This window comes from Leptodactylus fuscus, chromosome 1, assembly GCF_031893055.1.
Source record: "Leptodactylus fuscus isolate aLepFus1 chromosome 1, aLepFus1.hap2, whole genome shotgun sequence".
Taxonomy (NCBI): domain Eukaryota; kingdom Metazoa; phylum Chordata; class Amphibia; order Anura; family Leptodactylidae; genus Leptodactylus; species Leptodactylus fuscus.
This window is the reverse complement of record NC_134265.1, coordinates 20540861-20684266: the sequence shown is the minus strand read 5'-3', so window position 1 is coordinate 20684266 and position 143406 is coordinate 20540861. Positions and strand designations below refer to the sequence as shown.

The 143406-nt window shown below is 43.4% G+C and overlaps 1 protein-coding gene across 2 annotated transcripts; it reads right to left on the bottom strand.

Moving 5' to 3' along the window:
- Nucleotides 1-47706: 47706 nt before the first annotated feature.
- NPR3 (natriuretic peptide receptor 3) lies at nucleotides 47707-109747 on the bottom strand. Of its 2 annotated transcripts, none has more exons than XM_075268075.1 (8): nucleotides 108945-109747; nucleotides 89745-89867; nucleotides 83140-83306; nucleotides 62905-63040; nucleotides 58998-59092; nucleotides 52472-52598; nucleotides 50134-50221; nucleotides 47707-48084 (listed from the first exon to the last, which is right to left on the bottom strand). In XM_075268075.1, the coding sequence occupies exons 1-8, from the start codon at nucleotides 109621-109623 to the stop codon at nucleotides 47973-47975; spliced, it is 1527 nt and encodes a 508-aa protein (XP_075124176.1). In that variant the 5' UTR covers nucleotides 109624-109747; the 3' UTR covers nucleotides 47707-47972. The 2 variants fall into 2 exon arrangements, with proteins under 2 accessions (XP_075124176.1, XP_075124184.1); XM_075268083.1 differs by having other exon boundaries at nucleotides 50134-50218.
- Between the last annotated feature and the right edge of the window lie 33659 nt (nucleotides 109748-143406).

Here is a 143406-nt window from a genome sequence, read left to right as displayed (position 1 = left end):
TCTATCTATCTCCTATCTATCTATCTATCTATCTATCTATCTATCTATCTATCTCCTATCTATCTATCTATCTATCTATCTATCTATCTCCTATCTATCTATCTATCTATCTATCTATCTATCTATCTCCTATCTATCTATCTATCTATCTATCTATCTCCTATCTATCTATCTATCTTTCTTTCTCTGCATTAATGACTTCTTTTACATGTACAGATGCGACTCAGAAGATATTTCCACTCCAGACAGTTATTTCTACAAATATGCTTTGATCCAGCGCCCACAGCAAAGGAATTTTCACCTGTGTAAGTTGATATGTAAATGCTGCTGTACAGATAGGAAGAAGTGTTTGACCTTCTGCAGAGCGTCTTGGGCGGGCGGGTGGTCTTGTCCATATCAAAGTGGTTTATCACGCAGAGACACCTGGTTTTCATTTACACTCAGGAGCCTTGTGTTAATGACTTGGTATCTGCTCTAGATCTCTGCAGTCCTACATAGCGGATTGTGGATATTCAGCTGCTCTGTATCAGCCTTAGGTGGAAGTTTCCAGATAAATCTACAAGAATACCAGCAAATCATAAAGACTAATGCTGTAATGCGTCAATAAGTTTCCTGGGCTGGCGATATAGACCACGCAAAGTGTGACTTTAATATTTCCATCTGAAAGCAAATCTGGATGTTCTAAAGCTTTACTGTCATGATGATAAAGACAGATACATAACCCCTGGATAAGAGGACTTTATCTAGCAGGAGGTCCCAGAATAAAGGAAGGACCACCCACTGGGAGTCAAGAAAATATTAACTTACCCAGGGCCCAAGCAGGGCTCTTCTTTGTAATGTAAGTCTGATAACATATGTTTTTACACTCCATTAAGTCATTTGCCTTAGAAATAGGTTTATCCATCAAGATTCAAGTAATATGTCCGTATTCCAGTAACTTATAGTATAGGCCAAACTCGTATACCACTTATATTGAGTTCAAAGAAGGTGGTAACTCCACTCAGGACCCTTATTTATCATCCAGACTGGTAAACTATTATATATATATCATCTCTATCATTGAACTTCAATAACGGAGTGTAATACCTCATTTGTCCAGTGGTGGCACTGCAGGTAAAATGAGCACCAACTGTCAGGGTCTCCCACATATTCTAGGTGATCACTGGGGAACTCTGAGATGAATGTTTGCACTTGCCCATAGCTGAACAGGTCAATTTACTGTGGCCCCTTGAACCATGATGGGCCCCCAATCACAGCATCTGCGCCCCTTCTTTCGTCCCTCTGGGGAGATACCGTGGTAGCCAGAAGGGCAATCAGCAGCTTCATATCTGCCTTTCCCTAATAGATATAACTAGATAATGCACCATATACTGCAATACAGAAGTATTGCAGTATATTGTGCAGGGGATCAAGTAAACCCAGGATCAAGCCCCTTTTGGGTTAAAAAAAAGTGGAAAAAATAAAAAGTTCACAAAGTCCTTTTCCAATTTCAAAAATAAAATAAACATATTCGGTATCGCCGTGTACGTATAAGTCCGGGCTATCCAAAAATAAAGCTTATTATCCCATACGGTGAATGAGGAACACCACAGTCTGCAATATAATGTGTTTTATTTGACAAACCTCTCCCCAAAAAGCAGTCAAAGCTGTTAAAAAAAAATTGTACATAGCAGAAATCGGTACCAATGAAAACTACAACCTGCCCCACAAAAAAGAAGCCCCCATATAGTATAAAAGTTATGGATATCATAATAGGGAGCCCCCAGGAATTCATTCAATTTCACAAAGTGGGGTTTTATTTAGTAATATACCAGTGCAACATTCTAGTTACCAGTTTGGAACACGTGTCCCGGGTTGTGTTGGGGCACAACGACCAAGCCCAAGTGAAAAAAAAATAGAAAAATCCAGCACCGTGTCCATAAATAGAAAAACTGGAGACTTTATTGATCTGTTAAAAAAAGAACGCGAAGTACAGGAAATCACTGACACATTTCGGGCCCCATGCCCTTAATCATACTGTTCCTTATGATTAAGGGCACCGCGCCCGAAACGCGTCAGCAATTTCCTGTACTTGGTGTTCTTTTAAATGGATCAATAAAATCTCCCGTTATACTGTTTATGGTCACGCAGCTGGATTCTTCTGTTTCTCGTATTTGGGAATAATGGTAAAACATAATAAAACCAAAATAAATATGGTGTTGCCGTAATTGGAACAGCCTCGGAAAAAGTGGCCATGTCATGTTCGACGCCATAAAATACAGAACACAAATTCATGTCGGAACTGTATGTTTTTATCACAGAAACCTTCCAAAAACATTTATAAAAGCTCATCGGAAGATTAGATGTACCCCAAAATGGTGCCAAGCAAAAGTACAGCGCGTCTTGCAAAGAATAAGCCCTGATAGGGCCATGTCAGCGGAAAAAGTTACAAATTTTGTAAGGTAGAAATGGAAAACACTCAAATTGTTGAAAGATCTATAGGTAGATACTTATCCATTATACAATACCATCATGATTGGGTCCAAATTGGGCCAACAGGTGGAGGCCCATCGGAGGTACAAGCCCCCCAAAAAACATTTATATGCACCTTCCCTTATCTCTTTTGGGAATCTTTGTGGCATCTGGTGCTCTCCTGGTTCCTCCTAGGCCTGTGATTGGGCCACAGTGGGCACAAAGTGTCACAACAACCTGATGAGACCCAAGCTCTGGATGACCCAAGGAGGCCCAAAAGAGTTGAGGGAAATTAAGTATAAATTTTTTAACATTTTTTACACCTACTGCGGGCCTCACCTATTACACCCCAGTGTATAATAATTTCACTTCTGGTCTATCCAAATTTATTCAATATGAAATAAATCAGGGACCTGGGCCACTCGAACCTTGAGTGGTTCGCCCATTTCATTAAAAACCATGCAGAGGAACAAGGAGTCCTGGAAGTGATGATGGCCCCCACAGATATAGCCCTGATCTCAACATCATCCAGTCTGTCTGGGATGACATGAAGAGACAGACGGATTGGAACAAGCCTTCATCCTGGGGTCCAATATGTTATCTAGACTCCCTAAAATCAAGTGGATGGTCTTAGGAACGAGCAAGCAAAGAGGGCATGGTGCAGAGCTCCAATCAAAGGTGGACAATGTCAGAGTTCTGAGTTACATAGTCACACCCCCTTTCCTGATCCCACCCACTTGACATTAGAGAATCTATTTAGAATATCAGGCACCAAAACTAACTGCACTGATTGCTCAGGAATAGGGTTTATAGGACAACCCATTCACTCGAATTTCTAGTTAAAGGTGAGAGAATCCTGAATTGTTGCAGAGGCTGCTGTAATCACAAGACCTCACTAACCAGAAAGTTGCTTCTTATTAAATTGATACAAATCGCACCGCAGTTCTTCTAGGATTCCATAGGTAACGTCGACCTGTCTATATAATTCTTAATGTGTAGAAAGTTGTAGAACTTTTCTGTCTTATTTCTACAAAAACAGCAAACTGGTAAAACTTTGAGAAGAAAGAGAAGACGTGTCAGAGACTAAAGGGAAGTAATGGATTTTTCATGAGGTTTCCGCAACGCTTTCCCCGAAGCTAACACTATAGGATGAGATGAATGACTAAATAAGTGGTCGCCCCGTCACGTCCCCCATCCAATATAAATAGAAGATGACAACAAGGGGCATTGGACAAGCAAACCGCCATCCATCACGAGCCGTAATAAATCATAAGCCTGACGTAAAGGCCATGAGTCATGTGGTGGAGGAGACACATCCACACAATCTGCTCACTGTCACAATGACATCCGCTAGGAAATGGTTAAAATTTCCTTAAAGGCGTGAAGTCACTAAATTCCTGAAAGATGCGCATTGTATGGGTGCAAGGGGTCAGGCGGGGTTTGTATCCTCTAAAATGTCTTCGATTTACAAAATTACAATTACAAAAACAAAGAACACTGGATTTAAGAGTAACGCAAAGATTATGATTTATTTCCTGATTTGTCAGAAAAATATGTGAACCCCTAAGATTATTTGTTCCTTAAAAAAACGATTAACTGAATTATTAGATTGTAGAATGTAGGGACTGTCGAGGAATGACACGACAGGCACAGCATTGAGCAGTGAGGTTTCAGCGACCTGACAGGAGTACAGGTAACATTACAGCTACCGTTGCCTTCTCGTAACTTGAGGGGATGAAGAGGGCCCCAGGAGCCCTAGGAGGCCCATAAGCACTAGCATAACTTAAATATTTCACAGTGGTCCCATCTACCACTGGGTCCATAAGTCAATGGTGAATAAACGTCTTCGATGACCTTTCAGAATCCCTCTGATCACTGTTAGTCTTGCATTCTAAATGTATTACCCCTGTCCTCTGGTGAACTGGAGTAAGAAGATTTATGGCACACAGCCTTCCACTGTCAGAAAAGAGAAAATGAACCGTTTTTGTGCCAAATGGATTAACTTGACCAGAATATAGTCAAGGGATGGAGGTTGTTGTACAAAAGCTGTGGGGAGGTCCAAGCTGGACTTTTCCACTAGGGCCCTTAAGTCTCTAGTAGAGTTGATTCGAATAGTATTCGAAACATAGTTTCAAATACCTCGCTCCCATAGGAATGAATGGGAGCGGGCGAACAGCAAGGGGTTAAGCGCCAGCAGCCAGTACATCTCGGGTGTAGCAGAGCTCAGCGCACACTCAGCTCTGATACATCTCGGGTGTAGCAGAGCTCAGCGCACACTCAGCTCTGCTACATCTTGGGTGTAGCAGAGCTCAGCGCACACTCAACACTGCTACATCTGAGATTGGACCAGAATGGAGACTGCTGTGGACTGATCTTAGACTCCGCCTCCTCCGGCAGAACCAGGGTTGATTGGCCAAATGCTGTACTCTGTATGGCATTCGGCCAATCAACGCTGGTCAATGCATTCCTATGGGAAAAAGTCAGCTCCCATATATCGCAAGCTGACAGGGATCCTGACGAGATAGAGCCCCAAAGAGCTGGGTGAGTAACATTCCCCCCTAAATAAAGGTAATCCCTAGCTAACCCTGCCAGTACATCTGTCCCTGTCTCACAGTCACATAGTTCACAGTCTCAAAGTAACCGAATGTTAAATCCACCATTCGTATAAAGTGGAGGTCACCTGATTTAGCCAGCCAATTACTTTTTCTGATTTTTTTTCGATGCCTCCATTGTCGTAGTTCCTGTCCCACCTCCCCTGCGCAGTTATTGGTGAAAAAAAGAAGGTGGGAGGGGATATGAATTTTTAGTGCATTTGCTGCGTGGTATTCAATTGAGCCGTTCGCTCATCTCTAGTAATCTTTAATCTGGACATATACATTAGATGGATGAACCTGCCGGTATTGTCCATGTGTATGAAGGTCTCCTGACTCTCCTACATCGGTGCCTGGTGGAAGAAGGATGGAGAATATTGGAATTTCGCATGTCTGATGTACCGGGTAGCGGTCATCAATCATTAAGAAATCTTCCACTGATCAGGTTTAGCGACATGTAGATGGTCCAAGGTGGACATTCGAGAGGTCACGTCCTTTAAATAGTTGATTGGTGTGGGTGCCAAAAACTGAGCCCCCCCTGATCTAATACTGATCTGAGACCACCAACATCCTGATCTCAGAAGACCCCTTTAATACAATATTGCCATATTGAACAATTCTATACATTTTTATATGCCTATAGACTTTGTATCATACACATAATACCGTATAGGAATCGAGAAGACCCTTCCTATCTGACAATGGCACGTTGCCTGCCCATTTCGTCCCTTGGCCCCACAACCTGTTTGGTCTTATTCACATTCTCCTACGATTCCAAAAATTTGCAGCAGTTACAGCGTTTCCTCATCCAAGTCTGCTAAGAAGAACATTAATCCCAGGCAACCACATGAAAGAGACGGCACTTCCTATTGGAACTATTAGTTTAGGATCAGTCAATAGCTCAACACTGTGGTCTTGGAAGCCGCCGAGAAGTGAGATTCAGATGAGATCAAAACTGGAACTGGAAATCACCGAGACGTTACTACTGACTGGGAGGATGATGAGGAAACCTTTCAGAGAACGGCTCCCGCCCAAAAGGAAACTCATTTCTGAGCAAAATTATTTTGTTTTTTTGAAATTTGAAGAAATGAGAAAGGAAAATATAGAAGGGATTCTAAATTTTACCGAACACCAAAGGGTGGAGACCATGTCAAGAATAGAGCTGAGTGATTTACAAGGTTCATAGTCTAGTCATATTCAGACAGCAAAATTAGAGGGTCAAAAAACTTTATTTTTATAGGGAATGTAGTGCAGATAGATAGGTTAGTATCATCAGACCCAGCATATCACCCCAGCCCTGCAGATAGATAGGTTAGTGTCACCAGACCCCAGCATATCACCTCAGCCCTGCAGATAGATAGGTTAGTGTCACCAGACCCAGCATATCACCCCAGCCCTGCAGATAGATAGGTTAGTGTCACCAGACCCAGCATATCACCCCAGCCCTGCAGATAGATAGGTTAGTGTCACCAGAACCAGCATATCACCCCAGCCCTGCAGATAGATAGGTTAGCGTCACCAGACCCAGCATATCACCCCAGCCCTGCAGATAGATAGGTTAGTGTCACCAGACCCAGCATATCACCCCAGCCCTGCAGATAGATAGGTTAGTGTCACCAGACCCAGCATATCACCCCAGCCCTGCAGATAGATAGGTTAGTGTCACCAGAACCAGCATATCACCCCAACCCTGCAGATAGATAGGTTACTGTCAGCAGACCCAGCATATCACCCCAGCCCTGCAGATAGATAGGTTACTGACACCAGACCCAGTATATCACCCCAGCCCTGCAGATAGATAGGTTACTGTCACCAGAACCAGCATATCACCCCAGCCCTGCAGATAGATAGGTTAGTGTCAGCAGAACCAGCATATCACCCCAGCCCTGCAGATAGATAGGTTAGTGTCACCAGAACCAGCATATCACCCCCAGCCCTGCAGATAGATAGGTTAAGGTCACCAGACCCAGCATATCACCCCAGCCCTGCAGATAGATAGGTTAGTGTCAGCAGAACCAGCATATCACCCCAGCCCTGCAGATAGATAGGTTAAGGTCACCAGACCCAGTATATCACCCCAGTCCTGCAGATAGATAGGTTAGTGTCACCAGACCCAGCATATCATCCCAGCCCTGCAGATAGATAGGTTAGTGTCACCAGACCCAGTATATCACCCCAGCCCTGCAGATAGATAGGTTATAGTGTATACTGTATGAAAATACATCATATAGAGAGCACAAACAGAAAATACTGCACACGATATCATCCAAGTGATGCCAGCCGAGCCCAGCTATAGAGGATACAAAAAAAATACAGCAATGGAAATTCTTTGGGTGCTCCAGCTCCAAAAACATATTGGTTAGAAATTTTAAACATTTTACAAGTCCAGAACATTAAAATAATAGCAAATTTCTCTCTCACCCCATATTACCTAGCAAAATGTAACAAAGTCTGGTGTTTCTATAATGTCCGTTTTCCGGTAAAGCTTTGTAATCTGCTAATCTGCCATGAAGAAGCCCGGACCGCAGCTGTTGGCCGAGCACAAATACAAGTTTCAAAGAGAAGCAGCAGAGAGATTTTCTTCCAGCCATCCATGAGGCCGCATCTCTTCTCTGTGTTATCTGAAGCCTCTGCAACTGTTTCTGGCTGCCGACAGCTGATCGGAAGCAAAAAGTAATGAATTTGCTAAGGAAGCTTTAAGGAACACTTTACACTCGCACGGCCCAACTTATTGGACACATTATGGTCAATTCAAGACTGCCTTGAGGAAAGCGATACCCATGTAGCAATCTTTAACTTGCAACTGATAACCAGAGATGTAGGAACCAATTCAGATCAAACCATAATCAACCTAAAATTCCAAAAGTTTCGGGTTTGACCCAAACCTGAAGTTTTGAGGGTTTGTCACCCATTAAACAAGTAGTTACACTCCTCTTCTCTCACTTCTTCTGGGGACCCAGCGCTTTCTCCGGGTCGTCTTTAAGTCTCTTGGGGGACATCATGAAAAGATTCCAAAGTAGAAGGATTTAACTTCTGGCTTGTGATGAATTTTTGGGCCAAAACGTTCAAAGTCAAAACTAAACGAATCTTCAGAGGTTCTTCTGATAGCTTGCTCTGCACCACTCACATACACCACTTCTCAGGCAACCAATGGATTCACCACAACAGACTCGGATATGGAATTGCACTCCATGGATGGAACTCTAGACCAAGAGCAACTGAATGAGCAGGAACTATTAGGAATGCCTTGTTTTTATATGAGTGTTTCCTTTCCTGACATGATCACAAACCCTTAGGCTGTGGCATGAAAAGATGGAAGACCTAGAGACTAGAGATGGATGATCCTCGAGAGATTCACTTTCCCAAGGTCCATCCGTTTCTTTTAGGAACTTACTTGTTTAGTCCAAACCAAAATGACTACTATTATACTTCATCGTCCCATGGGTGACGTCACAAGTCTTATTTGACTCATGGGTAACATTGGGTTACAGATAGAGATGAGCGAGTAGTATTCGATGGAATACTACAGTATTCGAAATACTCGTACTCGATCGAGTACCACTCGCTGTTCGAATGGAAAAGTTTGATGCAGAACCAACATTGATTGGCCAAATGCTATACAGTCGGCCAATCAACACTGGTTCTTCTCCTATCTTTAGAAGTCTTCTCCGTGCAGCTTCCCCGCGGCGTCTTCCGGCTCTTCATTCACTCTGCCAGGCATCGGGCCTGGGCAGAGCCGACTGCGCATGCCCGCTTTTAGTGCAGGCATGCGCAGTTGGCTCTGCCCAGACCTGATGCCTGGCAGAGTGAATGAAGAGCCGGAAGATGCTGCGGGGACGCTGCAAGGAGAAGACTTCTTGGAGGATTCAGCCCGACCCTCACTCGTGGACTTGGTAAGTATAATTTGATCGAATGTTGCCTACCCCTGAAACGAGCATTTTCCCCCCATAGACTATAATAGGGTTCGATAGTCGATTCGAGTAGTCAAATATTGAGGGGCTACTCGAAACGAATATCGAACCTCGAACATTTTACTGTTTGCTCATCTCTAGTTATAGATGTCATGACACTTTGACATTGATTGGAGTTCAGTGATTCCTCATGGCCTGTAATGTCAGTGAGGAGACTGAAAGGGCCAGAAGACTACAGAAGAGGACCATGAAAGGGCCAGAAGACTACCGAAGAGGACCATGAAAGGGCCAGAAGACTACCGAAGAGGACCATGAAAGGGCCAGAAGACTACCGAAGAGGACCATGAAAGGGCCAGAAGACTACCGAAGAGGACCATGAAAGGGCCAGAAGACTACCGAAGAGGACCATGAAAGGGCCAGAAGACTACCGAAGAGGACCATGAAAGGGCCAGAAGACTACCGAAGAGGACCATGAAAGGGCCAGAAGACTACCGAAGAGGACCATGAAAGGGCCAGAAGACTACCGAAGAGGACCATGAAAGGGCCAGAAGACTTCCTAAGAGGACCATGAAAGGGCCAGAAGACTACCGAAGAGGACCATGAAAGGGCCAGAAGACTACCGAAGAGGACCATGAAAGGGCCAGAAGACTACCGAAGAGGACCATGAAAGGGCCAGAAGACTACCGAAGAGGACCATGAAAGGGCCAGAAGACTACTGAAGAGGACGATGAGGAAGCCCAAGAGTGATGAAGGAAGGGAGTATCAGTGTTTATTAAACATCCAGCGATCCGAAGAGATCCCAAAGAATGATAGTAATCTGTGGGTGATGAACCCCAAATGTTTCAGGTTCTATAATGGCAGATAATGGCGCGAATGGAAAAAAAATCTATCTCAGCAGTCTCTTCCATACAGACATGTGATTTGAGATACTGTAACCCTTTCCCAGAATTTTTTGCCTTCTTCTACATAGCCAACCTTCCTTATCAATGAACTGACCCTTTGCTACTTTTGGCCTGATCTCCTGGTAGGGTAAGGGACATATGTGGCAGCCTGTGTATCATAAAATCTCTGTGCAGAGCAGAGGAAGGAGAGATTTAGGATACGTAGGCTGCCAGACAAAGAGGATCAAAGAGTTGTGGGCCTCCCGGTTTAGGATCCGGGTCACAACTGTGATCAGTGTTGCACCCACAGCTACCTCAGTGGTCACATCGACATAAACCAAAACCTTAAAAACAAAATGCCAAGAAGGATACAAGATGTACGGGTACAATATACACCAATATATACTTCAATAGACGCACATCTTATTCTACAGGTGAATTATCTTCTTAGTATGACTATGTAAAGCCGGCGTGAAATAACTAATACATACGGCTAATGTGCATGACGGGTGCAATTACTTTCTGATGACTATTACAGAGCCCACGCGTTCTTGTTTCAAGGGCATTGAAGTTCACCAAGATTTAGCATCCAAAATAAAAAGTTATTTTTCTCTCTTAATGATTTTTCCAAGCAGCTAATACTTCCCATCTGCTATAAAAGTATTACTTGTTATGTACAGACCGAGCAGGAATAACTGAATATTAGGTCATACCCCGCGCCAACTACCTCGTAAACGCCGCCACACCAGGTCACTGCCACCGCTTAATATGACTGTGCACAAATACATTTATTGTTATCCCGATTCGTCACTAATCGCCGGACAATGTTTCCTTTTTCATACTTTCCAACCGAGTTCTGGGATTCTGCGGACTAAAATATCGGAAATATTGGATACCGTGTAGCGGTGACCATGTGACACTTCATCACTCGGCTTATTTGTCCATTTTCTTTTGCCCCTCTTTATATATTTTTAGCTTTCGTGAACCACTTGACCTCTTCTGTGGGCAACAACCATTTCCTACAACGTGATAGAGATTTATCAAACCTGCCTCAAGGGGAAAAGTTCAGTAGTCGTGGTGGGCGAACCATATGTGTTATGTCAGTCCAGGTAGCTGCAACGGGGCTAAGGAATAGCAGTAGGGAATCTCGCCCTGCACTACTCCCACTAGCTATCCCGGTCCCTGCCTCACGGGTGTGGGTCGGCTGTACTCAGGCTAAGCCTGACCCCGACAGCTCCTCTCTCACTGATTCCGTAGGCCTAGAGGGAAGTGGGAGAAGGAATGCCCTATAAGACCTCTAGGGACTGGAGACTAAAGGGGGTCACCCCTAACGAACAAGTGAAGCTGCTACTGACAGGGACTGACAAGGGTGTGCACTGACTAACAACACAAGCAGCACACAGGAAACATGTGGGAAAGGATTCCCCCAAACCAATATGGGAAGGAACCTTACACTAGGAAACAAACACAGGGAAACTGAGTAGAAATCAAAGGATAAGGCAATTCACTCACACAGTCAATTATACACAGAGGGAGGATTGGTGAACACAGAAGGGAAAACACACAAACCAACTCGTTCACCCAAACCTCCCAAAAAACCAACCACGGAACTTCCTCTATCCCAGAACACCACCTACTCCTCCTGCTAAGGCCTAGCTCTGTAAAAGTGACACTCAGCACAGAACCATGGGAGGCATGGGTTTATATACAAAGTAGAGACCACTCCTCCCAGGTGCAAATGGGAGGACAGACTAATCAACCAGGAGATAAAGCTGCCTACCATCAGTGCGCACGTGCAAGTCAGAAGGTGTGCACCAATACCCACGACAGGACAACCCCGCAGCGCCAGGATGCCACCCCAGACACTGCGCAGCCAAAAACTCCCCAGGTAAGAAAAATAGAAAGTAATGAACCTAAATACGCCTAACAATATGGGGTTAATTTCTCGAATATCCAAGGGGTACGCCCACAAGTTTTGTTTCAGACCGAACGTGTTCTGTCTAAACCAGAAGTGCTATTAATCTAGTCAAGGGTATCTACTCACCTCTCCTGGGTGTGAGGTCTTCTTTCCTGACTAGAGATGAGCGAACACTAAAATGTTCGAGGGCATGCCCGCGCATGCGCAGTCGGCTCTGCCTAGGCCGGATGCCTAGGCAGAGTGAATACCAGGCGGAAGACACTGCGGAGACGCTGCACGGAGAAGACTTCTAAAGGTAAGAGAAGAACCAGCGTTGATTGGCAGAATGTATAGCATTCTGCCAATCAACACTGGTTCTGCATCAAACCTTAAACTTCGAACAGCTAGTAGTGTTCGTTCGAGTACGAGTATTTCGAATACCGTAGTATTCGATCGAACACCTACGCGATCGAACACTACTCGCTCATCTCTATTCCTAACATCTGATCTTCACCCATGGTTCCATGGTGAAACCCTCTCCGTTGGGTTTCCCACCAATGAAATCCATCAACAAGTTTTTGGTCTGTTGGGTGATAACCGGATCTGATCGTGCAGAAATTTCTTATCTGATCTTTTTAACTGAACCGAAATGTTAACCCTTTGAACGACCCCGACTATAGGCACCAAAATTAAACTGTTCGGAATTCAATTTTATTTTAGATTTAAAAATTTGACTTAAAGAACTAAAATTTTAGATTTACACCTCAGCACAGTAAATAGGACATAGAGTGTCCAAATCCTCCCTCAAACACCCACTTTGGGGTAAATTTTCACAAGCTGCGTCCCCATTAACGACTCTTTCATGGGACACTCCAAGGTTGGTGACACCCAATTATACACCCAATTATACACATCTTCCCGTGACATCACCCCTGCACTCATACAGAACACCAGTGACTGTCTCTCTGCTGTCTCTAATATCATGTCCTCGCTCTATCTGAAACTAAATCTCTCTAAGACTGAACTACTACTGTTTCCACCATCTAACAGATCTGTCCCTGATATATCCATTGCAGTCTCAGGCCTTACTATAACTCCTAGGCAGCAGGCCCGCTGCCTCAGGGTCATATTTGACGCAGACCTTTCCTTCACCCCTCATATTGAATCACTCGCACGTTCATGTCACCTCCACCTCAAAAACATCTCCAGAATACGTCCTTTCCTTACCAGAGATACACTAAAGACACTTATTGTCTCTCTGATTCATTCTCGCCTTGACTACTGTAACTCCTTACTAATCGGTCTTCCCCTCACTAAACTCTCCCCTCTACAATCTATTCTGAATGCAGCGGCCAGGCTCATCTATCAGTCTAGACGCTACAGCGATGCCTCCGGTCTGTGCCAGTCACTACATTGGCTGCCTATTCATTATAGAATAAAATATAAAGTTATTACTCTCATCCACAAGGCTCTCCATAATGCCGCACCTCCCTACATTTCCTCCCTCATCTCTGTCTACCGCCCAACCCGTGCTCTCCGCTCACTCAATGACCTAACACTTACATCCTCTATTATCAGAACCTCCCATGCTTGTATACAAGACTTCTCCCGAGCTGCACCACTTCTCTGGAATGCTCTACCCCGGACAATAAGATTAACTCCCAACTTCTACAGTTTCAAACGCAAACTAAAGACGCATCTTTTCAGACAAGCCTATCACAATTCCTAATGCACAACATTGTCTAAACACTGTATAAGCAATGCCGCCCCTGCTACCTCTTGTGTCACCCCCTCTACCTCATAGATTGTAAGCTCTTTTGAGCAGGGCCCTCAGTTCCATTGTGTGAAATGACGTTCTTTGTTATGTATGTCTGTATCTGAACCCTATAAATTGTACAGTGCTGCGGAATATGTTGGCGCTATATAAATAAAATGTATTATTATTATTATTATTATGTTGGTGGGTCTGAAATTGGAGAGGGGAAGGAGTTAATAGCGAAATGTGATGTGATGGTGGTTCGGGCTGACATTTATGCATAAAGCAGCTATAAACTGTTTATGTAGAATGGTCAGCGTCTGTAAACCATGCGATAACAGTATTTGCCAATGTTATAGCAGCTCTTCCCTCGCACTCTCATAAACTGTTATTTCGGTCCCTGTTGGGCGGACATGTGTGGTCCATACCGTGCTCTGCCTGATGTCCATGATGAGGAACAGACAGATCTTTAATGTATATTCTATTTTTGTGCTTATTCTAAAAGCAAAAATAACCCAATTGTGTGAGGGATTAAAGGGGTTATACCACTGCATACACAACGAATGGGGTAAGTGTCTGGGGTCTGACCACTGGGACTCCCTGAAATCAGCTTTGCCGGGGCAACTTCCCTTAAGTGCTCCATATGTGACTGGAGTGGTGGTGCGCTTACATGGCCACCACTTCATGCCATTCTCTTGGAGACCACCATCCCTTAGACGTGAATAGAGTGGTATTCATCCATATGCACCATGTGTACGTGTCCATTCACTTGGAATGTTCATGATTCCCGGAGTTCCCAAAGATGGGCAAACCTCAAGAGATTCCTTTCAATAAAAATTCAAGAAGTTCAGGTCTCGGGTTCATTTTGAGCTGAATTTGTTCAGCATGAACCAAAAGTGTTATTATTATACTTTGGGGGTCTCTTCAGACCCCAGGTGAGGTGCAGAGAAATAACAAAAAGTTATACTTGCCTCACCTCTCCTGGGCACCCTTGTCGCATCCTATGTTCCCCTGGTGTCCTCTTGTGGCCTTTGGCTGTTGTCATGTGCCCAGGGGTCACTGGAGAGGCCACCCATTGGTGCTGGGTCAAATCATCATGACATTGATGTGCCCCACATGACCAGTGAGGCCCCATCAGAGGCCTCCTCAGCAGTGACCTCAGGACGCATAACTTCAGCCAGAGGCCGGAAGTTTAATATTTTAACCCCCTCCTGAGTTTCCACTTATTAAAGTCTGGGGTCTGAGGAGACGCCAAAGTATAATAATGTCTCGCGGATGATGAGCCCCAAAAATTTCAGGTTCAGGTTGAATCTGAAACTTTTGGAAAATTTGGGTCAAATCTAGTTCTCTCCTATATGGTTTGCTTATCCCTGGTTTCCGGTGTTTGGGCTCCCAGAGATCAGACCAGTATTTATGGTCTACTAGCAGGAGGACCCGGCTTCACACGGGTATATTTCATTTTTGTTTGTGTAGTGGCCCTATAAGAATTGCCTAGTTTTGCACTGTTGTATGTCATTTATGTGTGTGTCCATAAGCATCATGTGATCATGTGTGTCTCAGTTTGGATATCAGTGAAAAGCCTGCGATCAGTTGTTATGGATACCTGGAGTAAAGCTGTGTGCATGTGACCTTGTGTAACAATGCCATCCACAGCGCCCTGCCCCTTTAAAGTTGACCTACAGCAGTGAATAAAAATGGCTGGTTTGTTATTGAAACCTGGAGTAAAGCTGTGTGCATGTAAAGACTAAGCACTTGCAAGCTTCTATTGCCTGATAAGGCACATGTGACCGTGTGTATGGCAGTTGGAACATGAGTGAAAGACTTGCAGGATTGTATTAGCTAACACAGGTCATTGTTTCGGGAATACTGTATCTCCGGAGAGATACGTCCTAGAGAGCTGAGATCTGGTCTAAAACCTCCCCGGACACTTGATGGACCTGTGTGCCAAACTTGGTGAGGATCGGTCCAGTTGTTTGGTTGTGCACAAAGAACAGACAGAAACTCATTTTTATAACATAGAGAGATAAGAGATATAGTCTATAGTGGGGCAATCTGGACCCTTTACAAAAGATCTTGTGGAGCTTCTTGATGTATTCGAGAGGCATGTGTGGATAATATTCAGTGTGACCTTTGCCCTTTGCCTTCCATCAATTCTTCTCAGTACTTGTAGACAGTTTTTGGCAGAACTCGGCAGGGAGGTTGTTCCCACCATTTTGGAGAACTAAGCACAGATCTGCCATAGATGTAGACTTGCTCCAATCCGTCTGTCTCTTCATGTCATCCTAGACAAACTGGATAATGATGAGATAAGGTGCGGGGGACAGATCATGACTTATTTATACTTTCCTTTATAGTTTCGTGGTATAAGTCACCCAGGTCATAAGAAATTCCAGGTTACTTGATAGTAGATCATTTTTAGAACAGATTCGTGTACAAAGCATCACTTTCGGCGCCTTTCGTAGACATGTGTGGTCCATACCTGCCCATTATTTTACATCACGGAGCAGAAACAGATGTTTTGATGGAAAATCTTCTAATGGAATTTTCTATTGCATATGTTCTAAAGCATTGTTCCACATGAAGGAGCGTTAGATGAAAACAATGTGCTGCGCTCCAGATACAGATTTATATCTGTCTACTTTTCGCTGTTCACATACTGGCCTCTTTCGGGAGGGCTAAATATAATACATCTTAAGGTTGTGAGTTATAGAGTCAGAAGCATCCGCAACGTCTACGGCTCAGAGGATATTTTGTCTGAACCCGATGTTTAGTGCAGAATGTATTTATAGGGCTCCATTCACATGATAGAGGCTGAAAGAGCTTCCTCTTGGCCTCCATTGTCGTAGAAGGCTTTGTTGTCCTATATAGAGGGTCACCTGCACAAAGGGAAACTGGAAGTTTTTCATATTAAATGAGACCCCATGGGCAACATATGTCAATGTATGTCCCTACAGTCACGTCAGAGCTTTCTGCTGCAGGTATACATGAACAATCTTTCCTATGTATGTGTCCAATAATCACTATCACAGCACAGGCCTACATTGATGTGTTAAACACCTTTTTGCTTCCCACTGTTGAAGAGCAATTCGGGGATGGCGATTGCATCTTACAACACGATCGAGCACCTGTTCATACTGCACGGCCTGTGGCGGAGTGGTTACACCACAATAACATCTCTGTAATGGACTGGCCTGCACAGAGTCCTGACTTGAATCCTATAGAACACCTTTCAGATGTTTTGGAATGCCGACTTCGTGCCAGGCCTCACCGACCTACATCGATACCTCTCCTCAGTGCAGCACTCCGTGAAGAATGGGCCGCCATTCCCCAAGAAACCTTCCAGCACCTGATGGAACGTCTGCCTGCGAGAGTGAAAGCTGTCACCAAGACTAAGGGTGGGCCAACACCATATTGTATCCAGCATTACCGATGGAGGGCGCCACCAACTTGTAAGTCATTTTCAGCCGGGTGTCCGGATACTTTTCATCACATAGTGTGTATATGTATATATATATATATATATTTATACACGCACTATGTCCCACAGCGGCCCCTGCATCCTATATTATGCCACACAGTTGCACACCCATGAACTATTATTATACTAAGTGGTCTTTTCAGACCCCCGAGTATAATACTCGGAGCCCCAGGGGAGGTGAGGGAACATAATAAACACTGTTACTCACCTCTCCATGATCTGATGTTAATTCTAGCAAGCTTCCGGCCTATATGGTAATGTCCCAGACCTCACGTGGTCCAAATCCTGTGCCAGCAGTACCATACAGGTCCGAAGCCTGTGCTAGTAGTAACAGGCTATTACTACTAACACAGGCTTTGGGCCTATATGGTACTGCTAGCACAGGCCTTGGGCCTTTTTGGTAATATCCCAGACCACGTCCGGGACATTACCATACAGGCTCGAAGCCTGGTAGGAGTAACATCGGATCCCAGAGAGGTGAGTAACATTGTTTATTATGTTCTCTCACTTCCCCTGGGGCTCCAATTATTATACTCGGGGGTCTGAAAAGAACCCCAAGTATAATAGTAGCGGTAGTGGGATCGCGGCCTGGGCTCGGGCCTATTCACTACTGCCCTCCACAGCCTATAGTAGAAGGAGAAGCAGGGGCGGCAGTGAACAGTTCCAGAGTGGTTGGTAAATAGGCCGCTACCTGCTGGGGTATACTCCAGCAGGTAGCGGCCTATTATAAAACAAAAAAAAAGTTGTTATACTTACGGACCTCGCTGCTGCTGCTGCTTCCATTGCCACCGCCTCCTCTTCTCCCGGCAGTAAGACGTCTTGCAGTGTGATGACGCCACCTGCGCTGAGACTCAGACGTCTGAACCAGCGCAAGGAGAGCGGCAGCTCTCCTGCATTCGTTTAGCGGAAATAAAAAAGTAAAAAAAAAAATTGCCCTGGCTGCCGCCCCCCTCCGAAACGCCGCCTGAGGTAGGCGTCTCACCTCGCCTCATTTGATGTGCGGCGCTGTCTATGGGAAAACCACTGGAGTTCCTGTAGAAATAATTGACATGCTGCGATTTCCAGCTTTGGAAATCGTGGCTTGTCCACACCGCGGTTTTTACTGCAATGTTGGCTTGGGATTTGCAAAAATTCTATGCACTTTGCAGATACTGTAAAACACTGCGATTTTTCCTGCGGCAGAAAATCACAGCATTACCAACCTTAAAAAATGTATGCTCCAGATTTAATTTTAAAAACTGCGCTAAAACAACGCATCAAAACTGTATTTTTTTTGTCTTTTTGTAAAAATGATTTGGTAAGAGTGCGTCTGAAAAGGCTGGGAAACACTGACCTATACAAATGTAGAGCTCCGGAGGGAGCACTACTGCGCATGCGCAAGATTTCGATCGAAACCGCTGGGCTGGAGGCGGTGAATTGCAAAGAGGAGGAAGTCAAAGAAGAGAGGAGGGCGTGAACAAGTTATAACGCAGGGGGGGTGCACGGAACACCCACTGTGCACGGCAGGACTAATTTACATATACGTTTCAAAAGTAATTCAGAAAAACGTGGGGGGTTCAGTTCTGTAAAGGAGGGTTCACACTACCATCTCTGTCCACGCAGGGGTTTCCGTCCTAATCCCCGGAGAAGCTGGACAGGCGACGGCTTGCCGGCGGTCAGCTTTACTACCTATTCATTTGAATGGGTTTTAAAACAAACCGCCGGTGTCTGTATGCGGCCTCTCCGCCTCAAAACCGTTTTGTAATAGCACAGCGGATGCCGGGGAGAGATAGTGCCACCCGAACAAGCGCTGGCGCCGCAGCATTGCTGGAAGACAGTGGTGGCAGGAGCATGGCGATGTTGCGATCCCGCTCCTCCGCCCCCTCTCCCCTGCCAAAACAGTCCCCATTCGGACTATAAGACACGCCCCCATTTTCCACCCAAATTTTGGGGAAAGAGTGTGTCTGTCTCCAAAAAATACAGTATTTACCTTATATCTGGCGTATAAGACCACCCCCGATTTTTGAGGAGATTTTTAGGGGTTATAAAGCCGTCTTATACGCCAGAAAATACGGTATTTACATTTTCACCACCCTAGACCACCAGAAATATTATTATCCACCCTTTCACCACCCTGGACCACCAGAGATGTTATCACTATCACCTGTACTGTTGTAGAACATGGACATGATTATTTACCCCCTCACTGCCCCAGGCCACCAGGGATGCTATCAGTATTGTAGTGTCACAAATATCACCATTCGGGGATGTAATCCTATGATTTTTGAGTAATATCAGCAGATTTGTTCTGTTTTTATCTCAGTTGCCTGTGTTGGCCACCGTACACACACAGATCACAGGTGTAAAGACTGTATGGGCTCTATACTGAGGATTATTTTACAGGACATTATTCAGACTCCTATGTCTAATATTTGGTGTGTCAGCTTATTCTGTTTCCCATAGAAAGCTCATTGCACTGCGCCACCTAGTGGTCATCTTTTCCCATGTAATAGTCCTGTGGTTACTAACAGGCGGTGCTGCAGTATACAGTGAGACTTAACATCTAGTGTAACATGTCCGAGCTCCTTGCATATGGCGCTTTCATCTACTATACTAACAAATACAAAGTCATTACTTAATACTGGGAGAAGGGGCTGTATAACATCAGGTTCACACCCGTTTTGGGTTTCCGTTTTTTGGGTCCACCTGGGGACACGTAATCTGCTTAAAACAAAGCGGTTACCTGTGGAAACCTGTGAAGCCCATAGACTATAATGGGGTCTACTGGATTTTTCCCGATTTCTGCTTGAAAAATGCAGAGAGAAAAGTCCTGCTTGGAGAAGAGAATCCGGAGCAGCGATCAGGCACAGGGGTCAGCCCAGCCGGAGTTGGTTGGAATAGATTTTATACTCAGCATTGATTGTATATGGTGTTGTAGATTTAGAGTTGTCGTAGATGGCGCAGTGAGGTACTACAAGGATCTGTACTGGGATCAGTGGGGTACTACAAGGATCTGTACTGGGAATAGTGGAGTACTACAAGGATCTGTACTGGGAATAGTGGAGTACTACAAGGATCTGTACTGGGATCAGTGGGGTACTACAAGGATCTGTACTGGGAATAGTGGAGTACTACAAGGATCTGTACTGGGAATAGTGGAGTACTACAAGGATCTGTACTGGGATCAGTGGGGTACTACAAGGATCTGTACTGGGAATAGTGGAGTACTACAAGGATCTGTACTGGGAATAGTGGAGTACTACAAGGATCTGTACTGGGAATAGTGGAGTACTACAAGAATCTGTACTGGGAATAGTGGAGTACTACAAGGATCTGTACTGGGAATAGTGGAGTACTACAAGGATCTGTACTGGGATCAGTGGAGTACTACAAGGATCTGTACTGGGAATAGTGGAGTACTACAAGGATCTGTACTGGGAATAGTGGGGTACTACAAGGATCTGTATTGGGAATAGTGGAGTACTACAAGGATCTGTACTGGGATCAGTGGAGTACTACAAGGATCTGTACTGGGAATAGTGGAGTACTACAAGGATCTGTACTGGGAATAGTGGAGTACTACAAGGATCTGTACTGGGATCAGTGGAGTACTACAAGGATCTGTACTGGGATCAGTGGAGTACTACAAGGATCTGTACTGGGAATAGTGGAGTACTACAAGGATCTGTACTGGGAATAGTGGAGTACTACAAGGATCTGTACTGGGATCAGTGGAGTACTACAAGGATCTGTACTGGGATCAGTGGGGTACTACAAGGATCTGTACTGGGAATAGTGGAGTACTACAAGGATCTGTACTGGGAATAGTGGAGTACTACAAGGACCTGGACTGGGATCAGTGGAGTACTACAAGGATCTGTACTGGGAATAGTGGAGTACTACAAGGATCTGTACTGGGAATAGTGGAGTACTACAAGGACCTGGACTGGGATCAGTGAATACTACAGGGACCTGTACTGGGATCAGTGGGGTACTACAAGGACCTGTACTGGGATCAGTGGGGTACTACAAGGATCTGTACTGGGAATAGTGGAGTACTACAAGGATCTGTACTGGGAATAGTGGAGTACTACAAGGATCTGTACTGGGAATAGTGGAGTACTACAAGGATCTGTACTGGGATCAGTGGAGTACTACAAGGATCTGTACTGGGATCAGTGAGGTACTACAAGGATCTGTACTGGGAATAGTGGAGTACTACAAGGATCTGTACTGGGAATAGTGGAGTACTACAAGGATCTGTACTGGGATCAGTGGAGTACTACAAGGATCTGTACTGGGATCAGTGGGGTACTACAAGGATCTGTACTGGGAATAGTGGAGTACTACAAGGATCTGTACTGGGAATAGTGGAGTACTACAAGGACCTGGACTGGGATCAGTGGAGTACTACAAGGATCTGTACTGGGAATAGTGGAGTACTACAAGGATCTGTACTGGGAATAGTGGAGTACTACAAGGACCTGGACTGGGATCAGTGAATACCACAGGGACCTGTACTGGGATCAGTGGAGTACTACAAGGATCTGTACTGGGAATAGTGGAGTACTACAAGGATCTGTACTGGGAATAGTGGAGTACTACAAGGATCTGTACTGGGAATAGTGGAGTACTACAAGGACCTGGACTGGGATCAGTGAATACCACAGGGACCTGTACTGGGATCAGTGGGGTACTACAAGGATCTGTACTGGGAATAGTGGAGTACTACAAGGATCTGTACTGGGAATAGTGGAGTACTACAAGGATCTGTACTGGGAATAGTGGAGTACTACAAGGATCTGTACTGGGATCAGTGGAGTACTACAAGGATCTGTACTGGGATCAGTGGGGTACTACAAGGACCTGTACTGGCATCAGTGGGGTACTACAAGGATCTGTACTGGGAATAGTGGAGTACTACAAGGACCTGGACTGGGATCAGTGAATACCACAGGGACCTGTACTGGGATCAGTGGAGTACTACAAGGATCTGTACTGGGAATAGTGGAGTACTACAAGGATCTGTACTGGGATCAGTGGAGTACTACAAGGATCTGTACTGGGAATAGTGGAGTACTACAAGGATCTGTACTGGGATCAGTGGAGTACTACAAGGATCTGTACTGGGATCAGTGGGGTACTACAAGGACCTGTACTGGGATCAGTGGGGTACTACAAGGACCTGTACTGGGATCAGTGGGGTACTACAAGGATCTGTACTGGGATCAGTGGGGTACTACAAGGATCTGTACTGGGATCAGTGGGGTACTACAAGGATCTGTACTGGGATCAGTGGGGTACTACAAGGATCTGTACTGGGATCAGTGGGGTACTACAAGGACCTGTACTGGGATCAGTGGGGTACTACAAGGATCTGTACTGGGATCAGTGGGGTACTACAAGGATCTGTACTGGGAATAGTGGAGTACTACAAGGATCTGTACTGGGAATAGTGGAGTACTACAAGGATCTGTACTGGGAATAGTGGAGTACTACAAGGACCTGGACTGGGATCAGTGGAGTACTACAAGGATCTGTACTGGGAATAGTGGAGTACTACAAGGATCTGTACTGGGAATAGTGGAGTACTACAAGGACCTGGACTGGGATCAGTGAATACCACAGGGACCTGTACTGGGATCAGTGGAGTACTACAAGGATCTGTACTGGGATCAGTGGAGTACTACAAGGATCTGTACTGGGAATAGTGGAGTACTACAAGGATCTGTACTGGGATCAGTGGAGTACTACAAGGATCTGTACTGGGATCAGTGGGGTACTACAAGGACCTGTACTGGGATCAGTGGGGTACTACAAGGATCTGTACTGGGATCAGTGGGGTACTACAAGGATCTGTACTGGGATCAGTGGGGTACTACAAGGACCTGTACTGGGATCAGTGGGGTACTACAAGGATCTGTACTGGGATCAGTGGGGTACTACAAGGATCTGTACTGGGATCAGTGGGGTACTACAAGGATCTGTACTGGGATCAGTGGGGTACTACAAGGATCTGTACTGGGATCAGTGAGGTACTACAAGGATCTGTACTGGGATCAGTGGGGTACTACAAGGACCTGTACTGGGATCAGTGGGGTACTACAAGGATCTGTACTGGGATCAGTGGGGTACTATAATGATCTGTACTGAAACAGTGGGGTACTACAAGGACCTGTACTGGGATCAGTGGGGTACTACAAGGACCTGTACTGAAACAGTGGGGTACTACAAGGATCTGTACTGGGATCAGTGGGCTAACACAAGGCTTTGTACTGGGATTACTGGAGTACCACAAGGATCTGTACTAGCATCAGTTGGGTATCACAATTATCTGCACTGACATCAATGGGGTAACACAAGGACCTGTACTGGAATCAATGAATACTACAAAATTGTGTCCTGGGATCAGTGGAGTACTACAGGTATTTATACTGGGATCAGTGGGGTACTACAAGGATCTGTACTGAATTCAGTGGGGTACTACAAGGACCTGTACTAGGATTAGTAGAGTGCCACAAGGATTTGCATTAGCATCAGTAGGGTACCACAATTATCTGTACTAGGATCAATGGGGTAGCACAAAGATCTGTCCTGGGATCAGTGGGGTAACACAAGGGCCTGTACAGGGATCAGTGGGGTACCACAAATATCTGTCGTAGCCGTTGCCCGATCTACCCACTACTATAAGGGATATACTATGTAAGGGCCCGATCCCATGCTGGAAAGTGGTAGTTGAGCCTCTGCAGCTTGCTAGACAAGAGCAGTGACTTACTTGGAGGGATTGGTGGGGTGCATATAGGGCTTGGACAGCTTGAGAGGAAATATATCAGTGACCCTATAGCATCAACCAGACTCTGTTTAGCAGTGACAGGGAGACAAGCCGCAAAGCATTATGGTGCTGTTTGCACACAGACGTCCACCATATTGTGCATCTCCAATCTGTGCAGGGAGAAGAGTCATGGTGTGCACTGGTAACATGTTGCGCTATTCTTCTTGCTAATATGGTGGAGTATGTGATAATGGCTCCAACACAGATGTGAATATTATTTCGATTTGGAAGAAGGTTGAGAAGTGTAATAATAACCAGTGAGAGGAATCCGACTTAAGAGAACTATAACTGGGCTCTCCTCCCCCTGGGGCCAAGGGCATAGTTTGCTACCCTAGTCCTGTATTTACTGTAACTACCTTGGCCGAGACTACATGGATTCTTGGCTCCCTTTCTTTCCCTGGCACCCAAGGCACATGTCCTGTTACCAAAGACGCCAATCCCTGGTATAAATCAATATACCTGGAACACGAGCGCAGGAAGCTGCGAGCTCCAGTGCACTGCATAATGTGAGCAATGCAGAAGGTACGAGCATTCGGGAAAATGTTGTAGTGGGTGTTGACAGATCTTCACTATAAAAGTGCAATTTACACTCTGGGTAATCTCGAGACCTGCCCCCCATGTTCCACGATGGGAGGAAAGAAAGGTCAGCCAGAGGTAGACTGAGGAGAGGAAGCTTGTCCGTGTGAGCGCGCTAATAGCAGGAAGAGAATGGCCAAGGACTTATATCATCAGCTCTGCATGCTGGATGGAGACGTGCGGGATCCTGCAGGCTATAAAAAGTCACCAGACTGATCCCACTGACCTACGGGGCCCTCCTATACGAACATAGGGCCCAATGTACAAGGAAAGGGCTCATCTTCTGATAGATCGTCTTATCTTTATTTTTATTATTATTATTTGTAATATTTTTATAAATATTTTTAGAATTTTTTAATAAATATTTTTATTGTAATGTGTCTGCTGAGCACAGGATTATTGTGCTGTATGAGCCCACATATGCGTGAACAGCCTTTAATAAGGCTATTCAGGCACGGCTAATCTTATTTTAAACCCCCCGCCCGTTTTAAAATAAAAACATATATGTAAATCATACCTTTGCATGCACGCTGGGCGGTTGTGCACGATCCAACTTCATCTTTGGTCCTGCCTTCCTCTTCTTTCTTCTTCCAGCGACGTCCTCCTGTCCTGGCTCTTCTCCGCCTTCATCTTCTGTTCTTCTGGCAGGTTGTGTTCAAATCCCTCCGGAGTGCTACTGTGCATGCGCCGCCGCCATTTTTGTTGTAGTCTAAATATCCCTTAGAACTACGTGAGCATGCGCAGTACGCTCGCGAACATCTTCACTTCGGAAGAAAAGAAGATGAAGGCAGAGAAGAAGGCCCCTTTAATCCCAATAATGACAATTATAATCTCACTGCCAAAGATCACACAAATGTATCAAAAACACGCACAAACTGAAAAGTGATCTCTACAAAACAGGAAGCGAATGCTCAGTGACCAGTGTGGATACAAATTTTTTTTCTAAATGTCTAAAATTATAAAAAAAATCTACATTTTTGGATAAATCTATTTGGTATTAAAAAACTTGTTTTAAACAATAAGCCTATATCCTACGACACATTCCTTTTTAGTCAAAAATTGCCCGAATCGTTCTTAATCCTAATAATGGCAATAATTTGAATCCCCCTGCCCAAGCTCAATGACACACATGTATGAAAAACACGCACAAGCTGAAAAGTGATCTCTACAAAACAGGAAGTGCGTGGAGTGATCTCTACAAAACAGGAAGTGCGTGGAGTGATCTTACAAAACAGGAAGTGCGTGGAGTGATCTCTACAAAACAGGAAGTGCGTGGAGTGATCTTACAAAACAGGAAGTGCGTTGAGTGATCTCTACAAAACAGGAAGTGCTTGGAGTGATCTCTACAAAACAGGAAGTGCTTGGAGTGATCTCTACAAAACAGGAAGTGCGTGGAGTGATCTCTACTAAACAGGAAGTGGGTGGAGTGATCTCTACAAAACAGGAAGTGCGTTGAGTGATCTCTACAAAACAGGAAGTGCTTGGAGTGATCTCTACAAAACAGGAAGTGCTTGGAGTGATCTCTAAAAAACAGGAAGTGGGTGGAGTGATCTCTACAAAACAGGAAGTGGATGGAGTGATCTCTACAAAACAGGAAGTGCGTGGCGTGATCTCTACAAAACAGGAAGTGCGTGGCGTGATCTCTACAAAACAGGAAGTGCGTGAAGGGATCTCTACAAAACAAGAAGTGGGTGGAGTGATCTCTACAAAACAGGAAGTGCATGGTCAGTGACTCAATTTTTTTCTATACATGTAATATATAAAAAATTTACATTTTTCAAAAATGTATCCAATATTAAAAAACTTGATTTAAACAATAAGCCAGTTTCCTATGATACATTCCTTTTTAACAAAAATCGCCATAATTGTACTTATTACTAATAATGACAATAATTTGAGTCCTCCGTCCAAGACGAACGAGACAAACGTATTAAAAATACGCCATTTCTATTTATTTATACAGATGCTCATTTCTAAGCCTTCTCTAGAATCTCTGAATTTCTTTGGTGTAGACCTGGCGCCCTATTGCATTTTATTGGAGTTTGCGGTATGGTTACTCGACAAGAAATGCTTCTAATTGGCGTAACCGGTGCATACTTAGCGTGCACTGGTCATACTGGCTTTCATATTTTCCATTTTCTTCATAATAAGTTACAGTTAACGAAAAAATCGTTAATCTAATAATATCCATGAAGTTTATGACATTGGGCACGAATATCTCGGGAGATTTTAGAGCACCACCTGACCCAACTCGGTTTACAGCGAACACTAATGAGATCGAGTAAAGGCGCCCTAATATGGGAGACATAGCCACGACTTAATGAAGCCATTAAACTGGAGGAATTAATAAAGTTAATTAGTAGTTGTGCTGGTTCCCAATAAGGGCACATTCATTAAAAAAAAAAAAAAAAAAAATTAAAAATGAATAAAAAAATTATATGAAATTTTATTAGAATTTATTTATTATTTTAATAATATAACGTGGAATATTTTTGTAAATTAAATATAATAATAATAACAATAATAATAATAATAATAATAATAATAAAGCAGGCATGACATGGATGTAGTAAAGGAAGGAGGGTTTATGTTGTAATGAAGGGAGGGGATGGCGGCGGAGGAGATGAAACAAAAATATTGTAGTCAACAGGAGACATCATCATATTGGTCTGGTCCATATGGACTATATAGGGAATATAGTCCGCCTACTTTTTGATGGCATTTCAGGTTAATGTGTCCCTGTCTGGATAAAGAAGTGTAGTAGGTCGAAGTCAGATAATTAATGGTGGGTTTTTTTGTGCAAAAATAATTTAATAGAAGTCTGTCAATAGACAGCAACATACCAACCCAGCCCTGCAGATAGATAGGTTAGTGTCACCAGACCCAGTATATCACCCCAGCCCTGCAGATAGATAGGTTACTGTCACCAGAACCAGCATAACACCCCAGACCTGCAGCCCTATCTGCAGGGCTGGGGTGATATGCTGGTTCTGGTGACACTAACCTATCTATCTGCAGGGCTGGGGTGATATGCTGGGTCTGGTGACACTAACCTATCTATCTGCAGGGCTGGGGTGATATGCCGGGTCTGGTGACACTAACCTATCTATCTGCAGGACTGGGGTGATATACTGGGTCTGGTGACACTAACCTATCTATCTGCAGGGCTGGGGTGATATGCTGGTTCTGGTGACAGTAACCTATCTATCTGCAGGGCTGGGGTGATATGCTGGTTCTGGTGACACTAACCTATCTATCTGCAGGGCTGGGGTGATATGCTGGTTCTGGTGACACTAACCTATCTATCTGCAGGGCTGGGGTGATATGCTGGGTCTGGTGACACTAACCTATCTATCTGCAGGGCTGGGGTGATATGCCGGGTCTGGTGACACTAACCTATCTATCTGCAGGACTGGGGTGATATACTGGGTCTGGTGACACTAACCTATCTATCTGCAGGGCTGGGGTGATATGCTGGTTCTGGTGACAGTAACCTATCTATCTGCAGGGCTGGGGTGATATGCTGGTTCTGGTGACACTAACCTATCTATCTGCAGGGCTGGGGTGATATGCTGGTTCTGGTGACACTAACCTATCTATCTGCAGGGCTGGGGTGATATGCTGGGTCTGGTGACACTAACCTATCTATCTGCAGGGCTGGGGTGATATGCCGGGTCTGGTGACACTAACCTATCTATCTGCAGGACTGGGGTGATATACTGGGTCTGGTGACACTAACCTATCTATCTGCAGGGCTGGGGTGATATGCTGGTTCTGGTGACAGTAACCTATCTATCTGCAGGGCTGGGGTGATATGCTGGTTCTGGTGACACTAACCTATCTATCTGCAGGGCTGGGGTGATATACTGGTTCTGCTGACAGTAACCTATCTATCTGCAGGGCTGGGGTGATATACTGGTTCTGCTGACAGTAACCTATCTATCTGCAGGGCTGGGGTGATATGCTGGTTCTGGTGACACTAACCTATCTATCTGCAGGGCTGGGGTGATATGCTGGTTCTGGTGACACTAACCTATCTATCTGCAGGGCTGGGGTGATATACTGGTACTGGTGACACTAACCTATCTATCTGCAGGGCTGGGGTGATATACTGGTTCTGGTGACACTAACCTATCTATCTGCAGGGTTGGGGTGATATGCTGGTACTGGTGACACTAACCTATCTATCTGCAGGGCTGGGGTGATATGCTGGGTCTGGTGACACTAACCTATCTATCTGTAGGGCTGGGGTGATATGCTGGGTCTGGTGACACTAACCTATCTATCTGCAGGACTGGGGTGATATGCTGGTTCTGCTGACAGTAACCTATCTATCTGCAGGGCTGGGGTGATATGCTGGTTCTGGTGACACTAACCTATCTATCTGCAGGGCTGGGATGATATGCTGGGTCTGGTGACAGTAACCTATCTATCTGCAGGACTGGGGTGATATGCTGGTTCTGCTGACAGTAACCTATCTATCTGCAGGGTTGGGGTGATATGCTGGTCATGGTGACACTAACCTATCTATCTGCAGGACTGGGGTGATATGCTGGTTCTGGTGACACTAACCTATCTATCTGCAGGGCTGGGGTGATATACTGGTACTGGTGACACTAACCTATCTATCTGCAGGGCTGGGGTGATATACTGGTTCTGGTGACACTAACCTATCTATCTGCAGGGTTGGGGTGATATGCTGGTACTGGTGACACTAACCTATCTATCTGCAGGGCTGGGGTGATATGCTGGGTCTGGTGACACTAACCTATCTATCTGTAGGGCTGGGGTGATATGCTGGGTCTGGTGACAGTAACCTATCTATCTGCAGGACTGGGGTGATATGCTGGTTCTGCTGACAGTAACCTATCTATCTGCAGGGCTGGGGTGATATGCTGGTTCTGGTGACACTAACCTATCTATCTGCAGGGCTGGGGTGATATGCTGGTTCTGCTGACAGTAACCTATCTATCTGCAGGGTTGGGGTGATATGCCGGTCCTGGTGACACTAACCTATCTATCTGCAGGACTGGGGTGATATGCTGGTTCTGGTGACACTAACCTATCTATCTGCAGGGCTGGGGTGATATGCTGGTTTTGGTGACACTAACCTATCTATCTGCAGGGCTGGGGTGATATGCCGGGTCTGGTGACACTAACCTATCTATCTGCAGGACTGGGGTGATATACTGGGTCTGGTGACACTAACCTATCTATCTGCAGGGCTGGGGTGATATGCTGGTTCTGGTGACAGTAACCTATCTATCTGCAGGGCTGGGGTGATATGCTGGTTCTGGTGACACTAACCTATCTATCTGCAGGGCTGGGGTGATATGCTGGTTCTGGTGACACTAACCTATCTATCTGCAGGGTTGGGGTGATATACTGGTTCTGGTGACACTAACCTATCTATCTGCAGGGCTGGGGTGATATACTGGTACTGGTGACACTAACCTATCTATCTGCAGGGCTGGGGTGATATACTGGTTCTGGTGACACTAACCTATCTATCTGCAGGGCTGGGGTGATATTCTGGTTCTGGTGACAGTAACCTATCTATCTGCAGGGTTGGGGTGATATGCTGGGTCTGGTGACACTAACCTATCTATCTGCAGGGCTGGGGTGATATGCTGGATCTGGTAACCCCAGATTTGTTGGGAAATGATCTGCTTTCATCGCCTTGATACCCTTCCCCTGACCGTGACTGTGTCTTGCTGTAGAATAGGAAGGATATACTTGTAGCTTCTGTGTCTGTCACGACCATTGGAATAGTTGTGGTCATGTGAGGATCTTGCTGAAAAATTCCACATGGATCCTCAAGTACATTGCACTTATGTGGAGAACTAAAGAATCTTCCTTATGCACTCAGAGGCATCAACAACAGGTCGTGCACATAGGAAGTCTGTCTGTCCTAAATCCGGCAAGGTGGACCCGTCTGACATTAGAATAACACTTCCTGACCTGGGCTGGTGTTGTGAGGGCAGTGATCCCGACCATATAACCTTCACCCAAGAACCCCAATAAATGGACATTACTATGGGAGCGAACACTGGTGCTATGAATTTAAAGGGACACAATACTCTAGAAGGTTTCCATTTCTGAGATGCCAGACATACCAGACATGTATCATGTGTAAAGAACTTTTCAATAGTCCCGTCAAAAGGATAAAGCGTTGCAGCGTCCAATGCAAAATCTGTAACACGGCCCCCCCACCTACCATAAGCCATATGCAAATCATTCAATGACTGGAGGCTGCAAAACCGGACGACTGTTGACTCACACATAGATCCATGGAATACACAATTGTGTGCATGGGCCACTAGAAATGAATGGGAAAAACCTACACTGCACAGTCATGTTAAAGGGGCCTTATTGTGTACTTCAATCCCCTATTATGGATCTCTGCTTGCTGTCAGTGACTGTGAAGACTCTTGTGTCCATTCAGAGGCAGTAACCCTGTACAAAGTAGTCCTGCTCTCAGCTGATACATTGTATCCAGTCTAGACAATGCACTGTAAGCTCAACAGCCTGGACTCCACACTGATTCATTGTAGCAAACTATCCAAAAGATTAGTGCTTCAAGATTAGGGTTGAGCCCATCTTGACATTTCAGGATCGATTTTGAAATCTGATTTCCGATCATTTTTCATTCGAACCCGATCTCGATCCCAATTCCAATCCCAATGCTAATCGGAGATCGGATTTTAAAAACATTCCTATTCACTATATAGCATGGAATCTAATAATTGAAAGCTTTAATTGTTAGAATCCATGCTGTGTAGTGATTTTCTTTTAATCCTCTGGCTACTTAGTCCCTCCTGGTGTCCACTTACCTGCAGAGATGGCTGGTCCGGTGCCTGGTGTTCTCATTCTTCTTCGCCTCGCTGCCTCCTGCCTCCCAGGTTAGGAGAGTGTGGGCAGGTACTGGGTGGGGAGACGTGACGTCTCCCTGCCCTGTACCCGCCCACACTCTCCTAAGCCACAAGCCCCGCCTTCTTCCTAGCTCTCTAAACACTAACCTGGGAGGCGGGGGCAGCGAGGCGAAGAAGAAGGAGAACACCAGGTACCGGACCAGCCATCTCTGCAGGTAAGTAGCTACTAGAGATGTTAGCTAGTCTCCCATTAGAATGAATGGACGCAGCCGGCGGGCATTGGGTTAAGGCTGTGTGCCGGCTGCTTCCATTCATTCCTATGGAGCCGCAGCGGAGCCTTCACACTGAGTATACACTCCGCTCAGAATGAGTGGAGCGTATACTTCGTGTGAAGGCTAACATTGTTAGCTTTTCCCACAATGCTTGGCCAGTAGCAAAGCATTGTGGGAAATATTCACCGATCTCGATCCCACCTAAAAAGATCGTGTTCGGAATTTCGATCGCGATCGTGAAATTTTCTCAATCGCCGATCGGAATCCGATCTTTTCCGAACACAATCGCTCAACCCTAGTACAGAGCATTTTATAGAATGGATGCATTTGTTTCCACTCAGCTGAATTGTGCAGTACTCACACAGCATTGTCTACACTGGATACATCAGCAGCTGCACAAATCTCTCTGCTAGTTTGCTACAATGTATCAGTCTACAGTCCAGGCTGTTGAGCTCACAGAGCATTGACTGGACTGGATACAATTGTTTCTACTTCTCAGCTTAGAACACTGTGGGCTTTATTTTTTGGATTTTTATCGTAGAAGGCAACGTGATGGAATTTTAATTCTGCACATGTACTAAGAGTTAGAGAGGGGACTGGTACCGCTGTGATCCGCGCACCCAAGTCTGGATCCTTTTACACATTCCATAACAACCAAATTCTGACACTTTTCAGGGGGAAATTAATGACTGCAGACAAATAAATAACTAGCCAAGGCCCTGGAACAGGAAGATCAGCATCCGTAATGTACAAGGGACTGAGAAAACTATGTTACTTGACTGACTCCACTGCAGATAACATTCCCCATGAGGTTATTATCAAGAACTGCTGACGTCAAGTGTTGAATGTGAAGTATGAGGAAGTTGTCCATGTCTTACATTTCTGTATATTAACACACAAGTGAAGACAGGATGGAATAAAAACAAAAACATAAAACCTACAGAATTTGGCAGGATCAGGCCATGTGCATGGAGTCTATGTATGAGTGCACAGAGGGCTATAGTGTACTAGCACAACCTCCGGGTGCTGCCGTAAAGCCTCTATTGGGGGCCTAATGCAAAATCATTAACCATAGATGAGAGGAAGTGATGAGAATATTTGGTATAGCCTGATCTCACAGACCCTGCACCATATGAGAAAAAAATATGTTAAAATTTTCAGAGGGTGCAACATAAAATGAAATAGTGCTGTATGGAAGGTAAAGTGATCTACTGTAAAGTCAATTTGCTAGAAAACCATAGCCATAAAGTAATCTGTAGCCATAAAGTAATAAAACCGTAGCCATAAAGTGATCTGCTGTAAAGTCAATTTGCTATAAGATCGTAGCCATAAAGTGATCTGCTGTAAAGTTAGTTCGCTATAAGACCGTAGCCATAGCTATAAGACTGTAGCCATAAAGTGATCTGCTGTAAATTCAGTTTGCTATAAAACCGTAGCCATAAAGTAATCTGCTGTAAAGTCAATTTGCTATAAGACCATAGCCATAAAGTGATCGGCTTCAAAGCTGGTTCTCTATAAATCCATAGCCATAAAGTGATCCGCCGTAAAGTCACATTATGCAATAAGACCATAGGAATAAATATATATGTCGTAAAGTCACAATTTGCTGTAAACTCAGCTTGCAATAAGAACATGACCATAAAGTAATCTGCTTTACAGTCACAATTTGCTATAAAACCACAGCCTTAAAGCGATCTGCAGTAAAGTTACAATTCGCGACCATAAAGTGATCAACTGTACATTTACAATGTGCCATAAAATAATCTGCTGTAAAGTTAAAGCTTGTCATAAGACCACAGCCATAAAGTGATCATCTGTGAGGATACAATATGCCCTAAGCCCATTGCTATAAAGCGATTTGCTTTAAATTCAGTTTGTTATAAAATCTTATCCATAAAGCGATCTGCTGTAAAGTCAGTTTGCCATAACACTGTAGCCATAAAGTAATCTGCTGTAAAGTGAAAGTTTGTCATAAGACAACAGCCATAAATCGATCTGCTGTAAACTCAGTTTGCCATAAGACTATAGCCATAAAATAAGCTGCTGTAAAGTGAAAGCTTGTCTTAAGAGCACAACCATAAAGCGATCATCTGTGAAGTTACGATACACCCTAAGCCAATTGCTGTAAAGTGATTTGCTTTAAAATCAGATCTTATCCATAAAGCGATCTGCTGTAAACTCAGTTTGCAATATGAACATGACCATAAAGTAATCTGCTGTAAAGAGAAAATTTGTCCTAAGGCCACAGCCATAAATCGATCTGCTGTAAAGTCAGTTTTCCATAAGACTATAGCCATAAATCGATCTGTTGTAAAGTCAGTTTCCCATAAGACTATAGTCATAAATTGATCTGCTGTTAAGTGAAAGTTTGTCCTAAGGCCACAGCCATAAATCGATCTGCTGTAAAGTCAGTTTCCCATAAGACTATAGCCATAAATCGATCTGTTGTAAAGTCAGTTTCCCATAAGACTATAGTCATAAATCGATCTGCTGTAAAGTCAGTTTCCTATAAGACTATAGCCATAAAGCAATCTGCTGTTAAGTGAAAGTTTGTCCTGAGGCCACAGCCATAAATCGATCTGCTGTAAAGTCAGTTTCCCATAAGACTATAGCCATAAAGCAATCTGCTGTAAAGTGAAAGTTTGTCCTGAGGCCACAGCCATAAAGCGATCTGCAGTAAAGTCTCAGCTGTCGTTCTCTAATGAAGAAGCCTTTGCGTTCCTTTGTGCCGCGACTACGTTTTACGCTCGGCACGCTTACACATACAGAGAATGCAGATTTTTAACACACCTGTTGCAACAAATGCCTCATTCATGGCGGAGCTGAAGGCTGTTCCCTATCCAGACTAAATGAGAAGGGATCTGAGGTGACAGCGGCATGTGAACTATGCAGAAAAGCCAAGGTCTAAAGAAAGTCGGAACATTTTTTTTTTCTTAAATAATATTCAAAAGCCTTTTTCAGATTTGACGAAACGGAGAATTTTCAAATCGATGTGTCTAGCGAGCGTCGTCTGAAAGGTCAGCCGACGCTCGTATACACCTAGCACAGAATAACACCAGAGTCTGCCAGGTGCTTAAACATATAGGTGAAAACCGCAGCCCGCCGTCAGCTGAAGGTTAGCAAAACCAATTATTGTAATTATTTTCAAGGCTGGATTTCTGCTTATGTAATCTGGAGAGCAAAATAAACGTTGGCCTTTCTGCTCATGATTTAACACTGCATCATAGATGAGGTATTCATCGGCGGGCCGGCCATCTATAGTACAAGCATTGAAGGCCTGGTCCGTACAGTGCACGCTGTGTACGCCGAATAAACACCAGGCTGAGGTAGGTTATTTGTCGAAAATAAAGTTATGTGAAAGAGACTTTGAGTGAGATCACTAATAGATGTCAGACGTGTTAGGAGAGGTCAATGGAGTGATATCACTAGGACAGGAGTCACAATTTTAGAGAAAAAGAAGTCACGGCTAATTTTGTGAGTCATGTTGTTTAGGATCAGGAGAGTAAAGTATAAATAAATGTACACAAATATCATAGGATATACGCCTATGTGTGCTAACTCAGGTATCTAGAAGTACTGCTTGGAGGACATTAGAATTACTGCAGTCCTTTACTTCCTCCCTGCTGATATGGTAATAAAGATGGAGGGATTAATTATCTGTATTCACTTGTAGGTTATACTCTCAAATCATATCAGTACAGGCAGAATTGGATTAGATTAGAATTACTGCAGTCCTTTACTTCTGCCCTGCTGATATGGTAATAAAGATGGAGAGAGTAAATATCTGTAATTATCTGTATTCACTTGTAGGTTACAGTCTCAAGTCATTTCAGTACAGGCAGAATTGGATTAGATTAGAATGACTGCAGTCCTTTACTTCCTCCCTGCCGGCATGGTGATAGAGCTGAACAGAAGTATATATTTCTTAGTGTATGCACATCCGTGTGTTGAAATTCAGGTTGCTAAACTAGAAGTAGAGGGATCTGTGATGTTAATTATCTGCATTCACTTGCAGGATACACTCTCAAGTCATTTTAGTATAGGTGGAATTGGATTAGATTAGAATGGCTGAAGTCCTTTACTTCCTCCCTGCTGATATGGTAATAAAGATGGAGAGAGTAATTATCTGTAATTATCTGTATTCACTTGTAGGTACACTGTCAAGTCATTGCATTACAGGCAGAATTGGATTAGATTAGAATGACTGCAGTCCTTTACTTCCTCCCTGCTGGCATGGTGATAGAGATGAACAAACAAAAATATATATCTTAGTGTGTGCAGCTCTGTGTGTTGAAATTCAGGTTGCTAAACTAGAAGTAGAGTGATCTGTGATGTTAATTATCTGCATTCACTTGCAGGTTGCACTCTCAAGTCATTTTAGTATAGGTGGAATTGGATTAGTTTAGAATGACTGCAGTCCTTTACTTCCTCCCTGCTGGCATGGTGATAGAGATGAACAAACAAAAATATATATCTTAGTGTGTGCAGCTCTGTGTGTTGAAATTCAGGTTGCTAAACTAGAAGTAGAGTGATCTGTGATGTTAATTATCTGCATTCACTTGCAGGTTGCACTCTCAAGTCATTTTAGTATAGGTGGAATTGGATTAGTTTAGAATGACTGCAGTCCTTTACTTCCTCCCTGCTGGCATGTTGATAGAGATGAACAGAAGTATATATTTCTTAATGTATGCACATCCGTGTGTTGAAATTCAGGTAGCTAAACTAGAAGTAGAGTGATCTGTGATAGTAATTATCTGCATTCACTTGTATGTTACACTCTCAAGTCATTTCAGTACAGGCAGAATTGGATTAGATTAGAATGACTGCAGTCCTTTACTTCCTCCCTGCTGGCATGGTGGTAGAGTTAGACAGAAGTATATATTTCTTAGTGTATTCACATTAGGGTGGGAATTCAGGTTTCTAAACTAGAAGTAGAGGGCTCTGTGATGGTAATTATCTGCATTCACTTCTAGGTTGCACTCTCAAGTCATCTTAGTATGGGAATTGAATTAGATTGCTGTAGTCCTTTACTTCCTCCCTGCTGGCATGGTGATAGAGATAAAAGCATATATATTTCTTAGTTTATGCACATCAATGTGGAAATTTAGGGTTCTAACCAAGAAGTAGAGGGATCTGTGATGTTAATTATCTGCATTTGCACTTGCAGGTTGCATTCTCAAGTCACTTCAGTATGGATTAGATTAGAATGACTGCAGTCCTTTACTTTTTTCCTGCTGACATGGTGATATATCTGGGCATAGCTCTTAGAGTATTTCAGGTTTCTAATGAGTAGATGTTAAATTTCTTCATTTACTTGCAGGTTGCGCTTTCCATTAATTTCAATGTGGAGGTGAATTGGATAAAATTAAGATTACTGAGGTGCTTGACTTACTCCCTGCTGGTAATACAGATAGACAGAGATATATAGCTCTTAGAGTATGAAAATCGTGGAGTACGAAAATCGTGGAAATTCATGATTTTACTCATGAAGTAGAATGTTCTATGATATGAATTTTCTGCATTCACGTCCTGGTTACACGCCACTTTATGTGTGAGTCAGAATTGGATGAGATTAAAATAACTGCAGTTCTTTACTTCCTCCTTGCTGATATGTTGAGAGAGATGGGAAGAGATATATAGGTCTTAGAGTAAGCACTTCAGTGTGGAAATTCAAGTTCCTAATCTACAAGTAAATTCTCTATGATGTTGATCAGCTGCATTTGCTTGCAGGTTGCACTCTCCATTCATTTCAATATTCGTTAGAATTGGATGAGAATAGAATTACTACAGTCCTTTACTCCTGATGAGATTATGATAAATCATAACTAGGAGTGGATTGTAAAAAAAGAGTATTAGTGACACCTGTCCTATTTAGGGTCACTCAATAGTTGTGATCCGCACCTAGTTTTGGCTTCAAAACACCATCATCCAAACCAGAATGTGTGTCTGTACCTTACTAGAGTCCTGAGATTACAGCAGCATCAGCGCGGATTCAAGCAGACTGTCTAATCTTCTTTTTGTTAGCAGGGTGATGTTTGGGGTCTGAATAAAAGAAAGTAAAGTCTTAAGGAGAAGGTTCTGCTCTGTCTGGAATATTCCTGATGATCATATTTCATAATTTATATTTATATGTAGCATATCTGGTCATAGTGAGAAGCTCAGGAAGGGACTAGGAAGGTTCTATTTACAATTTACCAACTATAAATATTTATGCACAAAGAATGTAAAATCATTAGTATGGATCGGCGGGTACCCAAATACGAGGGCACCAAAATCACTACAACTTCTGACCCTACCCGTAGATCCCAGATCTCTATTTAGGAGTATTTTCCTTATGTGGCCCCTATATATTTATATGAGGCCACATTGGACATAGTGTAGCTTTTGATTTACTGGTAAGCGTTACTACACATGGTAGCTGTCACTTGTGGAGTATATACATTCACCAGACCCGTTTCGCTGTGAGATGAGGAGACCCTTTTGGCCCGGTCTGTTTGTAGTCACTCTATGTAAAGTATAAATACTTCTGGCAAACATCACACTTAATTGGTTGTAATGACGTCACCTTCGACTGACCATGACAAACGCCTAAATCCAGAAGTCATCGGGTGTTTACTGTTCTTTCTTTTTGTTTTTTAGTATTGGTGTCTACAATGTCTAATATTTTCCCTACAAGGTTTTGCTCTTGGGTGTGAACGCGGTGGAGATTAGCTACTGTGTACCGGCTGAAACAGACTAAGTCAGTACATTTTACTACAACTTTTTGGTACTATTTTTTAAAATATTTTTATATACAGTAAGAACCATTAGCAATTGTGTAAATGTGTGTTATAGGAGGTTGGCATTTGCATGTATCTTTCCATTCTTCTGATCTGTCGGCGGACCAGAACAATGGAAAAGCAGACACTATCCGATCTGTTCCACGAATGGAGCTCGCGGGACCCCATTGAGTATAATAGTGTCCATCAGTTGTCCATCCTTTTTAACTGGAATCATCAAAAAGTTGGGCTCGTAGGATGTCAACCCAGCCTTTGATCTCCAATGCCCCAACCTGTGACGTGTCATGTAGAAGAGAGACCATCAATCCCCACAGACATCAGGGCCCAATTGTGACTTTTACCTGCACATCATGTCATGGAAAATATTTATCTTCTATCCATAGGATGGAGGATAAATTGCTGATCGGTGAGGGTCTGGCCGATAAGATCCCTGCCGATCTAGAGAATGGAGGGTATATAACTCTCATTGTAAATGCAGTCATGGGAAAAGCAGCCCCATCCTTGGTGGACCCAGTTCTGCTCTTGTTCACATTAAAATGAACAGTCCAGCACTCAGGTATCTCCAGCGCTCCCATGGAAGTGAATAGATACAAGGACACTTATCTCATAACTGCATTCATATTGGGGGTGAACTCCATCCCCTTTCCCAATATCAGTGGTCAGAACCCTTAACCATCAGCAATTTATCTTTTACCCATGTATTATTTGTGACATAAACTTTTTATTAGTTGTCACTAGAGATGAGTGAGAAGTGAAATATTCGATATTCGTTTCGAGTAGCCCCTCAATATTAGACTATTCGACCGAATATCGAATCCCATTATAGTCTATGGGGGAAAAATGCTCGTTTCAGGGGAAACCACTATTCGACTCAGGAGGGTCACCAAGTGCACAATGGCACCCCAGGAAATGATGCCAACACCCTGGAATGCAACTGGGACAGCAGGGGAAGCATGTCTGGGGGCATCTAACATGCCCAAGTCCCAGGATTACCCCACTATCACAGCCTATCAACTAGACACTCCAAACTCAATATGGAAAGTGGAAAAATACGTGGAAACCTTTTTTCCTCCACAATAGTATGGACAGAAAGCCAAATTTAAAGCTAACCAGCATAGTTTTAGTCCCTTTAATTTAGTTCAGCCTTGCACCAGCAGAGTTTTACTTTTTGGCCCTTGGGGTGAGTAGAGCCTCTAACCTGCATAGTTTTAGTTTTTGGCCCTTGAGGTGACCCCTAAAAAATTAGATTTCAGGCCCTTGGGGGGAGCCCTAAAACATTAATGTTTTTTTTTAACTATTTATTTATGGTGAAGGTGGTGGTGTTGGAGGAGGAGGAGAAGGAACTTGTGAGCTGGCACAGACACATGGAACTGTGTCTCGTCAGTACTGTGGACGGGACATGCTGGTTGCTGGTCCACAGTATCTGCTGTCCACCCTAGTATAGGTTCCTGGTGCTCGGGCCTCGTCAGCACTACACCCTGCACCCACTTGATGTTGTGGCACTGCTGGCTGCTCCTCTACAGTATATAATTGGAGTCGAGCTACTGCTGCCTGGATCCCCAGCTGGATTTCCTCTTCCTTGTCCCCTTGTACTACTGACGAGGGGCACTGCTGGCAGCCCCTCTCCAGTACCTGAACTGTGGACTGGATCCCTAGCTGGATTTCCACGCCCACGTCCTCGCCCCCTTGTGCTACTGATGAGGGGCACTGCTGGCAGCCCCTCTCCAGTAACTGGGCTGGATCTCCAGCTGTATTTCCATGTCCACGTGCCCGCCCCCGCCCCTTGATGCTCCCCTGTTGCATCATTGGCAAGTTCAGTGTATATGTACACTGTTCCTGCAGTGTAGCTCTGAAAAGAGCTGTTGGTTAATGTTTTCCTGCCTAGCAGAAGCTACAATCTTTCTCACCCTCAACACAATGTCTCACCCTCACTCGATTGAACGGTATTCGCTCATCTCTAGTTGTCACCTATTGGTCATTTGGCTCCTTTACTGCTCCTATGTTTCCACTGAAGCAAACTGTCCCTCTAGTGCCATCTCTGTGCAGCTACCCTATAAGTCAATGTGTGACCTATTACATAGCCTTGAATCATGTGATGCCTCATCAGTACAGAGTAGGGATCTACTTAGTTGTGTGAGTTGCCATAAATAGATTTAACATAGCCAACCAGAACACAACTTTAAAGAAAAACTCTCAAAAAGTGTTGTCTACAGATGGACATCCCTGGTTTGGATGATAACTCAAGTCATGTTTCAAGCTTCCATTAAAGATCAGACATTGACTGGCAGGGTAGCTGCCTACAGGTGGCGCTAGAGAGACAGTCTTCACCCTTCTGTGGGAAACCAATTTATTTATAATTTTTTTCCAGGCTTTAAAGGGAGTCTGTCGTCAGAACAGTCCCTACTTGTTATTGGCAGCTCCTCGGTTCTTCTCTGTATCATGGCCACATTTTCAATTGGTCAAAGTGGTCTTCATACAATAGCAGAATTAGATTACTCACGGGGAAAAATCTTTTTTTATAAAGGCCCCAGGAATTGAGGCCCCAGAGAACCAACTACAGACTCGTGTTGGTATTGTTTGTTCCCTATCTTTTATTCCCATATTATTTTATGAATTGTATTGTGCTTGTATCTGTATTTGCTTGTCATCCACTGATATGTATTTCTGTATATGTTAGTAGCTCGTACCAACCCACTTGGGTTAATAAATATATCAAATTTGCAAAGCTCGTTTCGTATCATCTTATAAGATCCAGGCATTGGTTGAAAGTAAGATAAGAAAGGTGTTCACCGGGTGTACCAAGCGGCTCTGGTAAGGCGATATCCTCCACAAACGGGGGCACTAATGAAAAAATGCACTTACTAGTTCAATAGGGATTGTTCTTATGAAACACTTCCTTTAACCACTTTAGTACCGGGCCAATTTGTGTTCCAGGACCAGATACATTTTAGGTTTATTTTGTATGCGCGGTTCTGAGGGCTGTAACATTTTTCTCATGTCTCAGTCAACTAATTTTTGCGCCTTTTTTCGGGGACACGTAGGGCTTTATTTTTATGTTATTTTTATTTTCTAATGTGTTTTAAAAAAATTTTATATCTGGGAAAATATAAACAAAATAGGAGGGAAATTGTGTCTGGTTTTCAATTTATTTTTTTATTTAATAACACAAAGTGTCACTGAAAAACTTTATAAAATAGTTTTCCTCTAAGTTACAGTAATTTTTATTTTGTATGGTGTCGTCGGGGGTGGAGCTATAACCTTTTATAACAGCATTTTATTAGCGGATTTTTATTATTATTATTATTTTATTTACTTTTTTTAAAACTTTTTTATTATAATTTTTTTTTAAGATTGTGTCCCCATAAGGTGATAAGAGACCTTTGGGGACATCTGATCACTTTTTTTTTGTATTGGAGGCTAATTTCCCCTGCAACTGAGGCTGGTACATTTAGCCCCAGTTGCAGGAAGAATACAGCCTCCTGCACGCTGTATACACAGTATACAGAGCTGATATGGGTCCTGTAGGACCCAGCAGCTCTTGCAAGATGTGACCGCCAGGTCAGAGGGCGGCCACATCATGGCGGCGCCCATAGCCGTGTATACAGCGCTCATTGAGTGCTGTATACACAGCGATCGACATGGCAGGGAAGGGAATAAACCTTCCCTGCCATCTCTCTGGGAGCTCCGGCTGAAGTTACAGCCGGCTCCCAGCTTCAGTAGCTGCACGATCTCTGTGCAGCTGCTGTGTTCTGACTGGATGTACCTTGTTCTGACTGGATGTACCGGAACGTCCTTTCAGAAAAAGGCAACCACTTCCCGGACGTTTATAGTCTATGGGTGGTCCGGAAGTGGTTAAAGCTAAGTTGATATGGTGTAAAGTGAAGAGAATTTGCCACCGCTGTATACGGCCACAGGATTGCCACGACCAAATTCCGTTGCAGCTTTCTTCTGCTGATTCGGTCCAGATGAATCAGCCTAAACGGCAAGAAGTCCAAAGCTGTGGAATCCGTGGCAAGATCAAGCTGGACGCTGATTTTTTTTCTGCATCCTTTGTAAACAATGGGAGGCAGATTCAGGGAAGAATCTTCCCCGGATTTGGGGGTGGAATCCACTCCCAAATCTGTGACAGATTCCTTCGTCCACCAGTTAGATCTCCTCAAGAACAGGTACCTTCATAACAAGATTTAAGATCTTTGGACTACGGCTGGGTCCACACCTGCACTAGTTTCCATTAGAAAGTCCTGCAAGTCCAACTTATTTTTGTCCAGCAGATTCATTTAAAAAAGACAGACCCCATTATAGTCAATGGGGTCTGTCGGGCTGTGTCTGTAATGTTAGTTTGTCCATTGTTCTGATCCTCCCGATCAATCCGATGCTAATAACCCACCTCGATGTAAGTAATCCAACCCAGCTAGTGCATGAAGACTGGTTTGACCAAAAGAAAATTTGTCCATGATACATATGAACCAATCTCATTACAGGGTTTATCCAGTTTCACAAAACACTCCATACGGACCCAGGTACGTCAACAACATCTATCTCATTTATTTTTAATTGGAACGTATCATTGCATTTGGATATGAAAAAATGCTTACAAAGATGTACACCATAGTGAACAGATATCACACAAAGCACAACTGACCAACTCATCACTTAGACAGAATAATTATAATACATAAAGAAAACATATTCACGTCATGAAGATGTGTGCTCTACAAAAAGAAAAAAACAACCTAAAAAACAATAAATAAAATCACATTATTTGCAGGCCGAGCTGCTTACATCAGTACAATAGCATTGAAGACGGTGAGGACTCCTATAAGAAATGCAAAAACTTCCAAAAATAAAATAAAAATGTCAGCACTATTCATTGTGAAGTGTATAGGATCGGGCTGCTCAGCTTTGCAAAAATAAATTGCGTGATAATATGGTTCCCTGAGCCGTGGGAGTGTTGTTTTTTTTTTTTTTGAGTCTGGACTCATGTGAACCCCTTTGGTGTTACTGTCTGGTCAAGATGGCTGAAAGAGGTAGGGGTTGCGTTAGGATAGGTTTGGCACCATTGATTACATAAGCCCCATGACTTTTGGGTGTCATTTTTTAGGACAAACTGTACCCATCGGTTCAGCTTCATTAGTAATACTTTCATATAGTGGACATTATTTTTTAAAATACATTTTTCATATTGTTTTCACCTCCTTGCATCCTTCAATAGATGCTGCTCCACTGATTCTGGCACAGTTGGAATTTTTTCTCTAGCCCTCACCATTCCTGAGCAATCATTGTTGTTAGTTTAAGCACAATTATGCTCTCTACTGTCTGGTGGGCGGTCCCTGTCTTTCTGCTCCAGGCCAGGACCGCCCACCTAATGGGAGAGCATTATAGTGCTGAAACTAACAGCAATGATTGCTCAGGCATGGTAAGGGGTAGAAAAAAAATTTCAACTGCGCCAAACTCAGTGGAGCAGCGTCTATTGGAGGATGCTATGAACTGGAGTTGGTAGGTGTGATGAAAGGTCTCCTTTAAGTCTAATACACATAGAGTGGCAGAGGCTGTATGTAGAGGCAGCATGGAGTTCCATGTGAGAGTATATACGCTCCATGTGTGGTGCCTCTGTACAGTACAATATTACAATCTGAAAGACTAGTGCACAGTCTGGCCCAAAAAAAATGCAAAAAACTTTCTAATTGTTTTTTCTAAAAGATTGCACCTCAGAGTTGTAATACGGTAGTGTGCATGAACCCTTAGCCAAATTTTGATCTGTGTAAGTGGTTTATGAAGATATCATCGTGAATAGCACAGACATAATTTTCTATAATGAAAGTTTTTGGATATCTTTAGTTGGCTAACCATATTCTGTAGTAAAGCTGTTAACAAACTCATAAGACTAAACACATAATGAAATCACCATAATCTGCCAAGAGACAAGCATTGCCCAACAAGTGACCACAGTGTCCGATTTCACTTTGGAAATTATAAAAAAAACAAAAAAATTACAAAAAATTGGCTTTTACTAATACAAATAGGACACAAAGTACACAAAAGACAAGAAGTGTTCAGCTTCTAAGGTGTATGGCAGTCAATCCAATAGAAACTAAAAAATATCAGCTTATTGATCAATACATTATAAAATAAGAAACGCCATCCTGCCGTGGAGCATTGTAAATATTAAATAACAGAAAACTAAAAAGTTTGGAAAAGGAATCTGAATTTTTTTTTTTTTTTTTTTACACTGATAAATTTATTTATAGTCTATAGATAAAATTCTCATTCAAACTTGATAAAAACAATAGTGGTTCAAAAAAAGACAAAAATGATATTGCAGCACCTTCAGCCATTTGCTTTATGGTAAAATAAAATCTCTCGCCCACAAGAACAATGAAAAGAAATTTTTTTGTAAAATAAAAAAAATTGCAGAGTGTAGTGTTGTGTCATGCAAAAAAATGGATAAAATTTTGACAGGAGAAGTGAAGATCAATATTATAAATTTGTGAATATCTGTGGAAATGATTAGGAACCGAATATTCATGAAATATTTTTTTTACGACTGTATCTAGTATTATTACCGTGTGCAAGAAAACATTACAGAACAAGTTAAAAAATGTAATAAAATATAAGATGATACAAACTAAATCTACCATGGACTAAAGATATTAAACATTATATTCAGGAATATTCAATGTGTTTTTCAAAAAATGTGCCCTTTGTAAATCATTGGTACATTCCAAACCAAAGCGTAAATGGGGAAAAATTTCTTCCAAATTTAAAGAAAAATGGCACCCACAATATTTATGATGAGAAGAGATTTTAATGTAATTTTTTTTTTGTTTATTTGATAATCTCTTACTGAGTTTTTGATATTCTATATTTTAATCGGCCCTGGAAGTGAAAATCCAAATTTTAGCAATTTTTATAATTTTATAGCATTTTTTTTAATTCTAAATTTCTATTTTCCTCTAGGCAGTAGATATGAAAATGGTTTTGTTTATTTGATCAACTCTTACAGTGTTTTTGATATTCTATATTTTAATCGGTCCTGGAAGTGAAAATCCAAATTTTAGCAATTTTTATAAATTTGTAGCAATTTTTTTTTTTAACTCTAAATCTCTATTTTCCTCTAGGCCAATAGATATGATTTTTTTTGTTTATTTGATAAACTCTTACTGTGTTTTTGATGTTTTTCATTTCAATTGGCCCTGGAAGTGAAAATCCAAAGTTTGGTAATTTTTATAATTTTGTAGCAATTTTTTTTTTTTTTTTTTAGTTCTAAACTTCTATTTTCCTCTAGGCCAATAGTTATGATTTTTTTTTTTTGTTTATTTGATAAACTCTTACTGTGTTTTTGATATTCTATATTTTCATCGGCCCTGGAAGTGAAAATCCAAATTTTAGAAATTTTTATATTTTGTAGCAATTTTTTTTTTCATTCTAAATTGCTATTTTCCTCTAGGCCAGTAGATCTGAATTTTTTTTTTGTTCCATTAATTTACAGTCTTTAAATCAGTGAGCATGAGTGTTGTCGTCTTTGTATCAATGCCCCTAAATATAACAATGTAATTTTTTTTTTCCATAGCTGTGTACAAATATTCTAATATAATTAGACATATAAAAAAACAAAAACATTCCTGAATGTCTATTAGACACAACATGTCTACTAAATAACATATATTTACAGTGAACACTGATCAAAAATTCTACTTTGTGTGATTTCAGCACTTTTCCCTCCTTACTCACATAACTACCCAAAAAAGTGAAAAGAATGTCTAAAAATGACCGATAAACATTAAAAAGGTTAGAATGGAATGTCTTTTTTTTTACTAAAAAAAATCTAAATTATTTACTGTACAAGTATATATGATATATTATTTACATTTTCAGTATAAAATCAAAGGTTCGACATTTGATAGAATTTATCGGCCTCTTGTTTCAAAAGGGCCCAGAAAAATTTCAACTTCATATACAAAAACCAGCTGACCCCGACAAAATGGATTTTAATGATGTGACATTCTCATATATGAATTTTCATGATCCCTTTGCCAAATTTTTTTTTAAAAAGTAAGATGAAAAATATTTTCAATAACAATTGCATGAAAAAAATGATTTTCGAAATATTTTTTTTTTAAAAAATTTAAATTATATTTCAAAATATCTTATTTTTGGCAATACATAATAACAATAATCAACATCCTACTTTTATATTTATTTATAACTACATTTATGTGGATTTCTGTAATAGTGTCTTATATTTTTTTTTTTAATTATAAAAAAAAAAAAAATTAGTTTGAATTTTTTAATTTGAACATGGGTTGGTTTTAAAGAGATAAGATAAGATAATCCTTTAATAGTCCCCTATTGGGGAAATTTCAGAGGAAAGACTGTTGATGTAGCGGTGTAACAATTACTATTATAACTTACTTCTGACTTTGAAGTTGACAAACTTTACTTTTGACCAAATTTTTAAAGGGGTCCATATCTGAATGGCCACCATATTGTAATTTTTTTTCAAATTTTTAATTTATGGCTGGTCGTAATCTCTAATCTCAACTGTGTCAAATGAATAAAAACCCTCTGATATAAATCTTTGCCCAAAAACCGTTCTATTTTTTTTTATTGCTATAATTATTACAAATTTTATTTTGGGCCAAATTTCCACTGTAACCCTTTCGTTTTCTATAGAATTTTTATTCTAGAATTCTATAGAATTCTAGAATTCTCACATTGTATTGGCAGGCGTAGCTTGTGAAGTATATGAAAATGAAATCCAATTGTAGATGGATTTATACCATTTTAATCAATAGATCATTGACTCCCAACTTTTTTTGTTTGTTTTTTTTTTGTTTTCGAGAACTAGTAAGATCTGTCGGTATCACTGACAATAATAGTGTTCAATATTAAATAAAATCTATACAATATAAAACCTGAATTAGCCCGTCCAGCTAAGTTATCCTGAATATACTCTACGGTAAAGCATTTAAACATCCACAGGATTACAATCATGGCCTGTGCTCACACAAGGTTGACCTTTCAGTTACATCTCTACGTCATACCAAATATCTTTGTAGGGACTTGAGCAAACCAGAAAAATTTAACAAGATGGGCCGAATTTAAGCATCAATGCTTCACTGTGTGTGTTTGACTCACGAGAGTCAAAATAAGCCCTGTAGTGTACCTTGGGAAAAAAAAAAAAATATTAAGCATTAGCCTGGTGACCCTTTGGAGTAGAACATCTGGTATTTACAGGTCAAGGCAAACGAATATACAAAAATTTCGGATATTTCCGTAAACACAATTGTCTCCATATCTGTTTACAATGATTCCCCATTTTTCTTGGATTTAATCATTTGGAACACCCAAATTTTAAAGAATTTAGGCTGCAAATGGAAATGAGAATGTGCCTGTTAAAATGTCCCCAAACCCCCCCCCCCCCCAAAAAAAAAAAATCTGACTTCCTTGATCCAGCAAATATTTTACAATTTTGCAAATCATGAAATTGTCCTTTTCCGCGAGATGAAAGGCCATGTGGCATCGTATGATTTTCTAAATCATTCCTGAGTTTTTGAAGAAAAAAAATTAAAAAAAAAATAAAATAAAAAAATTGAAATAAAAAAAAAAATAACAGGACTCCTACTCCTCTTCTATATGAGATCCTTCTCACGTGTGACGATGTCTTTGGTTGCCTCTTCATACAATACGAGTGTTTCTAAGCGGCAGAGAAGTTAGATCGTATGGAATCCTCCCGCAGTTGTCGGTGTTTGCCGATGTTACAGTCATCGTGGTGGTTTCGCCTTTCAATCGTTATTCTGTATTTCTTCCTGCATTTAAAGAAATTTTGGTAAAATTTGTAAGAATATTTTGTAATAAAATGTAAAAAAATTACAGAATAAAGATTTTTTTTTCAAATTTTGACCCATCATCCCTGGGTCTCACTTATTATACTGTGGGGTCTGAAGAGATGCCAGGGTATGATGTGGATTTGTAGGTGATAAAGCTAAAAAGTTTTAGATTTGGATTGAAAATGTAGAAAAATTTAGATTGAATTGCCCTATTTGTAGATATGGTCCCTATAATGGGTGTTATTTGGAGTTTTCTCAAACAGATCAATATGTCTGACACACGAGGAATTAAATCTTAATAGGTAAAGCACTGACCCCTTAAAGGGTTTATTCATTGACTGTTAAAACTATCCTGCACTAGTTATGCATCATTACTATATATATATATATATATATCTATATCTATATCTATCTATCTATCTATATATATATATATATATATATATATATATATATATATATACCTTGGACCCTGTTCATTACCTATGCGGAGGGCTGCTGGGGAGACCAGAATTGCCGTACCTCTGCCTCTCCTGCAGAAGCTCCAACTCTTGGTCATATGACTGACTCCACTCTACTAAATGGACTGAGTAGAGGAGAGTCCATGACATAATCGAGAGTTGTAGCAGCTGCAGGGGAGACAGAATGAAACTTCTTGCCTCCCCAGCTGCCTTCCACACTGACAGTAAAATGGGGCATCAGGTGTTGGACCCCTACCAAGCTTTAATTTCTGACTTATCCTAAGTTTAAGTAATCAATTATTTAGGCCTACAACCCCTTTAACCAGTTCAGGGAATGTATGGGAAGCTTTATTACTCCCTGGATCACCATTTAACATGAAGCTCCCTCTCCCCTCTCACAGCACAAGTCTCACAAGGACACTGAAGGGTAGACACTGCTGTTTGACACCTCCTCTCATTTTACAATGTATTAGTTTCCACGAGACTAGAACATGTATACAGATCAGATAAATGAATTACATATTTGTAGAAGGAGGGCGATTGCGCCCATTGTGCCCCTGTACGATGCATTACAAAGCCTGATATATTCATGTTTACAAATACAAAGTGTTATTACGCTTTAAAAAATCCCTAAATGTCTATGTGATTCTTGTGATGTGAGCCTAGGTCATAGGTGTAGTCGCCGCCTCTGTGCTCGCTATTTCCTTGTATTGTTTTAATAAAAAATGTTTTGGGGAAAAAAAGAGAAAATAACTCTGACACCAATAAATGATAAATCTCATAGAGATGACTATAACTAGGCTAGACAATGTCACATTATTCTCATTTTTATTTCAGCTGCAACCACAGCTCAACATGTCTCAATTGTCTGTCCCTTATTCTCCAGCACTAGAAACAGATATTAGTGACTAAGAAGACTCTCAGCTGATACATTGTATCCAGTCTAGACAATGCTCTGTGAGCTCAACAGCCTGGATCGTAGACTGATACATTGTAGCAAACTAGCAGAAAGATTGGTGACGCTGCTGCTGATGTATCCAGACTAGACAATGCTCTGTGAGCTCAACAGCCTGGACTAAAGACTGATACATTGTAGCAAACTAGCAGAAAGATTGGTGACGCTGCTGCTGATGTATCCAGGCTAGACAATGCTCTGTGAGCTCAACAGCCTGGACTAAAGACTGATACATTGTAGCAAACTAGCAGAAAGATTGGTGACGCTGCTGCTGATGTATCCAGACTAGACAATGCTCTGTGAGCTCAACAGCCTGGACTAAAGACTGATACATTGTAGCAAACTAGCAGAAAGATTGGTGACGCTGCTGCTGATGTATCCAGTCTAGACAATGCTCTGTGAGCTCAACAGCCTGGACCGCAGACTGATACTGACAGCAAGCCAGCAAGCATGGGGGTCATGACCACTTGGCCTGAAAGAACTTGAGGACAATGGTGACATGTTATCTGCGCCTGAACTGTGCAGTCCTATGTAAGACCACATTGTGATCTCATGGTGGATCATTCCAGACGTCTTCTCTACATAATATTTGTAGAAATATATTTCACTTACCTGAAGAAGTAGAACGCCATTAACAGCCCCGTGCCCAGGAAAGCGCCAACCACAATACCAGTGACTGCAGATTCTCCTAAGCCACCTGCTTAAAGAAACAAATCAGACGCTGAATATTAGTGGGGCTAAAAGGAACCTCGAAAGGCAAATCTGCTCCTTTTACAAGGCGGAGAAATTTTTACAATGGCCATATTGGTTTCCACAGAGCGTTCCAAAAAAACGGGCTTTGATTGAGCTCCTCCTACACAGTCAACATTTTCGTATTTTCACTTCTCATATCCCCAGATATTCTAGGAATAAAGTATAAGAATTAGAATAGCGCCATCTGCTGTTGCTATTCAATACGCTTTGTGTGTCCACCTTAGTAAAGTGGACGCACATGCTCAGTCTTATCTCTCTCGTTCTCTGTGCTGTATATTAAGAGAATGATGTCACTACATTTGCCCTTGAAAACATTACAAAGCTCCCTAAGCCGCAGGAATCCTTCACATAACCAAAGCAGCAGAGACTGAGTATGTGCGTCCACCTCTGCGCATGTACGGAGGTGGACACAGAAAAATTGTTCAATAGAAACAGCAGGTGGCGCAATACTAACTTAATTCCTAGCATTCGTGAAGCTTGGAGATGTGTAATACATACATCTAACCACTAGAATGCAGAAATCTGCTCGGAATAAAAGGCCAAGTTTTATTAAAACTTTAAACCTAATAAACAAGGGAACACATTCTATATACATTGATTAAACTTGAATGAATATCGAGGTTGTGTGACCGTCTCGTGAGACCCCGGCAGGCGGCAGCAGTCACGCATACGGCTAGGCCCATCGATTGAGGAAGTTATGGCAATAACAGGTGCAGATTATCCTTCCGTTCTCTGCGCGGCTGTGAATTTTTTTAATTAAAGGTAATTGACTTTGGAGCGGGAGACAAATGGGTGTGAAATTTCCTGCATCCTATTTTGCAGAGAACAGGTTCTCATGCCAAAAAAAGCACAGTAAACAGAACTTACAATCCATCCTCGGCAGATGGGACTATTGTTAGCAGACCTCCATGGATCTGCACGGCTTCTTGGCGGATCTCGAAAATAAAGGGACAGCATGGCGACCATCTCGACCGTGTCCTACAGCCAGGTGGTCGGATTTTACACATCTTATAAGCGGTTTTCAATCAGTCTTCTTTAATCTAAGGATTTGATGGCCTTTGTTTATCTGGGTTCCTCCTGATAGATCATACAAGAGCTAAGTGCCAATTGGAAATGGACAACCCTCATTTTTCGGGTCAAACTGGTTTTCTCACAGCAATGGGGGTGGGCCCCAGTGCTGAAAATGCGATGGGGGTGTCCCTACTGCAGCTCGAGAACACGATCCTGCGACGCCTCTATCTTCGGCTGGATCCTCCCCTTCTCTGTCATCTTCCTCCTGCGTCATCTCCGACGCCTGCGCAGTTGGCTCTACCAGTGAGACACCAGCAGAGTCGAGTGCAAATGCCGGCCGGCGGCCATTTTTGAGAACCCGCTCCTGCATTGAACTACAAGAGCAAGAGCGGCCTCCCAAAAATGGCCGCCGGCCGGCATGCGCAGTCGGCTCTACTAGTGTCTCCTGCGCAGGCGTTGCAGGTCGCAGGAGGAAGACGACAGAGAAGGGGAGGATCCAACAGAAGATAGAGGCGTCGCAGGATCGTGTTTTCGAGCAGCAGTGAGGACGCCCCCATCGCATTCTCAGCGCTGAGGCCCGCCCCCATCGCTGCCAGAGAACTAATTTACATACTGGTAAAAACCGGTATTTCTAAGGAACGGTGCGGCGGAGATCACATCTAAAGATAAGAGACGAGTAGCCTTTCTAAAGGCTATTCCGACGTCTTATCCACAAAAAAAAGAGGTTCTAATGGTAGAATCCCTTTAAGGTCCTCCTCAGTCTTCTTCCGGTCTCTTGGGTGATATCATAAGCCCCAAAGGCCAACGAGGTCTATGATTGGGTCTCGACTCCCCCCCCCCCCCACAAGGTCATGGCACTTTAACACAAGCATCATGATGTCCACAAGCCCCAGACAAAATCATAGACCTCAGAGATCCCCCAGGGCCCATGATGCAACCCAGGAGGCTGGAACAAGACCCCAAGGGAACGCTGAACACCTCAAAAGATGACCGGAGAGGAGAAGGTAAGTTTCATTATTTCTCATTTTTCCGCACCTCCCTCGGGCCTCCACTTATTATAATTTGGGGTCTGGTCTGACCCAATAGTATACTAGTCATTTGTGGGTGGTGAAGTCCAAACCACCAAACAAAAATTTTAGATAGACATTCTCGTGATCTATAAAAGTCAATAAATAGAATTACTTACATGTTTTGCATGGAGTTACAGGCTCAAACACGTTCTCCGTGAGTCTTATCCTACCGGTGCCCCACAGAGTCTTCAGATTTGGTCGAATTTCAAAATTTCCTTGAATGCCAAAAAAATCTCCGATAACCTACGGAATAAGTATAGAAGAGTAAGAAGAGTAGCCATTGTTATATGTCGAACTTAGCAGAAAATATAATCAAACTATGTGACAAACAGCAAATATGAGCACGGCTGAAGAGTCAGAAGGACCTCACAGCGTCATAGGTGTCCTGGTGGTGGAACTTAAAGGGCTCGTCTAGGTATAAGAAAACAAGTTATCCAAACTGGACAACTCAGCTGTCTGCAGCTCCATCAGGGGTGGACCAGTAAGTCAGGGCGGTGGGGGGGTCCCATCATCTTTATAGCAACTTTCTATGGTCTAATGAACTATGAGCTAATGAACTTTATGGCTATTGATTACTGCTGGATTTCATCATATATGTAACGTATGCTTTCCCTGGAGGTCTTGTGGCTAGGATTCATATTTGATCATATATGTAGAGTATGTTTTCCCTGGTGGTCTTTTGGCTCGGATTCAGATTTGACCATATATGTAGAGTATATTTTCCCTGGTGGTCTTTTGGCTCGGATTCAGATTTGACCATATATGTAGAGTATATTTTCCCTGGTGGTCTTGTGGCTCGGATTCAGATTTAACCATATATGTAATATATGTTTTCCCTGGTGGTCTTGTGGCTAGGATTCAGATTTGACCATATATGTAATGTATGATTTCCCTGGTGGTCTTGTGGCCAGGATTCAGATTTGACCATATATGTAGAGTATATTTTCCCTGGTGGTCTTGTGGCTCGGATTCAGATTTGACCATATATGTAATATATGTTTTCCCTGGTGGTCTTGTGGCTAGGATTCAGATTTGACCATATATGTAATGTATGATTTCCCTGGTGGTCTTGTGGCCAGGATTCAGATTTGACCATATATGTAATGTATGCTTTCCCTGGTGGTCTTGTGGCTCGGATTCAGATTTGACCATATATGTAATGTATGCTTTCCCTGGAAGTCTTGTGGCTAGGATTCATATTTGATCATATATGTAGAGTATGTTTTCCCTGGTGGTCTTGTGGCTAGGATTCAGATTTGACTATATATGTAATGTATGTTTTCCCTGGTGGTCTTGTGGCTCGGATTCAGATTTGACCATATATGTAATATATGTTTTCCCTGGTGGTCTTGTGGCTAGGATTCAGATTTCACCATATATGCAAAGTATGTTTTCCCTGGTGGTCTTATGGCTCGAATTCAGATTTGACCATATATGTAATGTATGCTTTCCCTGGAGGTCTTGTGGCTAGGATTCAGATTTGACCATATATGTAGAGTATGTTTTCCCTGGTGGTCTTGTGGCTCGGATTCATATTTGATCATATATGTAATGTATGCTTTCCCTGGTGGTCTTGTGACCAGGATTCCGATTTTACCATATATGTGTAGTATGTTTTCCCTGGTGGTCTTGTGGCTCAGATTCAGATTTGACCATATATGTAATGTATGCTTTCCCTGGTGGTCTTGTGGCTCGGATTCAGATTTGACCATATATGTAATATATGTTTTCCCTGGTGGTCTTGTGGCTCGGATTCATATTTGACCATATATGTAATGTATGCTTTCCCTGGTGGTCTTGTGACCAGGATTCCGATTTTACCATATATGTGTAGTATGTTTTCCCTGGTGGTCTTGTGGCTCAGATTCAGATTTGACCATATATGTAACGCATGCTTTCCCTGGTGGTCTTGTGGCTAGGATCCAGGACTGAGCATAGATGTAATGTAAGTTTTCCCTGGTGGTCCAGAGAATATCCGCTTCAACATTTATAGAGCATGTTATACAAAATACTGGAACGTAACAGAGCATCGGAAGAGCCCTGGGCTGTATACTCTGTCTTGTGCATGAAGCCATAGAGGAGTCTCCAAACTGCTGGCATCCATACAGCATTTTGACAGGGGTCATCTTAAAGGGAATGTATCGCCACTGTTTCAACAACCACCTATTGAAATCTATCACTATTTTCCATTCTTTGTACTTTCTTGTTGTTGATGCTTACCGGCCATTTTGCCTGAGCTTCTCCTCTGCTCTCTTAACAGCATTTAGTGATCTGCTTTACAGCAATTTCATGGCCATAGGCATCAATAGTCTGGAGCCGACTGAGGTTTATGGGAAAGTTTTCTAGACATAATCTGTGTAGGGAGGGGGAGGAGTCAGTTGTGGTTGAAATTATCGGTCAGTAGTGTTATCTATATGGGTGTTCTCTTCTATTGCAATCCTGAGATGTAAAAAAAAGAAAACTACAGAATTGTCTATAATTAGGCATAGTGGCCAGAGTGGAAATTGCAGGATTTAATACTTATTTTCTTAAATATGGCTAGAAAGACATGGAAAATTTTACAAAATTCCTAAAAATTGTTATAAAAAAGCTCTTATTCCTGCCTAGGTGCGTAACTGTGATATTTGGGCACTTCACATGGGATCTACCACTAGATGACTCTATAGTATCATTCTTTGCCCTATGGCCTGATCCTTGTTAGCACACAGAATCTGCCCGGTGGGTCCGACACAGAGCCATCAGCAAAGTCAAAGACGGGGGTTTTCTCACTTGGCTCCATTCATGGAGATAGAGGCTAGCCAAAAGTTCAAAAAAATAAAAAAAAAAATAAAAAAAATAAAAGTAAATAGTTCTCAGATTTTTCCTATATGTGAAAGATACACTGAATGTAATAGCCAAAGACGAGACGAAATTTTATTATTTTAAATTCTGTTTGTGGCTTATTTTACTAAATTGTGGTCGGAGCGTGTTTAGACTGTGGTAGGAACATGTACATGATTAACACAGACGGGTACTGTGCAAGCAAAGTGTGACTGATCCTTAAGTAATCATAATTTAATGATAATATTTCAGAATTCGATTCCATTCCGTAAAAACCCAGAGAACACAACCATTGTTTGCATTTTTGTCCAGCGCATATTTTTCCCTTAAGAATGTCAATTATGTGAAACCGTTTACGGCCAGATGGCAAAATTTGCTGGGGGTTTATGCAAACCTGCAAGGAGATGGAGACAATAAAACTCCTTGACTGCTTTCCTATTAGGGATATCGGTCTACGTTCAGTGGGGTAGCTATAAGGAACATAGAGGTCGCTATAGGAGTCACAGGGCTGACACCGGGGCCCAGAAGTCAAGGGGTTGTCAGGGAACACGAGGGCTTGTTAAACTTATTTGATGTCATAAATGTGTTCCCCCTGCTCTCTGGTGCACTGGAGTGAGAAGATTTATAATACACAGCCTTCCACTGTCAGAAAGGAGGACATGGACCATTTAATGGCAAGACTAACAGGTGATCAGGAGCCTATAGTCAAGGAGGGATTCTGTGGCACAAAATTGAGCACCAAGGAGTTGGGAGTGTACACCCCCCTGGTCCTTCATACTGCTAATGGTGGTTTTGTGATGGAGGGAACCAGCCCTAAGGACCCCATTGTACTTTTTGCTCTTAGACCTACACACTTTACAATATACCCCCATTTCCCCGAAAATAAGACAGTGTCTTATATTAAATTCTCTTCCAAAATATATGACCTGTCTTATTTTCGGGGGATGTCTTATGTAGCAGCTGGAGCGGGGACAATCGGCAGTCATGCCGGCGCTTCAATTAGCAGAGTGTCGGCATGACTGCCAGTTGTAGGTGGTCCAGGAGGTGAAGGGGAGATGTCTTATTTTCGGGGAAACAGGGTAGGGATCCTATCAATAAAACTTAATTTTTTCTGCCTACCACGTAAGAATAGCCTTAAGAAAGTCTATTCTTCTCCTACCTTTAGATGTCTTCTCCGCACCGCTGTTCGGTATATTATCCGGTTTTCGCCGGTATGCAAATGAGTTCTCTCACAGCACTGGGGGCGGTCCTCAGTGCTCAAACAGCAGCTGGGGCGTCACCAATTCTGCGAGAGAACTCTCCAGCGACGCCTCCATCTTCTTCAGGAACGGGTCTTCTTTGCATCTTCCTCCGGCGGTGGCTTCAAACTTCTAGGCCTCGGGCAAAACCAACTGCACATGCCCGCCGGCCACAAGAAAATGGCCACTTACAGAGTATTGTAAGCGGCCAATTTCTTGTGGGCGACGGGCATGCGCAGTCGGCTGCCTGAGGCCTAGAAGTTTGAAGCCAGTGCTGGAAGAAGCTGTTTGAACGCTGGGGCCCGCCCCCAGTGCTGCGAGAGAACTCATTTGCATACCGAAGAAAACCAGGATTTCTACGGAACGGCGGCGCGGAGAAGACATCTAAAGGTAGGAGAAGAATAGTCTTTCTTAAGGCTAGTCCTACGTGGTAGGCAAAGAAAACTGAGTTTTAATCATAGGATCCCAGGCAGACCATCTAATATGGCCCAACTTTCCCCTGATGGTAGATGTTGGGAAAACAAATGATCGGGCTGTTGGATTTCAACATGTCCAATCCTTTCGTTCTCAGAGATGTCGGACGGCAACTTACTTCCATCTCCCTAGTCAGAAATCATATGTGCAAGTGTATGGGAGGAGTTGGGAGGAATAGCGGTCGGCCAAATATTCTCCAAAGTGGATGAAATTCAGAATTGCTGCTTTACAGCCAACCGGTTACAAAGACATCATGTTCTTCTGGGGCTTCAGTCAGCAACGTCTTCATCTCAATGTATACATTTGTGAAGCTGTTGTATTGTCTAGAGTAATGGCTTGGTATCAGATCTGGCCAATTTACATACGTAATTCCTCTATTATGTATAGTCGGCTACGAGCAACTTCATAAATCAAGGCTATTGGTTTTCAGAGTTGCTCTCCAGCTAAGGTCAGGAGGAAGGAGGGATATGCATTAAGCTGCTATGGTTTCAGCATGGGACGGGGTGACAGGAATATTCTTTCAGGTCAAAGGAAGTTCGCTGGCTCGCCTTCATACTAAGTATAGTGTGCATTGTGTAGGATCACAGCTTCATGCATTACAAGTCTGCCAAGGGAAGATTATCCCGCAAAATACAAGTCATAATTTAGCAGCATTAGCGCCTCGGTCTGGAAATGTGTCCAAATTTATAATGAATTTTTGCAACAAAGGATTCTGCAAAAAGTGCAATTTGCCGTTGGATCGAGAAGGAAGTTGGTGACATCACCAGGTCTCCATCCATCCATGAAGGCTGCCATTGTCACTTTGTAGTCTAGAAGCATGGGAGTATGGCCAGGACCCCGCAAATTCCCCCAGCCCCACAGATAGATTGATTCAGGTGACCCTAACCTAACAATGCCGAGTTATCACCATTTTGTAAGCGAGTTCTTCTTCGAGCAACGAGGGCGGCCATTGCTTAAAGAAGAAGATGGAAACACCTTCTGTCGAAGCAACAAGACAACAATTTACAAGGAGAAGACGCTATTTAATTCACTTGACCCTATCTAGTTGTGGGAAATGGTTGATATTCTGGGTTTTGATAATAGATGCCCTTCCAAGGGGTTTCCTTGTTGAAAATTTTTGAAATAGGCCCTAAAAATAATTTCCGATCACTATAACCTCCAACAATCCTGACGACGGAGGAGCATGGATGTCGATCTCAGCAAAGAAGTGTTACGCATGGTCAATGGAAAATATGGCGTTGTCAGGATTGATGGGAGCGCCAGAGGTCAGGTCAAGACACGATATAGGCCATAGCATTAGTTATTTGTTGGTCAATCTTGGTGGGAGTCTTGAAGGTCTTGGGTGGTCAATAGATATTAAGGTGTCATAAAATGCTACCAAAGTTGGTACGTTAGGCAATAAATACCTATCGTACCCTTTGGTAGCATAAACTATCTGTTGAGTTTGGTCCTCTTTGGGATTTTTTTATGAAAGGCTTTTAGACTAGATAAGGTCTTACACCCAAGATTATGGGCTCCATGTTTCTTGAGGAGTGGTTGAAACCTTGAAAGTAGAGAGCATACGTGTCCCAGTAATGGTGGGTGTTAGCACTTAGACATTGAGTGGTAGAATTTGGTCCCGGCCAAGGACTCACAAGGAGAAGTTGCATATTACAGGGCCCTCCCTTTACACGCAGACCAAAAAAGCTAGAAAAGAAAAACATCCATCCATCTCCAGGGACCTGCCCACCCTCATTGTTGTGTATTCTTTACTTCTATCTAATCTAGCAAGCACGCTGTAGTTATTCTTCGCTATCCATGCTATCTGGTCTATATCTGCGGAGAACATGACCAGGCTACAGAGGAATTTGATGCGGATCCCACATTGTATATAAACAGCTTACATCATGACATTTTTGTACGACAACTAAAAAGGAGTTGCTTTAATCTCACCAAAATAAGCAAAAAGTCTGGCAAACACGCAGATGGCGCTCGGAACAATGCAAGTATTCTTGTGTATACAGTGCTTGGGCTCTACTCAAAAAGTTAGAGGTCATGCGGCTGAGTGGTTGGGATCCCAAAAACAAAGTCTGGCTGGGGTAATATTAGCAGAGAGAAGACTACATCTTACCTCTTGAGTGCCCTCTTCAAGATCAGTCATGCCAATCACAGAGAAATCCCCATATCGGTCACCATTGGCGTCGATGGACACTTGTCCGGCGATACCTGCAGAATGGCATTCGGGGAATTAGGAAGTGCATTCCTTATGTAACCTCACTGGTCCAAGTCAAATATAAGAAAGTCTGAGGATTTGTGAGCCGGCCTATACAACAGGAAGTCTCATCAGCCTCCAATACTTTTGTTGGTTTTGCAAACGATACTGGAATTTCACCATAGTGTCTGCATTCCTAAAAATCTGAGACTCGCTCGGAATTCACAACACAACATTTCACCAAAGTACATGTTATAAGGAGCTTAGTGTCAATCAGAAAGTGGCAACCAAAAAATGTGAAAAACTATAAGCAGCTGAGAGCTCTATCCTGGTATGATAGATGACAACCACTGATGGCGGACATTGTAGTAACGTCCATGCGGTGTAGTATATAGAGGATCTATCAGTTCTCCTGTGTGGTGTAGTATATAGAGGACCTGTCCTGTGTGGTGTAGTATATAGAGGACCTGTCCTGTGTGGTGTAGTATATAGAGGATCTGTCCTGTGTGGTGTAGTATATAGAGGATCTGTCCTGTGTGGTGTAGTATATAGAGGATCTGTCCTGTGTGGTGTAGTATATAGAGGACCTGTCCTGTGTGGTGTAGTATATAGAGGACCTGTCCTGTGTGGTGTAGTATATAGAGGACCTGTCCTGTGTGGTGTAGTATATAGAGGATGTGTCCTGTGTGGTGTAGTATATAGAGGATCTCTCCTGTGTGGTGTAGTATATAGAGGACCTGTCCTGTGTGGTGTAGTATATAGAGGATCTGTCCTGTGTGGTGTAGTATATAGAGGATCTCTCCTGTGTGGTGTAGTATATAGAGGATCTCTCCTGTGTGGTGTAGTATATAGAGGATCTGTCCTGTGTGGTGTAGTATATAGAGGATCTGTCCTGTGTGGTGTAGTATATAGAGGATCTGTCCTGTGTGGTGTAGTATATAGAGGATCTGTCCTGTGTGGTGTAGTATATAGAGGATCTGTCCTGTGTGGTGTAGTATATAGAGGATCTGTCCTGTGTGGTGTAGTATATAGAGGATGTGTCCTGTGTGGTGTAGTATATAGAGGATCTGTCCTGTGTGGTGTAGTATATAGAGGATCTGTCCTGTGTGGTGTAGTATATAGAGGATCTGTCCTGTGTGGTGTAGTATATAGAGGATCTGTCCTGTGTGGTGTAGTATATAGAGGACCTGTCCTGTGTGGTGTAGTATATAGAGGACCTGTCCTGTGTGGTGTAGTATATAGAGGACCTGTCCTGTGTGGTGTAGTATATAGAGGACCTGTCCTGTGTGGTGTAGTATATAGAGGATCTGTCCTGTGTGGTGTAGTATATAGAGGATGTGTCCTGTGCGGTGTAGTATATAGAGGACCTGTCCTGTGTGGTGTAGTATATAGAGGATCTGTCCTGTGTGGTGTAGTATATAGAGGATCTCTCCTGTGTGGTGTAGTATATAGAGGATCTCTCCTGTGTGGTGTAGTATATAGAGGATCTCTCCTGTGTGGTGTAGTATATAGAGTATCTGTCCTGTGTGGTGTAGTATATAGAGTATCTGTCCTGTGTGGTGTAGTATATAGAGGACCTGTCCTGTGTGGTGTAGTATATAGAGGACCAGTCCTCTCTCCTGTATATAGATTATCTCCGGCTGTATTTGATTGATTGTAATAAACTCTATAGCGACTCAGAAACTCCTCGATACTTCTCTTGATAAAATGTTGGCTTTTTCCCTCTGAGATTTTTCCTGATCTCACATAGAGCAGATGTTACATTACTGAGAGTTTAGTTTTTCTATCTTTTGTATTAGATGGCGGTCAGCATTCTGCATTTCTCCCATGCCATCTTGCACACAAGTCGCTATGGACCGGTGTGACCTGCGCCTTGTGCAGTGATGACATTGCAGCCTGTTCATACTCCGCTTGTATCTATAAATGGACTTACACAAACAACCTGCTAAAAACACAATGGGGACTAATAATTAACAACAAGCTCTTCCGCCGCCTCTTGTGCCGCTTGGCAGGAAAAAGAAAGTCAAATAACAACTCCCCCCGAGAATATAAACACGTAAAAGGTTGTCACCCACCAACTCCTAGGAAAATTCATTATGTCTTGAGGCGTTGCTGTTACTTCAATTATCGCCATTTTTCCATCATTATTGCCGTCCGCAGTAGGCGACAAGTCAACTTCAAGACTTGTATAAAGCCATGCTATAAATTCTGGTGTATACATGGACACATGATGCCGAGGCTGCTCATAATGGATCCCTTTAGATTCCAACTATAATGGGATCCACAAGGTTTGGGTATTTTCTTACCGGGTACCCGCCCTTCTACATAATCACTGGGTGTCTGATCACCCCCTCCCCAGACCACCACAATGGGTGGCTTTGGATAATGTGCCCCAGTCCCTTTCACCACCTCCACCAACTCCACTTCTTGCCCCCTGCTCTGCCAATTCTGATACAATTGGAATTTCTTGTCTAGCTTCTACCATTCCCAAGCAATCTTTGCTCTTAGTTTCAGCACAGTTGTGCTCTTTACTGTCAGATGGGCGGTCCCTATCTTTATGCTCCAGTCCAGGACCGCCCACCTGACAGTAGAGAACATAACTGTGCTGAAACTAAGAGCCATGATTGCTTAGGAATGGTAGAAAATTCCAACTGAATCTACACAATGGCTACCATCACAGAATTCCTCTCCGTCCAGGCCCTGCTACTACAAAGAAGGCCGAATGCCCGGGACAACAGATGGGTCCAGTACGCACAGGCCTCTTTTGTTTGCACAGTAAAGATTAGATATGGAGATGATTCTGTGTCCTGAGATAAGGCAGCAATGTGCAACCAGGACACACATCCACGGACATGGCGGCTGGTTTGGTCTTTATCAATCTCTGCCTCTTAGAATAACATGTCCAGCAATGGAGCAATGTCAGGCATATGTCTCTGTCTTGCACGCATTATACTTGACATCTACCCCTTTAATGTAAAAATTCACGGCCGGCCTGTAGTGCGAGACGTCAACGGAGACGTCTAAAATGCCATGGAGAATGTCACTTTGCACCCGCAATACGATTTCGACAATGTTCCAAGGAATTCTTGGAATTTGTCACAATTTGTCCTGGAGAGGAGTCTGGGAGACAAGTCTAACCTGTTTCTGTGCAGATGTAGCAGTGCTGATTTTTTGCTGTTTTATTTGTGCACGCCATAACTGACTTAAAGGGGACTTGTCAGCGGGTCTGAGGTGCCCACTGACATCCATCATCCTGGGCCGTAATGTGAGATCTGTAACAGGCCACCACCTAGTGTGTGTCTTTGGGCTAGCTTTGTGACTTCCACTGTAGCACCCCCAATAGTTATGTGGGCCCTGGGCTCAGCCATATAAGAGCCTATGAGTTACATGGAAACCCATCTGAAGTTGTACCGTGCATATGATAATAGGAGCAGAGTATACGGTAAGATTATAAGCATGCTTGTAGTCCATATAGCTGGGGGATGAGCTCCCGGCATCCTTTCCTCTGGAGGACCCATGGTGTTCCCCCTAACAATGGCTGCAGGGACTCTGATGCTCTGCAGTTTCTCCTAGGTGAATACCAGAGCCATTTCTGCAGCCTGTACCCTGTCAATACCCTGCCATGATGAACTGATGGAGCTGATGGGTTCCAGAGCCATTGCACGGAATTTGATTCATCCCTCTCCAATTCCTTACCTACCCTCACCCCTCTCTGACTGCAGACTGTATAGACTTTGACCCCCCTATGGGTTATCACACATGTCTCCATCCCAGACGAAGGTTCTCAGTAAACCCGATGACCAGAAGACAGTCGTGAATCATTTACCTTCATACGTTCTGTTCCACATGCGCTGCACAAGTTTCTCTCCGTCCTTTTTGCTAAAACCGCTCTTCACCAGTTCATGTAATGCCAGGGCGTAAAGGATGATGGCATCATGGAAACCTTCTACAAACATGTTCACCTGAAAGAGAAGATGGAATCAGTGAATGTAACTGACATCACAGAAGTCCTCCATCTATTGTATAGGTAAAGGAAATGTATCATCAGAAACTGATGCTTTACTTAAAGGGGTTGTCCAGGTTTTTATGGCCCCTTGCACCGATCAGCTGTGTGACCATAATATAGACAACATGGGCAGGTCCCTGTGTTGAAGTCAATGGGAGCTGAGCTGCGGTACAGGGCACAGAACCACCTGTTTCCGACTTGTATGGGCATACAGCTGCTTGGTGCAGTGTTCTTTTATTGGCTCCCTATTGATCAGATATTTAGGATAGGCCAATAAAACTTATATATTATGTGACTATTCACAAAAAATAGTCTTGAAATATTACAGGGGCCACTAGACCAGTCACCACTCCCTGTTTTGCTGAAGCTCTCTTATTAGCTTTGCTGTGTAGATTGGGATAAGAGGTGCAGAGCCATCTCATTATTATAAGAAGGTGGGTAAGCTAATGGCAGCTGTATTATACTGCTGGAGACCTAGATTATTCAGGATAGTAACACTGTGTACACAGATAAATCTCTGTATACTGCTCACCAGTCTGATTTGTATAGATTGGGACATGAGCAGAGTCAACTCATTATCATTAGAAGGCAGGCAAGTTATTGACAACTCCATTGTACTGCTGGAGGTCTAGATAACTTGGAATAGTAACATTATTTATACTGATAAGGTTCTGTCTACAGATAACATTTTAACATTTCAACTTTGCTGGATAGACTGGGACATGTGAGCAGAGTCATCTCATTAGGGAAGGTGATGTTTTGACAACTCCATTGTACTGCTGTGGGGTAAAGCAGAATAGTAACATTATTTATACTGATAAGGTTCTGTCTACAGATAACATTTCAACTTTGCTGGATAGACTGGGACATTTGAGCAGAGTCATCTCATTAGGGAAGGTGATGTATTGACAACTCCATTGTACTGCTGTGGGGTAAAGCAGAATAGTAACATTATTTTTACTGATAAGTTTCTGTCTACTGATAACATGTCAACTTTGCTGGATAGACTGGGACATGTGAGCAGAGTCATCTCACTAGGGAAGGTGATGTATTGACAACTCCATTGTACTCCTGGAGGCTTAGGTAAGGCAGAATCTGCTGCTGATATCAGAACAAGGCAGATTTACCAGTCAATGGTCTGGGAAAGCTAAATACTGATATATTAGATGCCCCACTCCTATAGAAATGTATATATGGTCTTATCATACATCCTAAGCAGATATCCCCATTCCCTTTATTTCTGCTTGTTTAACGATCGCTCCCACATCTGAGTCTGGATCCGACTCAACATACCATCCCAGGACCAGAGCAAGAATCCGACGGTCTACTCTGCTCAATAACACGCTACTCAGCCCTGCCAAGAATCGCTTCGACATCCTCCACATATTTCATTTGAAGCAAATGACAAGAGTTTCATAAAATGCCAGAACCAAATACAAGAAGAACAGAACACAGCGTGGAAACATAAGCGAGAGGTGATTGACGCTGACACATGAGATAATCCGCAGTCTCCGGGGATCGCCCATTAACCAGTATTCCAATGTCTTTATGACTGATGCAGCAGAGCTCAGATTGTCTTACTTGTGGTTAATCTGTACATGGTAGATATATAATTCTGCCCAGGCTAATATGCCCTCTGGAACAGCTCCATGGGGTGTGTGATGCTTTCTTCCCTGTCTCCTGGATGGCAAATTTGCCTAACTGTGAAGCAAGACAAACGTGGCATTTAGAGGGAAACCAGTTTGTGTGTAAATATGTCTAGTTATGTGGTCAAAATTTGCTTTCAGGTTTCTAGGAAAACTGGATGACACACAATATATAGCACAACTATCAGTATGTCTTTTGTAGAATGGGAGGAAATCCACGCAAATACAGGGAGAACATACAAACTCTTCGCAGATGTTGTTCCTGGCGGGATTCGAACCCAGGAGTCCAGCGCTGCAAGGTTGCATTGCTAACCACTGAGCCACAGTGTTGCCCCCAAAGACAACCACATTCCACAGGAACATGGATATCATAGGGGGTGCAATGGTAGCAGTCACTGCCAGACCCTGAACCCTCTGCCTCATAAAATATACCACTATTGTAAATGGAACAAGATAGATAAGGACCCCATTATAGATTTTACTTTAGGACCCCCGAGCTTCCAGTTATGCCACTGGGTGTCTTGCACTCATAGCTTCTCTCTAATAGCAAAGAAATGCCTCTTTCTGTACAGGATCACCCCCAAGGATTACATGGTTGTGCATTTACATCAATGGCCAACATGCAATACCTTAATCCACCTGCGGAGGCACTGTGAGCTCACTGTGCCTCCGCAGGTGGATTAAGGTATTGCATGTTGGCTATTCAGGTAAATGACTAACCATGAGGGTGATCCTGTTGGGCAAAAGGGGAGACAACAAATGTTGGGAGGGGGGGACATCGCTTTTATGATGTTTATTCCCTTGGTCAATTCTTTAGAAATCCCTCTAATTGGAGCCCTGAAGTTATTTGGGATGCAAACAATGTGGCTTTATCTCTTTGTTACACAATTCTGTAACATTTTGTTCCTATAAGTGTTTTGTAAAGTCGTGTTCCAGATGTTGGATTTCTTGTGTAAATAAATGCCCCCTTACATATCACCTTGCGCTGTCATCACCATGTTCTGGGTGTATTCACTGCAGCGCAACGTACGTCACACGTGTTGGCTTCAAACCAGTTCTAACAATAGGAAGAGGAGTACATGACACACGCACATTTATGGAGGAAATGATAAAGATAGGGAAGTATGGTGGCGCACAGCTGGAGCGCGGAGACAAATGTTATCTCCTTACCAAGGAACGTGTGAAGATTAAACATGAGCGTGTCGGGGGAACAGAGGGTCCTGCTACAAAGTCACCATGATGGAGAGTCCTCATGTATCATTGTACAGTCCTCATTGTATCATTAGTCCTTATTGTATAATTAGTCCTCATTGTATCATTAGTCCTTATTGTATCACTGTACAGTCCTCATTGTATCATTAGTCCTCATTGTATCATTGTACAGTCCTCATTGTATCATTAGTCCTTATTATCTCATTAGTCCTCATGTATCATTGTACAGTCTTCATTGTATCATTGGTCCTCATTGTATCATTAGTCTTCATTGTATCATTAGTCCTCATGTATCATTGTACAATCCTCATTGTATCATTAGTCCTCATTGTATCATTGTACAGTCCTCATTGTATCATTAGTCCTCATGTATCATTGTACAGTCCTCATTGTATCATTAGTCCTCATTGTATCATTGTACAGTCCTCATTGTATCATTAGTCCTCATGTATCATTGTACAATCCTCATTGTATCATTAGTCCTCATGTATCATTGTACAGTCCTCATTGTATCATTAGTCCTCATGTATCATTGTACAGTCCTCATTGTATCATTAGTCCTCATGTATCATTGTACAGTCCTCATTGTATTATTAGTCCTCGTTGTATCATTAGTCCTCATTGTATCATTAGTCCTCATTGTATCATTGTACAGTCCTCATTGTATCATTAGTCCTCATTGTATCATTAGTCCTCATTGTATCATTGTACAGTCCTCATTGTATCATTAGTCCTCATTGTATCATTAGTTCTCATTGTACCATTGAAGAACAATGAAGATGCTGCAATGCTGATTCAGTAGTGCAGCCCCATTGACAGTCTTTTCCTCCACTCATTGTGCAGGGGAACCACAGCTCTGATTTATTCCACTGACAACCCAGGATCAGCACTGTGCAAAGGATCATTTTCAGGATCCTGGGGTCCCAGAGATCATAAAGAAATGACAGATACTAGTAATATCTCATCACTACTTTACATGGGGCTGCACTACTTCTAATTCATGACCACATCGTTTTTGCATCGTAGCATTTTCCCATGAACAGGCCGGCAGTTTCTGCTCCACCTAGTAAAACCAGACATGTCCTAGAGAACATAGCAGCCACTTCATGGGGATACAAGGTTAATGACATTCTAACATCGTGGGAAACACCAAGAGATGGATGCTTACTAGCACCAGACCATGATTCTCGGCCTACGTCTGCCCAATGCAATAACTATGAACATTTGATGGGAACAGAACCTAAGACATTACTTATTACAGTTCTGCATGGGCTACAGATAGAAATGGAGGGCATGAGCTAGAACTTAATGTCTACATCTCAAAATGTACTGTGCAAGCTTTTATATAGGATTTGCAGTCTATAGGTGTATACATGTGCTCTTAAAAGATGAGGGGAGCTCAGGATGGCCTTATTGCCCTTTGCAGCTCTCCAGCTGCTGTGAAACGGCAATTCCCAACATGCTCCATTCACTTCCATGGGAGTTCCAAAACCAGCAGAGCAAGCATGCATGCTGGGAGTTGTAGTTTTGCAACAGCTGGAGAGCCAAGGTTCCCCTACCCCTGGTATAGACGATCTGAACCACCCTACAGACAGGGTCATAAAGTCTCTCGGGCCGGTGGTGCTCAAGCTCAGCCCTCTGTGCAAATTTTTCACAACCATCAACTACTGTACGTTACAATTGTACATTTTCCTTTTCTTCTCTATCCAGCCCAGACCACCATAATGTTCACGACATGTCTGTGCACACAAACTTCCCATCATTCCCATTCCCAGTCAGTGTCCCCCACATAGTAGTCGTGCCCCCTTTTGTGCCACAACCTTCCCCACATAACCCCTTTTCGACTATTCGCTGCTGACCAACTGCTATTTTTGTCATCAAAGAGTTAATTTCCGCCTTTCTGACAGTGGAAGTCTGTGTATCATATATCTTCTCACCCCAGTGCACCAGAGGGCAGGGAGAATAAATTTGTCACGCACAAAGTGCCAACCGTCCAAGGAAATTAGAAAGGAGATCAAACCCAAGTGTGGTGAGGGTGACCTGTGGACCCCCTGGCTTCTGGGCCACTGTGACCCCTATAGTTATATCAGTATCTACAGAGCAATACTCTGTGAGCTAAACAGCCTGGACTTCAAAGTGATACATTGTAGCAAACTAGTAGAGAGGTCTGTGCAGCTGCTGCATCCAGCGTAGACAGTGCTCTGTGAGCTCAACAGCCTGGACTCCAGACTGATACATTGTAGCAAACTAGTAGAGAGATCTGTGCTGCTGCTGCTGATGTGTTGAGCTGCACAAACCTCTCCCAAAGTGATCACACACAATGTATCAGTTTGGAGACCAGTCTATTGAGCTCACAGAGCATTGTCTAGACTGGATACAAACGTCCACATGCAATAAAAAGACAAAGATTTTTTTTAAATCACCCACCAGTGCAAAAATGACACTTTTTATCAAAATGACATGCTATAGTTTGATATTTCCCCTCTAAAAGGGCACAAGGGGGAGGGAGGAGATAAAAGACTTTGCATTTCCTTTATAGCACAGCTCCTTAATCATCCCAAGCTGTTCCTCTGTGATCCTTCTGGGCAGATTGTTTGATCGCACAATGATAATCACTACTAGTTCAGTCTAAACTGAAGCCAGAGCTTTTTCCGGTGGGATCCCTGTAATTACATGCAGCCCGCTCACATGCCTTTAATGAATATCTTTTCGCAGTAAATGTGCGAGGACGGCTCCATTGTTTATTCACGTGTCAAAAAGCAAGATATCCTGACACTTGACGTAGAAATGCTATAATGCAGAACACGGGGTTAAAAGTCTTCATTGTATAGCAGAGGACTTTCGCTTCTATGGACAATGTCACTACGGCCTTTCGCAGTGTCTGTTCCTGGCCCGGATCCCCCCCCCCCCAAATTGATAAGCACTTTGCAAGATGGATATGTGACTGTAACGTGGAGTGTAACCAAACCCCAAATGCCAGAGGGCATGAAGGTAATCGGTGGTGGGTGCAGTACTGGGTATGGTAAAACTGCTCACCGCAAGGCTGCCCCTTTTTCATAAAAAGTGGTGAACAGGAAACAGAAAGAACAAGGCGTACATGTTTGGACCCAAAAAAAGGGCGCATGCCGAAAATGCCCCTCATCTATGGGTTTAAGATTATATCCGGCATGTTCTACAACAGTTGGCTCCTGAGAAGACATTACTTTCTGGTTCTTCGTGTGATCGTCTTGATCTACACACTTTCTTAAAAAAAGGGGGCGCAACTTGGGTGCAAAATGGTCCATGTGCCTCATCTGCACTCATCTATATTAGAAAACTGGTCAGGACAGAATACTAAATTCCCTCGACTGTATTGTTCTTTGGTACAGTAAGAAGCGCAGCTGTGGAGGACAAACTGCAGCTTTTAGTCTGAGCTCCCACGTTGCAGAAACGCAGCTTTTTTGTTGCAGATTTTGCAGCAGTTTTTGAGCCAAAGCCAGGATTGGATTGAGCAGAAGGTAGACGTATAAAAACCTCCTAAATGTTTTCCATTCTTCTATAGCAATTCTTGGCTTTGGCTCAAAAAACCGCAGCAAAATCTGCAACAACTAAAAAAGCAACGTTTCTGCAATGTTGGGGCCTCAGACGAAGAGGAAACTCCGTGCAGACAGACATACCAGATTACCAAATGGAACAAACATGGTACCACCTTTGTGCACTGGCTATATTTTGAACTCTAGCATAAACGTAAATGGGACTGAGTTGCAATACCCGACACAGCCTACGGATAAGAGTGGCGCTGTTTTTGTAGAAAAAATCCTCTATTATAATTTCATGCATCATTCACTCATCTCCGTTAAGCCAAAAAGCTTCAGTTTAAGACGGAAAATGGTCTTTAAAGTATGCGTAGAAATATGGCAGAACCCCGAGGCTTCACAGTAGTCGTGCCCATTAGTAAGGAAATGACGGGGACACTTGAAAGTCGTGCCTGGTGTTAACATTTTCCCTCCTGCCGCCCAGCACACTTGGGTCACTGAATCTTGCTTAAACTTTTGTGATTTGGTTTTTCTGGCTGAAATAATTTTTATCACTACAGAGTTACCATGGCGCCGCTTTCTCTCGCCCGCTTGTGCTCCGCTTTTGTACTTTCCAACACAATTAGTGCAGCACTTTAACTAATGAATGGGCCTATTCATCGGGACAAATTATTCTCTGGCCGAGTGGAAAAAATACCCTCAATTCTGTTGCAGATGAAGCAAGTACAATAGCGGCCACTTATTCATCCTGTCTCGGTGAACCGAGGCTGATCGCATGGTAATGGCCGCTGCATAGGTCACCGTGACTCGGCTCGTCTGCTGTACTTTAGTAGGAGTCATGGAAAAACGGCAACTGTCAGAAATCCAGGGGGAAAATTGACCATTTGGGTATTGGAGCAGAGTCCCAGAATGTCTAAGTAGGCCATCTCTATGATATTGATGAGCTATCCTTTGATATCAGATCAGAAAGATGCCAATAACCAGAATATCCATCACTCAGCTTCCATGGCCAATGCTTTGGAATGGAGACAGCGCCATACTCTGTGTTGTGGCCATGTTCAATATCTAGTCTTGGTACAGGATCTCAAAATTTAGGCAGACTCGTGTTTTTAACACAAGTCTTCATATCTCCTGAGGCAGCAGAGCACGACATACATGCTTCCTCATATATCATGGCCTCCATCGAGTCGCATGTAGAGATGAGCGAACACTGTTCGGATCAGCCGTTCCGAACAGCACGCTCCCATAGAAATGAATGAAAGCACCTGGCATGTACACTTTGCCGGCGGCCGGTCGCCGTGCCCGGTGCTTCCATTCATTTCTATGGGAGCGTGCTGTTCGGAACGGCTGATCCGAACAGTGTTCGCTCATCTCTAGTCGCATATCAGCCATGCCAGTTTATAGCTAGTAGAGTTCATGCATTATATATGTGGGTAAAATGGCGTCAATGTATATGGCCCAATCCACACCAGGGCCCCTTTCAAGAAAGTAGAAAAGGTGGCATAAAAACACTGAATTTATTTTTTTTTATCGCTCTGTAACTTTTTTACATCACAAAAGTGGCCTAAATTATTAATAAATGTGTCCCCAAAAGTTTTAAAAACTGAGGCCTAATAGTAAGACACAGCCATCAAAGAGTTAGGCCTCAAAACTGTCTGTTGCCCCCAAGCAACCAATCAGAGCTCAGCTTTCATTTCTTAAACGGCTCTGAACACTTGAAAGCTGAGCTCTGATTGGTTGGTATGGGCAACAGCCAGCTTTGGATATATTAGGCCTATGTTTTAGCCCAGCTCAAGCGTACTCTAGCTATGGTGGTACATTATCACCCACCCATGGGTTCAGCCATGTTTCCTAAACCATCTAATACCCAGAAAGATGAAACAAACGTAGCCCCATCGGCTGTATACAATGAATGGGCCCATCACATGACTAAATGTGGATAATATACTACAGAAAGGAAGGAGCCATAGTCAAAGGAAAATGCCCCTGATCTGTCACCTAATAAAAGCATGCAAGCCAACTTTTTAACCCTTTACTATACAGCAGAAACCCAGCGTTAATGACCGTAAAATGAAGCCCCCAAATGTTGTTTTGGCCCCTGAACGAAGGAAAATGGGACCCATAATCTCTGCTTTGGCCCTCAGTTCTGTCACTTCAATATTCCGCCCCAAGGGGGGCGCCATAATATAAAAAAGAAAGTGTCTTGTTGTAAGGCGTCATGCATACGATCGTGTGGGTCAGTGGAAACAACACAGATTGGTATACGGGTGTCATGCGTGGTTTTCACTGACGTGTTCATTCATATGAGCCCCATATTTTGGGACACACAGCCGCAAAAACTACGGCTGTGCATATGGGCCCATAGAAATGTCTGGACTTCTGTAGGTTCGTATCTGAAGTGTATGGCCGGAGACAGGAGGGTCCTGCTATCTATACAGGGCATGCTATGCAGACTTTATGGGAACAAACGCAACGTTTCCCATACAGGGGGCATAATAATGGAGAAGCAACAGGAGAAGACAGATTTGGGATGAGGAGGACAGTATTCGGAGATGACTGCGCTTATGAAACGCATGCTGGATGCCATCTCCCCGCTGAGGATTTGTTACAAGTTGGTGAAGATCTGTATAGTGTTGGCTTCTCATTCCTCTCTGACAGGTCATTTTCCTTGCAAAGTGTTTCCGAATGTTAAACAAGCAGATTGTAAGAAATGGATGAAACTGCGGCATAATCGGCCAAGTCTCTGTCATGCAGACTGGCACCGGCGAATATAAAGAAAGTACAGTGTAACCGAGCGCTGCTTAATGTCCCTGACATAATGAGAACAAGCACCAGGAATAGGAATTAATGGGAAATTCCGGGGACAACCCGAGTGTCCCATAGTAACTATTCATTACGGTCTGCTTCAGACTGCCCAATAAGAAGTCGCTGCCGGTACCAAACAAGCACAGCAGGCAGGCACCAGTCACCTCGCTCATGTGGAACCCCTTATACTGTGTATTACAGGGAAAACAAATGGCCACCAGTCCAACAGTGGGGACGCTGAGGGATGTGACTACAGGAGGCTCACTGGTTGCAGTCCTGCCTGGGTCTTGGAGTCTGGAGGGTACTATAAATGGGCAAATTTTTGAAATTGGGTCCAGAAACTTTAAAGGGATGGTGTGCTTTAATTCATGTATCCATGTACATGAGTAAGTACATCCTGGAAAATCCAGACCATGCATGCATTTCCCAAACTGAATTTGGTCCAGGATTCCTATGATCACTATGATGTAAGGTCTCCAGACCAAGTTCACTTTGGGAAGTGCGCTAAATATATGGTCCATATTTTCTGGACTGTATTTGCCCGTGTGCATGGAGTGTCAACTCCATCACAAGTTGGAATTCGATGCTGTATTTGAAGTAGAATCTGCCCAAAATTCCGCCTAGAATCACCTTCCGATTCATTTCTATGGTAGGCAGTAGATAATTGTTCACCCTGGAATTTAACATAGAATTTCTCGAAATTTGCATAAGGAATTTCAAATTTGGCCATGCCCAATAGAGGCGATTTACAGCGGCACTCTTCTTCAAACTTCACTTCAAATTCAGAGTAAGTTTTTGTCAAGTAGAGAAATTCAGCATCAAAAACCTCTGTGCAAAGCACCCCTAAGGGAGCCTTCACACGGAGTAAACGCGTGTGTATTTTTGCAAAATGCATGTGCAAAAATAAGACTCCCATTGACTTCAATTACATTTTACAGGTGTATTTTTACACGTGTTAAAAATATCATTGAGGTCAATGGGAGTCGTATTTTTACATGTGTATTTTGCAAAAATACACGAGCGTTTACTCCGTGTGAAGGCTCCCTTAGGGCCCCTTCACACGGAGTAAACTCGTGTGTATTTTGGCAAAATGCATGTGCAAAAATAAGACTCCCATTGACTTCAATGACATTTTACACGGGTATTTTGATGTTTATTTTGACGTGTTTTTTTACACGTGTAAAAAATGCCATCGAAGTCAATGGGAGTCTTATTTTTACACGTGTATTTTTACACGTGTATTTTGTAAAAATACACGCGGGTTTACTCCATGTGCCCTTAGGCTGTATTCACACGGAGGAAAATGGCGCTGAATTTGGTGTGGAATCCGCATCTGCTAGCTGCAAAAGGAACCCATTGAAGTCAAGGGGAGGCTTTTTTTTTCCATGCGGATTTTCAGCGTTAAAATCCTCCCCAAAAAACTCACTGTGAATGGTCCCTTGGAGTGGACATGGGTTACTAGAGAGGACCTGTTCTGTTCTGGATCACATAGACAGCCCATTGATGTGAATGAATGTTGTGTAATGCCTAATTTCCTCTTTGGTGGCGCTGCAGGGAAGAAAAACACTTCACACCACACGGCCTCAGTTCATTCCCAGCACTAAGACACTTTGATCCGCTCACTTAAAACCTTTCTAAGAAAAGTGGACGATCCCTTGAAGTCGTAAGTTGTGGGCAACTCTATATATAGTTGAGGTGATGATGTGTACTATAAATGTTTGTCACCTAATGATACCGGGACATATTAGATGAATATTGGATGAGCCATGACCACCTTTAGTTCCACCTTCTTTGTTAAACTTCCTGTTTATATCCACAGCCACTTAAAGGAGGGTGGAAACAATATGGCTGCCTTCAAGGAAACGCACCTATAGATAACTTGTTTCTTTGATTTTTACCATTTCTGATTTGCAATAGGAGCCTCGGCGTAAGGAAGAAGAAACCATGAAAAAATCGTGTGGATATTTTTGAACTTTTTGGTGTCCCTTTAAGAACCTTCCCCTTCCACAGAAGCCAATGAATAAAAAAGCAGTGACTGGAAGTGTATCGCGCACCGCTAAACCTAAGACAAACTGGTTTGTATGTCATGTGGTTTGCTTTGCTAACCTCACATAATAATCGTCTATGTTACTTTCTCGCTTTGCATAATGACTTTGTTTCGTTAGCTTCTCGGCTTCCCTTGTCCGGCGCGTGGTGCTGCATACCCATGACGACGCGTCCGCCTCTCGCAAGAATGATCTTTTTTTTTTTTCTCCTTGTCAGAAATTCCGAAAGATGAAGGCGTTATTATGCTTTTCATTTCATTTGGTTTTTGTGGTTTCTCTGGCGATCCCTGGTGGCCGTTTTAATTCATTCCCGGCATCCTGCATTTCAGGCATGCTATCTGAGGAATGGAACGTACTGGGATGACACAGAGCGGGATTTAATGGAGTTGGACGTGCAGAATGAAAACACGTTAAACAAACTTTGGTCTATGGGGTGGGTCTGTTTAAGTGAGACGCAACGAAACTGGAAACCAATCTGATTAATTAGCAGAGCGAGGCCTCGCCGTGAGGTAAGAGCGCGTTACTATTACATTGACCCCCCCAAGTACAGGTATTAAAGGGACACCCCAAAAGTACAAAATGTTATAAAAGTGCGTCAGAAGTACCAGTCGCACCTATCAACATAAAGGACTCAGCACCGGGATACAAATGTAGCAGAACTGAATTTACTTGAAAACGAAGGCAGCGATTCACAAGCGTTTGATTCAGGAGACCCTAACCTATCTATCTGATGGGTATATATGTTGGGTTCTTGTGTCAATCCCCTTAAATTAAGTATGAAGTATTACGCAGTTCCTATGCAATAAATAGCTTCAGATTCTCAGTTTTTTTTGGATGTGCTCCACTTGTGTAGACCAGTGATTGGCTGCAGCGGTCATGGGATGATAAAAATGGATGTAAATGAATGCCGACAGAAGAAAACCTATTGACGTAGGTTCCGTTTTTAATTATTTTTTAAAAAAATTGGGCACAAAACTACGATTTTGTGTCCTATAAAATAAAGGATACCATCATTAAATGGATCTCCTAAAAGGATGTAAAAATAGGATGGGAATGCACTATAAAATGTATTCCCCATCTTCAGAATAGGGGATAAGTGTCTGATATCTAGGGGTCTAACGTCCGGCGGGGGTCCTTGAGTGCTCCATATAAATAGGCCTGGGAGGAGAGGACTGGATTGTCTAAGATCAGGGGCATTGTAATGTGTGAGACATGGTGGGGACTATATTGTGTGGGAACTTTGGGGACTATACTGTGTGGGACCTGGAAGGTCCTATCTTGTGTGGACCTTTGGGGACTAAACTGTGTGCTACCTGGGGCATCCTATATTGTGTAGGACCTAGGGGGGCACTATATATAGTGTGGGACCTAGGGGTACTATAGTATGTGGGGCCACATTATGGTGTATGAGGTGAACTCCCCCCATGATATGTCCTCTTCCCCACCTGGAACATCCCTAAAGCAAATTTTAGAAAAAGTACTCCCCCCATCTATGTATTACACTGTCAATCCAATGATTTAAATCAGAACTGTGCAATACTTCATTTCGCCTTTGGGGGTGCTGCAGGGAAATATCACACTAACTGACAGATTCATGCACAGATTATAGCTGATCACTTGGGGCCCCGGCCTCCGGATGAAGCCTCATCACCTTATTGTTGGGAGAGCAAGGAGTTGTCCAAAGTAGAGACCCTTCCCCTTTTACTTCAAGACATATATAGCTTCTATGGGTTAATTTGGGACAGAATTTGGTTGCCCTTCATAATACAAATGGCCATATCTCCAGGACAGAAAGGAAAAAGATCCAAGAAATAAAAACAGCATTTTGGGAATTCTTGCCGTACCAAGAACAGAGGTGGCATTAACAAGAGTGAAACCCGAGGTCAGTCCGCACTGCAGAAAATCTCTATGAAGGAAATGTCGGGAATTATTCTATAGAAAGCGGCTGAATCTAGAATTTACTAGCGAAACACTGGGAGATTTAGCCGCTATCTGGAATTATTTTCACATAAAGGAATGTTGTTCGGAGGCCAAAGCTCGACGTCGTGCTCCTTGTGCCGCCTGATGCAACATTTCAAGGCTCGGCATACGCCTCCTATGTTCACTATATTCCTAGGAGAAAAGGACTTTTGAGGACAACTACATGTGGAATCCGTTGTGACGTCTTTGATCAGACAGCACGTATGAGGCTCTGCATAGATGTAGCAGAGTTGAAAGCGTGTGATAGGCCAAGAGTAGGAATGAGCAAACTGCTTCAAATTTTTCAAAACCCCCCAAAATTTCAGGGATCACAATCCACAAATCACTATTATGTTCAGGGGTCTCAGTATAAATGAAGGCCCAGGAGGAGGTGAGGAAACATGATAACATTGATGCTCATCTTTGCCGACATCATCGGTCCCTGGGGGACTTTGGCCTCATGCTAACGTCATGTCACGCATTGAAGTGCCATGAAACTATTACCCCAATTACGGGCCTCAGCAACCCCCCATGGCCAATAATGTCATGCAGGAGGCCGGAAGAGGACTAAAGAGGATCCTGGACACTACCAGGGACAAGGTATCATTATTTATTAATTTTCTGCACCTCCCTTTGGGTCGGGGCGAGCCGATCTTGAGATTTCAGGATCGATTTTAAAATCTGATTTCCGATCATTTTGCAGCCGATCGGGATCCGATCTTTCCCGATCCCAATTGCTCAACCCTAATTGTATATTATATGTACAGTGGGGTTGAGCCGATCTTGAAATCTCAAAATCCGATTTTTGATCATTTTCCAGCCGATCCCGGTCGTAAAATTTGCTCCATCGCCAATCGGGATCCGATCTTTCCCGATCCCAACCACTCAACCCTCTGTCGATATGATTTGGACTGAATAATTTTGTTCCGAAGTGAAACACTAATGAATCTCGTGAGGTTCGTCTATCCTGGTAAACTTTCACCTATCTCATTACTTTTGCATTGTTCCCTCCTGTAACGCCCTGACTGCTTTTACTACAAAGAATCCTTTCCTATACTGAAGACCAAGGGCACTTTGTTTTACTTTCACTGTCCTTTCAGATACACCAGGCTTGAAGAACCCTTCAACATGGGGCTGCAGTCCCTTGACGTCCTCCTTGGCATGGACAGCGAGGAGTTTGATTGTCAAGGGGCCAATGATCTCCAACATTTGGGTATTTTCATGCCACTGTCACTGGCATTTGTGGGGGCGCAGTGAGGGGAGTGAAGCTGGCAACTGCACTGAACTAAACAATCTACGCTCTTCATCCCTAGCGTGCAAGCTTCTTGTGTCCCTTGCCCCGTGTCCTCCTCACACAATAGCTGGACGCGCCTCTCGGAGTCTGGATTGTGTAACTAGAAGAAGGATTTCTGATAAATGACATGGCACAAACTACAATCCAAAGGGACAATAACATTATTTGCACATAGGACAAGCTTCTCCTTCACATCTGAACGTGGTGCTGGATGCTGTCCTGACTTATTTGGGGCTACGTAACCTGAATTCCTACAGTATTCCCATATGGGCCGTATAATACCCAATGATGATGCCCACTGCAGTTGTAGCTGAGTTTTCCTTCATACTCCGCTGACCTAGAACTATATCTAAACAACCCGGACAAGGACAAGTGACTTGTTGGCACCTTCTTGGCACCCACCACCAGGAACAAATGTCACCCTTGTTAAAAAACCAATAGAAATGAATGGAGATGGCTGTCCATGCACAACAGGAGGAACGTGTGTTTGGTCGAGGGACCTCAGTTCTGGAGAATCTCAGAGGTGGAATCAGTATCTATTGCACATGTATGGCATATCCATATCTAGGAAATTATATGATTTGTGTGACCTTAACTCAAAGGAGAGAAACAAAATGGCAAAACATAGTGGCCACAGGTCTAAAAAGTGAGCACCCTGATAGTCACCCCTACTCGGTGCTGAGGTTTAGACATTGTCTTCTACACAGTATGACTGGGTTGAATCTAATTTTGGATGTGCCTTGTACAGCTATTTTTGTGCACTTTATCCTTACATTGAAGGTGTCACCTTGGAGGACACAGGTACACTATATAGTGGGCACATTCTTCTACAAAGTCTTTGTAGTTTTGAGTATTGCAGGGAGGTCGACTTAAGCCGTGGTGCAGGGATAGACCACTACATTATAGTCACTGTCCGTGGTGCTGACACTTGATGGAGGATATCAGGATCTCATGTATGGGCCTGTAGTGCACTTGTCGGTAAAAACGTAGCGTATGTATTAATCTGATTTATAATCTTTATACACGAGATAGCTTTGTATACATATATACATAGATATTGTACATGTCCAAGCTATTGTGAACTTCTGACCTTTCCATAGAATCTAAACATATCATCTAGGCAAGTTAATATTGTGCCGATGGAATACAAGGGTTGCAGATACCTCAGATCTGGTGCCCGATGCCTAATACCTCTCAACAGCACTATATATAGCATGTCATGACTGAGGGCACCATGGTAAAGAAAGACCAGGAGGTACCCACTGGGCCATCTCCTCTGGGAGCTTCAAGCTATGTCTCTACCCACTGACAAAACCCCTTTAGGAAGTTCAAGCTACGAGTCTACCCAAAAGTCAATCTCCTCTGTCAAGTTCAAGTTTCTCCTCCATGTTTTTCAAGTGTCTACCCTCTGGTCACCTTCGTCCTGGAGGTTCAAGCTATGTCTCTACCCAATGGTCAGTACTTCCCAGAAGATAAAAGTTACGTCATTGCCCACTGGCCAATCTCCTTCAGGAGGTTCAAGCTATATCTTTATCCATTGGGTAATCACTTAATCTATGGCTCTACCCACTAGCCAACATCCTTCAGGAGGTTTAACCTAAGCCTTTACCCAATGGTCAATATCCTCAAGTTATACCCGATGGTCTACCCAATCCCATTTATGTCTCTGCTCAGTTGCCATTCTACTTGAATTATTTTATCTTCTCAAAAGTTTCAGCATGGATCCAAAGATGAAAAAGAGTCAACAATAACCCTCAACTTTCAAAGGAGGATCTTTAAGGATCCCTATATAAATTTTTCTAGCCTAGAAAGTCTGTATAGCATGGGGAGGGAAGTCTGTCATTCCTGTCACCACCACTACCCAATGGTCAATGCTCTCCAGATAAAAGCTATGCCCCCACTAGTCAATCTTCTCGGAGAGGTTCAAGCCAAGCCTTTACTTACTTCCCAATCTCCTCCAGCTGGTTCTAGCTATGTCTCTACCCAATGGCCAATACCCTTCAGGAGGTTCAAGATATTCCTCTACCCAATCTCCTCCAGTAGATTCAATTTAAGACTCTAACCAATAACCAATTTCCTCCAGGAGGATCAAGTCATGCCTCTACCGAACAGGCAATCTTCTCCGAGAGGTTCAAGCTATGTCTCTACCCAATGGTCAGTACTTCCCAGAAGATAAAAGTTACGTCTTTGCCCACTGGCCAATCTCCTTCAGGAGGTTCAAGCTATATCTTTATCCTTTGGGTAATCACTTAATCTATGGCTCTACCCACTAGCCAACATCCTTCAGGAGATTTAACCTAAGCCTTTACCCAATGGTCAATTTCCTCAAGTTATACCCGATGGTCTACCCAATCCCATTTATGTCTCTGCTCAGTTGCCATTCTACTTGAATTATTTTATCTTCTCAAAAGTTTCAGCATGGATCCAAAGATGAAAAAAGTCAACAATAACCCTCCAATTTCAAAGAAGGATCTTTAAGGATCCCTATATAAATTTTTCTAGCCTAGAAAGTCTGTATAGCATGGGGAGGCAAGTCTGTCATTCCTGTCACCACCACCAATGGTCAATGCTCTCCAGATAAAAGCTATGTCTTTGCTCACTAGTCAATCTTCTCGGAGAGGTTCAAGCCAAGCCTTTACTTACTGCCCAATCTCCTCCAGCTGGTTCTAGCTATGTCTCTACCCAATGGCCAATACCCTTCAGGAGGTTCAAGATATTCCTCTACCCAATCTCCTCCAGTAGATTCAATTTAAGACTCTAACCAATAACCAATTTCCTCCAGGAGGATCAAGTCATGCCTCTACCAAACAGGCAATCTTCTCCGAGAGGTTCAAGCTATGCCTCTACCTACTGGCCAGGAAGTCTACACTCCATTCCCACTTCCTATTTCGAGGATAGAAAACCCATCTAGCATGGTGAGGCAATCCTTTCCACCAAAAAGTGGCCACCTACACGGGAAGCCAAGTGGTGAGACAATCCTGTCCACCAAAAAGTGGCCACCTACACGGGAAGCCAAGTGGTGAGACAATCCTGTCCACCAAAAAGTGGCCACCTACACGGGAAGCCAAGTGGTCGCCAGGCCTTGGTATTACACAATTCTATATACTCTTCTTGCGTGCGGTGGATTTAGGAGGTAAACAGCTCCAACCATTTATAAATAGCCGGACGGATTCTGAATTGTGACGGGTTTACAAATAAAGGAAGTAGGAAATTATAATGAACTTTTTATTAGGTTCTCGTGCTAATGAACGTCTTGGAATGAAGCTCATGTTTATATGGAGATGATAGCGGAGATAAGCAAAGGATTGTCTATGATATACAAAGAGTCAACAGGAAAGCCAACGTGGACCTCCCAGTGTTCTCCAGGTGATGGTCGGCAGTGTTGTCCGAGGCCTTTCCCTTCCATAAAACGTCTCTTTTTAGACTGTTTGGGAAGACGTCGTCAGATATTTATGAGGAATATAAATAGGTCTCTTACCGAGCTGCTTACTCTCTGATGAGAAATGCAAATTGTACCTAATAAACTCTGCTCAGAGTCAAACCGCTGACATATTTTATGGCTTTTCAATGGAACTAGATTACGCTGGATTCGGCCCATGTTTGTCTTTCAATACAACAATATGTGCAACTAGATAGCATTCTTTCCATAGAAAAGTCAGGGACAAATTGTCTATTTTGAGGCCTCCCAATGGCGCGTGATAGAACGTCTTATCAGGAGCAGCAGGCGGCTCGGAAGGATTTCCATGAACATCTTTTATCTGGATGTCCTGCAGTTCTCGAAATAAAAAAAGTTTCAGAGTCTAGAGAGAAAAAGCTAAAAAACCACATCCTAAGGAACCAGCTACGACGGGGGTAGAAAGATATCACTATTTAAAGGGGTTGGACCATGTTATATAGTCAACAGGATAGGGACCCTAACCTATTACTGATAATGGGGCTCCCGTTCTCGCACCGTAATGGGGCAGTGGCCAAGTAGGTGCCCTGTCCTTCCATTCATTCTCTATGGGAGTGTGGGAGATGGCAGAGTACAGGGCCGGGCTATGCCATAGAAAATAAGTGGTGCATCAAGGCCATTGTTCGACTGTCACTCCATCAGGACAGAACTGAAGCCCAGTTTTTGGAACTGGTAGTTGGACCCCACCATGAAGTTGTCCCTATACTATTGACTTTATAATTTAGGCAGCACCACACCACCCGGTCCACTGTATAGTGGTGGTGTCAGGCTACTGCAACTATGACTTTCTTGAATAGAAGCAGAGTAGAGATGGCCAAACTTCCCAAGATGTTTTTCGGGTGCAGGTAGCTCGGGTTCCTGATTCGTTTCAGGTTGTACAAGTTTGGATAGAACCGGAAGTGGCATTAAAGGGGCCCTGTCACGTGTTTTTAGGCTATTCAGGTGCTGCTAATCATTAGTAGAAAGACCCCGTTTTTGTTAATTACCGTGGAAAACGATATGCAAATCAGCTCCAGGGTGCACAGTGGGCGTTCCATGCACCCACTTCCGTCACACCTTCTGGACGCCCACCGCTGCCTCCAAGCCCTCCACCTCCTGCTTATTCACCGCCTCCATTCTCGGCAGTTTCTATTGAAGTCATGCGCATGCACAGTAGCGCTCCCTCCGGCTTTCAATGTCCTCTATGGGAAAATGGCGCTGGAGCGGTTTCTATTGAAATCACGCGCGTGCGCAGTAGCGCTACTGCGTATGCTCCAGCACCATTTTCCCGTGCAGAACATTGCGAGCTGGCACTGGAGCATGCGCAGTAGCGCGCCGGAGGGAGCGCTACTGCGCATGCGCCTAAGTTCAATAGAAACCGCCGACAATGGAAGCGGTGAATAAGCAGGAGGAGGAGGGCTTGGAGGCGGAAGGTATGACGCTAGGAGGTGCACGGAATGCCCACCGTGCACCCTGGACCCGATTTGTATATTGTTTTCCACAGTAATTAACAAAAACGGGGGGGGTCTTTCTACTAACAATTAGCAGCACGAAAATCTAGTGATAGAGCCCCTGTAATATATTCCCGGGTCTCTTCAGACCCCAAAGTATAATAGGTGGAGGTCCATTTTAGTGGCTCCAAAAAACAAAACGACATTCGGATCGGACCCGGCTCGTGACAAAGTGGTTCACCCATCTCTAGAGTAGAACTACTTCCAACCCGACATGGCATTAGCATCCAGTGTCAGGAGGCAGCCGATCATGTGATCAGTGAGGGGTCTGGGTGTTGCACCCCCACCAATGGAATATTGTGGGTAGGTCATAAGCACAAATCTCTTTTCCTCTCCTGACAGTTTGCTACAATGTATCAGTACAGGTAAACCTCCATGTAAACAACAAGCAGAATCTCTAAAAGACGAGACATTCAAAACACCGTGTGACCAACTCAGCTCTGCTGCATCTCGAAACTGGAAGCAGGACAAAGCGTCACCTATGGGATAGCTGACAATTATTTTCTTGTATTTTTTATTTTCTCTCGCGGGTCTCCTGCGGGCGCGGGGCAGAACAGAGCATTTTGCCACCTTTGATTAAATTATGAGGTTGTTTACAGACAGCTAAAGCGTTCGGCCGGTCACCAACTACTTACGTAATCGTCTTCGGTCAGCCCCAGCTTTTGAACAGAACTTTTCACCTCGATGGAAAACTTCTCAAACTCGGGTTTTACTGTCCTGAGTAGAGTAACTGTTTGCAGGGATGAGTACGCTTGCTTCGCCTCAAGGTCGTGCTTGTCTCCTCGCCTCCACGAGCCATCTCCTAAGGGACATATAAAAATATTTACAATCTGGGCCAGTCACCATAAAGAGGCGGTTTCTCCATGGCCATTGCCCCTGCAGTAAATAGATATGTTAGTAAATAACAGTATAGACTATTGTCTGCAAGGTTTTCAAGTTCCAGGCAAGTTGGGGGGAAAAAATGGCAGGAATGTGCCCAGGGAACACTTTATTTAGCCATGTCGGCTTCTTGAAGACACATCGTCTGACATGGTCACTTGGCTTTCCGTGAAGGTTTATAATGAACACAGAGCAGGTTGGGGACGGCCATGTCTAGGTGAGTAGACTGTCCCAACATGCCCCATGGTGACGTATCACATCCTAATCCGTAATAATGTATAATGTATCCTGCTGGAACCGTAGACTCTAAATGGTTACATCCTCTGTTATTCCTCCTGGAAATAGTATAAAATGTCAACTAGGTGTTCACGAGGTCTGTCCCCCTACAAAGCAGGGCTGTGGAGTCTCCGACATTATTCCACAACTTGGCTCCCTCCTGCTCCAACTCCATCATCCCTCTGTTATTCCTCCTGGAAATGTATAAACTGTTCACTAGGCCTAACCTTCCCTTTGTCCGTGAGGTATGTAGAACTCTAGAATATATCGTAGAATAAATAATCCTTTTATTTTGAAGTCAGAATCAGTTACTGTTTATCCATCTCCACCCCAAAACTGACCCCAGCCCCAATCCCTGATATTTACCAACTCAGGGGGACTATTATTAACCAATTTTCTGCCCTAGACAACTAGGATTGTGGATATTAAACCCTGTGTTGATCACCGGAATTGAAGATATTAAACCTGTACTGCCCTAGACCACCAGGGATACAAACCTTAGGTATCTCCTATTGCCCTAGACCACCAGGGATACAAACCTTATGTTACTGCCTAAGACTATCAGGACTGCTGATATTTCCTGTTGCCCTAGACCACTAGGGATACAAACCTTATGTATCTCCTATTACCCTAGACCGCCAGGGATACAAACCTTATGTTATTGCCTAAGACTATCAGGACTGCTTATATCTCCAATTGCCCTAGACCACCAGGGATATAAACCTTATATATCTCCTATTGCCCTAGACCACCAGGGATACAAACCTTATATATCTCCTATTACCATCGACCACCAGGGATACAAACCTTATATATCTCCTATTACCCTAGACCACCAGGGATACAAACCTTATATATCTCCTATTACCATCGACCACCAGGGATACAAACCTTATATATCTCCTATTACCATCGACCACCAGGGATACAAACCTTATATATCTCCTATTACCCTAGACCACCAGGGATACAAACCTTATGTCACTACCTAAGACTATCAGGACTGCTTATATCTCCCATTGCCCTAGACCACCAGGGATACAAACCTTATGTTACGGCCTAAGACTATCAGGACTGCTGATATCTCCTATTGCCCTAGACCACCAGGGATCATAACATTAACCTTTTCTAGTCCTAGAACACCATCAATTTTGGCATTGATTACTTCTGTATACTAGACTACTAGGAATATCGTCCTCCCTAACCCAGGAATCCTTACATTAACCCTCTAACTGCCCTAGACCACCCAGGGTACAGACCTTAACCCCTTGCTGGAATGAGCCACCAAGGCTGTAGACATTAACCAATTCTGCCCTAGACCACCTGGGATACTGATATTAACCTTCCTGGTCTTACAACATCAAGGATATTGTCATTGCCCATTTTTACCTAGACATGAAGGGATGTTCATATTGACCCTTTCATTACTGGAGACCCCAAGGATATTAAATGAAGCCCGTCCCTCTGTAACCTGGCCAATACATAAAGGGGATAGCCCGCTCCCCATCAGACAGACCCTAGCAGGGCATGACATCTACTGGAGCTGGAACACTTAGATAGTTTTGTCCCCATCATACGCAGCCTTATAATGTATCACTGACATGTTTATTGCTACCTCTGGATGGACTTGGGCACGTTACAGATTTGTGTTTACTCTCATAGTTATTGCCTTCACGTTGGGAGATCGGATTAAACATCACAGGCCGAGCACTTTGTTTGCTTTGTGATTTGGAACAAGAAATAGCAGCGCGGAGATCTGCCACCTGGGAGAGCAGAGTGTCTACGTGCTCGCTTCTGTGGAATGCTGGACATGCAGGGGGCCCGATGGTGAGGTCATTGACCCCTATGAGATCAGACAGCCAGGTTATCAGGGGCTGTGCTATGTACATGCATGCACCCCTGCTCCTCATAGGCACCACTGACATCCTCAGCCCCTTCCTTGTCCACCCTTTAATTCTAAATTCTATAGGGAACAAGAGGCCATACCTGCCATATCTATATTGTAGAGCGCACATTTCTCCAAATCTCACCCATATTCTGCCTGCAGTGCAAAGTGACCGACACTAAATTTCCATCCCGCAGCATGTCAGTCATTGCTGCGGGTTTGTCCTGTGAATGTTAACCTTTACAATGTAGAAGACATTGGTGGACCCTGCCTGGGTGATGCTGCGACAACTTCACGTTTTGGATGATTTTGACCACTGCAACATTCAGCAGCATGTCCATAGTCTGTGACCGCTGACCAAGCCTATTCAGACAGCAGACTTCTTCAGCCATGTACTGTCAGTGATCCACGCTCTATTGCATGCTACATTTTTTTTCTGGATCGAGCTAACAGGTCTGATGTCACAGTAACCCTGTACACAGCTAGTCCTGCTCACAGCGGAGAAGTGGAGATAACTGTATACAGTCTAGACAATGCTCTGTGAGCTCAGCAGCCTGGACTCCAGACTGATACATTGTAACAAATTAGCAGGGAGATTTGTGTACATGCTGTTAATGTATCCAGTCTAGACAATGCTCTGTGAGCTCAACAGCCTGGACTCCAGACTGATACATTGTAACAAATTAGCAGAGAGATTTGTGCACATGCTGTTGATGTATCCAGTCTAGACAATGCTCTGTGAGCTCAACAGCCTTGGCTTCGAAACTGATTCATGTTTAGCTGCTGCTGATGTATGTAGTATAGACAATGCTCTGTGAGCTAAGCATACCAGCAGCCGCTGCACAAATCTCTCTGCTAGGTTGCAACAATGTATCAGTGAAGAGTCCAGGCTGTTCAGCTCACAGAGCATCGTCTAGACTGGATACATCAACAGCAGCTGCTAATTTGTTACAATGTACCAGTCTGCAGTTCAATTCTGTTGAGCTCACAGAGCATTGACTGGACTGAATACAATGGTTTCTACATCAGCAGCAGATGCACAGATCTATCTGCTAGTTTGTAACAATGTATCAGTGAAGAGTCCAGGCTGTTCAGCTCACAGAGCATTGTCTAGACTGGACACATCAACAGCAGCTGCACAGATCTCTCTACTAGTTTGCTACAATGTATCAGTCCAATTTATGTAAAGTGTATGGGCCCCTTTATGTCTTGTGCACAGAGTAGAGGTATATATAAGGAGGCTGTATTACAGCACATAGTGTCACCCTATGGATCTGTGAGTACTTTGTGCCGCCATATGTTACAGCAATGTATTACAATAATATACTATGACCTCTGGTTGAACACGGGATGGTTTGACACCGTTGCATGTATGTAACCAGAGGCACAGAGAGGTATGGGATGACCCCATAGATAGAGTATTACAGTACATCTCTCAGTCTGTACACCTCGCAGCCTGCATGTGGCGGTAATATACCGAGCAGGAAACAATGCGCTCATAAATTCATTGCCATAAAAACCATCAAAATGTCAACATGGTTTTCTTCCAACCATAATATTGCACTAGGAAATGAAGCGTGTGATCATTGTTGAGTGAGTTATTGTAACCTGGGCGCTAAGCACGCCCCATGGCGTGTGGATCAGCCCGCTGCTGGGCGACAGGGCGGGTGACAGGGATATCCTTGTAATGCACAGACATGAACATATATACCTAGGAACTATTAAAACAATCAAAACTGTCCTGCCCTTTACATTGTTGCATCAACCTCAGCTGGGAAAGATTGGGGCCTATCCAAAAATGTTCCCGGACACCCTATTTACCTAGGTGCCAAGTTTGGGGTGAATGGTGTAGAGGACAGACCTACAGAGATTTGCTTTTATACCATGGTCAAACACTAAATGGGTTGTCCAGGATTAGACAAACATGGCTGCTGTCTTCTACAACAGCGCCACACCTGTCCACAGGTTGTGTGTAGTATTGCAGCTCATCCCCATTCACTTCTACAGAGCTGACTTGCAGTACCGCACACAACCCAAGGACACAGGTGGCACTGTACCTGAAATAGAGCAGCCACTTAAGTCACCTTACACCTTAAATGATGCAAGAAAATCTCTTTTTTCATAAGCGAGGGCCCTGAGCTGACAATTTACAAGATTAATGCTCAACCTGGAAAGCCATAAACGAAGTTTACTTTTCATCAGGCTTCACAGCAAACAGCATCTGGCTCTGTCAAGGACTCGGATTTGTTGACACGTTGATGCCAGGATACAGAAAGCGTTTCGAATACTTTGCACCTTCAGGACTCTAAACAAACCTCTAATAAGGCAGATTTCCAGGGTTGTCACACAAGCGGCAGATGGTCATCTGGCTTCACTCATCGATCAACGTATTTATCTGTTCTCGTGCAAGGCGGTTTAGGCTTTATACGATTAACCCATGCAATGAGACCAGATAAATAACATACAGCAAAGAGTAGACATTTGTTGAAATAAGCAAAGCAGAAGGAGAGGAGTGTGCTGATCTGTAGGGAGGCAGTGACCTCGCCACTTGTGTGACTGTATAATTGAGAATATGGCTCGGTATAGGAGGGTCAGTGTCATAAAGCAGGATGGGACACAGGTAATCAGATGACAGGACTGGTCACTGCAGCGGAGGAGGAGTGGGCTGATCATGGGAGAGACAGTGACCTGACCACATCTTTCAGTGTATAATAACTACAATGGCTCTCTAGGGCAGGGTCTGGGGCATAAAGAAGGTAAAGACAGAATACAATGTAATAAGACTGGTCACAGCAGCAGAGGAGGAGTGGGCTGATCATGGGAGAGACAGTGACCTGACCACATCTTTCATTGTATAATTACTACATTGGCTCTCTAGGGCAGGGTCTGGGGCATAAAGCAAGTAAAGACAGAATACAATGTAATAAGACTGGTCACAGCAGCAGAGGAGGAGTGGGGCTGAATATGGGAGAGACAGTGACCTGATCACATCTTTCAGTGTATAATAACTACAATGGCTCTCTAGGGCAGGGTCTGGGGCATAAAGAAGGTAAAGACAGAATACAATGTAATAAGACTGGTCACAGCAGCAGAGGAGGAGTGGGCTGAACAAGTAAAAGACAGTGACCTGACCACTTCTTTCATTGTATTTTTGCTATATTGACTGTCCAAGGCAGGATCAGTGGAATAAAGCAGGTATGGTCAAAATATTAGGAAATCAGATGATAGGATTGATCACAGCAACAGAGGAGGAGTATGCTGAACTTGTATCAGACAGTGACCTGTAATATGGTTTTACCCCAGGGCAAGGTCAGTGGCATAAAGCAGGTAATGTCAAAATATTAGGAAATCAGATGATAGGAGTGATCACAGCAGCAGAGGAGGAGTATGCTGAACTTGTGTCAGACAGTGACCTGTAATATGGTTTACTCCAGGGCAGGGTCAGTGGCATAAAGCAGGTAAGGTCAAAATATTAAGAAATCAGATGATAGGACTTATCACAGCAGCAGAGGAGGAGTATGCTGAACTTGTGTCAGACAGTGACCTGTAATATGGTTTTACCCCAGGGCAGGGTCAGTGGCATAAAGCAGGTAAGGTCAAAATATTAGGAAATCAGATGATAGGACTGATCACAGCAGCAGAGGAGGAGTATGCTGAACTTGTGTCAGACAGTGACCTGTAACATGGTTTACTCCAGGGCAGGGTCAGTGGCATAAAGCAGGTAAGGGAGATTCTGGGGATTAGGTAGCAGACATACCCACACCATGGTGTTTAAGGGGGCTGAAGGCCTCTCTGGCAATTGAGAGACACCAGTATCATAAATGATGAGAACAGATTTTGCATTGTGGCCCCCAAGGCAAATGATAGAAATAGTCACACCAGCAGCAGAGGAGTGTACTGATCCTGAGGGAGGCAGTGACTCTTCCACTATATTAGTAAGGGTATGGCGACATGTGACAAGACCAATACTACAAAGTGGGTGAGGGTAGGACCTCTTGCAGCGCATGAACACGATGACAGCTCCAAAAGCATGTGTTGATTTTGAGGTAGGCAGTGACTTGTCCATACTGGCTATGTCATGGTGACACGTAAGAGGTCGGGTAAGAACAAGGATGAATTGTAGTTATCAAGACAAAATATCATGTCCCATGTTGGAGGAGTGAAATGTTGTCGGTGACTACTAACCCTACAAAGACTTACCGTAGGATGAGCTGTTGAAGAGCTCAATGTTGATGAACACGTAGTCTCCTTTGGTCAGTCCTTGCCGGTGTGCAGCCAACATGATGGTCCTGATGGTATCGCTGCTCGCGCACATGATGACAACTGAGGGGGAAGAATAAAAAAAAAGGAACATCAGATACCTGTAACATCGATCTGTACAAGAGAAATCAGGCACAGATGTAGCAGAGCTGATGTGGACAGAGACTAATTCAGCTCTGCTACATAGAATAGAGTCAGGATTGTACATCGTAAATAGTCCTGTTCCAAGGGTGCCCTGTACACTTATCCAAACTATCCAAAAAGAGTCTATGGGACTGTTACCACCCAATAGTCAAAAACCAAAAATAGTTGCAACAACCCTAAGGGTCCATTTACAGGACAGTATTCTGTGATACATTTACATCTCTGGGGCTTCTGGGTCCATTCTGTCCCCATGACACGGATGATTATAGAGCAGGTCCTAGTCTGCTCCGTGTTATCGGAACGTAATGGATCCAGAGGCCTTATAGATACTAATGTATCATCCGATTGCATTCCGTGATAAACTTGGCCCCCAACCCTGATGCACACGGTCGTGTGTGAGGACCCTAAGGCTGAGGCCACACATAGCAAACCATAGCTCTGCTTTTGGAAACCGTGTCTGCACCGCGTTTTTTACCGCAAGGTGGGCATGGGATTCCACTGTAAAACACTGCGATTTTTTCCTGCATTATTTACGTACTTGTAGATGGGATTACTCTCATTCACTGGGATGAAAAGCGCAGCATTTTTTGCTGGGTTTCTGCAATGGCCAAATACTGCGTGTCGGCGCCTCCACTGCAAGGACCACAATACACTGACCCCGAGCGGCTGCAGGGACAGGGTTACATATTAACCCCCGCATTCCCCTGAAGGTACATCCACTCCTTGACCTGTGAGCCGCTGTATTGCCCTCTCGGCATGCCGCACGCTTATTGTGCGCTTGGCCTGTACCAATTAACCAGCGGAGGGGTCAGAGCCGGAACAATGAGCACATTCACCCAGATAAATACCATTTCATGGACATAGCAGGCGGCTATGTCTGTGCTCCATAGTCCATGGGATTGAGGTCCTGCGAGGTCACTGTCACTCATACTGTGCAAGGACTAGGCTGAAGTGCACCCCAAATTTAGCACATCCTGGAATTTATTAAAGGGGTCATCCAGCAATATGATACTGATGATCTATCCTTACACGTCAACCCCTTTTACAAAGCGGTGAGCCGACCGGCACAGGTCAAGTCCATTAAGAATCCACCAATTTTACAAGGTGTGGCCAACCATATGTTTGTTCTGCAGTGGCCACTACTGGAGAACTGTAGTATTACATGTAGGATTTCCAACTGAATGGCTGACCATGTCCGTATGGTTTGCCATAGAAGAGTTCCTCCTGGCTAATAAAGTAGGTTCACAGTAGGGGTCTCCCTCTATTCTATCCAAATTTCCCAAAGGGTCATTTGGAAAAAAAAATTGGGACAACCCTTTTAAAGGTGATGTGTCACAGAGTAAGATTTTTTTTAAGAATGGTTGATAATACTATAAAGAAATTTTACTTATCACTATCTATATTTTAAAACGCTTCTATATCTATCTATATCTATATCCAGCAATTTTCACTCTGGCCACTAAGCCCAGTAATAGCCTGACACTTGCCAAATCTGTAAGGGTTTTCTTTGCAGCAGTCATTTTATTAACATCACAAACATCATTACAATTGAAGATAACACCTCTATAGATAACACTGCTGAGTCATCATGACATCACTATTAACAATAGATGATGTCACAGCTTGGCTCCTGCCCCTCCCTGCACAGAACATGTCCTCAATGAGCCGGCTCCAGACTATTCTTGCTTGTGGCCACAGCCAGATATTTGCTGAGAAGAATACGTCCCTTTCACTCATAAAAGAAAAAGGTTTAGCTGCACATGGGCAGGGCGTTACCTGCGTGCCAGTGTGAACTGACCCTTACAGACACATAAGAATATAATGATACCATTAGGATAGACAAGATAATCCCTCAGCAATTACATTCCGGGGCCAATCACAAGGGTTAATTATAGCAACGCAAAACTCCAGCCTCATTAACAAGAGCTGAAATCATAAGATTAGTGGAAGTATGCGAGAGCAGCGGCGCCAGGTACCGAAGACACGCAAGACTGCACCGGACTATATGTGACCGAGGGTCTAGAATATGGCGTGCGTCACTATACAGGACATATAACCAAAAACATATGAGCAGCGGAATTATCTATGGATATTGGGGAGATTATAATGCAAATGACTGGGCAGATAAATGTAAGTCTCAAGTGAGAAAGATAGATAGATAGATAGATAGATAGATAGATAGATAGATAGATAGATAGATAGATAGGAGATAGATAGATAGGAGATAGATAGATAGATAGATAGATAGATAGATAGATAGATAGGAGATAGATAGATAGATAGGAGATAGATAGATAGATAGATAGATAGATAGATAGGAGATAGATAGATAGATAGATAGATAGATAGATAGATAGGAGATAGATAGATAGGAGATAAATAGATAGATAGATAGATAGATAGATAGGAGATAGATAGATAGATAGATAGGAGATAAATAGATAGATAGATAGATAGATAGGAGATAGATAGATAGATAGGAGATAGATAGATAGATAGATAGATAGATAGGAGATAAATAGATAGATAGATAGATAGATAGATAGATAGATAGATAGGAGATAGATAGATAGATAGATAGATAGATAGATAGATAGGAGATAGATAGATAGGAGATAAATAGATAGATAGATAGATAGATAGATAGGAGATAAATAGATAGATAGATAGATAGATAGATAGATAGATAGATAGGAGATAGATAGATAGATAGATAGATAGATAGGAGATAGATAGATAGGAGATAAATAGATAGATAGATAGATAGATAGATAGATAGATAGATAGATAGATAGATAGGAGATAGATAGATAGATAGATAGATAGATAGATAGGAGATAAATAGATAGATAGATAGATAGATAGATAGGAGATAGATAGATAGATAGATAGATAGATAGATAGATAGATAGGAGATAAATAGATAGATAGATAGATAGATAGGAGATAGATAGATAGATAGATAGAAGATAAATAGATAGATAGATAGATAGATAGATAGATAGATAGATAGATAGATGGATGGAGAGATAGATAGATAGATAGATAGATAGATAGATAGGAGATAGATAGATAGATAGATAGATAGGAGATAAATAGATAGATAGATAGATAGATAGATAGGAGATAGATAGATAGATAGATAGATAGGAGATAGATAGATAGGAGATAAATAGATAGATAGATAGATAGATAGATAGATAGATAGATAGATAGGAGATAGATAGATAGATAGATAGATAGGAGATAAATAGATAGATAGATAGATAGATAGATAGATAGATAGATAGGAGATAGATAGATAGATAGATAGATAGATAGATAGATAGATAGGAGATAGATAGATAGATAGATAGATAGGAGATAGATAGATAGATAGATAGATAGGAGATAGATAGATAGATAGATAGATAGATAGATAGATAGATAGGAGATAGATAGATAGATAGATAGGAGATAGATAGATAGATAGATAGATAGATAGATAGGAGATAGATAGATAGATAGGAGATAGATAGATAGATAGATAGATAGATAGATAGGAGATAGATAGATAGATAGGAGATAGATGAATAGATAGATAGGAGATAGATAGATAGATAGATAGATAGATAGATAGATAGGAGATAGATAGATAGGAGATAGATAGATAGGAGATAGATAGATAGATAGATAGATAGATAGATAGATAGGAGATAGATAGATAGATAGATAGATGATAGATAGATAGATAGATAGATAGATAGATAGATAGATAGATAGATAGGAGATAGATAGATAGATAGGAGATAGATAGATAGATAGATAGATAGATAGGAGATAGATAGATAGATAGATAGATAGATAGATAGATAGATAGGAGATAGATAGATAGATAGATAGATAGGAGATAGATAGATAGATAGATAGATAGGAGATAGATAGATAGATAGATAGATAGATAGGAGATAGATAGATAGATAGATAGATAGATAGATAGATAGATAAATAGATAGATAGATAGATAGATGGATGGATGGAGAGATAGATAGGAGATAGATAGATAGATAGATAGGAGATAGATAGATAGATAGATAGATAGATAGATAGGAGATAGATAGATAGATAGATAGATAGATAGATAGATAGATAGGAGATAGATAGATAGATAGATAGATAGATAGGAGATAGATAGATAGATGTAACAATGTAATAAGCTCATATTCAAATTATGATTTATCGCACTAATGCATATGATGATGTCAGTGTACTGAAATAATCCAGTGATTTAATAATAATAATAATAATAATAATAATAATAATAATAATAATAATGGGATAATGTGAACAGTGATGTCACTGTACAAGGATATACTACTATGTGATGTCACAGTACAGCGACAGCGTACATCATGAATATCATAGCACACATATAATACACGGTATAGACAACCATGCACGCATGACCTCACAGTATGGGAATAAAACAGTCGTATGATGTCACCTGTAGGTGTAATACATAGATGACTCGTGATAAGAGGAGGACACAAGTTCTGTACTGACCCCCCCCCCCCCCCCCATCCCACCAAACTCAGTGACAACAAGAATGGACAATGTAACAGCCGCCATATTGGTTCTTGGCATTCTAAAGAACAGAACTAGGTCAGGCTTTACAGGCAGCTCATTGACACGTCGGAGGAAGACAATGGAGTTTTGTGTATCTGGTCTTTTCTTCTTGGCACTTTCTATGAGTTTGGGTTATCAAGAAATCTAAACCTCGGCGCACTGGTGAATGCTTTGGCTGTGGAGAACCTTCTTGTGTAGATCTTCGGGCTCCAGAATTCTTCCATCCACAACTTGTGTTATTGTTCTGTGTGCCATGAAACACAGCTTGTTCCCGTGCTTGAAGCCGAGCCATTGTTACGAGGACCTTCCTCATCTGCCGCAGGCCATCGGGGAACTTTCTCATGAATGGGGTCACCAGAAGCTCAATTAAGAAGGTTTTACGTAGCCGGGATCAATAGGATGAATACTTGGGCCCATTGTCTGCTATCTAATCTAATCGCCACATACATTACACGCTGATCCTACATAGCCTCAATCCTATAGTCGCATTGTATGGCAGATAAGCCCACAATCGCTCCTTTATTCAGACAAAAAAAAAAAAAAAAAAAAAAGAAAATTCAAAAACTACTAAAAAATTGCCGTAAAATCAAACGAGCATAAAACATGTTGGGAAATTGCACATAAAATCTTCATATTTCTCGCTATAAACGGCAGTAAAAGGTGTTCGGTCCCCAAATCGAGAGGCCGATGAGATTCTGCTGCCTGTCATCTATTTATGGGAGAGAAGATTCTACTGTAATAAGATTTGTAGGAGTTATAAAGAAAGATTTAGCAACAGGCCGGGACTAGGACTGCACTGATGTAGCAGAGTGGGGTGTGTTAAGGTGGTATCACAATGGGTTATGTGTGAGTGCATGTGCTATATTATAAGGGAGTAGGGCCATGGTCACACTGTGTTCATGTTTCAGATGGGTCAGTGGTAGCCTAATGATGGTGTGCAACTGTATACATTCTACATATACATATATTCTACAGATATACATTCTTATAGCAGAATAGTGAGTGCAGCTCTGGAGTATAATACAGGATGTAACTCAGGATCAGTACAGGATAAGTAATGTAATGTATGTACACAGTGACTGTACCAGCAGAATAGTGAGTGCAGCTCTGGAGTATAATACAGGATGTAACTCAGGATCAATACAGGATAAGTAATGTAATGTATGTACACAGTGACTGTACCAGCAGAATAGTGAGTGCAGCTCTGGAGTATAATACAGGATGTAACTCAGGATCAGTACAGGATAAGTAATGTAATGTATATACACAGTGACCACATCAGCAGAATAGTGAGCGCAGCTCTGGAGTATAATACAGGATGTAACTCAGGATCAGTACAGGATAAGTAATGTAATGTATGTACACAGTGACTGCACCAGCAGAATAGTGAGCGCAGCTTTGGGGTATAATACAGGATGTAACTCAGGATCAGTACAGGATAAGTAATGTAATGTATGTACACAGTGACTGCACCAGCAGAATAGTGAGCGCAGCTCTGGAGTATAATACAGAATAAGTAATGTAATGTATGTAAACAGTGACTGTACCAGCAGAATAGTGAGCGAAGCTCTGGAGTATAATACAGGATAAGTAATGTAATGTATGTATACAGTGACTGTACCAGCAGAATAGTGAGCGCAGCTCTGGGGTATAATACAGGATAAGTAATGTAATGTATGTACACAGTGACTGTACCAGCAGAATAGTGAGCGCAGCTCTGGAGTATAATACAGGATAAGTAATGTAATGTATGTACACAGTGACTGTACTAGCAGAATAGTGAGCACAGCTCTGGAGTATAATACAGGATGTAACTCAGGATCAGTACAGGATAAGTAATGTATGTACACAGTGACTGTACCAGCAGAATAGTGAGTGCAGCTCTGGAGTATAATACAGGATGTAACTCAGGATCAGTACAGGATAAGTAATGTAATGTATGTACACAGTGACTACACCAGCAGAATAGTGAGCGCAGCTCTGGAGTATAATACAGGATAAGTAATGTAATGTATGTACACAGTGACTGTACCAGCAGAATAGTGAGCGCAGCTCTGGAGTATAATACAGGATAAGTAATGTAATGTATGTACACAGTGACTGTACCAGCAGAATAGTGAGCGCAGCTCTGGAGTATAATACAGGATAAGTAATGTAATGTATGTACACAGTGACTGTACCAGCAGAATAGTGAGCGCAGCTCTGGAGTATAATACAGGATAAGTAATGTAATGTATGTACACAGTGACTGTACCAGCAGAATAGTGAGCGCAGCTCTGGAGTATACTATAGGATGTAACTCAGGATCAGTACAGGATAAGTAATGTAATGTATGTACACAGTGACTGCTCCAGCAGAATAGTGAGTGCAGCTCTGGAGTATAATACAGGATGTAACTCAGGATCAGTACAGGATATGTAATGTAATGTATGTACACAGTGACTGTACCGGCAGAATAGTGAGCGCAGCTCTGGAGTATAATACAGGATGTAACTCAGGATCAGTACAGGATAAGTAATGTAATGTATGTACACAGTGACTGCACCAGCAGAATAGTGAGCGCAGCTCTGGAGTATAATACAGGATAAGTAATGTAATGTATGTACACAGTGACTGCACCAGCAGAATAGTGAGTGCAGCTCTGGAGTATAATACAGGATGTAACTCAGGATCAGTACAGGATAAGTAATGTAATGTATGTACACAGTGACTGTACCAGCAGAATAGTGAGCACAGCTCTGGAGTATAATACAGGATAAGTAATGTAATGTATGTACACAGTGACTGTACCAGCAGAATAGTGAGCGCAGCTCTGGAGTATAATACAGGATGTAACTCAGGATCAGTACAGGATAAGTAATGTAATGTATGTACACTGACTGCACCAGCAGAATAGTGAGCGCAGCTCTGGAGTATAATACAGGATAAGTAATGTAATGTATGTACACAGTGACTGCACCAGCAGAATAGTGAGCGCAGCTCTGGAGTATAATACAGGATGTAACTCAGGATCAGTACAGGATAAGTAATGTATGTACACAGTGACTGTACCAGCAGAATAGTGAGTGCAGCTCTGGAGTATAATACAGGATGTAACTCAGGATCAGTACAGGATAAGTAATGTAATGTATGTACACAGTGACTGTACCAGCAGAATAGTGAGCGCAGCTCTGGAGTATAATACAGGATAAGTAATGTAATGTATGTACACAGTGACTGCACCAGCAGAATAGTGAGCGCAGCTCTGGAGTATACTATAGGATGTAACTCAGGATCAATACAGGATAAGTAATGTATGTACACAGTGACTGCACCAGCAGAATAGTGAGTGCAGCTCTGGAGTATAATACAGGATGTAACTCAGGATCAGTACAGGATAAGTAATGTAATGTATGTACACAGTGACTGTACCGGCAGAATAGTGAGCGCAGCTCTAGGGTATAATACAGGATGTAACTCAGGATCAGTACAGGATAAGTAATGTAATGTATGTACACAGTGACTGCACCAGCAGAATAGTGAGCGCAGCTCTGGAGTATAATACAGGATGTAACTCAGGATCAGTACAGGATAAGTAATGTATGTACTCAGTGACTGTACCAGCAGAATAGTGAGCGCAGCTCTGGAGTATAATACAGGATAAGTAATGTAATGTATGTACACAGTGACTGCACCAGCAGAATAGTGAGCGCAGCTCTGGAGTATAATACAGGATGTAACTCAGGATCAGTACAGGATAAGTAATGTATGTACTCAGTGACTGTACCAGCAGAATAGTGAGCGCAGCTCTGGAGTATAATACAGGATAAGTAATGTAATGTATGTACACAGTGACTGCACCAGCAGAATAGTGAGCGCAGCTCTGGAGTATACTATAGGATGTAACTCAGGATCAGTAAAGGATAAGTAATGTAATGTATGTACACAGTGACTGCTCCAGCAGAATAGTGAGTGCAGCTCTGGAGTATAATACAGGATGTAACTCAGGATCAGTACAGGATAAGTAATGTAATGTATGTACACAGTGACTGTACCGGCAGAATAGTGAGCGCAGCTCTGGAGTATAATACAGGATGTAACTCAGGATCAGTACAGGATAAGTAATGTAATGTATGTACACAGTGACTGCACCAGTAGAATAGTGAGCGCAGCTCTGGAGTATAATACAGGATGTAACTCAGGATCAGTACAGGATAAGTAATGTAATGTATGTACACAGTGACTGCACCAGCAGAATAGTGAGCGCAGCTCTGGAGTATAATACAGGATAAGTAATGTAATGTATGTACACAGTGACTGTACCAGCAGAATAGTGAGCGCAGCTCTGGAGTATAATACAGGATGTAACTCAGGATCAGTACAGGATAAGTAATGTAATGTATGTACACTGACTGCACCAGCAGAATAGTGAGCGCAGCTCTGGAGTATAATACAGGATAAGTAATGTAATGTATGTACACAGTGACTGTACTAGCAGAATAGTGAGCACAGCTCTGGAGTATAATACAGGATGTAACTCAGGATCAGTACAGGATAAGTAATGTATGTACACAGTGACTGTACCAGCAGAATAGTGAGTGCAGCTCTGGAGTATAATACAGGATGTAACTCAGGATCAGTACAGGATAAGTAATGTAATGTATGTACACAGTGACTGTACCAGCAGAATAGTGAGCGCAGCTCTGGAGTATAATACAGGATAAGTAATGTAATGTATGTACACAGTGACTGCACCAGCAGAATAGTGAGCGCAGCTCTGGAGTATACTATAGGATGTAACTCAGGATCAGTACAGGATAAGTAATGTAATGTATGTACACAGTGACTGCTCCAGCAGAATAGTGAGTGCAGCTTTGGAGTATAATACAGGATATAACTCAGGATCAGTACAGGATATGTAATGTAATGTATGTACACAGTGACTGTACCGGCAGAATAGTGAGCGCAGCTCTGGAGTATAATACAGGATAAGTAATGTAATGTATGTACACAGTGACTGTACCAGCAGAATAGTGAGCGCAGCTCTGGAGTATAATACAGGATAAGTAATGTAATGTATGTACACAGTGACTGTACCAGCAAAATAGTGAGCGCAGCTCTGGAGTATAATACAGGATGTAACTCAGGATCAGTACAGGATAAGTAATGTAATGTATGTACACAGTGACTGCACCAGCAGAATAGTGAGCGCAGCTCTGGAGTATAATACAGGATGTAACTCAGGATCAGTACAGGATAAGTAATGTAATAAGTAAGCCATATAATGTCACAGCAATTCACCCCAAGTTAAGCACTGCTAAAAATAAGAGTCAACGCTCGGTCAGACCCAGGTATAACTACATTGTGTGGTAATACAACATATCATTGTCATGTGGAACGTTTCAGCTAAAAAGTCAAGCAGCCATATGTTTAGCATATATCCCACCCTTTATTGTGGTGCTGTCCCGCAGGTGCTGTGGTATGTGCTGTAATCCTTGCATGTCATGGTAACAGAACCCCTTACATTTGAGCACTAAGCACAAGAATCTTCACACAATGATCTCCAGATACACTCAGGATAGCCCTTCCCCACTGGCTTATATAGATCCATGTGAATGGTGAGAACTTGAAGTTCCTGTACTTTTTGGCCATATCTAAAGGTTTATGAATCACGTGTATGTCTGTGACATAAATAGCTCATAACCTGCAGCGATTGTCTTGTGAGACGTCTTACAGTTAATTGGCCTCACCTTATTTGTTTTTATTAGTCACCATCTTATAGTCTGCAGGTAGAATTAATGTACATAAAAAGTACAGTCACTGTGTATATACTGTATATATTTCCTGTACTGATCCTGAGCTACATCCTGCATTATACTCCAGAGCTGCACTCACTATTCTGCTGGTGCAGTCACTGTGTATATACATTACATTACTTATCCTGTATTATACTCCAGAGCTGCGCTCACTATTCTGCTGGTGCAGTCACTGTGTACAGACATTACATTACTTATCCTGTATTGTACTCCAGAGCTGCACTCACTATTCTGCTGGTACAGTCACTGTGTACATACATTACATTACTTATCCTGTATTATACTCCAGAGCTGCGCTCACTATTCTGCTGGTACAGTCACTGTGTACATACATTACATTACTTATCCTGTATTATACTCCAGAGCTGCGCTCACTATTCTGCTGGTACAGTCACTGTGTACATACATTACATTACTTATCCTGTATTATACTCCAGAGCTGTGCTCACTATTCTGCTGGTGCAGTCACTGTGTACATACATTACATTACTTATCCTGTATTATACTCCAGAGCTGCACTCACTATTCTGCTGGAGCAGTCACTGTGTACATACATTACATTACTTATCCTGTATTATACTCCAGAGCTGCGCTCACTATTCTGCTGGTGCAGTCACTATGTACATACATTACATTACTTATCCTGTATTATACTCCAGAGCTGCGCTCACTATTCTGCTGGTACAGTCACTGTGTACATACATTACATTACTTATCCTGTATTATACTCCAGAGCTGCACTCACTATTCTGCTGGTACAGTCACTGTGTACATACATTACATTACTTATCCTGTATTATACTCCAGAGCTGCGCTCACTATTCTGCTGGTGCAGTCACTGTGTACATACATTACATTACTTATCCTGTATTATACTCCAGAGCTGCGCTCACTATTCTGCTGGTGCAGTCACTGTGTACATACATTACATTACTTATCCTGTATTATACTCCAGAGCTGCACTCACTATTCTGCTGGTACAGTCACTGTGTACATACATTACATTACTTATCCTGTATTATACTCCAGAGCTGCACTCACTATTCTGCTGGTGCAGTCACTGTGTACATACATTACATTACTTATCCTGTACTGATCCTGGGATCACAGTCTATTTTCCTGCTGATGATCTTGCTCAGGATATTCAGTGGTGATCGGCAGGAGTCATGGAGACACTTCATACAGTGTTACATCATATACACCCCCATATCTCAGCTTCATGTTGCTCTGTGACCCCAAGATGAGGTTAAATGGACTTTATGGCAGTTGCACTAAACTGTGGATGTTTTCAGAGTTATTGGGCTTTAATAACGGTTTCAGCTCTGCTACATCTGTATCTTCTCCAGCATGTGAATAACTTCTATATGGGAATTATCACCTTGTTAGGGTTTATGATAATTAGAGCCTGGTTAGGAGATTACCGTAACGTGTCCCGGGGATTAAAGCCTGCTTTGAAAGCTGTGTGAACGTGTCAGTGAGGGCGGCCTCTGTTCCCGGCCAGGCCTGTTTATGCCAGTAACCTTTTGCCACATGATAAGGTTACAGTGAATATAAGGCTTTTTACAAGGAAAAAAAAAGTCTGTCTTACACAATCTGTTACTTAGAAGAGTCTTGAGGAGGCGACTACGGAAGGACAGAGTATTGGGGACACATTCCATGTGAGGACATAGGACGGGCACATAAGGTTAGAATGGAGCGCTGTCTATGGGGTGTCCTAGGAGGGAACCGTCCGGGTCTATACACACTTCGGGTAGATCCCTAGTTTTCTTGACCATTAGAGGTTTTCCCAAATGAAAATTCCAAAATGTTATTGGTCATTCCACCTCAAAAAGGGTGCAGGGGGGGGGGGGATCTGATCTCTGTATTCTCAATTATATACCGTGGACAGGGGGGTAGTTCTGCAGGGGTAACAGTTACATACAGGTACAGGTCCCATCATCTTCTTAAAGTGTCAAAGCTTGACCCAATTTGTTCATATGATATGTCAATAAGTGGTCTCTAAAGTCTAACCTAGCTTCAAAAATATCAAGAATCTGTCTCTAAAGACGGACCTAGTTTTGTTCTTTAAGAGTGTCAATAAGCTGTCTCTAAAGCCGAACCAAATTTTGTTCTTCAAAGATATTAAGAATAGGTCTCTAAAGCCAAACCCAATTTTGTTCTTCAAAATGATCAAGAATCTGTCTCTAAAAACGGACCTAGTTTTCTTCATTAAATGTCAATAAGCTGTCTCTAAAGCCTGACCCAGTTTTGGTCATCAAATGTTAATAATTGGTCCCTAAAGTCAGACCTAATTTTGTTCTTTAAGAATGTCAATAAGCTGTCTCTAAAGCCAAACCCAATTTTGTTCTTCAAAACTATCAAGAATCTATCTCTAAAAAAGGACCTAGTTTTGTTCATGAAATGTCAATAAGCTGTCTCTAAAGCCTGACCTAGCTTCGTTCTTCAAAAATATCAAGAATCTGTCTCTAAAGACGGACCTAGTTTTGTTCTTTAAGAGTGTCGCTAAGCTGTCTCTAAAGCCGAACCCAATTTTGTTCTTCAAAGATATTAAGAATAGGTCTCTAAAAATGGACCTAGTTTTCTTCATTAAATGTCAATAAGCTGTCTCTAAAGCCTGACCCAGTTTTGGTCATCAAATGTCAATAATTGGTCTCCAAAGCCAAACCCAATTTTGTTCTTCAAAACTATCAAGAATCTGTCTCTAAAAACGGACCTAGTTTTGTTCATGAAATGTCAATAAGCTGTCTCTAAAGCCTGACCTAGCTTCGTTCTTCAAAAATATCAAGAATCTGTCTCTAAAGACGACCTAGTTTTGTTCTTTAAGAGTGTCAATAAGCTGTCTCTAAAGCCAATCCCAATTTTGTTCTTCAAAATGATTAAGAATCAATCTCTAAAGTCGGACCCAGTTTTGTTCATCAAAAATGTCAGTAAGCTGTCTCTAAAGCCGGACCCAATTTTGTTCTAGTATTCCAGCTGGGATTGGTGAGTAAGTGAGATAGTAGGATACAAGGTGTGCAACCATGAGGACGCAACCAGGCCTGGTGACTGATGGTGCCCCAAAGACCGTAGCATCATAAAGGGTCTACGATAAGGGCAGGCCATGTTTAGCCGTTGGTCAGTTGTTGTTCACACCAACCATGCGGAAAGCTGCTGTATGGGGGAAACTTCTGATGGCCGGTGATGTCCAACATCAGAAAGTAAAGAAAACAAAAAAGGATGGAAAAAATATTTGTAAAGTTTCCTCCCTGAGCAGAAGGAGGATCTGGAGAGCCGAGATGACGAAGGACCAAGGCAGAAAACTTGATGAGGCCTTCAGAATAGGATCTGGTGGATTCCACCACCCACGTGTCCTGGAAGATGGCACAAGAGAGAAGAAGCAGAAGATACAAAGAAGCCTTAGACTGAGAGTGTCCATTGGCTGAAGTATCGGATAGGGGGGCAACAATCCCATATAGACCCATGAAGGGTAATAGAGCTCTGTGGGTCCATATGGGATCTGTGATAGATAGTCCTCATGGTCAGTCCAGCCCAGATGGTGGTCATACATAATTTATGGACAACTTGGCTTGGGGGAGTGAATGGTTCAGACACCTTATGGAACGGTTGGGGGTAAATGGAAGATCCCTGTTGGCAAAGATTGGGCAGATTATACACCAATTTAAGGTCCAAGGGCATAGAGTCGGAGTGGTCAGCCTGTTTGGGGAGTCCCGAACACAGATGTGAACTTGGCCTTAGGATACGATCTGTATACAGGCTCGGACATTGTTCAGATGGGGCCTCGGTGCAGATTACGGCCTGGATTTGTCAGTTGTCAGTATTGCGGAGTGACTAGAGGAGAGATACAGTCCTGTCCACTTGTCACGTACCGCACGGCCTGAGGATGTGGGTGAAGGATTTTAAGGGGTCATTGACCTGCCTATATTTACATGTGGAGAGTCTGTGTCCCAGGACCGGAGCGCTAACAACCTCCTAATATTTTGGAGGAAACCGGCCCCCTCCCTCCCAGATTCATAACAATAGGGGGCGCAGAAGACAAAGTCAGTGGGGGACCCTCCGGCCTCTCTTCCATAAAGCTCTAATATTATACATAGTAGATAGGGGGCGCTCTTGGGGCTTCTAGTTTTGTCTCTGGTTGGCAAGGATCCCAACTCATCTTATTGGACCCTCCTTGTATAGACAACTTATTGATTTGAATGGACATGGTGTAATACCTCATGTTACCTGTGGTGGCGCTGCAGGAAAACTGAACACTTGCTTCCGAGTTTTAGCCGATCACTTGTGATCAATTATCTTTTATATATTATCTGATCGTCCAGCGAATAAACATATTACAATGTGATGACATCATCGGTGGTCACATGATGTCACGTCAATGATGACTGCCCCAGTGTCTCATGGGTATAAGTCCCTGCATAATAATAACAAGGTATCGCAATCATCAAGACTCCGCTGCTATTCCTATAGGGGACTCCTATTATTGATGGTGACGCAACCATTCCATCGCTACACCACGTAAGCATAATACGGATCAGCAGAGCGGAGTTTGTCATATGGTACAACTCATTATATCTATGATTTTATACGGGGCTGTGGGTATTCCTTTAAGAGGACCTTAAACCACCATCTCCAACCAATGGGGGGACATAATGTGTCGCAGGATATAGGTAGATGGAGTACCCCTTTAAGAGGACCTTACACCACCGTCTCCAACCAATGGGAGGACATGATGTGTCGCAGGATATAGGTAGATGGAGTATTCCTTTAAGAGGACCTTACTCCACCATCGCCAACCAATGGGGGGACATGATGTGTCAGAAGATATAGGTAGATGGAGTACCCCTTTAAGAGGACCTTACACCACCATCTACAACCAATGGGGCACATGATGTGTCAGAGGATATAAGTAGATGGGGTACCCCTTTAAGAGGACCTTTCACCACCATCTCCAACCAATGGGGGGACATGATGTGTCGCAGGATATAGGTAGATGGAGTACCCCTTTAAGAGGACCTTACACCACCATCTCCAGCTCTTCGCATCCTTTAATTGGTGCCACTTTCCTAGCCCCCACCCTTCCCGCTGTTAAGTTTCATCACCCAATATGCTAATTAGCCTCTCAACTGTCAAGGGGGCAGGTCCCAGACTACCTGCTCCAGTCCAGGACCGCCCACTTGACAGTAGACTGCCTAATTAGCATATTAGGAGCCGAAATTAAATTCTCCAATTTCTCAAGAATAGTAGGGGCTAGAGAAAAAATTCCAAGTGTGCCGGTCTCAGCGTAGCGCCATCTATTGAAGGATGCAATGAGATGGGATTGGTGGGGGTGGGACAATTCCCAAAGTTGACAATCTCAGCTCTGCTACATCTAGATGCATACAAACATGAACAAAGTCCCACGAGTGAGCGCAGCATTGTATGTCAGTGACCACTGGAGTGTGAAACTAAAGTGACTTTACTCTAACCTCACACTTCTCCTTGGGCAACCCCAAGGAGCCGCTCTATATACCTGTGTATACTCTCAGCGCTCCCTGCCCCCGCACTGGTTCAGATACCGGCTCAGCTGGAGCGCCAAGGTACATGTATCATAGAGTACATAGTGAACTGATGCAGCAGAGCCGAATATGTTATTTATACAAACCAATGTACAGTGGAATAGCACAGCTCGGACAAAAGGATTTGCACCCATTTGCAAACACAGCTCTGCTGCACTGACAAATAGAATTCATTCTTAGCTGGATGGTTGAATGTGCAAGATATAAAATGCTGATGTAGCAGAGCTGACTTTGTCATCCGTACTATGTAAGTTGCAGATTTATTATGTAAAGCCATGGATGGCCCATTGTGACTCTGCAGGGATTTGACATTGTGGCTCCGCAGCTCCAATTCACATAACACGCTCAGCACTGCTACATCTGCATTTATTACACCTTCTCTCTTCTTTGGCAGCCTGAGATCTCCCAGATGTCTGCAGATTGTGTTTTTTTTTCTTAGCCTAATCATCAAAACACAAGCAGGTAAAATACTAGGGAAATCCTAATTCCAAGGACAAAGTCTGCTATAGATGTAGCAGTGTTGAGCGTGTTACTGATGACAAACTTAACTCTGCAACACGGAACAGAAGGGTTAGCGGCTACAATCTATACCGTATTACAGATGCAGCAGACCTAAGTGTCTCATAGACTTCCAGGCATCTACACTAGATAACATCACTGATAACACAATCATCATGCCAAATAACAAACTCAGCTCTGCTACACCCTTAACAATCAATATAACAATGATTTGCGCTAATTTACAGCCCTGATGACCCGTCCATGGGGTGCTATGTGTGACCATTGAGATGTCAAGGGTTAATACCGTAGCGCCCCCATATATACCATATGACAGATGCAGCAGAGCTGGAAGAGTTAATATTCTTAGGTTTCTCATTCACTTTGAGGTTGCATCATTTATGTCTCCAGATAACACAACCTTCATGATCTCAATATGAACTGTGCCAGATGACAAACTCAGCTCCACTACATCCAGGTAACTCAGGCAACACAGACACGAAGTGTGCGAAATAACAAACTCAGCTCTTCTGCACCCAAATAACAAGAACATGGTGATCCTGCTATGGCTTATGCCAAATTACAGCTCAGCACTGCTGCATCCAAATAACACAATCATCATGGCCTTGCTGTGAACGGCGCCAAATGACAAACTCAGCTCTGCTGCATGGAAATTGAAGGGTCGGGACAGGATTGTGAGGAATCGTGCCAAATGACAAACTCTGCTCTGCTGCAGTCAGATAAACTCATACAACACAATCTGCATTGATTCCTGTAGGATCTATACCTAATGAAACACCCAGCTTTCCTGCCATCCGGATCACGTTCCTGTAATACAATCATGTCAAATACTTGCTATATGAACTGATCCAAAAACAAACTCAGCTCTGCTTCATCCAAACATGATCGTCACGATTGCTATAAACTGTGACAAATAACAAACTCAGCTCTGCTTCATCTAAAAAACATGATTTGCTATAAACTGTGACAAATGACAAACTCAGCTCTGCTTCATCTAAATAACCCGATCATCACGATCTTGCTATCAATTTGGCAAATGTCAAACTCAGCTCTGCTGTATTCAGATAATGCAGACAACACAATTGCTATGATTTTCTATATAAACTGTACTTAATGACAAAGTCAGCACTGCTACATCCAGGTCACTCTCAGATATGATCTCGATCGCTTGTACAAATAACAAACTCAGCTCATCCACATCATTTACACTACACAAACATCACAATCTTCTATCCAGATAACACAATCACGATCCCCATGCTTTGCACCAAATGAAAAACTCATCTTTCCCACGTCCAGATAACCCCGACTACACTATCAGCATGAATTTCTATACGATCCGGACCCAATGATGACAAACTCATCGCTACTGCGCATAGATCACCTAAGATAACACAATCACGATCCTCAGGCTTTGCACCAAATGAAAAACTCATCTTTCCCAGTGCCCGACACCCCCGACTACACTACAGCATCGATTCTTATACAAACTCTACCCAATGACAAACTCATCACTGCTGCACCAGAGAAGTCTCAGAGAACACAATGACGATCTCCAGGCTCTGTAACAAATGACAAACTCCTCTCCAACAGCCCGACACCCCCGACTACACAATCAGTATCCATTTCTATTGAATGATGGCAAACTCATCGCTGCTGCGCACAGATCATATAAGATAACACAAAGTATCATCCTCAGGCTTTGTAGCAAATGAAAAACTCAACTTTCCCACAGCCAGACATCTCCGACTACACTACAGCATCAACTTCTACAGGAACTTCTACAATGACAAACTCATCACTACTGCACCCAGATAAGTCTCAGAGAACTCAATCACGATCTATATGCTTTGTAACAAATGACAAACTCCTCTCCCACAGCCCGACAACCCCGACGACACAATCAGCACCAGCACCAATTTCTATAGGAACTGTACCCAATGACAAACTCATTACTGCTGCATCAGATAAGTCTCAGAGAGCTCAATGACGATCTCCAGGCTCTGTAACAAATGACAAACTCCTCTCCCGCAGCCCGACTACCCCGACTACACAAACAGAATGACTTTCTATAGAAATCGTACTCAATGACAAACTCATCACTACTGCACCCAGATGTCAGGGAACTCAATCACGATCTCCAGGCTCTGTAACAAATGACAAACTCCTCTCCCGCAGCCCGACTACCCCGACTACACAAACAGAATGACTTTCTATAGAAATCGTACTCAATGACAAACTCATTACTGCTGCACCCAGATGTCAGGGAACTCAATCACGATCTCCAGGCTCGGTAACAAATGACAAACCCCTCTCCCGCAGCCCGACTACCCCGACTACACAAACAGAATGACTTTCTATAGAAAACGTACCCAATGACAAACTCATTACTGCTGCACCCAGATGTCAGGGAACTCAATCACGATCTCCAGGCTCGGTAACAAATGACAAACCCCTCTCCCGCAGCCCGACTACCCCGACTACACTACCTCCACGCCTCCCCCGTGCCCCAGGTGAGCGCCTACCTCTCTCCTTGTTCTGGATGGAGTGTATGATGTCCTCCACGTCCACATGCTTGGTCTCGTCGAAGTTGTGCACGGACATGTGATAGCCTTCCTCCTTAAAGGCAGTGTGGACTCCTTCCACGGTGAAGAAGCAGTTCCGCTCCACGTTGTCGTCACTGTAGAGCAGCATCGCCCGACTCCACTTGTGGTAGCGGAACATGGCGAGGAACATCTCGCCCATCTTGGTGTAGGCAGGTGCCACCCGGGTGAGGTGCGAGTACTCATCCACCTTCTGCATGAAGCCTGTGGCCAGAGCCCCGGCCGAGATCATGGGGATGTTCCAGTGCGATGCCAGCCTAGCCACGGGGGCGGCCGCGTACTCGCACACCGGCCCCAGGAGCAGGTCGGGCTTCTGCGCCTTCAGGGCTGTGTCCACCAGGCTGAAGAGGGCTTGGTTGCCACAGTCTGAGTCCCGGTAGGTGACATTGAAGGTAAAGCCTGGCAGCAGACTGGCATTGTGCTCTAGCCCCCTGAGCGCATAGTCTATGGCCGGCTGCACCCGCTGGATGGAGAACATGTACTTGTCATCCTTGGGTAAGATCACTAAGACGTTCACTTTCTTGTCCTCCAAGGGGCTGCCCTTCCCCAGGACCACCAGGGCCACCAGCAGGAGGTCAAGCAGGAGGGAAGAGGAGGTCATCCTTAAAGAAGAAGAAGAAGAAGAAGTGCTGCAGAAGCTGCTCAGGTGTGCTGCACTCCCCGACTACACTGCTGCTGGCTGTAGACGGGCTCTCATTGATCTTATTGATTCCCCTTGTCCCTGTTTAAATAGTGAGGCAGCCGAGCCTATTACCACACATGGTGCACGAGCAACACACACTTTTTTTTTTTTTTTTCCTTTTTTTTTTTTTTTTTTTTTTCTCCAGAGTTACTCATTAACATTCCTACGTCATTCCTCAAGACATCCGCCTCCTTCTTAAAGCTGTACACACACACAGGAGTCTCCGGCAGCTGGCGGGGGAAATGAGACCAAAAAAAAAATGAAAAAAATTTAAAAAAATTAAAAAATTTAAAATTTCAAAAATTCAGGATGGTGCGACGTGAGCCTGTGACGGGGCGGAGGGCTCCCCTATAGGCATCTATAGGAGGACAGACGTGACTTGGTACGCAGGCGATCTGTAAAATAATAGAAAAAGCACGCGCAGTTATTGGACTGGATGTAGCAGAGCTGGTGCGATGGCTGGTTCCGTCACGATGATGTAGCGGCGTTTAAGACTAGATTGGCGCAATAAGATAAGACGTTTGTGCATAGGGGATGTAGCAGTGCTGACGCTTGCATAATGTAATGGAGGGATGAGCTGAATTTGTCATCTAAGTGTTGGATTTAGCAGAGGGGAATTTGTCATTTTGTACTATTAGGTTAATGGAACGTACAGGACAGATGTAGCGGAGCTGAATTTGTCATTCAAGACTCGGGTAACTTTCTAAGTGTACCTATGAGATGTAGCAGAGCTGAGTTTGTCATTTAACAGTGCGAAAACTCGCTAAAGTTAAGACAATAGAGACATGGATGTAGCAGAGACGAATTTGTCATTTAAGACTTAATAAGATAATCTACGTATGGGATGTAGCAGAGATGAAGATAATCGTATGGGATGTAGCAGAGCTGAATTTGTCGGTTAAGACTATGTTAACCAAATAAATTAAGATTATTTACGCGTGAGATGTAGCAGAGCTGAATGTGTCGCTTCATGCTGCGATAGGTCACCAAGTTAAGATAATATACATGATGGATGCAGCAGAGCTGAGTTTGTCATTCAAGACTAGATTCATTTAGGTAACATCATGGACGTAGGAGATGTAGCAGTGCTGAATTTGACATCGCACAGTGCGATAGCTCGCTGCGTTAAGATCATGGAGACATGGGATGTAGCAGATCCGGAATTGTCCTATAACACTGTGATAGCTCACTATGCTTAGATAATATACACGGGAGATGTAGCAGTGGTAGATTTGTTATTCAAGACTATTGTAGCTCGATAAGATAACGTAGCAGAGCTGAATGTGTCATTGAAGACTAGGTTAGCTCACCAAGTTAGTTTAACCTAACTGTGGGATTTAGCAGAGCTGAATTTGTCATATAACACTGGATGTAGCAGAGCTGGATCAGTCATTTAACACTGTGATGTCTCATTAAGATAAGATTATTTAGATGTAGGGTGTAGCAGAGCTGATTTTGTCATATAACACTGCGTTAAGGTTATGTACACACGTATGTAGCAGAGCTGGATCAGTCATTTAACATCGTAATGGCTCATTAAGATAAGATCATTTAGATGTAGGGTGTAGCAGAGCTGAATATGTCATGTACCAAGGAATTAAAGGGGTTTTCCAAATGAATCCAAATCTTCAAAAATTTGAAAAAATGGGATAAATAATGAAAAGATCAATATTCAGCTTTTACATTTCTCGCACCGCTGCTCCGTTATGACAGGTTCTCTTTTTTTTTTTGTCTTATACTCATGTGACCACTGCAGCCAATCCCTGGTCTCAGCATTCACAAAGCAGATATTATCGAGGCCAGTGATTGGCTGCCCTAGTCATGTGACGATATACAAAGACCAGCAGGGAGGACTGGAGCGACAAGAGGGGGGTATAAGAATGACCCCCTTCCCAAATTCATAGATAACATGTAGGTGTAGATGTGGCGTGTAGTGGAGATGAATTTGTCATGTAACTCTGTGGTCATATACTATAAAGTTGGGATAATATACCTGTGAGATGTAGTAGAGATGAGTTGGTCATATGCAGAAATTTAGATACGGCCATTTAACCTTTGGGGTATCGCCTGGATGTAAAACGTCACCGACACACTTAGCACTGCTACATTCTCTTGAGTAATATCAATGTGCCAACTCAGCTCTGCTACATCTGTGCACTGACTATAGGCGCTCCTATGTGCGGACACAAATACGCAGACGTAGCAGAGCTGAGTTTGTTACTGGGCAGTACTCATCATGTCCTATCTGTGGTATTCCAAAGGACTGAAGCTAAACGTATCAAGTTATCAGACTGCACAAGCAATTTACAGATGTAGCAGAGCTGAGTTTGTTATCGGCTCACGTTCCGACATCGCCATGTCTTCCTTTTTCTACGGGCCTGAAGTCAAAACCGTATCATTGCAACAAATCCACCCCCGAGCCTGTGAACAACAACATGACACATTCGGCTCTGCTACATCGCAATATTTTTTTGTCCTTCTTTTTGCTCGGGAAGGGAACGCGTCGGTGCCTGGGATTGTTAGAACGAGTTGGATTTACTCACTGGGACCGGCCTGGAATCCCTGCAGCTTCTGGTATGTTTCAGAGCGCGGAGCCGAATTACTGCGTGGTGTGTATTGCGGCGCAGTCTATCCGTGTGGAACATTCTTTGGGGGAAACTGTTTTCGCACTCTTATCTAATGAAGTTGGAATGAAAAGCCGTAGTGAGCGAGCGAGTGGCACTTGGGAACGGCGCGGGTCGCTTTGTGCAAAAAAAAAAAAAATAAACAAATTTTATTTTTATTTTTTAAAAATTTTTTGGAAAAAAAAATAAAAATTTGGAATTTTGAAATGGTGACAAGAAAAACAAGTAAATAAATAAAAACAAAAATCCTTGGCTTTGTTTCCCCGAGGTATTCGCCTTACAAGAGGGTGAAAGTTCTGGGCCTATGAATAATCATCAGAGGGGCCGCGCCGGAGCTGACTGAAGCTCTTGTTTCTCTGGGAATCTCGCTGGAGAGGTAGAGGAGGAGCCCGGATTACAGTGTGGCCACTCATTCCCCAAATCGGGCTCCTGCGCCTACAACTATTCCTATGGAAATCTCCATGGGGACCTGATACCGATGTAGCAGAGCCCAATGCGTTATGGAACTTTGGCGTGAGAAAGGAGCGAATTGGTTTGTAAAAAATTTTCGGGTTCTGAAATTTTTGATGTTCATCTCCTTACACCCCAGGGTATCAGATAAAGTCATATCCGCCGTCCCTCACCTCTCCTGGGCACTGTTATGGCGGTCTTCTGGGCCCCTGGGTGACGTCACACTGTGTCATGAGCCCATGAGGGGAGGGGAGTATCGGGGTTTAGTATTTTACGGCCCCCATTTATTATACTCTGGAGTCTGAAGAGAGATAGTCCCAACAAACTTGGCTCTGCTACATCTGTGATGATTATACAATGTTCCCATATGAGTGAGGACAGGAGCTACGGCCGCCACTATAAAGAATACCGTCCTGTGGTATGTAAACGGCTGATCGGTGGGGTCCTAATAGTAAGACCCCGGACAATCTACAATGGATGGTGTTCAATCTCTTCCTTCTCCCCGCCTCCACTTGTCTCGCCTGAGTTTGCCACCAAGAACTCATTTGCACCTTGTTTTTGCATAAATACTGTATATAATGTTACACACTGTGCCATCTAGAAATAATAGTGGAGCACAGTGTACCCCTTAGAAATAATAGTGCTATACGCTGTACCCTCTCAAAATAATAGTGCCACACACTGTGCCATCTAGAAATATTAGTGCCATGATGTACCTACTAACAATAATAGTGGCCCACACTGTACCCCTTAGAAATAATAGTGCTGCATGCTGTGACCCCTGGAAATAATAGTGCCACACACTGTGCAACCTACAAATAATAGAGCTACATACTATGTCCTCTAGAAATAATAGTGTTACATACTGTCTTATAGAAATAATAGTGCTACATACTGTCCTATAGAAATAATAGTGCCTATACTGTCCTCTAGATATAATAGTGCCACACACTGTGCCATCTAGAAATAATAGTGCCACATGATGTACCTACTAACAATAATAGTGGCCCACACTGTACCCCTTAGAAATAATAGTGCTACATACTGTCCTATAGAAATAATAATGCTACATACTGTCCTATAGAAATAATAGTGCTACATACTGTCCTATAGAAATAATAGTGCTACATACTGTCCTATAGAAATAATAGTGCTATATACTATGTCCTATGGAAATAATTATGATACACACTGTGCCTCCTAGAAATAATAGTGTTACACACTGTAATCCCTAGAAAAAATAGTACTACACACTGTAACCCCTTTAATAGCAGTGCTACACACTGTGCCCGCTAGAAACAGTAGTGCCACACACTGAACCTAGAAATTATAGTGCTATACCCTGTGCCCTTTAGAAATAATATTGGTGCATACTGTCTCCTCTACAATTAATAGTGCCACACACTATGTCCTCTAGAAATAATAGTGTCACACACTGTAACCCCTTGGAAATAATAGTGCCACACACTGAAACCCCTAGAAATAATAGTGCCACACACTGAAACCCCTAGAAATAATAGTGCCACACACTGTAATCCCTAGAAATAACAGTGCCACACACTGTAACCCCTAGAAATAATAGTGCCACACACTGTAACCCCTAGAAATAATAGTGCCACACACTGTAACCCCTAGAAATAATAGTGCCACACACTGTAACCCCCAGAAATAATAGTGCTATACACTGTAATCCCTAGAAATAATAGTGTCACACACTGTAACCCCTAGAAATAATAGTGCCACACACTGTAACTCCTAGAAATAACAGTGCTACACACTGTAACCCCTAGAAATAATAGTGCCACACACTGTAACCCCTAGAAATAATAGTGCTACACACTGTAACCCCCAGAAATAATAGTGCCACACACTGTAACCCCTAGAAATAATAGTGTCACACACTGTAACCCACAGAAATAACAGTGCCACACACTGTAACCCCTCGAAATAAAAGTGCCACACACTGAAACCATTAGAAATAATAGTGCTACACACTGTGTCCCTCAGAAATAATAGTGCTACACACTGCCCCCAGATACAATAGTGCTATACACTGTGTCCCCCAGAAATAATAGTACTTCACACTGTGCCCTCCAGAAATAATATTTCTACACACTGTATCCCCCAGAAATAATAATGATACACACTGTGCCCCCCAGAAATAATAGTGCTACACACTGTGCCCTCCAGAAATAATATTTCTACACACTGTATCCCCCAGAAATAATAATGATACACACTGTGCCCCCCAGAAATAATAGTGCTACACACTGTGCCCTCCAGAAATAATATTTCTACACATTGTATCCCCCAGAAATAATAATGATACACACTGTGCCCTCCAGAAATAATTGTGCTACATTCTGTGCCCCCCAAAAATAATAGTGCTATACACTGTGTCTCCCAGAAATAATAGTGTTACACACTGTACCATATAGAAATAATAATGTTACACACTGTGTTCCCCAGAAATAATAATGATACATATTGTGTCCCTCCGAAATAATAGTGCTACACACTGTATCCAAGCAAAAATCGGATAGGGGACTAAGCACACAATTCAGTGTGCTTAGTCCCCTACCCAATTTTTTGCTTGGATCATTCATAGTACACATACCTTTGTTATATCTATATTTTTGCTACACACTATGTCCCCCAGAAGTAATAGTGCTACACATAAGCCATCTAGAAATAATAGTGCTACACACTGTGAACTTCTTCCTCACACCGTGCCTATGATTGTTCCAGCATCTCAGCAGCTCGCTGGGACGCCATATAATGAATGTGTTGTTGGCATTGATGATCCACCTGCTCCGGCATTTCAGCAGCTCTCAAGCTGGCCAGGCACTGAAGTTGTTCATCACACCGTTCTTGTGATTGTTTGGGCATCTCAGCAGCTCGCTGGGACGTCATATAATGAGCGTGTTGTTGGCGCCGATGATCCCTGTCAGCTCCGCTTGAGGAGAACTCTGTGACTTCTGGCTTCCTTCATAGCTCTTGTTGTTTTAGTATTTTGCGACAAATTAGATTTTCTTTTTCCGGCATGTTTAAAATTGGCAAACTGCCAATATGGATGAAAGGTGTTTGCCCATGTCAGTGTGTCAGCACTGCCTGGAGCTGATCAGATAATATGCAAATGAATGTACACACTGAGGGTTAGCTGAGTGTTTACACAGAGAGATCACAACCCTGGCTTTATCAGAACCTGAGATAAGTTGCTGCCAAGAGTAGTGTAATATAGTATGTGAACATAAATTCATAACAGTCTTGAAGCCATGTCATTTACCGGGATAAAAAGTAGCTGATGTGTTAATCGAGGTTACAAACTATCTATGTGCTGAATTTAATCGAAATTCGTACTGCCATTTTTGCGTGATTGAGGAACAAACAGCCAAACACACAAACTTTCACATTTATAATATTAGTAGGAGACATACACACACACACACACACACACATATATATATATATATATATATATACACACACATCAACACATACATACATATATATATATATATATATATATATATATATATATATATATATATATATATATATATATATATATACACACAGTATATGGGCTGGGTCTTCCCAGATTACATTATATTATACAGGTTGTCCTGCATTAGTTGCCACATTAGGTGTATGTTAACATACTGCCATCTAGTGGAGAAAAAGTGGAAGTGCACAAGAGAACAAACCAGAAGAGACAAAGTGATGGAAACATTCCTGGAAGACAAAGCAGATATTTGTGCTGCTGATGTGTGAATGAGGGCGAACTGCAGTACCTGACCGCCATGTGCTGTGTATGGATATATAGCTGCCACCAGGGGGGGGGGCTCACTGCATGTGGATGTACGAAGCACTCACTGGCCACAGGTACAGGGGAGAATCAACTAAGAAAAATAAATTAAATCATATAAATGACATATCCCCCCAAAAAGATGATTGGAATAACCTGAACAAAAAAAAAACAAAAAAAAAAACCTTCTAAACCGCATGCTTAAAAAAACCCGAAAAAGTGTCCAGTCATGAACCAAAGAAAACGGTCGGAATAGAGACTGCAGGTTTTTCTCTAGGTGCAGGTTTACGCTGACGGCCTCATTTTCATGAGTTTTTTTTTATACTATTTGCATTGTTTTCTCTTGTGAGGATTTACCTGTGCTTCTGCAGGTAAAGAGTGCCCTCTAGTGGTAGCCTGGAGTACTGCAGGTACTGATATTACAGCCGGAAAGAATAATTTTTTAAGTTATTTATTAGTGAAATCCATCACTTTTCTTCTAATCCGTTTTTATTTTCTGATTGTAGATTTTTATTCTCACTAAGTGTGAGAAAGTCAAAGTACATGGAAATAACCTACACCAACAATGGGACATACAAATGGCCTGGAGATGTCCCTGGTTGGATCCAGAACTCCAGTGCTATAGTATGAGAAAAGGAGGTCACCGCGGAGGCCTGTGATTGATCATATGGGCACGACGAGCATCATGATGTCACTGAGGGGACCAAGAAAGAGTGACAGACACATACCTCCCCACTTTTGAAGAACCGAAAGAGGGACAAAATGTGCAGCGCGCTTAGTGCGCTGCTGCAAATTTAGCCCCACCCACTTTTGTGTTGACTCCGCCTATTCTCATTAATTTTTCATGTGCCCGCACACAGTATAATCCTCCTACAGTCACCCGTAAATTATATGTCCCCCTCTATCTCTCCCCCAGTTTCATATACACCCTTCATCTGCCCCCAGTTTTATGTCCCCCCTCCATCTCTGCCCCCAGATTCAAGTCCCCTCCATCTCTGCCCCCAGATTCATGTCCCCCATTTCTGCCCCCAGATTCATGTCCCCCTCCATCTCTGCCTCCAGATTCATGTCCCCCATCTCTTCCCCCAGATTCATGTCCCCTCCATCTCTGTCCCCAGATTCATGTCCCCTCCATCTCTGCCCCCAGATTCATGTCCCCACATCTCTGCCCCCAGTGTCATGCCGTCCTCTCCTTCATCTGCCCCCAGTTTCACGTTCCACCTCAGTGTACACATTACACTTACCTTCTCCTCGTTCCCTCGCCGCTCTCTGCGCACCGCTCTTTCTCTCTCGCGCACAGTTGTAGACGCGATGTGACATCATCACATCGCGTCTACACAGCCAGTAGGTGGCGTGCAGCGGCGAAGCAAGGAGCTGACCTGTGTCAGCTCCTTGCTTTAGCCTTGTATGTGTTCAACTCAGATCTGCGTCCTCTAGACGCAGATCTGAGTAGAAATCGGGACATACCTCCCTCCAACCGGGACCGCGGGACACGTCACCGGAATCGTGAATGTCCCATGGAAATCGGGACGGTTGGGAGGTATGCAGACACAACATGGAGACCCTGGGAGTGTTATACACCATGTATTATAGGTAGGTTCCTAGGAGCCCTGACAGTGTTATACACTATGTTTTATAGATAGGTTCCTAGGAGCCCTGACAGTGTCATACACTATGTATTATAGATAGGTTCCTTGGAGCCCTGACAGTGTTATACACTATGTTTTATAGATAGGTTCCTAGGAGCCCTGACAGTATACTACACTATGTTTTATAGATAGGTTCCTAGGAGCCCTAACAGTGTCATACACTATGTATTATAGATAGGTTCCTTGGAGCCCTGACAGTGTTATACACTATGTTTTATAGATAGGTTCCTAGGAGTCCTGACAGTGTTATACACCATGTATTATAGATAGGTTCCTAGGAGCCCCGACAGTGTTATACACTATATATTATAGATAGGTTCCTAGGAGCCCTGACAGTGTTATACACTATGTATTATAGATAGGTTCCTAGGAGCCCTGACAGTGTTATACACTATGTATTATAGATAGGTTCCTAGGAGCCCTGACAGTGTTATACACCATGTATTATAGATAGGTTCCTAGGAGCCCTGACAGTGTTATACACTATGTATTATAGATAGGTTCCTAGGAGCCCTGACAGTGTTATACACTATATATTATAGATAGGTTCCTAGGAGCCCTGACAGTGTTATACACTGTTTTATAGATAGGTTCCTAGGAGCCCTGACAGTGTCATACACTATGTTTTATAGATAGATTCCTAGGAGTCCTGACAATGTTATACACTATGTTTTATAGATAGGTTCCCAGGAGTCCTGACAGTGTTATACACTATGTATTATAGATAGGTTCCTAGGAGCCCTGACAGTGTCATACACTATGTTTTATAGATAGATTCCTAGGAGTCCTGACAGTGTTATACACTATGTTTTATAGATAGGTTCCCAGGAGTCCTGACAGTGTTATACACCATGTATTATAGATAGGTTCCTAGGAGCCCTGGCAGTGTTATACACTATGTTTTATAGATAGGTTCCCAGGAGTCCTGACAGTGTTATACACTATGTATTATAGATAGGTTCCTAGGAGCCCTGACAGTGTTATACACCATGTATTATAGATAGGTTCCTAGGAGCCCTGACAGTGTTATACACTATGTTTTATAGATAGGTTCCCAGGAGTCCTGACAGTGTTATACACTATGTTTTATAGATAGGTTCCTATGAGCCCTGACAGTGTTATACACTATGTTTTATAGATACTATGTACTCTTCCCTGGTCAGACCACACCTGGAATACTGTGTACAGTTCTGGGCGCCTCAATTCAAGAAAGACATCGATATATTGGAGCAAGTCCAGAGAAGAGCAACCAAAATGGTGGAAGGTCTGCAAACCATGTCCTATGAGGAGCGGCTAAAAGAACTGGGATTGTTTAGTTTGTAGAAGAGAAGGATGAGGTCAGATTTAATAGCAGTCTACAAATATCTGAAAGGTAGTCACAGTGCAGAGGGATCTCCCCTATTCTCATTAGCACAAGGAAGTACAAGAAGCAATGGGATGAAACTAAAGGGAAAGAGATACAGATTAGACATTAGGAAAAACTTTCTGACAGTGAGGGTAGTGAGAGAGTGGAATAGGCTGCCACGGGAGGTGGTGGGCGCTCCATCAATGGAAATCTTCAAGCGGAATCTGGATAAACATATAGCTGGGATGATTTAGGAAAACCTGCACTCGCAGGGGGTTGGACTCGATGGCCCTTGAGGTCCCTTCCAACTCTACCATAAGAACTAAGAACTAAGTTTTATAGATAGGTTCCTAGGAGCCCTGACAGTGTTATACACTATGTTTTATAGATAGGTTCCTAGGAGCCCTGACAGTGTTATACACTATGTATTATAGATAGGTTCCTAGGAGCCCTGACAGTGTTATACACTGTGTATTATAGATAGGTTCCTAGGAGCCCTGACAGTGTTATACACTATGTATTATAGATAGGTTCCTAGGAGCCCTGACAGTGTTATACACTATGTATTATAGATAGGTTCCTAGGAGCCCTGACAGTGTCATACACTATGTATTATAGATAGGTTCCTAGGAGCCCTGACAGTGTCATACACTATGTATTATAGATAGGTTCCTAGGAGCCCTGACAGTGTTATACACTATGTTTTATAGATAGGTTCCTAGGAGCCCTGACAGTGTTATACACTATGTATTATAGATAGGTTCCTAGGAGCCCTGACAGTGTTATACACTATGTATTATAGATAGGTTCCTAGGAGCCCTGACAGTGTTATACACTATGTATTTTAGATAGGTTCCTAGGAGCCCTGACAGTGTTATACACTATGTTTTATAGATAGGTTCCTAGGAGCCCTGACAGTGTTATACACTATGTATTATAGATAGGTTCCTAGGAGCCCTGACAGTGTTATACACTATGTCACTATGTATTATAGATAGGTTCCTAGGAGCCCTGACAGTGTTATACACTATGTATTATAGATAGGTTCCTAGGAGCCCTGACAGTGTCATACACTATGTTTTATGGATAGGTTCCTAGGAGCCCTGACAGTGTTATACACTATATATTATAGATAGGTTCCTAGGAGTCCTGACAGTGTTATACACTATGTATTATAGATAGGTTCCTAGGAGCCCTGACAGTGTTATACACTATGTATTATAGATAGGTTCCTAGGAGCCCTGACAGTGTTATACACTATACATTATAGATAGGTTCCTAGGAGCCCTGACAGTGTCATACACTATATTCCGCAGTGCTGTACAATTTGTAGGGTTCAAATACAGACAGAAAGATACATTACAAAGAAAATCATTTCACACAATGGGACTGAGGGCCCTGCTCGCAAGAGCTTACAGTCTATGAGGTAGAAGGGGTGACACAAGAGGTAGCAGGGGCGGCATTGCTTATGCAGAGGCCAGACCCTTTTGTAATAGAGGTGACTGTCATTGCATAAACATAAGACTTTATGAGCCGTCGACAGTCGTGTCCTTTAACATGTGGATGGAGCTTGGACAGATAAAGTTATCCTGAGATGACATCATATCATGTGGGGTAATGTGGGAGCGGAGACAGAGGAGGGTTAAGGGTTTACGTTAGACATTGTGATAGGCCTGTCTGATAAGATGCGTCTTTAGTTTGCGTTTGAAACTGTAGAAATTGGGAGTTAATCTGATTGTCCGGGGTAGAGCATTCCAGAGAAGTGGTGCAGCTCAGGAGAAGTCTTGTATATGAGCGTGGGAGGTTCTGATAATAGAGGATGTAAGTGTTAGGTCATTGAGTGAACGGAGGGCACGGGTTGGGCGGTAGACAGAGATGAGGGAGGAAATGTATGGAGGTGCGGCATTATGGAGAGCCTTGTGGATGAGAGTGATAACTTTATATTTTATTCTATAATGAATAGGCAGCCAATGTAACGACTGGCACAGACCCGAGGCATTGCTGTAGCGTCTAGCCTGATAGATGAGCCTGGACGCTGCATTCAGAATAGATTGTAGAGGGGAGAGTTTAGTGAGGGGAAGACCGATTAGTAAGGAGTTACAGTAGTCAAGGCGAGAATGAATCAGAGAGACAATAAGTGTCTTTAGTGTATCTCTGGTAAGGAAAGGGCGTATTCTGGAGATGTTTTTGAGGTGGAGGTGACATGAACGTGCAAGTGATTCAATATGAGGGGTGAAGGAAAGGTCTGCGTCAAACATGACCCCGAGGCAGCGGGCCTGCTGCCTAGGAGTTATAGTAAGGCCTGAGACTGCAATGGATATATCAGGGACAGATCTATTAGATGGTAGAAACAGTAGTAGTGTTATACACTATGTATTATAGATAGGTTCCTAGGGGCCCTGACAGTGTTATACACTATATATTATAGATAGGTTCCTAGGAGTCCTGACAGTGTTATACACTATGTATTATAGATAGGTTCCTAGGAGCCCTGACAGTGTTATACACTATGTTTTATAGATAGGTTCCTAGGAGCCCTGACAATGTCATACACTATGTTTTATAGATAGGTTCCTAGGAGCCCTGACAGTGTTATACACTATATATTATATATAGGTTCCTAGGAGCCCTGACAGTGTTATACACTATATATTATAGATAGGTTCCTAGGAGCCCTGACAGTGTTATACACTATGTTTTATAGATAGGTTCCTAGGAGCCCTGACAGTGTCATACACTATGTTTTAAGGCCATACTTGAGGTCACAGTAGTCATCATTCTCAGGACACCTGTGGCATGGTTCCTTATTATGTCTGACAAGATCTAACCCCGCTACCAATAAATCTCTCACTCAACACTTTCTTCAGGCTACCAAGAATCTCATAAAGTGCCTCTGCCCTAAGTAGTATAATACTCCATTAATACCCCTTTGCAGCCCCCACACAGTATAATGGCCACCTTATGACCCCATGCAGTGTAATATACTCTATATTGCAAACACTGTAAAATACCCCTATACAAAATCATGTCCCTATAATTCCCATAGACATTGACTTCAGTGAGGGCCATAATCTTTTGTGGCCTCCTATATTTAGCTATATTGGCGGTCATGTCGAAAATGAGGTGGAATGGGGGAGCTGACACAGCCCAGAAGTGGACACAATGAATGTGTATGTGGCTCTCACTGGTTTTGTGGCCTCTGTAGCCTTTGGAGAGGATGAGGCACCGGCTCTCCTATACATGGTTGCAAGGGTGTAGCTATAGCCAAATCCCCAATTTGGGATATTTTGCTCATCTCTAGTAGGCATCTGTTACAGATATTATCCTGGGACTCGGAGCTTCAGGTTAGGGCCTGGTTTAGAGTAGAGATGGCGGTAAGCGGAGGTATTTAATCTTGGCGTATCTGGTCCATGTGGAAGAGATCTGAAAGGTTAGAATAATTGAAAACTGTTACAGGACAGGAGGAAGCGGAGGAAAGTATTTATGAGCATCCTGTGGGAGCATTCGTCTTGCCTGACAGTTTGGCGCTTGGTGTGGCTTGGAGGAAGGGGTGTTGGAGGAGCCCGCCGTTGCCTCCTCTAGGAAACAGCGCGGCGTGAAGGAGAGATCTCTAGCGAGGAGCATTCCTCTGGAACAGCGAAACCCGCTGCGGTTAATGAAAGATGTCTGGAAAGGGAGTAGGTGCTTTCTGGGATCACCCTCCCTTCTGGCAGCAATGGCTAAAAAGTTTACGGGTTATTAAGGACACAACAAACTGGAACAAGACTTCGAAGTGACGAAAATCCACAATGCAAGAAAACCCCCAAAACTGATTAGACGGAAACCATTAACCGTTCCGCATAAGATTAACCCATTCATGTATACAAGAAGGATTGTTTTCCTGTCATAGAAAGTAATGGTATATTGCTGGGGTATATCAGAACACTTACTGCCTAAGTGTGGATACCACTATGGTACGCTAGTCCTCATCATGTCATGGAGCTGGTCAGCTGATCCCTGATCTGCCAATCAGAATGAATATATGTAGTAGGTGTAGATACACCAATTTAAAGGGGTTATCCTGGGATGCCCCTCTAAGTAATATTTGCTCCTGCGCTGCTAAATATTGCCCACTCATATATTACATGGCCAGCCATTCCTTCGAATGTCTTCCATGCAATGATCCATGGGTAGGATCACCAAAAGAAGCGTTCTCCGGAAATAATAAGTTCCAAGAGGAATCAGCTGATCACTGGGGGTTCCAAGAGGAATCAGCTGATTCCTGGGGGTTCCAGGAGGAAGTAGCTGATCACTGGGGGTTCCAGGAGGAAGCAGCTGATCACTGGGGTTCAAGGAGGAAGCAGTTGATCACTGGGGGTTCCAAGAGGAATTAGCTGATCACTGGGAGTTCCAAGAGGAATCAGCTGATCACTGGGGGTTCCAGGAGGAAGCAGCTGATCACTGGGGTTCAAGGAGGAAGCAGTTGATCACTGGGGGTTCCAAGAGGAATCAGCTGATCACTGAGAGTTCCAAGAGGAAGCAGCTGATCACTGGGAATTCCAAGAGGAAGTAGCTGATCACTGGGGGTTCCAGGAGGAAGCAGCTGTTCACTGGGGTTCAAGGAAAAAGAGGCTGATCACTGGGGGTTCCAAGAGGAATCAGCTGATCACTGGGGGTTCCAAGAGGAAGCAGCTGATCACTGGGTTTCCAGGAGGAATCAGCTCATCACTGGGGGTTCCAGGAGGAAGCAGGTGATCACTAGGGGTTCCAGGAGGAAGCAGGTGATCACTAGGGGTTCCAAAAGGAAGCAGCTGATCACTGGGGGTTCCAAGAGGAATCAGCTGATCACTGGGAGTTCCAAGAGGAAGCAGCTGATCACTGAGAATTGCAAGAGGAAGCAGCTGATCACTGGGGGTTGCAAGAGGAAGCAGCTGATCACTGGGGGTTCCAAGAGGAAGCAGCTGATCACTGGGGGTTGCAAGAGGAAGCAGCTGATCACTGGGAGTTCCAAGAGGAAGCAGCTGATCACTGGGGGTTCCAAGAGTAATAAGATGATCACTGGTTTTCAGGAATAATAAGTTGATCACTGGGAGATTTCAGGAGTAATCAGCTGATCACAAAGGTTTCCAGGAACAATCAGTTGATCACTGGGGGTTAAAGAAGCAACCAGTTGATCCCAGAGGTTCCAAAAGAAATAAATTGATCACTGGGGTTCAAAGACTAACCAGCTGATCACCAGGGGTTCCATAAATGATGATAACTGGAGGTTCCAGATGTGACCAATTGATCACTGGGGATTCCAGGAATAGCCAACTGATCACCAAACTGCCCAGAAATGACTAGTTGGTTACTGGGGGTTTAATTGATCAGTCTAGCTTGCAGGAGTTGTTTACTTGATCACTGGGTGTTCAAGCAGTAACCAGCTGACGACTGGTGTTTCCAGGAATGATAAGTTGACACTGGTGGTACCAGGAGCGATCAGTTGATCATTCTAGTTTTCAGCAGTTGGTCTGTAGCTTTCAGAAGTCATCTGTTTTTCACCAGGGTTTCCAGGAATGATCACCTCATCATTGGGGGTTCAAGAAATAACCTGGGGATGGGTTGGCTTATCCCCCACCTCATGAAGTGAGGCGTCCTGGCAGGAGGTGTGGCACAGCACAAGCTCCAAGGAGCACAAAAGTTCTTTGAATATAAGATTATTTTTGTCTTTTTCTCCTTTTTTTTATTAGACTGTTTGCTTGTGTGTCATTTTTTTAAAATTGTCTTTTCTTGTATATAGAGCACTGAATCCTCTGGTCATTAAATTGTTAAATCTAAGGATATTTTGTGTTGGTCTATGGACCTATTACCTTGTGGAAGTGTATTTGCTTCTGACTTTTGGAGAGACACGTGTATAGGTGAGTGGGGTTTCAACTGAGCCAAAAATCAGTGGTGGTGGCAGCGTGTATTTGGGGGGTGTGGACTGTGTTGGGGTGTGATTTATGTTCAATTTGTAGCCTGAGTTATGGGTGAGTGCAAGATTGAGTAAGCAGAGTAAATTGACCCCTGACAGCTGCATCCACGGCTTATACTAGGACGGCCCATGCATGATCCAATGGATCACCAGTTTTTGAAGAATGATAAGTGGATCATTGAGGGTTCTAGGAGCAATCTCTTGATCACTGGTGTAGCTATATGTAGAGAAGAGATCTATGATATATTCTCTCTATCTAAATATATGGATGTTTCATAATGAGACTCATGCTGTGAGAGGGGAAGGAGAGCTGCCAAGAGATAAATCTGATTGATCAAGAAGGACTCACCTACTCTGCACAGTCATAGGGAGACCAGATTTATTTACAGAACCTCTTCCCAATTTATATCTGCACCTCTACCTAAATGCCCATGACTGGCCCTATATGGTAGGTATAATATACAGCACACTAGAGCAGCACTATTTTTACACGTTAAGGTAACAAGCATCTGGTGCCCGTTTTCCATACCTCAATAACACCTATAACTACTCCTCTGGGCACCCTCCTCTGCAGGTATGTGGCATAATATGGAGGTTTTATAGTGTCTATGTGGATTCAGGCTTTGAAAACAGATTTTCTTCACTTCAGACATTCTGCAAAAACAAAAAAAACAAAAAAATCTGCGCTCCGCATTGCCAGAGTAAATGTGGACTTGCATGGAAACCCGGCCTCATAGGTGGTCCTTTTTATTTGACTGCAGTCTAGACAAGCTTATCATCTATTTATTGTATTATACCAAAAATATGCAAATCAGCTTTGGTTCCAGCCCGGGAATAGTTTCTGTCTATGTTGATATTAGCACTAAGCTTTACAGAAGACTAATAGGATTGTAGAAGGTGCAGCGACTATGGGAGACTCGGTCAGACATAGTGTTTTAGAAGGGGAAACCACTGCACACAAAATGGGGGATATCAGTGTGTAGTCGCTGCAGGTCATACTCCACCTATACTCCACCTATACAACCCCGTTCATCCGAGCCTTGGCTCTGGAACCGCAACTTACTTATACATTACAAAAAAAGCTGCATTTCCGCAATGTGGGGCCTTAGCCTATAAGTCTGTCTCTTCCCAGTTGATGCTCCAAATTACGGCTGGCCTCACCGCTATATCACCACTCGGGTGCGGACGTCAACCCCAATCTGCTAATAGAGTACTACAGGTGACATGTGATATTACCGGAATTGCACCAACCCATAGAATACAGGCGACGTCATTTTGCTACACGGTAAACTCTGTACAAACAAAACCCATAAAAAAGTTGAGCAAACACATTTTTTCTCCAATTCCACCCCGTTCTGAAATTTTTACGGTATTCCAGTACAGTGCACAGAATATTAAATGGTACTCTTATGAAGAACAATTTCTCCCGCAAAATTTTAGCCATCCTATGTTACTGTGAGCTGAAAAATAAAGAAGCTGAGGATTTTGGGAAAAATTTTGATTCTTGTCTTTCCAAAATTGAAAAATTGAAAAAGGCTGTGGCAGGAAGGGGTTAAAGGTGTTGTCCAGGACTTGGAGCAGGGTGGATCGCCAATGTATATCATCTGGAAAATTCCTGGTGGGCAGACTGGAATATGGGCCGCGGGACCGGCAAGCTATCTTCCCCGAGGCCCTTTACCCCGACTATTGGACTATGCACTAAGAGTATTTGTTGGACGAACCTTGTGAAATTCATTGCGTGGGGTTCACCCAGTGGTTTCATTTGGATCAAACAGGGCTGTACACTGTATAATAAACAGTACTCACCTCTCCTGGGCTCCGGTGTCAGTCTTCAGGCCTCTACTGGTCATAGTGACATCATGTAGGATGTCAAAGACCGCTGAGACCTGTGATTACACTCACGTTGCGACATGACACAAAATGACACTAATGTAACCCACGCAATGCCAGCATCAATTGGCGTCATGACGCTGACGTGGCCATTGAGTAACAAATCTTTAAAGGGGTTGTCCAGGAATTTCAAAACTCATGTAAGAGGCCAGGAAAGGCAAAACATAAAGAAAAAACAAAACAAAACATACTTATCTGTGCTCTCGTGTCCACCATTCAAATACGGCCCTTTGTAGTGGCTGTTAAGGTCACTGATTGGCCTCATCGGTCATGTGCAGTGCTGAACTTCTGGCTACAATTTCACTGCACACGCTGGAACAGACAGCGACAGTGGACACCGAAGCGTCAGGGAGGCAATAACTATATGTAAGAAGGGTCAGGAGTAGAAATGGGAGAACCTCTCAAGAAGTATTTTGTATTCAGGTTCAGCGGCTTGGGATTCCGGTTAGTTTCTTGAACAAGTTCAGTATAATTGGCTTAAAACATAGTGTATAACACTGTCAGGACTCCTAGGAACCTATCTATAAAACATAGTGTATAACACTGTCAGGGCTCCTAGGAACCTATCTATAAAACATAGTGTATAACACTGTCAGGGCTCCTAGGAACCTCTCTATAAAACATAGTGTATAATACTGTCAGGGCTCCTAGGTACCTATCTATAAAACATAGTGTATGACACTGTCAGGGCTCCTAGGAACCTATCTATAATACATAGTGTATAACACTGTCAGGGCTCCTAGGAAACTATCTATAATACATAGTGTATAACACTGTCAGGGCTCCTAGGTACCTATCTATAAAACATAGTGTATGACACTGTCAGGGCTCCTTGGACCTATCTATAATACATAGTGTATAACACTGTCAGGGCTCCTAGGAATCTATCTATAATACATAGTGTATGACACTGTCAGGGCTCCTAGGAACCTATCTATAAAACATAGTGTAGAACACTGTCAGGGCTCCTAGGAACCTATCTATAATACATAGTGTATAACACTGTCAGGGCTCCTAGGAACCTATCTATAAAACATAGTGTATAACACTGTCAGGGCTCCTAGGAACCTATCTATAAAACATAGTGTATGACACTGTCAGGGCTCCTAGGAACCTATCTATAAAACATAGTGTAGAACACTGTCAGGGCTCCTAGGAACCTATCTATAAAACATAGTGTATAACACTGTCAGAGCTCCTAGGAACCTATCTATAATACATAGTGTATAACACTGTCAGGGCTCCTAGGTACCTATCTATAAAACATAGTGTATGACACTGTCAGGGCTCCTAGGAACCTATCTATAATACATAGTGTATAATACTGTCAGGGCTCCTAGGTACCTATCTATAAAACATAGTGTATGACACTGTCAGGACTCCTAGGAACCTATCTATAAAACATAGTGTATAACACTGTCAGGGCTCCTAGGAGCCTATCTATAAAACATAGTGTATGACACTGTAAGGGCTCCTAGGAACCTATCTATAAAACATAGTGTAGAACACTGTCAGGACTCCTAGGAACCTATCTATAAAACATAGTGTATAATACTGTCAGGGCTCCTAGGAACCTATCTATAAAACATAGTGTAGAACACTGTCAGGACTCCTAGGAACCTATCTATAAAACATAGCGTATAATACTGTCAGGGCTCCTAGGAACCTATCTATAAAACATAGCGTAGAACACTGTCAGGACTCCTAGGAACCTATCTATAAAACATAGCGTATAACACTGTCAGGGCTCCTAGGAACCTATCTATAAAACATAGCGTATAACACTGTCAGGGCTCCTAGGAACCTATCTATAAAACATAGCGTATAACACTGTCAGGGCTCCTAGGAACCTATCTATAAAACATAGTGTATAACACTGTCAGGACTCCTAGGAACCTATCTATAAAACATAGTGTATAACAGTCAGGACTCCTAAGAACCTATCTATAAGACATAGTGTATAACACTGTCAGGGCTCCTAGGAACCTATCTATAAAACATAGTGTATGACACTGTCAGGGCTCCTAGGAACCTATCTATAAAACATAGTGTATAACACTGTCAGGACTCCTAGGAACCTATCTATAAAACATAGTGTAGAACACTGTCAGGACTCCTAGGAACCTATCTATAAAACATAGTGTATGACACTGTCAGGGCTCCTAGGAACCTATCTATAAAACATAGTGTATGACACTGTCAGGGCTCCTAGGAACCTATCTATAATACATAGTGTATGACACTGTCAGGGCTCCTAGGAACCTATCTACAAAACATAGTGTATGACACTGTCAGGGCTCCTAGGAACCTATGTATAAAACTTAGTGTATGACACTGTCAGGGATCCTAGGAACCTATGTATAAAACATAGTGTAGAACACTGTCAGGACTCCTAGGAACCTATCTATAAAACATAGTGTATAATACTGTCAGGGCTCCTAGGAACCTATCTATAAAACATAGTGTATAACACTGTCAGGGCTCCTAGGAATCTATCTATAATACATAGTGTATGACACTGTCAGGGCTCCTAGGAACCTATCTATAATACATAGTGTATGACACTGTCAGGGCTCCTAGGAACCTATCTATAAAACATAGTGTATGACACTGTCAGGGCTCCTAGGAACCTATCTATAATACATAGTGTATAACACTGTCAGGGCTCCTAGGAACCTATCCATAAAACATAGTGTATAACACTGTCAGGACTCCTAGGAACCTATCTATAAAACATAGTGTATAACACTGTCAGGGCTCCTAAGAACCTATCTATAAGACATAGTGTATAACACTGTCAGGGCTCCTAGGAACCTATCTATAAAACATAGTGTATGACACTGTCAGGGCTCCTAGGAACCTATCTATAATACATAGTGTATGACACTGTCAGGGCTCCTAGGAACCTATCTACAAAACATAGTGTATGACACTGTCAGGGCTCCTAGGAACCTATGTATAAAACTTAGTGTATGACACTGTCAGGGCTCCTAGGAACCTATGTATAAAACATAGTGTAGAACACTGTCAGGGCTCCTATGAACCTATCTATAAAACATAGTTTATGACACTGTCAGGGCTCCTAGGAACCTATCTATAAAACATAGTGTATAACACTGTCAGGACTCTTAGGAACCTATCTATAAAACATAGTGTATAACACTGTGAGGACTCCTAGGAACCTATCTATAAAGCATAGTGTATAACACTGTCAGGACTCCTAGGAACCTATCTATAAAACATAGTGTATAACACTGTCAGGACTCTTAGGAACCTATCTATAAAACATAGTGTATAACACTGTGAGGACTCCTAGGAACCTATCTATAAAGCATAGTGTATAACACTGTCAGGACTCCTAGGAACCTATCTATAAAACATAGTGTATGACACTGTCAGGGCTCCTAGGAACCTATCTATAATACATAGTGTATGACACTGTCAGGGCTCCTAGGAACCTATCTATAAAACATAGTGTATGACACTGTCAGGGCTCCTAGGATCCTATCTATAAAACATAGTGTATAACACTGTCAGGGCTCCTAGGAACCTATGTATAAAACATAGTGTAGAACACTGTCAGGACTCCTAGGAACCTATCTATAAAACATAGTGTATAACACTGTCAGGGCTCCTAGGAACCTATCTATAAAACATAGTGTATAACACTGTCAGGACTCCTGGGAACCTATCTATAAAACATAGTGTATAACACTGTCAGGACTCCTAAGAACCTATCTATAAGACATAGTGTATAACACTGTCAGGGCTCCTAGGAACCTATCTATAAAACATAGTGTATGACACTGTCAGGGCTCCTAGGAACCTATCTATAATACATAGTGTATGACACTGTCAGGGCTCCTAGGAACCTATCTACAAAACATAGTGTATGACACTGTCAGGGCTCCTAGGAACCTATGTATAAAACTTAGTGTATGACACTGTCAGGGCTCCTAGGAACCTATGTATAAAACATAGTGTAGAACACTGTCAGGGCTCCTATGAACCTATCTATAAAACATAGTGTATGACACTGTCAGGGCTCCTAGGAACCTATCTATAAAACATAGTGTATAACACTATCAGGACTCCTAGGAACCTAGCTATAAAACATAGTGTATAACACTGTCAGGACTCTTAGGAACCTATCTATAAAACATAGTGTATAACACTGTGAGGACTCCTAGGAACCTATCTATAAAGCATAGTGTATAACACTGTCAGGACTCCTAGGAACCTATCTATAAAACATAGTGTATGACACTGTCAGGGCTCCTAGGAACCTATCTATAATACATAGTGTATGACACTGTCAGGGCTCCTAGGAACCTATCTATAAAACATAGTGTATGACACTGTCAGGGCTCCTAGGATCCTATCTATAAAACATAGTGTATAACACTGTCAGGGCTCCTAGGAACCTATGTATAAAACATAGTGTAGAACACTGTCAGGACTCCTAGGAACCTATCTATAAAACATAGTGTATAACACTGTCAGGGCTCCTATGAACCTATCTATAAAACATAGTGTATGACACTGTCAGGGCTCCTAGGAACCTATCTATAAAACATAGTGTATAACACTGTCAGGACTCCTAGGAACCTAGCTATAAAACATAGTGTATAACACTGTCAGGACTCTTAGGAACCTATCTATAAAACATAGTGTATAACACTGTGAGGACTCCTAGGAACCTATCTATAAAGCATAGTGTATAACACTGTCAGGACTCCTAAGAACCTATCTATAAGACATAGTGTATAACACTGTCAGGGCTCCTAGGAACCTATCTATAAAACATAGTGTATGACACTGTCAGGACTCCTAGGAACCTATCTATAAAACATAGTGTATAACACTGTCAGGTATCCTAGGAACCTATCTATAAAACATAGTGTATGACACTGTCAGGGCTCCTAGGAACCTATCTATAAAACATAGTGTATAACACTGTCAGGGCTCCTAGGAACCTATCTATAAAACATAGTGTATAACACTGTCAGGGCTCCTAGGAACCTATCTATAAAACATAGTGTATAACACTGTCAGGGCTCCTAGGTACGTGTCTATAAAACATAGTGTATGACACTGTCAGGGCTCCTAGGTACGTATCTATAAAACATAGTGTATGACACTGTCAGGGCTCCTAGGAACCTATCTATAAAATATAGTGTAGAACACTGTCAGGGCTCCTAGGAACCTATCTATAATACATAGTGTATAACACTGTCAGGACTCCTAGGAACCTATCTATAAAACATAGTGTATAACACTGTCAGGACTCCTAGGAACCTATCTATAAAACATAGTGTATAACACTGTGAGGGCTCCTAGGTACATATCTATAAAACATAGTGTATGACACTGTCAGGGCTCCTAGGAACCTATGTATAAAACTTAGTGTATGACACTGTCAGGGCTCCTAGGAACCTATCTATAAAACATAGTGTATGACACTGTCAGGGCTCCTAGGAACCTATCTATAAAACATAGTGTATAACACTGTGAGGGCTCCTAGGATCCTATCTATAAAACATAGTGTATAACACTGTCAGGGCTCCTAGGAACCTATGTATAAAACTTAGTGTATGACACTGTCAGGGCTCCTAGGAACCTGTCTATAAAACATAGTGTATAACACTGTGAGGGCTCCTAGGTACCTATCTATAAAACATAGTGTATGACACTGTCAGGGATCCTAGGAACCTATCTATAAAACATAGTGTATAACATTGTCAGGGCTCCTAGGAACCTATCTATAAAACATAGTGTATGACACTGTCAGGGCTCCTAGGAACCTATCTATAAAACATAGTGTATAACACTGTCAGGGCTCCTAGGTACGTATCTATAAAACATAGTGTATGACACTGTCAGGGCTCCTAGGAACCTATCTATATAACATAGTGTATAACACTGTCAGGGCTCCTAGGAACCTTTCTATAAAACATAGTGTATAACACTGTGAGGGCTCCTAGGTACCTATCTATAAACCATAGTGTATGACACTGTCAGGGCTCCTAGGAACCTATCTATAAAACATAGTGTAGAACACTGTCAGGGCTCCTAGGAACCTATCTATAATACATAGTGTATAACACTTCAGGGCTCCTAGGAACCTATCTATAATACATAGTGTATAACACTGTCAGGACTCCTAGGAACCTATCTATAAAACATAGTGTATAACACTGTCAGGACTCCTAGGAACCTATCTATAAAACATAGTGTATAACACTGTGAGGGCTCCTAGGTACATATCTATAAAACATAGTGTATGACACTGTCAGGGCTCCTAGGAACCTATCTATAAAACATAGTGTATGACACTGTCAGGGCTCCTAGGAACCTATCTATAATACATAGTGTATGACACTGTCAGGGCTCCTAGGAACCTATCTATAAAACATAGTGTATGACACTGTCAGGGCTCCTAGGAACCTATCTATAAAACATAGTGTATAACACTGTCAGGGCTCCTAGGAACCTATGTATAAAACTTAGTGTATGACACTGTTAGGGCTCCTAGGAACCTATCTATAAAACATAGTGTATGACACTGTCAGGGCTCCTAGGAACCTATCTATAAAACATAGTGTATGACACTGTCAGGGCTCCTAGGAACCTATCTATAAAACATATGTATAACACTGTCAGGGCTCCTAGGAACCTATCTATAAAACATAGTGTATGACACTGTCAGGGCTCCTAGGAACCTATCTATAAAATATAGTGTATGACACTGTCAGGGCTCCTAGGAACCTATCTATAATACATAGTGTATGACACTGTCAGGGCTCCTAGGAACCTATCTATAAAACATAGTGTATAACACTGTCAGGGCTCCTAGGAACCTATGTATAAAACTTAGTGTATGACACTGTTAGGGCTCCTAGGAACCTATCTATAAAACATAGTGTATGACACTGTCAGGGCTCCTAGGAACCTATCTATAAAACATAGTGTATGACACTGTCAGGGCTCCTAGGAACCTATCTATAAAACATATGTATAACACTGTCAGGGCTCCTAGGAACCTATCTATAAAACATAGTGTATGACACTGTCAGGGCTCCTAGGAACCTATCTGGGGTGAGTGATATCATAGTACATCAGGCTTTCTATACTATAATAGATTCCGCCATTCATTTGGGCCTAATCCATCGCGGCAGCCGTGACGGGATGTGTACACATGGAACCCCGGGTGAACTAGCCCTTGTAGTGGATGAGATATAACAGAGTACCTGCACAGCCCATAGCCCTGAGCATCGGTGTGCCATTCACTCTCAGGACCCCCCACCAATATGCCATAATACTGTGAGATGACTTTTATCTATACTCCTGCTGGAATCTTAAACTACAGGTAATAAGATGAAGCCCCCAGAAACCTCAGCGAATGATTTGCCTTTTATTCTCTTGCAGCCGTGTCTGAAGGGTCAGATATGAAGCAGCAGAGTCGGAGAAGGAATGTGATCCGGGGTCAGCGCACAATCTGGTTTCAGCAGCTTTCATGCAGTTCTCTTTGGCGAAGATTCCTCGCTCTGTTCTTTAGCAAAAACCCTTGGACTTTCTTCAAGAAATGTCATGAAACGCTTTGTGTGGAAGTGTCAGCTTTACATCAGGGACGTCACCGCTCTGAGCACATTGCTGATGCAAAATATATATAATCTGATCGGAACTCTCCCGGGAGAGCGGGCGACCTGTGAACATGTGGGAAAAAGCAGAATGGTGGTCGGACTAAGGAATCAATGATTTCATTGGTGTATGAGGCCACAAGGGACTGGCCGCCTGTAATGGCACACCCATCTTACTTATCACTAGTATTCTTCCTAAGATAAAGAATCCTTTTTTTCTGCATTTTCTGTTCCTCTGTTATTCCTCCTGGAAATTTATGAATAACTTGACACCAGTGTGTTACCATTTCCCACCCTCATGGACAGGCCACACCCTTATGGACAAGTCACACCCTCATGGACAAGCCACACCTTTACAGATAAGCCACACCCTCATGGACATCCGAGTATACAATAGGATAGGTGACAAGTGATGCTGACCACCATGCTGTCACTTACATGCTCACAAGCCAGCGCCGACACTACAAGTACCAGCCGGAGCAGCCAATGCAACCTGATGAACCAGTTGTGACCTGATGCAGATGAATAACGAGTCACACCCTGACTGAGCCCGGTCACCTGGACACATCAGACCTCGTATTGTGATGGTCACTCTTAGTATCTTGTATTTATTTTATAGTCCTTAGTGAGGTTTTTTCTCTACCACACTTGAATAGTATACGTCTTACCTTATATAATGTATTAGTACAGAGCGATAGATCTCTATGTGTCAGTATATGGGATGGTACAATAAATAAATATACAGTATATAAAGTGACCCCTTCCCCTCACACATTCTCCAATCTCTGTCCCCTGCTGTCACTGCTTACCTTACTAAAATATTTAACCTCTCTCTCTCTTCTGCAATCTTCCCATCCTCCTTCAAGCATGCTGTTATAACCCCGCTATTGAAAAAACCCTCCCTGGACCCGTCCTGTGCTGCTAACTATCGTCCCGTCTCTAACCTCCCCTTCATCTCTAAACTTTTGGAACGCCTGGTTTATTCTCAGTTAATCCGTTATCTCTCTGCTAACTCTCTGCTTGACCCCTTTCAATCTGGTTTCTGCGCTCTGCACTCTACTGAAACAGCTCTCACAAAAGTCTCTAATGATCTTCTAAAGGCTAAATCCAATGGTGACTTCTCTCTTCTTATTCTTCTGGACCTCTCTGCAGCTTTTGACACTGTTGACCATCAACTTCTCCTCACTATGCTCCGCTCAGTCGGCCTCAATGACACTGCGCTCTCCTGGTTCTCCTCTTATCTCTCAGACCGCACTTTCAGTGTATCATTCGCGGGCTCTGTTTCCTCCCCTCTTTCCCTTGCTGTTGGGGTTCCTCAGGGCTCGGTCCTCGGCCCCCTGCTCTTTTCTCTCTACACAGCCCCCATTGGACAAACCATCGCCAGATTTGGCTTCAGGTACCATCTTTATGCTGATGACACCCAATTATACACATCTTCCCATGACATCACCCCTGCACTCATACAGAACACCAGTGACTGTCTCTCTGCTGTCTCTAATATCATGTCCTCGCTCTATCTGAAACTAAATCTCTCCAAGACTGAACTACTACTGTTTCCACCATCTAATAGATCTGTCCCTGATATATCCATTGCAGTCTCAGGCCTTACTATAACTCCTAGGCAGCATGCCCGCTGCCTCGGGGTCATATTTGACGCAGACCTTTCCTTCACCCCTCATATTGAATCACTCGCACGTTCATGTCACCTCCACCTCAAAAACATCTCCAGAATACACCCTTTCCTTACCAGAGATACACTAAAGACACTTACTGTCTCTCTGATTCATTCTCGCCTTGACTACTGTAACTCCTTACTAATCGGTCTTCCCCTCACTAAACTCTCTCCTCTACAATCTATTCTGAATGCAGCGGCCAGGCTCATCTATCAGGCTAGACGCTACAGCGATGCCTCCGGTCTGTGCCAGTCACTACATTGGCTGCCTATTCATTATAGAATAAAATATAAAGTTATCCCCCTCCTCCACAAGGCTCTCCATAATGCCGCACCTCCCTACATTTCCTCCCTCATCTCTGTCTACCGCCCAACCCGTGTTCTCCGCTCACTCAATGACCTAACACTTACATCCTCTATTATCAGAACCTCCCACGCTCGTATACAAGACTTCTCCCGAGCTGCACCACTTCTCTGGAATGCTCTACCCCGGACAATCAGATTAACTCCCAACTTCTACAGTTTCAAACGCAAACTAAAGACGCATCTTTTCAGACAAGCCTATCACAATTCCTAATGCACAACATTGTCTGAACACTGTATAAGCAATGCCACCCCTGCTTCCTCTTGTGTCACCCCCTCTACCTCATAGATTGTAAGCTCTTTTGAGCAGGGCCCTCAGTCCCATTGTGTGAAATGACGTTCTTTGTTATGTATGTCTGTATCTGAACCCTATAAATTGTACAGTGCTGCGGAATATGTTGGCGCTATATAAATAACATGTATTATTATTATTATATGTGTGTGTGTGTGTGTAAGGGCTAGTTCACACGTGAACTGCCCGCGCGGGTTTTGACACAGAGAGAGACGCGGCGAGCCGCGTCTCTCTCTTGTCAAAACCCGCCCGCCGCGACCATCGCTGTCGCGGCTTAACCCTCTGCTGTCGGCTCAAATGAATGAGCCGACATAGGAGGGAGCTGCGGGGGGCGGAAGCCGCGTGGCTGAGACTGCGCGGCTTCCGCCTGAAGAAAGGGCATGTCCTTTCTTTTCTCCGCTAGCAGCAGCTCGCCGCTAGCGGAGAACAGAAGCCCGGCGGTCTCCATAGACCACCATTATAAGGGGAGGTTTTGGACGCGAAATCCGCTGTCAAAAACCTCCCCTTATACTCACGTGTGAACTAGCCCTAACTGTCTCTGCTGGCATTAGTAATTATTTGGGATTCTTTGTTCCCACTGTCTATGACTATTGTTTAATGGAGGAACTTTACTCAAAACACTGTTTGCACACGCTTTCGGGAGGAAAATATGGAAAGTAATGCTTATGGGGGGACTCTATGGGTAATGTTGACAAGGGCACTCTATGGGTGCTGCTTATGGGGGCACTGTATAGGTACTACTTATGGGGGGGCACTCTATGGGTACTACTTATGGGGGCACTGTATAGGTACTACTTATGGGGGCACTCTATGGGGGCTGCTTATAGAGGCACTGTATAGGTACTACTTATGGAAGCACTGTATAGGTACTACTTATGCGGGCACTGTATAGGTACTACTTATGGGGGCACTCTATGAGTACTGCTTATGGGGGCACTCTATGGGAGCTGCTTATGGGGGCACTCTATGGGAGCTGCTTATGGGGGCACTCTATGGGTACTACTTAAGGGGGCACTGTATGAGTACTGCTTATGGGGGCATTGTATAGGTACTACTTATGGGGGCACTGTATGGGTACTGCTCATGGGGGCACTCTATGAGTACTGCTTATGGGGGCACTCTATGGGAGCTGCTTATGGGGGCACTGTATGGGTACTACTTATGGGGGCGCTGTATGGGACCTACTTATGAGTGCACTCTGATGGTACTGCTTATAGGGGCACTCTGATTGTATTGTTTACAGGGGCACTGTATGGGTAATAATTATGGGGGCTGCTTATGGGGCCCTCTGCTGGTATTGTTTATAGAGACACTTTGCCGGCACAATTAAATAAGTGATACCAAGTTTTAACCCCTATCCTGCAGATTGGTGATAAATGTAAATGTCTGATCTGCGCGGGGCCCCCACTGATCATAAGAACACGAGTCCTATCCCCCCATCCCCCATATGAAGTGAGCGGTGGTCAGTCACTCCATCCATCTCTATGGGATAGTGCAGTGCTTGGCTCTCTTTGGCAGATGGATGGAGGATGCCCATTGTGGAGGCCCATAAAAAGCAACACAGGGCCCCCATTGTCACAATGAGCGGTGTGATATTATTATGTTCTGGGGTCCCATTTCTTTACAGACCCATATCTCCCAACCGTCCGGATTTCTGCGGGACATTCACAATTCCGGTGATGTGTCCCACGGTCCCGGTTGGATGGAGGTATGTCCCGATTTCAACTCAGATCTGCGTCCAGAGGAATCTGGGGGCAGAGATGTGGGGACATGAATCTGGGGGCAGAGATGGAGGGGGCAAGAATCTGGGGGCAGAGATGGGGGGACATGAATCTGGGGGCAGAGATGGGGTCAGGAATCTGGGGGCAGAGATGGAGAGGACATGAATCTGGGGGCAGAGATGGGAGGACATGAATCTGGGGGCAGAGATGGAGGGGACATGAATCTGGGGGCAGAGATGGAGGGGACATGAATCTGGGGGCAGAGATGGAGGGACATGAATCTGGGGGCAGAGATGGGAGCGCATGAATCTGGGGGCAGAGATGGAGGGACATGAAACTGGGGACAGAGATGGAGGGGATATGAAACGGGGGGCAGAGATGGAGGGGGGACATGAATCTGGGGCAGAGATGGAGAGGACATGAATCTGGGGACAGAGATGGAGGGGACATGAATCTGGGGGCAGAGATGGGGGACATGAATCTGGGGCAGAGATGGAGAGGACATGAATCTGGGGCAGAGATGGAGGAACATGAATCTGGGGGCAGAGACGGGAGCGCATGAATCTGGGGGCAGAGATGGAGGGACATGAAACTGGGGACAGAGATGGAGGGGATATGAAACGGGGGGCAGAGATGGAGGGGGGACATGAATCTGGGGCAGAGATGGAGAGGACATGAATCTGGGGACAGAGATGGAGGGGACATGAATCTGGGGCAGAGATGGGGGGACATGAATCTGGGGGCAGAGATGGAGAGGACATGAATCTGGGGGCAGAGATGGAGAGGACATGAATCTGGGGGCAGAGATGGAGGGGACATGAATCTGGGGGCAGAGATGGAGGGGACATGAATCTGGGGGCAGAGATGGAGGGGACATGAATCTGGGGGCAGAGATGGGGGGGACATGAATCTGGGGGCAGAGATGGAGGGGACATGAATCTGGGGGCAGAGATGGGAAGGCATGAATCTGGGGGCAGAGATGGAGGGACATGAAACTGTGGGCAGAAATGGGGGACATGAAACTGGGGACAGAGATGGAGGGGGTATGAAACGGGGGGCAGAGATGGAGGGGGACATGAATCTGGGGCAGAGATGGGGGGACAGGAATCTGGGGGCAGAGATGGAGAGGACATGAATCTGGGGACAGGGATGGAGGGGACATGAATCTGGGGGCAGAGATGGAAGGGACAGGAATCTGGGGGCAGAGATGGAGGGGATATGAAACGGGGGGCAGAGATGGAGGGGGGACATGAATCTGGGGCAGAGATGGAGAGGACATGAATCTGGGGACAGAGATGGAGGGGACATGAATCTGGGGGCAGAAATGGGGGGACATGAATCTGGGGCAGAGATGGAGAGGACATGAATCTGGGGACAGAGATGGAGGGGACATGAATCTGGGGGCAGAGATGGGGGGACATGAATCTGGGGCAGAGATGGGGGGACATGAATCTGGGGGCAGAGATGGAGAGGACATGAGTCTGGGGGCAGAGATGGAGGGGACATGAATCTGGGGGCAGAGATGGAGGGGACATGAATCTGGGGGCAGAGATGGAGGGGACATGAATCTGGGGGCAGAGATGGAAAGGTATGAATCTGGGGGCAGAGATGGAGGGACATGAAACTGTGGGCAGAAATGGGGGACATGAAACTGGGGACAGAGATGGAGGGGATATGAAACGGGGGGCAGAGATGGAGGGGACAGGAATCTGGGGGCAGAGATGGAGAGGACATGAATCTGGGGACAGGGATGGAGGGGACATGAATCTGGGGGCAGAGATGGAGGGGATCAGTGGCGTAACTACCGCCATAGCAGCGGAGCCAGCTGCCACAGGGCCCGGGACATTAGGGGCCCGGTGACAGCTGCTACCGCTGCTATCATTATACTCGGGGGTCTTTTCGGACCCCCGAGTATAATGATTGGCGGACCGGGAGAGGTAAGGGAACATAAAAAACATGTTACTTACCTCTCCACGATCCTGCCTGACATCCTTTCTGATGTCTCTGACGTCACATGAACCCGGCCTGCGTCCCGGGTCATGTGACGTCAGACGTCATTAAGCAAGGACGGCAGAGGAAAGGCAGCGGAGAAGACAGCGTAGGAGCGGGGACATGTAAGTAACAGTAGTTTTTTTATGTTTTTCTCCCCCCTGGGTCTCCGATTATTATACTCTGGGGTCTGAAAAGACCCCAGAGTATAATAATTGTTTATGGGTGTCCACTATGGGGCATAATACTGTGTGCAGGGGCCCCTATGGGGGATAATACTGTGTGCAGGGGCCCCTATGGGGGATAATACTGTGTGCAGGGGCCCCTATGGGGGATAATACTGTGTGCAAGGGCCACTATGGGGGATAATATTGTGTTAAGGGGCCACTATGGGGTATAATACTGTGTGCAGGGGCCACTATGGTGGATAATACTGTGTGCAGGGGCCACTATGGGACATAATACTGTGTGGAGGGGCCACTATGAGGCATAATACTGTGTGCAGGGGCCACTATGGGGCATAATACTGTGTGGAGGGGCCACTATGAGGCATAATAGAACGCGCAGAAATGCGTAGGAGGGGTTCGGTCGAGGTCTTCAGCACCGGTCTCGGGGGCCCATGTCAAAAGTTCGCCACGGGGCCCCGCCATTCCTAGTTACGCCACTGGAGGGGACAATCTGGGGGCAGAGATGGAGGGACATGAATCTGGGGGCAGAGATGGGGGGACATGAATCTGTGGGCAAAGATGGAGGGGACATGAATCTGGGGGCGGAGATGGAGAGGACATGAATCTGGGGGCAGAGATGGAGGAGGGACATAAATCTGGGGGCAGAGATGGAGGGGCATGAATCTGGGGGCAGAGATGGAGGGGACATGAATCTGGGGGCAAATATTGGGGGATGTGAATCTGGGGGCAGAGATGGAGGGGACATGAATCTGGGGGCAGAGATGGGGGACATGAATCTGGGGGCAAAGATTGGGGGATACGAATCTGGGGGCAGAGACGGATGGGACATGAATCTGGGGGCAGAGATGGAGGGGAAATGAATCTGGGGGCAGAGATGGGGGACATGAAACTGGGGGCAGAGACGGATGGGACATGAAACTGGGGGCAGAGATGGAGGGGACATGAATCTGGGGGCAGAGATGGAGGGGACATGAATCTGGGGGCAGAGATGGGGGACATGAATCTGGGGGCAAAGATTGGGGGATATGAATCTGGGGGCAGAGATGGGGGACATGAAACTGGGGGCAGAGACGGATGGGACATGAATCTGGGGGCAGAGATGGGGACATGAATCTGGGGGCAGAGATGGAGGGGACATGAATCTGGGGGCAGAGATGGAGGGGACATGAATCTGGGGGCAGAGATGGGGGGACATGAATCTGGGGGCAGAGATGGGGGACATGAATCTGGGGCAGAGATGAAGGGGGGACATGAATCTGGGGGCAAAGATTGGGGGATACGAATCTGGGGGCAGAGATGGAGGGACATGAATCTGCGGGCAAAGATTGGGGGATATGAATCTGGGGGCAGAGATGGGGGACATGAAACTGGGGGCAGAGACGGATGGGACATGAATCTGGGGGCAGAGATGGGGACATGAATCTGGGGGCAGAGATGGAGGGGACATGAATCTGGGGGCAGAGATGGAGGGGACATGAATCTGGGGGCAGAGATGGGGGGACATGAATCTGGGGGCAGAGATGGGGGACATGAATCTGGGGCAGAGATGAAGGGGGGACATGAATCTGGGGGCAGAGATGGAGGGGACATGAATCTGGGGGCAGAGATGGAGGGGACATGAATCTGGGGGCAGAGATGGGGGGACATGAATCTGGGGGCAGAGATGGGGGACATGAATCTGGGGGCAAAGATTGGGGGATATGAATCTGGGGGCAGAGATGGAGGGGACATGAATCTGGGGGCAGAGATGGAGGGGACATGAATCTGGGGGCAGAGATGGAGGGGGGACATGAATCTGGGGCAGAGATGGAGGGGACATGAATCTGGGGGCAGAGATGGGGGACATGAATCTGGGGGCAGAGATGGAGGGGACATGAATCTGGGGGCAGAGATGGAGGGGACATGAATCTGGGGCAGAGATGGGGGACATGAATCTGGGGGCAGAGATGGAGGGGACATGAATCTGGGGGCAGAGATGGAGGGGACATGAATCTGGGGGCAGAGATGGAGGGGACATGAATCTGGGGACAGAGATGGAGGGGACATGAATCTGGGGGCAGAGATGGGGGACATGAATCTGGGGGCAGAGATGGAGGGGACATGAATCTGGGGGCAGAGATGGAGGGGACATGAATCTGG

Coding starts and splice junctions, on each gene's coding strand:
- NPR3 (XM_075268075.1), bottom strand. CDS start 109,623: ATGACCTCCTCTTCCCTCCTGCTTGACCTCCTGCTGGTGGCCCTGGTG. Junction 50,222..52,471: donor TGTAACTCCATGCAAAACAT/GTAAGTAATTCT, acceptor TGTTTCTTTAAG/CAGGTGGCTTAGGAGAATCT. Junction 48,085..50,133: donor ATGGCGTTCTACTTCTTCAG/GTAAGTGAAATA, acceptor CTTTAAATGCAG/GAAGAAATACAGAATAACGA.